The following is a 144,179-nucleotide window of genomic DNA, read 5'->3' on the forward strand; positions in this document are numbered from 1 at the left end:
AATTGGCAGGCAGGGCAGCTCAGCTGTAATGGTGCATTTGGCCTATAAATAGGCCATTTGATAACTAAAACAGGGGCTGAAGTTTAAGGGTCTTAGGCTGGACATTTTTGAGTCTGGAGAGAAAGAAAAAAAAAAACAAAAAGAAAATTTCAGAATATTGTAACAAAACACTGTCTGAAAACTGCTTAGGAGTTCAAGTTAGCCAAGCTGTCTTTGCTAATTGTTGTTGGTTATTTGCCGAGCTGTTTGTGATTGTTGAACTGCTGGTGCTGTTATATTGAATACTCTGGTTTTCTGTTGGTTCATCATTCTGTTCCTGGGACTGCTTGTTTGTTGCTCGACCACTTGTGAGCTTCATCATTGTGGCTGGTTGTTGTTGCTGTGTTGTTGGTGTTATCTGCTGTTGCTGTATTCACTGCATATTGCTTAGCTGATCATTCCTTTCTTCTTTGTCCTCCTTACCAGGTACACAATCGATACCACTAATGTAACTGAGAGTTTGAACATAAATGCAAAAGAGAGGACCTGCAGATTGTTTATATACACGTGGACTGTTGTGTTAAATGTCATGTAGTATATAGTAGTTACATTTTTGTTTGGATAATAGAAGTAGCCTACATGCTTAGTGTATCAATGCAGGTTAATGCATGCTAGTCATGTATGTGTGCTGTTAGGTGAAAAAAACATTCCCAGTGTAATAAGTTGTACCTTTAGACTTAGTCTGAGGGTGTAATATATTCTCTAATGTAAGCCAAATAGGAAAACTATCCACTTTAGTTAAAATTCTTTCTCCTTTTGCCAGATTGTCCCATATAAATTGATAAACTCATTTCACAGAACAAAGAATCAGTCCTAGGCCTCAATCTCATGAAGGCCGAGCCCAAATCGAAACAAATCAGTTAGGCCCATATCGAAAAAGGGGGCCTAAGTCTGGCCATCTCGCATGAGCTAGGTTTGGGCCCATAATTTTCGGCTAGTTATCCATAATCGCAGTCACATTTTATTATTCTGTAAAAGCATTTTAAATCCTGTTATAAGTAAACTCGCAATCATGTAATTAATTAGGACTGTCTACCGTTTTCAATTGATAGAGACGAACACGACAAGAAACGTAGTTGCTATAGGATATCCTTTTAAAATAAGAACGAGATGAGCCTCGATGAAAATAAACAAAACACGCAGATGCGGGGCCCTTGTTAAATGTAAATCATTGAAGCATTTAGTTTCCCGGACGGGTTGTTTAGCAAATCTCACAACCTTCCTAAAATGACAACACGTTAGTCTCTTTAGGATACGCTTTAATAAACTTTACCTTCTTAAACTCGGGTGCACATTTATGTGACCCAAATCCAAATCTCGACGGATTCGAAATGCCTCTCTAATCACGGGTACATTGACTGTGACGTGGTTCGAGATGCATGTCCATGACGTTGCAAATTCATTAGAAATAAAGAACGAGGTGAGCCTCGCCAAATAAAAATACAAATTGCGGGGCCCTCAATAAATATTGCTTTAAAAATTGTTTAGGCTTCGGGATGGACCGTTTAGTAAAATTCCACGGTCCTACCCAAAATAAATACGCTAGTCGCTTTAGGCGCGCCTTTAATAATTTAATTTCCTTAAACTCGGGTGCACATTGATGTGACCCAAATCCAAATCTCAACGGAGTCAAAGTGTGTCGACGACCACGGGTACATTGATTGTAACGCGGTTCGAGATACATTTTCACAACGTTGCAATTCTTGATAAAAACAGTAAATGATAAAAGCGGTTAAAAGTTAAATTTTGCACATAAGTTCACACTTGTATAAAATCAGATAATCAAGCCGAATATAACAGTTGAGCGACCGTGCTAGAACCACGGAACTCGGGAATGCCTAACACCTTCTCCCGGGTTAACAGAATTCCTTATCCGGATTTCTGGTACGCAGACCATAATATAGAGTCATTCTTTTCCTCGATTCGGGATTAAAATTGGTGACTTGGGACACCCTAAATCTCCCAAGTGGCGACTCTGAATAATTAAACCAATCCCGTTTCGATTGTCCTTTAATTGGAAAAAACTCCCCTGCGCCCCCGCGGGCGCGTAAAAAGGAGGTGTGACAGCTCTGGCGACTCTGCTGGGGATCTGTAACCCAGAACCACTGGTTCAGGGTTAAGAATTCGAGCTTAAAATAATTGTTATTATTTGGCTTTATTTATTATCTGGTTTTTTACGTGTTTGAGCCTAATGTGCTAAATGCTGCTTTTACTGCTTTGATATTATTTGGACTGTATATATAAACTGTGCCGAAACCCTTCTCTTCTTACCTCCGGGGAGAAGCTCGCTGGTCGAGACTCCCTATTCTGTTAGTGTCAATACCCGAAATAAGAAAGAGGACGGATAAGTTACGAAGCCGGACGGCCTTTTGGTTCCCGGTAAGTTGCCCCTCCTCGGCCCGAGTTGTCTGCTCGGGTACACTGTCTAGAACACTGACCCAGGTTTTGAACATAGAATAACGTGACTTCATGCCGGATCCCTAGTAGGAGCGCTTATTTGCATCATGTTGCATATGACTTAGGGGACTCAACACAGGGGTTGGGTCCGTCTAGGACTAGCAACCTGGTATGAAAGGACCATCCTAATGCATCCCATTTGTTTTCCGTGCATCTATTTGTCTCAAGCCCGCATGCTGACCAGTGTTTGAATAATGGAAATCGAAAAAAAAGGGGAAGGAATAGCGGTTAAGGAGTTAATTGTTTATTTTTGAAAAAAAAAAGCCAATGCCAAAATACAGTCAAAACTCTGCTGAAATTTTGAGAAAATGAAAGGAAAATGTCTTATTAGTTTTATTTTAATTAATTGCAAAGGAAAAATAGAAAAGAAGAAAAAAGGGGTCGTCGTTCTACTTTTATATACTTTTAAATATATATATATATGGTTTGTCCTGTCGCAAAAATGAAGATGGAAAAGAGTCTTATTTTTGATATATATATATATCTCTACATATATATATACAAATATAAAAATACGCCTTTATTTGTGGCAAAATTACTGGTTTTGCCAAAAGTCATGAAAGTAATAAATGTGCAGGGTTTTTCATAAAGTTTTATAAAAGTAGACGTCTAAATAAAGTTTTATTATTTTTTTTTATTATTTTTTTATTATTCACTTAGGCATAATCACCCCAATAAATGTGCAGGATGAGCACGGTACAAAACGAACCCTTTTCAATAATGACCAGGATCCCGTTTGAGTTGCGGTTATGGTGGAACGACTTAGGCAAAGAAGGGCAAGACAAAGTAAGGAAATATCTGAAAGGTCTCCCGGACCTACTAAACATTCAGCCTCGGGGTGATATCATCAGATCATTGGTCACTTGTTGGGATTCCGCACACAACGTGTTCCATTTTTCGGACTTCGAGCTCACCCCGACGTTGGAAGAAATAGCAGGGTACATCGGGATTGATGAAGCCCCTTTTAGATTCAAATACTTAATTGCACCTAGAGCTGTCACGGTACACAGGTTTCTGGATTTCCTAAAAATACCTCGGACATTCCACCATCCAGATCTTGCCAAAGGATTCTGCAGTCTCCACCTCATATATGCTAGATACGGTCACATGGGCGGGTTCAATAAGCCGGATTTCAAGCTATGCAGTAGAGGCAACCGACAAAAGTGGGACGAACACAGGCTAGTGGCTTTTATGACAGCCTTTCTGGGACTTATAGTGTTCCCTAGGAAAGATGGAAACATTGATCTAAGGATAGCCGGGGCTGTCAATACTTTGCTTACCCAAGATAAAAGTACTCTGGCGCCTATGATTATGGCTGACATTTTCCGGGCTCTCACTGCTTGTCGAGCCAGGGGCGACTTTTTCGAAGGATGTAACCTACTGTTGCAAATGTGGATGACCGATCATTTATGCCATCGCTCCTCACTTTTGGGTTATGGTTCGCCAGAAAAAACTTGTATTGGAGAATTCTACACGAGAATCAAAGGGCTCAATTTACCTAAGGGAGTCACATCATGGACCGCATTTCTCCGAACTCTCACTGCCAGCCAAGTCCAGTGGACGCTCGGATGGTCACCTATCGAGGAAATCATATACATGCCGGCAACCCGGCCTCACTTTCTGTTAATGGGACTGAAAAGTATCCAACCCTATGCACCATATCGGGTTTTGAGGCAACTTGGGAGGTACCAAGTGGTACCGAAAGATGAAGATTTGAGTACCCAAGTGATTGAAATCAGTCCGAACGGTCATTTCCCTGAAGAAGAAGTCCGCCAAATATGGAGTGAATGCCAACATCTGACAGCAAACACTTGTGTGATTAATACGGCACAAGGGGAAGTCGCCCCAGAATATCACGCTTGGTTTAGAGGTAGCCTGTCCTACGAAAGACCGGCTAAGAGGCCGCATCTCAAAGATTTCGTAGAATCATCCCAAGGGCAATGGAACTGGTTAGCAAAAGAGAAGGGTTATCGGGCAGAGATTGGCGATTTGAAGCTACAAATGGATAGTCTGAAATTCGATAATAGCGTACAAGTCGCGGCGGATCGAAGCGAAAAGAATAGATTGATCCAAGAGAACGAAGAGCTTAAGGCCCAAATCCAAAAATTGAGATTGTCTCTCGACGAGCAGCCCAGAAGTCGATCAGACCAGCGGTTGATAAAGGGTTTGAAAAGGGAGATCGCGGAATGGCGAGACAGGTTAGAAGAATCCGAAAAGGTCATGACAGAGTTCAAGGCACGGTGGGGAACAAGAGTAGATAAGCATCGCCGGTGTTTGAACCAATTGAAACGTGACCACGAGAAGACTGTGGCCAAAATAAAGAGGGAGATGGCTACACTCGAGTTTAAAGCAGTTAAGCAGGCCGGGGATTTCCAATCGGAGAGTAGATACTGTTACGACTTGTTGGCCCAAATGAAGGAAGAAGTGCGACAGCTGAGGGATCAGCATATACAGGACTCACAGGTATTCAAGACGTGCAGTGATCAGATAAGACACCTACTCATAGAGAAGAAAAAAACCAGAGACAAGATCAGGGCCATTGCCCATGCCATCATCAGAAGGTGTCGACGGTGTGAAAACATGACCTGTGTTACCGTTCTCCCAGTAGTGATGGGTTATGTCAAACAGACCATGCACGAGTTGGAGCAGCTCGAAAGGGATCTCGCACCTAGAACCGCGAAAAGGCCGAACGATGCCTCGCGAGTCCCTAAGTTGGAAAATTAACCTCTGGCCGAGTCTTGTTTTAGTTAAGCTTTGATGTTTTCCCATATGTTGTTTTCCATTTTTTCTTCAATCAAATAGGGTCAAAGAACCATGGAGTCTGTACTGTTGCTATGTTGTTTGAAGCAATGTGTAATAGCAAATTTTGATAATGAAATTAAGTGACTCCGGAAGAATTTCTATGTGTCTTTACTTTAAGGCAGAACTACGCCTGGTCTGATTCACGCGGGGACGTGATACGTAGGCAATCCCCATAAGATTCGACCGCTTTTTAAATAAAGAAAAGAAAATGTAAATAAAATAAAAACGCGGGGTTTCGCATAATACTCTAAAAAAGAGACGAATGAACAAACCGGGATGACGCATGTGGTTTGAAGCAAAGCATGTAGAAACGGTCAACTGCCTAGGTGCATTGCATCCTCTATGTGCTATGATCAAATCTGTTAAGCTCTAACACTAACAAAGTTTGTTGTTGTCTGATACCAGACAGTTAGTTGTTAAAGAATTCTGGCAACACATTCATACCAAACCAGATCCAAAGGACCGGTAGCAACAAGCATGACCACTTCTGAGAATAGTAATGAGGAAGAAAGGCCGATGAGCCAGTTGCTAAAAGAGGCAATGGAAAAGATTGAGAGGATGGGACTGGAGATGCATGCCATGCAGCTAGCCCTGGCCAAAACGCAAAAGAGCCCTGAGACACTGGGACACGTACCGGAGTACCCTCACTCTGGCCCTTCCACAAGCCGCCCAAACCCCCTCTATCATCAAGAGAGAAGCCCTCATGATTCCCAAGCTCCACCACCCCACCAACCTCTCCCAACATCCAATATTCCCATTTTTGTGGGACCTGCATCAGCCCCTTTGCAGCGAACGACCAGTGAGCCATTGTTTCAGGCTCACGATACACAGTACTATCCCCCTGAGCCTACATTCCACGCACCGGAACCACAGGTTTACAATCCCCATTTGGAAGTACCGGCAGAGGTTGAGAAGCCTGTTAAGGCCCCAGAACAGGATGAAGTGTTAAGAAAGTTCAAAAGCCTGGAGCAATCCTTCAGAAACTTGCACGGGCTGGGCAATCAAGTCAGCGTGGCATACAAAGATCTGTGCCCTTTCCCAGATGTCCAACTCCCGGCTGGGTTCAAGATGCCCAAGTTTGATTTATATGAAGGGCACGGTGATCCCATGGCACATTTGCGGGGGTTCTGTAGCAAAATGAGAGGGGCAGGAGGCAAGGATGAGCTTTTGATAGCTTACTTCGGCCAAAGTCTGAGCGGATCTGCGCTGGAATGGTATACCAGGCAGGATTTCAGCAGGTGGTACACGTGGGATGATCTGGCACAGGCTTTTGCAGGTCATTTCCAGTACAATCTAGAGATAGTCCCTGACCGTCTCACGTTATTGAGGACTGGGAAGAAACCCGGGGAAAGTTTTCGCGAGTTCGGGTTCCGTTGGAGAGAACAAGCAGCTAGGGTCGATCCTCCCATGAGAGAGGGAGAAATGGTAGACTACTTTTTGCAGACATTGGATCCAACCTACTTTGGTCACTTGGTGACAACGGTTGGAAAATCTTTCAACGAGGTAGTCAAAATAGGGGTCATGATAGAAGAAGGTTTGAGGTCGGACAAGATCTTAAACTATTCGGCACTTAAGGCCACGACCCAGGCTATTCAAAGCGGCACGGGAGGTGCGCTAAGAAGAAAGAAAGAAGAGGTTGCCACGATCGAGGCAGGCAGTTGGTCCAGGGCTGGCAGGCCACACTACAACCAACCCAGGCCTCACAGGTCAAACTATCCATACAACCCACCACAAAATTTCTATCCACCTCGAGAACCACATTGTTCCGTACACCAAGCCCAGGTATACACTCAGCCTCCGGTTCGCCCACAATGGCGCGCACCGGCTCCCCAGAACATATATGCACCACCACAAAACACTTACCCTCCACCAAGGGCATATAGAAATCCTTCAGGGGCAGGTTTCCGGGGAAATCCAGATGCCAGAAATGACAGGTTGCGGAAGCAAAGAACCTTCACCGAACTGGGAGAAACCTACACCGCTGTGTTCCACAAGCTGCGGCAATTGGGTTTGGTTAGTCCCGTCCATACTCGGGAACCAAATCCCCCGCCTCAGAATTTGGATCGTTCAATCAGTTGTGAATACTGTTCAGGGATGCTCGGGCACGATACCGAGAAGTGTTGGAAGTTAAGGCATGCCATACAGGATCTTATTGACACCAATAAGATCGAGGTCCAGACACCGGAGACTCCTAACATCAACCAAAATCCACTGCCAGCGCACCACGAAGCTCACATGATTGAGTTGGTATGTGAGGGAGGTGAATTAAGAAAACCCTCACAAACAGTGATGATGATCCAAGCTGCCCCAAAAGAAGTCTTAACCAGGGGAGGAACAAATGCACAGTCGCAGGGAGAAGGTGTCAAGCCGGTAGTATTATGGGGGAAGAACCCGTCCGTCATAGCAAGCAAACCCGAGCCAAGCAAGTTGGTAATACCAGGGATCCTGCCCACACCGGCGGTCGTGTTGATAGGGGTATGTAGAGAACGGGTAACCATAAAGCCGGTGGTCCAACTGCCAATGCTTGACAGCAGGGCTGTCCCCTGGAAATATGAAAAAGCAGTGGTAACGTACCAAGGAAAACAGGTGGAAGAAGTCAGTTGTGAAGCGCAAGGGCTGACTCGATCAGGTCGATGTTTTGCTCCGATGGAGTTAAGGAAAACCAACCCAGTGGCAACCAAGAAGCCAGTGTCAGAAGAAGAGGCCGAAGACTTCCTGAGGAAGATGAAAGTGCAAGACTATTCTGTGGTTGAGCAGCTGAGAAAAACACCTGCCCAGATCTCACTATTGTCATTACTCCTCCATTCCGAGGAACATCGCCGAGCCCTGTTAAAAATATTGAACGAGGCCCATGTACCCAGTGAGATTTCTGTAAACCACCTGGAAACCATTGCCAGCAAGATTTTCGAGGTGAACAGAGTGACATTCTCAGATGATGACCTGCCGGTGGAAGGTACAGAGCACAACAAAGCTCTATACCTAGCTGTCAAATGTGAAGACTCGGTGGTAACCCGAGTATTAGTGGATAACGGCTCAAGCGCCAATATTTGTCCATTATCCACCCTGGACCAGTTAAAGATTGACCATGGAAGAATCCGGGAGAATAGCATCTGTGTCCGAGGGTTTGACGGAAACGGAACAGCCACTGTGGGGGATGTTGTACTTGAACTAACCATTGGCCCGGTCTTGTTTACCATGGAATTCCAGGTATTGGACGCCACGGTATCTTACAATTTGCTGTTAGGACGACCTTGGATTCATGCAGCTAAAGCGGTGCCTTCCACCCTACATCAGGCAGTGAAGTTCGAGTGGGAAAGACAAGAGGTCGTGTTGCACGGTGAGGATACAACATGCACCATGGGCGGAACCATTGTGCCTTTCATAGAGACCACTGATGACAAGGGTCCTTGGGTCTACCAGATTCTCGATACAGGGTCGGCCAACAAAATCTCTGAAGGAGAAATCATCCCGCACCCTAGGGTAGCTGCCGCGACAGTCATGATGGTATCGGAGATGCTGGGTAATGGGTTTGTGCCGGGAAAAGGCCTGGGAGTTGAACTTCAAGGGATAGTCCAACCTGTCTCCCTTCCTAAGAATCTGGAAACTTTCGGGTTGGGGTTCAAACCAACCCCAGCAGACAGGAAGCAAGCGCGAAAAATGAAGAAGAGGGTCTGGTTTCTGCCTAAACCAGTACCACGACTCTCGAGGTCTTTTGTTAAAGCTAGTGCCAAGGGGTCAGCGATCCCAAAGATTCAAGGACCTTTGATCGGCATAAATGAAGACCTGAATCAGAGTTTTGAGAGACTATTCGCGGATGTCAGTGTGGTGGAAGCTGGAGAGGGTTCCAGCAGGGCAGAGATACAATTTGTGGGGCCTGAGGCCAAGACCAACAATTGGACGGTTACTCCTCTTCCTGTCCGAGGGGAGTCTTGGTAGTAGGCTTTGATTAATGTTTTGTTTGTTTGTTTGTTTGATCGGATTATTCAAGGGTGTAATCCCAATTTTACTTTCGTTTTGTAAAAGTGTGAACCCTTTTTATCCTGCAAATTTAATAAAGTTCTTTTCTTTTGTCCCATTTTAATTTCTGGTTTTGTTCTTTTTCTTTCTGAACAGTTCTCTTTTTACTGGTCCTAATGACATGGCATGCACAGCGGATCTTCGACCTAGTCTAATAAATCAATCTGAATCTGACTCAACAATGCAAGAGGTCGTTTGTGATAATGAATCCGAATGTGACGAAGGAGAAGCCTTCGAAGAAATAAATCGAGAACTGTGCCAATTTGAAGAGAAACCCAAGCCTAACCTAAATGACACTGAGGCTGTGAACCTAGGAGACGCTGATATCATCCAAGAGACCAAAATTAGCATCCACATTGAGCCAAATGTCAAAGCAGAATTGATCGAAACTCTCAGGGAATTCAAAGATGTTTTTGCATGGTCATATGATGATATGCCTGGATTGAGCACCAATTTAGTGGTTCACAAATTGCCCACTGACCCGGCATGCCCTCCGGTCAAGCAAAAACTAAGGAAATTTAAAACAGAAATGAGTGTAAAGATCAAAGAAGAAGTGATCAAGCAATTACAATCGAAGGTCATTCGGGTCACTCGGTATCCCGAATGGTTGGCCAATGTGGTACCAGTCCCAAAGAAGGATGGAAAAATCAGGGTGTGCGTCGACTACCGCAACCTCAACAAAGCAAGTCCCAAGGACAATTTCCCGTTACCCAACATTCATATCCTGATCGATAATTGCGCTGGGCGCGAGATCGGATCCTTTGTGGATTGCTATGCGGGTTATCATCAGATCCTAATGGATGAGGAGGATGCTGAGAAGACAGCATTTATTACGCCATGGGGAACCTACTGCTATCGGGTAATGCCGTTCGGTTTAAAGAACGCTGGGGCAACGTACATGCGAGCAATGACTGCTGTGTTTCATGACATGATACACAAAGAAATAGAGGTGTACGTCGATGATGTGATCATCAAATCTTGGCGTCAGGAGGACCATGTGGCAGACCTAAGGAGATTTTTCCAAAGACTCCGGAGGTATGATATCAAGCTTAACCCGGCCAAATGCGCATTCGGGGTTCCATCAGGAAAGTTGCTAGGATTCATCGTCAGTCGACGGGGGATTGAGTTAGACCCATCCAAAATTGAATCCATCCGAGATTTGCCACCGCCAAGGAACAAAACAGAGGTAATGAGTTTGCTGGGTAGACTCAATTACATCAGCAGGTTCATCGCTCAACTCACAGCAACTTGTGAGCCCATATTTCGGCTACTGAGAAAGGATGCTGCAGAAGGTTGGACGACAGAGTGTCAAGAGGCTTTCGACCAAATCAAAGGGTATCTGTCTAATCCACCCGTGTTGGTCCCGCCTAAGCCCGGGAAACCCCTAATCCTTTACCTGACAGTCTTGGAAAATTCATTTGGTTGTGTACTGGGGCAACATGATGACACAGGAAGGAAGGAGCAGGCCATCTACTATCTTAGCAAGAAATTCACAGTGCATGAGGTCAAGTACACTCAACTCGAGAAAACATGCTGCGCCCTGACTTGGGTAGCTCAGAAGTTGAAGCACTACCTGTCCTCATATACTACTTATCTCATATCCCGCTTGGACCCATTGAAGTATATCTTTCAGAAACCTATGCCCACGGGAAGGTTGGCAAAGTGGCAAATTCTGCTCACAGAGTTTGATATCATCTACGTAACAAGGACGGCCATGAAAGCCCAGGCACTAGCAGACCATTTGGCAGAGAATCCCGTTGACGAAAAATACGAGCCTTTAAGAACGTATTTTCCTGACGAAGAGGTGATGCATACAAATGAGTTGGAATTACCCGAGGAACCGGGTTGGAAGCTTTTCTTTGATGGAGCGGCAAATGCAAAAGGGGTGGGAATAGGGGCAGTACTCATCTCTGAAACAGGACGGCATTATCCTGTTACGGCCCAACTGCGCTTCTATTGCACTAACAATATGGCCGAATATGAGGCTTGCATTCTGGGTCTGCGCTTGGCTGCTGACATGGATGTCCAAGACGTCTTGGTCTTGGGAGACTCGGACCTCTTGGTACATCAAATTCAGGGTGAATGGGAAACACGAGATCTGAAGCTCATACCATACCGACAATGCTTGCATGATCTGAGCAAGCAATTTCGATCGGTGAAGTTCAAACACATCCCGAGAGTTCACAATGAGGTTGCAGATGCTTTAGCCACCTTAGCATCAATGCTGCACCACCCTGACAAAATGTATGTTGATCCTCTGCATATCCAAGTCCGTGATCAGCACGCCTACTGCAATACCATAGAAGAAGAAGCAGATGGCGAACCCTGGTTTCATGATATCAAGGAATATCTCAAAATGGGGATATATCCAGAACATGCCTCTGGAGACCAAAAAAGAGCCCTTCGGCGTTTGTCGAATGGTTTCTTCCTCAGTGGAGGAGTATTGTACAAAAGAACCCCGGATTTGGGGTTGTTGAGATGCATAGATGCCGGGCAGGCAACGACGGTTATGGCGGAAGTACATGCCGGAGTTTGTGGGCCACACATGAGCGGATATGTATTGGCAAGAAAGATCCTTCGAACAGGGTGTTATTGGCTAACCATGGAACACGACTGTATCACTTTCGTAAGGAAATGCCATAAGTGCCAGATACATGGAGATTTGATTCATTCTCCGCCAACAGAGTTACATACGATGTCAGCACCCTGGCCGTTTGTAGCATGGGGCATGGATGTCATTGGGCCCATCGAGCCAGCAGCGTCCAACGGTCATAGGTTCATTCTAGTGACCATTGATTACTTCACCAAATGGGTGGAGGCTAAAACCTTCAAATCGGTAACCAAGAAGGCGGTGGTGGACTTTGTTCACTCCCATATCATCTGCAGATTTGGGATCCCAAAAGTGATCATTACGGATAACGGCGCGAATCTTAATAGCAGCCTGATGAGAGAGGTGTGCCAACAATTCAAGATTACACACCGCAATTCCACCCCATATCGTCCCAAGGCGAATGGAGCAGTCGAAGCAGCCAATAAGAATATCAAGAAGATACTACGAAAAATGGTGGAAGGGTCCAGACAATGGCACGAGAAATTACCCTTTGCTTTGTTGGGGTACCGCACTACCGTCCGGACCTCCATAGGCACAACTCCTTATTTGTTGGTGTATGGAACTGAGGCCGTGATACCAACGGAGGTCGAAATTCCATCCCTCCGAATTGTCGCTGAAGCCGGGATTGATGATGATGAATGGGTAAAAGCTCGATTGGAACAGTTGAGCCTGATAGATGAGAAAAGATTGGCAGCAGTGTGCCATGGTCAACTGTATCAGAAGAGAATGGCAAGAGCATATAACAAGAAGGTGCGCCCCAGGAAGTTTGAGGTAGGGCAGCAGGTGTTAAAGAAGATCCTCCCACATCAGGTCGAAGCAAAAGGCAAATTCGCCCCAAATTGGCAAGGGCCTTATATCGTGACCAGAGTATTGTCCAACGGCGCTCTGTGTTTGACAGATATCGAAGGTAGATGTGTCGACATGGCTATCAATTCAGATGCAGTCAAGAGATATTATGCGTAATTTCTTTAATTATGGCAATTTTTGGTTTATTTGTTTGTATTTGGCATTTGATGGATAATGAGATGACGGAGGCAATTCTTTCTTCTATCCAAACACTGTTTAACCCTTGCTTCCCCCTTTGAGCCTTAAGTAATCCTTTCATACCCCTCTTTTGGAATCACTAATGGAAAGGACATGAAAAAAAAAAAAAAAAGAAAAAGAAGAAGAAAAAGAAGATGAAATCATAAAGAAATACAAAACCGTGGGAACTACGTTTGACCTGATTCCTCAAAGAGGATACGTAGGCGCCTCACGGCTCGGTCATAGTATGCATCATAATAAATATAGGATGCATAATGTACATAGTATGCATCATAATAAATATAGGATGCATAATGTACATAGTATGCATCATAATAAATATAGGATGCATAGTATGCATAATAGACACAGCGTGCGTAATGCACGTAGCACAACATAAAAGTAAAAAATAAATAAATTCCCCAAGCAAGAAAACTGGGGCAGAAGTTATGTTTTAAGTTCCAACAAAGGTTTGATTCCAAAAGTTGTAGCACATCACCCTCCAAGTTGTTTTCATTTTTTTTAGCCTTCCTTCAATCCCACACCAAAACCAACATCGACATCCAAAAGACCTCCCGATCAATGTTCGAGAGATGCCAAATCCGGCAAATAAGGCCGAGAATGATACACCGATCCCCAGCAAAGAAAAGGATCGTAAGACTGGGAATGAGTTGATAGTCAAAAGAATCTCCAGAAGAGAGGATCATATCTACAACACCCCGATTCCTCGAAAAGAAATAAAATGAGAGAGTCTCATCGGTGAAAACCTTCACAGGCACCGAGAGGCGATGTAAGATGAGGGAAATGAAATGAGAGAGTCTTATTGGTGAAAACCTTCACAGGCACCATAAGGCGCCGGGAGATGAGAGAAAAGAGAGAGTCTCATTAGTGAAAACCCCTCGAAGGGCACTATGAGGCGACAAGATAGAGCAGCGAAACCTACCACATTCGCAACAAGATGAACATCCATTTATCATCCCCAGCAAGTCAGCCCGTCGGACAAATCAATTGATACAAATAGACTGGGTCGGGAATCTATGGTGCATGTCATGATCACGGGGACCAGTTGTGTCATCCAGATAAGTTCTTTTGATTGTCTCCTCCCACAAAAGATTGGTTCAGAAAGATTTTCTCTTTTCCATATCTTTATTTTCTTTTCCTAAAAAAGTGTTCTTTAAAGGATTTTTCAAAGCTTACTACCAGAAACCGAAGGGAAATTCACCCAATGCAGGGTAATACAAACAGTCTTAAAAGGCCGGCCCCAGGCGATGCAGGGACTGTGCTCGGAAATGTTGGAAGAAGTAAGCTCCAAAGGGAGTGGTTTCGGGAGTTAGAAGCAGACTCCCACATCATGTGTTTTAAAAGAAAGCAGAAAAGGGGATAAATTGAAAACCATATCCCCAGCAGGCTAGAGATCCCCAACAGGCAACTTTGCCTGCCAACCAATTATGGGGACAAAGAGCAAGAAAAGGGGAGAGAGAAAAATGGCTCGCCAGAAAGGCACCCTCTACCCCCACGATTAAAACTGACTAAAACCTTTTGTCTTTTGCAGGAGAGCAAAGAATTGATGACGGCAACAAGATGCAATGCCATGGAAGTTACCAAAAACCGGGGCAGAAAATTTTCTGCCGATTGTCGAAAATTTTCTCGGAAGAACGGGGAAACAATTGGAATACATTTAAGTTCTAGGTCGCCCACCAGTATAATGCGGGAATACATTTAAGTTCTAGGTCGCCCACCAGTATAATGCGGGAATACTTTTAAGTTCTAGGTCGCCCACCAGTATAATGCGGGAATACATTTAAGTTCTAGGTCGCCCACCAGTATAATGCGGGAATACTTTTAAGTTCTAGGTCGCCCACCAGTATAATGCGGGAATACATTTAAGTTCTAGGTCGCCCACCAGTATAATGCGGGAATACTTTTAAGTTCTAGGTCGCCCACCAGTATAATGCGGGAATACATTTAAGTTCTAGGTCGCCCACCAGTATAATGCGGGAATACATTTAAGTTCTAGGTCGCCCACCAGTATAATGCGGGAATACATTTAAGTTCTAGGTCGCCCACCAGTATAATGCGGGAATACTTTTAAGTTCTAGGTCGCCCACCAGTATAATGCGGGAATACATTTAAGTTCTAGGTCGCCCACCAGTATAATGCGGGAATACTTTTAAGTTCTAGGTCGCCCACCAGTATAATGCGGGAATACATTTAAGTTCTAGGTCGCCCACCAGTATAATGCGGGAATACATTTAAGTTCTAGGTCGCCCACCAGTATAATGCGGGAATACTTTTAAGTTCTAGGTCGCCCACCAGTATAATGCGGGAATACATTTAAGTTCTAGGTCGCCCACCAGTATAATGCGGGAATACTTTTAAGTTCTAGGTCGCCCACCAGTATAATGCGGGAATACTTTTAAGTTCTAGGTCGCCCACCAGTATAATGCGGGAATACATTTAAGTTCTAGGTCGCCCACCAGTATAATGCGGGAATACATTTAAGTTCTAGGTCGCCCACCAGTATAATGCGGGAATACTTTTAAGTTCTAGGTCGCCCACCAGTATAATGCGGGAATACATTTAAGTTCTAGGTCGCCCACCAGTATAATGCGGGAATACATTTAAGTTCTAGGTCGCCCACCAGTATAATGCGGGAATACATTTAAGTTCTAGGTCGCCCACCAGTATAATGCGGGAATACTTTTAAGTTCTAGGTCGCCCACCAGTATAATGCGGGAATACATTTAAGTTCTAGGTCGCCCACCAGTATAATGCGGGAATACTTTTAAGTTCTAGGTCGCCCACCAGTATAATGCGGGAATACATTTAAGTTCTAGGTCGCCCACCAGTATAATGCGGGAATACTTTTAAGTTCTAGGTCGCCCACCAGTATAATGCGGGAATACTTTTTCTAGGTCGCCCACCAGTATAACGCGGGAATACATTTAAGTTCTAGGTCGCCCACCAGTATAATGCGGGAATACATTCAGCTCTAGATTTTGGAATCAGTCACCCCACCTGAAGACGGAAGGTTACGACAGAGATCCCCAAACGGGAAACAATAAAATCCTCAGCACCAAGAAGCAGACAACTGCAAAAGCAAGCGCACATTCAAAGGGAAGAAGGAACGCGTCTCAAAAGAGCAGTTTGGGAACGCTATGGCATGCCCAACATAACAATTCTGATGAAAAGCCATACCACTGAGGAAACCATTGAAAGATTTAAAGAAGAAAGTCGTATCCCCAGCGGGTCAAGCAAAGTGACGAAAACTGGCATTCAAACGTCAGCGAAGGATCAGCATCATCTCCAAGTTCACAAAATACAGGCGTCAGAGGAAAGCATTAGCCGACAAGAAAGCAAGACAACAAGAACAAGTGGGAGATAGATGAGACCTCATACTCTAGCTTAACTTCTTGTTTTTCCTTTTAGAGCAATGTAATAGGGAGATCGGTTGAGCAGTAGCATCCTACAGCAGCATGCAACAGCGCACAACAACAGCAAGCAATACAGTCACATGGTAGTCCCAGCTACCAAAATTTCCCGAACTACATTGACCTGATTCCTGTTCAGCCCAGGATATGTAGGAAACCTCCGAAGCAAAGGTTCGGTCAAATCTTTTTCAAAAATGCTTCACACGGAGTATTCGGACGGGCAAAAATCGCTCGCTTTATCTTTGCGCGAAAACCCTTCGTGTCTCCGTGCAAAGAGGGGCAGCTGTAAGCACGTGATTTTTGCTTTACGGACATTCGCTCCAAAAGAAAATAAAAATAGTGACAAATGGCTTCGTTGTACAATTGTTCGAGTTTTCATGTGTTGTTAGTCACTTGTGGATCTGTCCATTCTTTTTTTTGCATTTAATCATTAACAAACAAAATACAAAATATATGTATTAGGATGGTTAAACCATAATTCGGTCAGTAAAAGAAAATTCAAAAAAATATATATGTGCACCGTTCGCCCTAGGCTCTTAGCTAACCTACGTAAATATTTTTGTGATAATTGTGTTAAAATGTTGCATTGTTGTTTAATTCCGTTACCTTATTATTTGTTATTTTTATTTTGTTTAAAAGAAAAGAAAAAATAATAAGAAAGAAAACAAAAGCAAAAGAGTAGGGAAAATCGGTTTGGGCCAAGAAATGAAACAAAATAGGCCCAAGACCAGGACACAGATCCAGTCCAAACACAGGCTGCCCGGACACGTCCCAAACGACGTCGTATCAGCGCCTCAATCTGAGCCGTTGATTCATGGCAATCAAACGGTCCAATACAGCCCCTGCTAAGTCGAAACGACGTCGTTTCAGGCAAGTTAATCTGGGCCGTTCATTCCCATTGATCCAACGGATCCAGGCCTTCCTCTAAACCCGTCAACATGACCCGATCCAATCCCCTACCCGGTCATAACCCACTATCATCTCCCGAACGACGTCGTCCCTCCTCAATGGTTAGATCCTGGCCCTTGATCTCAATTGATCCAATGGCCAGGATCTAAACCCTCAATACATATATAAACCTAACCCCCTTACCCCACGCCCCAAGCCACACCCCCCCCTCGGCCACTATTCACCATCTTCCCCAGGCTCCCTTTCCTCTCAAACCCTAGCAGCCTAGGTTTCCCACCATAAGCCTGGCAACCACAGTTCCGATGACCACCAAAATAACACCCCCGATGCACCCGACCATCCTGAACACGAATCCACTAACCACAAGCCTCGAATCACTTCCGTTCGTCTCGAATCTTCGTTTGAAGATTTGAGTCGAACCTGGACCTATGCCAAACCACCCCATCTTCATGCTAGACACTCTCCTGACCTTCCTCGTGACCAAACCAAGCTTGGTTTGGTCCGAATCCACCCACAACTCCCAAAAATCCAGATCTGGAAATCCAGACTTCTGAAGCACATGCACCTGGGGAACCCGGCCAGTTTTGACATAGGTTTGAGGTCTAATAGACCTTAACCAAGGTGTTCTCATGTGAGAACACCCTGATTAAGGTTTGTTCGGCCTCAAAGGTTCGAAGTCGAGTTTGATTTGGGTCTGTTTGGTTTAAACATTTTGGTAAGTTTTCCGTTCTTTTGTTTTATTTCCAAATAAGTTGTCAGCATATCTCTTTGTGTTTGTTTGTTATTTTGTTACTTCTTCCAGATTTCTTTCATCTCTGTTAAAGACCCTTTATTTGGTCGATTGTCTTCTGTTTGTTCTGAATACACTCTGTGATAAACATGATCGTCAGTTAGATTAATCGTCAAAGGAACTAATTCATATAGGCCCAGTAATTTAATAAAAGTTGTCTGATACCCTTTAGGTCCCCGAACGTGTTGTTTATATGAGCGACTGATTATTACCTGCTATAATTAGTATAGTCGACTCGATAAATGTCGTCGATTAGTTTTCTATAACTAATGGATCGAAGGAGCTAGGAGTTTCACATAACTAATTAAACTCGGACACTGGCTGGATGACCTAGTAATGTTTGAAATGGTCTGTTGGCATTATAAAAATGACTAAAAGGGTTCAGTCTAGGCAGTCCTGAGTTCGAGTTTTCATCAGTGCAAAAATGCCCTAATGCTGCAATAGGCAGGGGCAGTAATAATCAAGGTTAACGGGGGTATTCTGGGGTGTTTAAAAAGAACAGAAGTAATTAGTTTAAGTGAGCTGACAAAAAGGGTACTAACTTAGGATTAAACTAATACCAATGGGGGAACAAGACACAAGGGTATGGGGGCTCAAAATGAATAAACAAATGAGCCCATAATTCTGGATTAAACAAAACCAGGCGTGGGGAATAAAGGGAGCTGACACCAAGCATGCTGAGCATGGGCTTAAAAGAGTATGGGCATTCTGCCAATTGGCAGGCAGGGCAGCTCAGCTGTAATGGTGCATTTGGCCTATAAATAGGCCATTTGATAACTAAAACAGGGGCTGAAGTTTAAGGGTCTTAGGCTGGACATTTTTGAGTCTGGAGAGAAAGAAAAAAAAAACAAAAAAGAAAATTTCAGAATATTGTAACAAAACACTGTCTGAAAACTGCTTAGGAGTTCAAGTTAGCCAAGCTGTCTTTGCTAATTGTTGTTGGTTATTTGCCGAGCTGTTTGTGATTGTTGAACTGCTGGTGCTGTTATATTGAATACTCTGGTTTTCTGTTGGTTCATCATTCTGTTCCTGGGACTGCTTGTTTGTTGCTCGACCACTTGTGAGCTTCATCATTGTGGCTGGTTGTTGTTGCTGTGTTGTTGGTGTTATCTGCTGTTGCTGTATTCACTGCATATTGCTTAGCTGATCATTCCTTTCTTCTTTGTCCTCCTTACCAGGTACACAATCGATACCACTAATGTAACTGAGAGTTTGAACATAAATGCAAAAGAGAGGACCTGCAGATTGTTTATATACACGTGGACTGTTGTGTTAAATGTCATGTAGTATATAGTAGTTACATTTTTGTTTGGATAATAGAAGTAGCCTACATGCTTAGTGTATCAATGCAGGTTAATGCATGCTAGTCATGTATGTGTGCTGTTAGGTGAAAAAAAACATTCCCAGTGTAATAAGTTGTACCTTTAGACTTAGTCTGAGGGTGTAATATATTCTCTAATGTAAGCCAAATAGGAAAACTATCCACTTTAGTTAAAATTCTTTCTCCTTTTGCCAGATTGTCCCATATAAATTGATAAACTCATTTCACAGAACAAAGAATCAGTCCTAGGCCTCAATCTCATGAAGGCCGAGCCCAAATCGAAACAAATCAGTTAGGCCCATATCGAAAAAGGGGGCCTAAGTCTGGCCATCTCGCATGAGCTAGGTTTGGGCCCATAATTTTCGGCTAGTTATCCATAATCGCAGTCACATTTTATTATTCTGTAAAAGCATTTTAAATCCTGTTATAAGTAAACTCGCAATCATGTAATTAATTAGGACTGTCTACCGTTTTCAATTGATAGAGACGAACACGACAAGAAACGTAGTTGCTATAGGATATCCTTTTAAAATAAGAACGAGATGAGCCTCGATGAAAATAAACAAAACACGCAGATGCGGGGCCCTTGTTAAATGTAAATCATTGAAGCATTTAGTTTCCCGGACGGGTTGTTTAGCAAATCTCACAACCTTCCTAAAATGACAACACGTTAGTCTCTTTAGGATACGCTTTAATAAACTTTACCTTCTTAAACTCGGGTGCACATTTATGTGACCCAAATCCAAATCTCGACGGATTCGAAATGCCTCTCTAATCACGGGTACATTGACTGTGACGTGGTTCGAGATGCATGTCCATGACGTTGCAAATTCATTAGAAATAAAGAACGAGGTGAGCCTCGCCAAATAAAAATACAAATTGCGGGGCCCTCAATAAATATTGCTTTAAAAATTGTTTAGGCTTCGGGATGGACCGTTTAGTAAAATTCCACGGTCCTACCCAAAATAAATACGCTAGTCGCTTTAGGCGCGCCTTTAATAATTTAATTTCCTTAAACTCGGGTGCACATTGATGTGACCCAAATCCAAATCTCAACGGAGTCAAAGTGTGTCGACGACCACGGGTACATTGATTGTAACGCGGTTCGAGATACATTTTCACAACGTTGCAATTCTTGATAAAAACAGTAAATGATAAAAGCGGTTAAAAGTTAAATTTTGCACATAAGTTCACACTTGTATAAAATCAGATAATCAAGCCGAATATAACAGTTGAGCGACCGTGCTAGAACCACGGAACTCGGGAATGCCTAACACCTTCTCCCGGGTTAACAGAATTCCTTATCCGGATTTCTGGTACGCAGACCATAATATAGAGTCATTCTTTTCCTCGATTCGGGATTAAAATTGGTGACTTGGGACACCCTAAATCTCCCAAGTGGCGACTCTGAATAATTAAACCAATCCCGTTTCGATTGTCCTTTAATTGGAAAAAACTCCCCTGCGCCCCCGCGGGCGCGTAAAAAGGAGGTGTGACACTAACCAAATCATAAAAGTTTCAATCCGAGATCAAATACACATAAGTCAAATCTTGGTCAAACCTTTCAAATTTTAAGCTTTCAACTGCGACTGTTCTTCCAAATTCATTCTGATTAACCTGAAACCCAACACCAATGATTTACATAAGTCATAATACACCACACGGGGTAAGTCATGCTCAAGAACTGGCGAGCGAAGTACAAAAGCTCAAAACGACCGGTCGGGTCATTACAGTAACTTGTTCCAGAATAATTCCATAAATCATTAAAAGCGGTTAGAAAGTTAAAAAATTCACGTAGGTTTATAATGTGTAATTAATCAGATAATTAGGCCAATAATAATAGTTGAGCGATCGTGCTAAAATCATGGAACCCGGGAATGCCTAACACCTTCTCCCGGGTTAACAGAATTCCTTACCCGGATTTTTGTATTTCGCGGACTATAAAATAAAGTCAAACTTCCTCGATTAGGGATTTTAAACCGGTGACTTGGGACACCATAAATTATCCCAAGTGGTGACTCTGAATTTTAAATAAATAATCTTGTTTCGGTTTTGTCACTTTAATTATAAGAATTCCCCTATACCCCTTCCGGTGGTAGAAAAAGGAGGTGTGACAATGCTCTTCTTATACTCCCCACCGAGAGAGAGAGAGAGAGAGAGAGAGGGTAAGGAGGTTCATTGAGGGACTCGCTCAGCCTATTCGATTGCAGATGGCTAAGGAGACAGGGAGCGAGATTTCTTTTCAAGATGCGCCCAATGTGGCCAGGCAGGTTGAGATGGTTCTAGCTTAGGGGAGAGGCCGGTGGTCTGACAAGAGGCCTCATCATTCTGGAAGGTTCAATGGTGCCTCGTTTGGAGGCAAGGATTCTTTTAGTAGGGGCCATACTCCCAAACTGTTTCATTCAGCACTTTAGGCTTCTCATGGTGCTCCAGGTGGCCGTGGTTCTCATATGCAGTATTCGGATCAGCTACCCTACAGTACATCACCAGCTCCTATCAGGGCACCTCCACTCTAGAGTTTTCAGGGTGGTTACTCAGGTCGTCAGGGTCAGTTTCAGGGTCAGCAGTCCCAGCAGCCGAGGACTTGTTATACTTGTGGTGATCCGAGACACATTGCTAGATTTTGCCCTCGAGCATCGAGCAGTTCTCAGCATCAGAGTTCTTGTACCATGGTTCAGGTATCGGGTGTTCCACAAGATGTAGAGGTCAGGCCGCTAGAGGTGGAGGCCAGCCAGCAGAAGGTCGTCCTAGGGACGTAGTTCAGAGTGGTGGGGCCCAGTCCTGATGTTATGCTTTCCCAACCAGGCCTGAGGCTGGGGCATCCAATGTCATTATCACAGGTGCGGTTTTAGTTTGCAGTAGAGATGCTTCAGTTCTATTTGATCCAGGGTCTACATACTCCTATATATCATCTTATTTTGCTACGTATTTGGTTGTGCCTCGTGATTCTTTGAGTGCTCATGTATATGTGTCCACACCGGTGGGTGATTCTATTGTTGTAGATTGTGTCTATCGCTCGCATGTGGTTATTATTAGGGGTCTTGAGACTCGTGTAGATCTCTTACTTATGGATATGGTTGATTTTGATGTCATATTGGGGATAGATTGATTGTCACCTTATCACGCTATATTGGACTGTCATGCCAAGACTGTGACCTTAGCTTTGACGGGTTTGCCTTGATTGGAGTGGAGAGGGACTCATGGTTATTCTATCAGTAGGGTTATTTCTTATATGAAGGCTTGGAGCATGGTCGAGAAATGGTGTTCGGCTTACTTGGCATATGTTCGTGATTCTAGCGCTGAGGTTCCTTCTATGGATTCCATGCCAGTTGTTTGGGAGTTTCCGGAGGTTTTTCCTGCAGACCTGCCGGGGATGCCACCCGACAGGGATATCAACTTTTGCATTGATTTGGCTCCGGGTACTTAGCCTATTTCTATTCCGCTATATCGTATGGCCCCGCTAGAGTTGAAAGAATTGAAGGAGCAGCTGCAAGACTTGCTTGCTAAGGGCTTTATTAGACCTAGTGTCTCGCCCTGGGGTGCACCGGTGTTGTTTGTTAAGATGAAGGATGGGTCGATGAGGGTGTCCATAGACTATCGATAGTTGAACAAAGTCACCATCAAGAATAAGTATCCATTGCCGAGGATTGATGACTAGTTTGATCGGCTTCAGGGTGCCAAAGTGTTTTCAAAGATTGATTTGAGATCGAGCTGCCATCAGTTGAGGATTAGGGCATCCGATGTCCCTAAGACAGCTTTTCGCACTCGGTACGAGCATTATGAGTTCTTAGTGATGTCATTTGGGTTGACAAATGCCCCAACAGCTTTTATGGATTTGATGAACCGGGTGTTCAAGCCTTATCTGGATTCCTTTGTGATTGTCTTCATTGATGATATTTTGATCTACTCCCGCAGCTGAGAGGAGCACGAGCAGCATCTTCGAATCATTCTTCAGACTTTGAGAGACAGTCAATTGTATGCTAAGTTTTCGAAGAGTGAGTTTTGGTTGATTTCAGTTGCCTTCTTGGGTAATGTTGTATCAGTAGAGGTATCAGGTGGATCCGAAGAAGATAGAGGCAGTCAAGGACTGGCCTAGACCCACATCAGCTACAGAGATCCGGAGTTTCTTGGGTTTGGTGGGTTATTACCGTCGGTTTATGGAGGGGTTTTCATCTATAGCAGCCCCGATGACCAGGTTGACCTCGAAGGGTGCCTAGTTCAGGTGGTCAAACGAGTGTGAGGCGAGCTTTCAGAAGCTCAAGACAGCTTTGACTACGGCGTTGGTGCTAGTTTTTCCCATAGGTTCAGGGCCATATACAGTATATTGTGATGCATCTCGTATTAAACTTGGTGCGGTGTAGATGCAAAATGGAAAAGTTATTACATATGCTTCGCGACAGTTGAAGATTCACGAGAAGAATTATCTAGTTCATGATTTAGAGCTAGCATCCATTGTTCACACGCTGAAGATTTAGAGGCATTATTTATATGGCGTGTCATGTGAGGTGTTCACAGATCACAAGTATATAGTATTTGTTCAAGCAGAAGGAGCTAAATTTGAGGCAGAGAAGGTGGTTGGAGCAATTGAAAGACTATGATATCACCATATTGTATCATCCGGGGAAGGCCAATGTAGTGGCCGATGCTTTGAGTAGGAAGTCAACTAGTATAGGCAGCCTTGCATATATTCTGGTCGGTGAGAGACCGCTTGCTTTGGATGTTCAGGCTTTAGCCAATCAGTTCGTGAGATTGGATGTTTCTGAGCCCACCAGTATTCTAGCTTGCACAGTCGCTCGGTCTTCATTATTTGAGCGTATCAGGGATCAACAGTGTGATGACCCTCATTTGCTTGTCCTTAGGGACATAGTGCGACACGATGGTGCCAAGTAGGTTGCAGTTAGAGATGATAGAGTTTTGAGGATGCAGGGTCGAGTTTGTGTGCCTAATGTGGATGGATTTCGTGAGTTGATTCTAGAGGAGTCCCATAGTTCTCGGTATTATATTCATCCGGGCGCCGCTAATATGTATCAGAACTTGCAGCAACATTATTGGTGGAGGAGGATGAAGAAGGAAATTGTTGCGTATGTAGCTTGGTGTTTGAATTGTCAGCAGGTAAAGTACGAGCATCAGAGACTTGGTGGTTTTCTTCAGAAGATTAAGATTCTTGAGTGAAAGTGGGAGTGTATCACTATGGACTTCGTTGTTGGACTCCCACGGACTCAGAGGAAGTTTGACGCAGTATAGGTTATTGTGGATAGGCTGACCAAGTCAACGCACTTTAATCCTGTGGAAGTTTCCTATTATTTAGAGAGGTTAGCTGAGATATATATCCGGGAGATTGTTCGTCTTCATGGTGTGCTCGTGTCTATTATTTCTGATCGAGGTACACAGCTTACCTCGCATTTCTGGAGGGCAGTTCAGCATGAGTTGGGTAGACGGGTCGAGTTGAGCACAACATTCCATCCTCAAACGGACGGACATTCGAGTGTACTATTCAGATTTTGGAGGATATGCTCCGCGACTGTGTTATTGACTTTGGAGGCTCTTGGGTCAGTTCTTGCCATTAGTGGAGTTTGCCTACAATAACAGCTATCAGTCGGGCATCCATATGGCTTCCTATGAGGCATTATATGGTAGACGATTTCGATCGCAATTAGGTGGTTTGAACTAGGGGAGGCTCGGTTGTTAGGTACAGATCTAATATAGGATTCCTTGGACAAGGTTAAGATCATTCAGGATAGGCTTCGTACGGCTCAGTCCAGGCAAAAGAGTTATGCTGACCATAAGGTTCGTGATGTGGCATTCATGGTCGGAGAGCGAGTGTTGCTTTGGGTGTCGCCCATGAAGGGCGTGATGAGATTTAGGAAGAAGGGCAAGCTAAGCCCTAGGTTCATCGGACCTTTTGAGATTCTTGATCGAGTGGGAGAGGTGGCTTACAGACTTGCGTTGCCACCGAGTTTAGCAGCAGTGCATCCAGTATTTCATGTGTCCATGCTTCAGAAGTATCACGGCGATCCATCCCATGTGTTAGACTTCAGCAATGTCCAGTTGGACAAGGACTTGACCTATGAGTAGGAGCCGGTAGCTATTATAGACTGACAGGTTCATCAGTTGAGATCGAAGAATTTCCCTTTAGTTCGTGTGCAGTGGAGAGGTCAGCCTGTTGAGCAGCGACCTAGGAGTCTGAGTCCGATATGTGGAGCCGATATCCCCATCTTTTCACCGACTCAGATACTTTTCTATGTCCGTTCAAGGACGAACGGTTGTTTTAGAGGTGGAGAATGTGATGACCCAAAGGTTCATCTTGTATTTTAGAATCCGACTCTGGGTTTCGAGGCCTTGAAAACCTCATTTTCTTTCTCCTCAATTTGCGTGCGCAGTCCGGGCGCGTTTTCGGGAACTGCAGGTTATTATGTTGTCGTGTCCTAGCCTCGTCACTACTTCGCCGAGGTTAGGCTCGACACTTACCAGTACATGGGGTCGGTTGTACTGATACTGTATTCTGCACTTTTTGTGCAGATCTCGGTGTCGGACCTTGTGAGTAGCTTGAGGTAGCTACCTTCAGTCCAGGAAGACCAAGGTAGATCTGCTGGTGTCCGCAGAGCCTGAAGTCCCCCTTTCCACGCTTTAGTTTTCTGCTGTCTCTTTTCATTTCGAGTACAGTTGTACTTTTCTTTCTAAACTAGTGTTTGTAAAAATTTGTAAATGTTCATGAAACTGTGACACCAGATCATTGGGGTAGACATGTATTGGAGTATTTTGAATTGTTATAACACTTCTTAGCTTTAGTTATTATTTATCTCTGTTTGGGTTAATTGCTAATGTGTTGAAATCATAGTAGTTGGCTTGCCTAGCTTTCACGAGTAGGCGCCATCACGATCCCGATGGTGGAAAATTTGGGTCGTGACAGATTATAAATTAAAATAATAAATATATAGCCTGAAGAATACTTTTGTCATACTTTTATTTTGCTTTGAACGTTCTTAGAGTTCAAAGAACAATGCATAATAGAAATCAAATTATCTGGTTAGAATGAGTATGAAGGAGTCCCAGACTAACTTTAACTTTAAAGAAGCTCGTCTATAAAGTTTAATTTTGGTAAATACTTTATAGAATGAATTTATGATACATAAATTTGGGAGATAAATAAAGTATAAAACATCTATAATTATACACGTAAACTTATGCACAAACTAATTGTGATAAATGATAAAATTAGGACGTTTCTCATATATAAATATGACAAGTCTTTTTATGTGCTCGTAGAACTCGTTTTTGCCAACTTTTCTCATATAAGCAATTTTATTAAAATTTTAAATATTATAATTTTATTCAATTATAGAGTTGTTTCTTTGAAGATTTATATTTTAGAATGGAATGAGTCCTAATAGAAAAAGTTACTTCGCCCTAGCCCAAAATTATATTTACACCCATCATTAAATTGCTACATAAAGGAAATATTAATTTTAAAGGGCAAAAAAGTCGATCAACTTTTAAGGGATATTTTTTCCTCTAAACATTTAGCTTCCTAACATTCATTCTTTTATAATAATATAGATATAGATAGATAGATAGATAGATAGATAGATAGATAGATAGATAGATAGATAAATTGGGAGTAACAATTAAAGATAAATTATGATTTTAAAGATATGTGATTTATTCCAATGCTAGTGAATGTACAAATAATATTAGGTTTAAGCAAGAGGAACTGATGAATCAAACCGGTATTGTTATAGCAATTGGGGCCTCGAGCTCGATTATCTCAGGGGCCTCGAGATAAGCTAAAAACAATAAAGTATAAACAATGAAGTAAAAATAATAAAGCTGAAGAACAAATGTTGAGCACAGTAAGCAAGAAAAATAAAGTAGAATGTTCTATTGCAGTGAATAATGTGTCTTTACAAATGATTGGGGTCCCCTTTATATTGGAGGAGAAAACCCCAACATAGTACATTCCTAATTGTGATAAAGAATTCTATTGGTACAGGTGTATAACAACCTAGTATGGACCTGTACCATTTCGTACAAATCTTATCATTTAATTTATGCCCTAATCCACGTGTTCTTGAAACTCCTACTCTTTCTTAAGTGTCTTCGAGATCGTACTGCCCTCGATGTAGGTCGTGCCAAGCCCTTGATCTTCTCCCTCGGAGTGTGTGCTCTTCAGCCAAGTCCGACCTCCACTGCGAGTTGCCCAGGCTCGAACTCATAGTCCCAATCTAAGACCACGAAATCGGGCTCCTCGATTTTGACCGTATATAGATAGTTCCCGCATTTCTTAGAATGAAATGATATGAAACGTTTTGAATTCCCGAAGTCCTTTATGATGGCACCACTCTTATGACGTAAACGTTGAAATGACTGAAGCATCCCGTCGGCTCTCTTCCCCAAAATCAATAAGTGCACATCAGAGCTGGTCGGCCATCAATACTAATGAATCGTCGCCTCTTCCTCAATATATACTTGTCTTTTCCTCTCATTAAGGACTTTTCCTCCTTGCAGCACCTATTCTCTTCTATACGTTTCCTTTTCACCTCCAGTTCCTCCGCCGCATTGGCTTAAAACCTCGCCGGTTCATCCATTTCTTCCTTCTTTTTCTAAAGTACTGATGGAAAAAACTTCCAAGTCCGTTCCTCAGAAAGAAGGAAACTCCACTTCTACTTCCCATCCGGTCGGTGGTAAATTGCCAGCTCTTCACGAGATCGTACCGGGCAAATTTTCCTTAAAAAGGACTTTATAGTTGAGAACCCTCCGGACGTCGCCGGTCATCGAGAGCATGCATCGAGGTACATAAGGTCAATTGAGGAAAATCATCTCGATTCTATGAGCAGGGGGTGTAAATGGGGAGAAAACGTCGTTCTGCAAATACCTCGGAGTGTGTGCTCTTCAACCAAGTCCTTCTTCGCCAGAAACGACGAAGGCAAGGATTGAGGTTGGATGAGTCGGTTCATCCGGGTGAGGACCATTGATATTATTCCTGAGAAGTTCCTATCGTTCCCCGAGGAATGGAATTTTGAACGTGAGTGGAATTCCTTTAGTCCTTTTCCATAAATTTTGTTAAACTTTTCATAGTTACTCCTTTCCCCTCTCTGTAGAGGTTCTATAGATGCTTAATGCAGTCCTCGACCTTGAGGACTGGGTTCGCAAACTAGCTGCTACTTCACCGTATGACAAACGCAAATGGCGGGACTTGTCGAAGGGCAAGTGGGAAGCGAAGCATCATGGTCCGTGCCATAATATTTCTTTCCTTATCGAGAATATCTTTCTTCATGTGACCTGATTTCCCTATCGGAGGTATCGGTGAATTCTTTGAGATGAGGCCGCCCCCTTTCGAGGAGGAAGCATGATCTTCGACTCCAAAGCCAAAGAAGGATAAAAAGAGAAAGAGGTCCTCGAAGAGAGAGGACACCCAAAGCCAAGAAGAGCCCGCTCAAAGGCGTAGGAGAAAGGTCGTCATCAGTATGGATGTTGAATCGGCCCACCAGTTCTTGGATGATGATGGTGATGAGATGGAAGGTTCGACACTGGTGACTCAAACCGGGAAATCCTCTGAGGCTATCAAGCCTGCTGAGATCGGTGCCCCTAGCCTCAAGGAAGGAACTTTAAAAGAAAAGGGGAATGAAGGCCCTGCATTATCCGACGCGGCAACTGCTTCTCAGACTTCTGGAAATACACCAAAAGGAGCAAGCTTCAAAGCTCCTTTGTCTTAACAGAATGCCTTGGGTGATCTCCCAGAGGCCATAACAGCAGGTCAACCTTCGTCGCTTCCGGCCTTCTTCGAGGATACCATCAGGGATGCTCAGAACGTGAAGACGTCCGAGCTCAGCGGAGTCCCGAGTGAAAACGACCCCTTCCATGGTTATTTTACTGGGGTCGATGAGGCTGACCCGGCGGATGCGAGCTCAATCATTGAGGAGGCTCAGTGTCTTTGCTTAATTGTAAGTTTTTAGTGGCACTGATATTTCTCTGATTCCATACTTTTCTCTCCTGTCTAATTAACCATCCCTTTCCTCTGTGTAGGCCTTTGACAAATTGAAGACTGAATTGCGCCATTATGAAGTCAAATTGTGTAGGGCTTTGAATGAGGACAAAACACATGCTTCTCTTTGACAAAAGGAGGAAAAACTGAAACATCTCCAATCGGAGTTGACCAAAGCTCGTGAGTACGAGAGTGAGTTACAAAAGCAGGTAACCTCTGTTCTGAAAAAATATGGGCTACATTTCCCATATTCGGAGGCTAATACTTCAATGTCTCAGCTACACCAGAAGCTAGATATGATCAAGCAACTTCGGGGCGAGGTCGATCAAGTCTGAGCTTAGGGTAATTAATGGAAGGCGAAGATGGACGCCCTCGTTGTGGCTAAAAATATGCGTTGGCGAAGCTATCAGCCCTCGAGGTTCAACTTCAAAACGCTCAGGGGAGCAACTTGCTTCAAGCTGGCAAAGTAGCTGAGCTCGAGGCTGATCTTGCGAAAGCCAAGGCTGAAGTTGTTGAAGTCAGGGCCGAGGCCAGCGTAATACAGGCCAATGCCGACAGGACGGTGGCCATCTATTTGAAAGATGTTGCCGATGCTCAGATGGAGTTGAGGGAGGCTTCCGATCGAGAGAAAAGAAGCAATAATTATGTTCGACACCGATCTCGAAGAGATTCATGCTAAGGGCTTTGATCTTTTTGAGGAGATAAAGCAAGCTACGGCAGATGAGGCTAATGTCAAATTTATCCTTTCCTCTGATGACGATGATGACACCGAAGATGATAAAGAGGAAGGGACTGCCGAAGAAATTACCCCCGGTGAAGAGGCTGGTCCCGGGGAAGCGACAGGTCCAGGGGAGGGGGGAATGCCCCTCTAGAGTAGGTAGAAATTTTTGCTTTTGCAATTTTTACTTTGTAGGACCCCTGTGTAATATCTTTTTGTATATATATATATATATATATAAAGGAGTTTCCTTGATCGTTTGTGTTCAATTTTTCTTCAGCGTTTAAATATTTTATGCACTAACCTCTGAGTGTTGAATCAAATTCACGATAGAGTAGACCCTCAAAGTTTTGTATTTTGATCAACTATCGATAATAGGTTACCACTTAAGGTTCGATCTTCGAGCTTAAGTTTTAGCTCGACATTTTTGAGTTTGAGAGGGGTAAGGTCTTTGAGCACGGGGTGCTTCGGCCTTAAAGTTCTTTAAATATTGGCCCTTAAGGTCTTTTAGGTTGGCCCTTAGGCTCTTTTAGGTTAGCCCTTAGGCTCTTCTAGGTTGCCTTAGGCTCTTTAGGTGGGGCTAATTCGGCCTCTAAAATGGCTATAAACTTTTCCCTCGTTTCGGTTAAAAGACTCATTGAAAATTTTGTATGCCTTAGCATGTGTTTTTTGTACCCGTTTGGGTTTTTTGAAGGTTTGATTGATTGGAAACTTGTTTGTAATTTGATATGCAACATGTAATCGAATACCTATTAAGGTTTTTTCGAAGGATGATGTTATTGAAGCCTTCACATTATTCGAGGGTTGAATATATCGAAACCCTTTATAATTTGCCTTTGCCGAGGGTATCCAGATTTAACCAGTTTTTTTGAAGTATATGAAGGCCTTTTAGTTTTATGACGGAAGTCAAACATCTTCGAGCCGCATTATTTCGGTCGTAGCCTTTTATATGACCATAGTACTTTATATGGTCGTAGCCTCCAGTACCCGAGAGTGATGGCCTTGGCCCTAATATCGAGGGGATGCCTTTTTGAGGTCTCGTGAGCTCGAATATGCCTCTTTGAGGTCTTATAAGTTCGAGTGTGCCTCTTTGAGGTCTTATAATCTCGAGTATTCGATGACTCGATGCGTCGATTGTCGAGGACAGTCCCTAAGTATTCGAGGTTCTGGCCCTTGGGTCCGCTAAATATGAAAATAGTAGACTTTTCTGAGGCGCAAAATGTTTTGATATAATAAGAATGCTTCTTCAAATAATTGATACATGCGTACATGTCTTGCCGCTGGGGCTTGACTATTCTACATAAGCACGGTTCATTAGACTATTTGGCCCATTACAACATTCCCTTATCGAGGCCATCCTTGGCATGAATTTGTTTCTTTGAGAATGCATCCTCCGAGGGTGATGCCCCCCCAGTGTTCGAGGTTGATTAAAAAGAAGCCTTGAATACTTATTGAGTATCCCTTATGTATCATATAGGTGTTGCCTTGTTAAAAACCTTGCCGGTAAAACCCACTTGGGATAAAACCTGATATAAAAAAACAGTGCAACACATGCTTTAAAATCCAAGGTCTTCGAGCTTAAAGGCGCCCCAATGTTTCCAATCGATCATCTGCAAGGAGTTAGTTTTGAATACAAATGGAAAAGGGGAGAAGGTCATACCTCAGCAGTAATATTGCTTGAGCAACGATACATTCCAATTGTTTGGTAGTTTCTCGCCTTCCATTGTGCTAAGTCTGTAGGATCCTTTCCCTACGACTCTGAGGACACGGTACGGTCCTTCCCAATTGGGACCTAGTTTCCCTTCATTTGGGTCTCGAGTGTTGAGAGTGACTTTCCTCAAGACTAAGTCCCCGACTCTAAAATATCAGAGGTTCGTCCTTCTGTTGTAATACCTTTCGATCCTTTGTTTTTGTGCGGCCAATCGAATTAACATGGCCTCTCATTTTTCATCGAGTAGTTCGAGAGAAGTGTCCATAGCTTCATGATTCGAGTCCTCTGTGGCATGTTAAAACCTGACGCTAGGTTCCCCGACTTCGACTGGGATCAATGCATCGGATCCGTACATCAAAGAAAATGGGGTCTCCCCCGTGATCAACTTCGATGTCGTTCGATATGCCCATAGTACCTCGGGCAATACTTCTCTCCATTTCCCCTTTGCATCATCTAACCTTTTCTTTAAGTTTCGAATGATAGTTTTGTTTGTGGACTCGGTCTGACCATTTGCACTTGGGTGGTAAGGTACTGATAGAATCCTTTTGATTTTGTGGTCCTCGAGGAATTTTGTTACTTTGCTATCGATGAACTGTTTTCCATTGTCACATGCTATTTCGGCGGGTATCCCAAACCGACATATGATGTGGTCCTATATGAAGTCGATGACTTCTTTTTATCGTATCTTCTCGAAAGCCTGCGCTTCAACCCATTTTGAGAAGTAGTTAGTCATAAACAAAATAAATTTAGCTTTACCTGGCGTCGTTGGTAGAGGCCGACGATGTCCATCCCTCATTTCATGGATGGCCACGGGGATAGGATTGAATGGAGTTATTCACCTGGTTAATGGATCTTCAGTGCAAATCTTTGGCATTTATCACACTTTCGGATGAACTCCTTGGTATCCTTTTCCATGTTGTCCCAATAATACCCCGCTCTGATCACCTTGCAAACTAGAGAGTCTGCACCAGAATGGTTCCCATAGGTGCCCTCGTGAATTTCTCGTAGTACGTAATCGGTATCCCCGGGTCCCAAGCACACTGCCAGTGGTCCATCAAAGGTTTTTCTGTAAAACATTCCATTTTCATCGAGTGAGAATTGAGTTGCTATGGCTCGAAGTGTTCTTGACTCTTTTGGGTCCTCGGGGAGCTTCCCATGCTTCAAGTAGTCGATGTACTTATTCCTCCAATCCCACGTTAAACTTGTTAAATTAATCTCTGCTTGGCCTTCTCGACCACCGACTTTGATAGTTGGACGACAGTCCCTGGGACAATATCATCTTCTTCTACCGATGACCCCAAGTTTGCAAGTGCATCGGCCTCACTATTCTGCTCCCGAGGTACATGATCTAGTGTCCATTCCTTGAGGTGGTGCAATGTCACTTGAAGTTTGTCCAAGTACCTCTGCATTCAGTCGTCTCGAACCTCGAAGCTCCCGTTTACTTGATTTACTACCAAAATGGAGTCACATTTTGCCTCGATGACCTCTACTCCAAGGCCCTTGGCTAGTTCGAAACCTGCAATCATGGCCTCATACTCGGCCTCATTGTTAGTCAGTTTAGAAGTTTTGATAGATTGCCTAATGACACTGCTCGTAGGCGATTTTAAAATGATGCCGAGCCTGGATCCTTTCACATTCAAGGCACCATCTGTGAATAGGGTCCATACCTCCGATAACGTACCCGTTTTTAACAAAAGTTCCTTTTCTACTTCGGGTACGAGGGCAGGCGCGAAATCGGCCACGAAGTCTGTCAAAATTTGAGACTTGATTGTCGTTCGAGGCTAATATTTGATATCATATCCTCCAAGTTCGATAGCCCATTTGGCCAACCTGCCCAATAATTCGGGTATATACAAGACATTTCGAAGTGGGTATGTAGTTAATACACATATAGAATGGCATTGAAAATATGGTTTTAATTTCCTAGATGCGCTTATTAATGCAAGAGCTAACTTTTCCAAATAGGGGTACCTGGTTTTAGCACCTCCTAGGGTCCGAGTCACATAATAGATAGGAAATTGTGTACCTTGCTCTTCTTGAACCAACACACCACTTACCTCTACTTCGGACACTACTAGATACAAGTAGAGTGTTTCATCCTCCTTCGGAGTATGGAACAAGGGTGGTTTCGAGAGATACCGTTTTAATTCTTCCAAGGCTTGTTGGCATTCCGAAGTCCATACGAAGTTGTTCTTCTTCTTGAGTAGGGAAAAGAAATGATGGCTCCGATCTGATGACCAGCCGTTGTACGGCTTTCGCATTGTTCACCCACAGTGATCTCCTCGATGGCTTTGATTTTATCGGGGTTGTTCTTTATCTCCTGTTCGACACTATGGAACCCAAGAACTTGCCCGAGTCGACTCCGAAAACGCATTTCTTATGGGTGAGCTTCATGTTATACTTCCGTAGGATATCGAACATCACCTGCAAATGAGTCAAATGGTCCTCTGCACGCAGGGACTTAACTAGCATGTCATCAATATAAACTTCCATAGATTTGCATATTTGATGACATTTTATTAACTAGGCGCTGATATTAGCTCCTACATTCTTTAGCCCGAAGAGCATTACATTATAGCAATATGTACCATACTTTGTGATGAACAAAGTTTTTTCTTGGTCCTCTAGGTTCATTTGAATCTGATTGTACACGGAGTGGGCGTCGAGAAAGGTAAGGATCTCGTGGTCAGCCATAGCATCGATCAATTGATCGATGTTGGGTAGTGGGAAAGAATCTTTAGGGCATGCTTTGTTCAAATCCTTATAGTCTACACACATTCTAAGTTTATTCCCCTTTTTAGGGACTACCACTATGTTAGCTAGCCATTTGAGATATTTTACTTCCCAAATGGATCCTATTTTGAGAAGTTTGGATACCTCTTCTTTGATGAACACATGCTTTACCTCGGACTGAGGTCTCCTCGTTTGCTTCACCGGCTTAAATCTGGGATCGACACTTAGTCGATGGGTAGTTATCTCCGGTGGGATCCCTATCATGTCTAAGTGGGACCAGGTAAAGCAGTCAGTTTTATCGATAAGAAATTGACTGAGTTTTTTCCTGAGTTCGGGGGTTAACCCCGTCCCCAAGTATACCTTTCATTCCAGAAGATGCTCAATCAATATAGCCTGCTCGAGTTCTTCGACCGTGGACTTTGTCGCGTCCGATTCCTCGGGGGCAACGAAGGCTCGGAGGGGAGGGGGGGTGAGAAAATCTTCTTCTTTGTCATTGTCCACGTGTTCGTCGATCACCTGTCCATCAGGCTCAACCGAGGGTATGGGCTATGATTGCTATTTGGCGGCATGTTTGTCCTTTGACTTCTCCGATGTAGATAGCGTCGATACAGATGTTAGGTCGTGTACTGCAAATATCTCCTTAGCTGCATGCTGCTCTCCATATACTGTTTTGACACCATCCTTTGTTGGGAACTTCATCATTTGATGAAGGGTTAATGGCACTGCCCTTACGCTATGGATCCACGGCCTTCTAAGTAAAGCATTATACCTCATATCTCCTTCGATGACATAGAACTTGGTGTCTTGTATGATTCCAACCACGTTGACTGGGAGGATGATTTTCCCCTTCGTCGTTTCACTTGCCATGTTGAATCCATTCAAGACTCGAGAGCAGGTATGATTTGGTCAAGCAGCCCAAGCTGCTCCACGCCCCTTGATCTGATTATATTTGCCGAGCTACCTAGATCCACGAGAACACATTTAACTTGAATTTTATTTAAAAGGATAGAAATTATCAGTGCATCGTTGTGAGGCTGAGATAAGGCCTCGGTATCTTCCTCGCTAAATGTGAGGGTGCCTTCGGGCACGTAGTCCCGAGTCCATTTCTCCCTTGTGATGGAAACCTTGGTGTGTTTGAATATAGGTCCCTCTGGAACGTCGACTCCTCCCATAATCATGTGAATGACATGTTGAGGTTCTTCGGGCTTATTCTTCCTGTTTGCATCCCTTTCTCGGAAATGGCTCTTGGCCCGGTCGCTGAGAAATTCATGAAGATGCCCTTCGTTGAACAACCGGGCTACCTCCTCTCTGAGCTGCCTGCAATCTTCGGTCATGTGCCCATGAGTACCATGATATTTGCACATCAAGTTAGGGTTACTTTGAGAAGGATCGGTCTGTATAGGCTTGGGCCATCTAGTATCTCTAATTATGCCAATGGCTGAGATGATCCCCGAGGCATCGACGCTGAAGTTGTATTTTGATAATTGGGGTGCCTCTGCCGGTCCCACATGATTATCAAACCCGGTTTTGCTCATGAGTCCCCGAAAACATTGACCTCGATCTGCTCTTCGATCATTTCGAGGTATATTACGCCTTGAAATGTTCCTTCACTCCTCGACGTATGGCTGATATCTTTACTTATTCGATCTTGACCCCCTGTCTGCATTTCTTGACTCCCTTGCTAGTAACCTGCTTGGATAAACTAAGCCCGAGGGGGATCCCAACTGGTCATCCTCGACCCTAATTTTTTATTGGTACCTGTTATGCACATCTGCCTAAGTCACAGTGGGATACTCGACCAAGTTCTGTTTCAGCTGCTTCGAAGCTATCGAGCTTCGTTCATTTAGCCCCTGAGTTAAGGCTTGTATGGACCAACCATCGGAGACTGGTGGTAACTCCATTCGTTCTGATTGAAAACGGGATACAAACTCCCTCAGCATCTCGTTCTCCCTTTGCTTTCTTTTGAATACATCGGACTTCCTTGTTACAACTTTTACGGCACCGACATCTGCCCTCACAAATGAGTCTGCCAACATGGCAAACGAATCGATAGAGTTCGGGGGTAGGTTATGGTACCAAATCATGGCACCTTTTAGACAGAGTTTCCCCAAACTTTTTTAGCAAAACAGATTCAATCTTATCGTCTTCCAAATTATTTTCTTTTATACTAGTATGTGGTAATGTGCTCGTTAGGATCAGTGGTTCCGTTGTATTTTGGGATATCTGGCATCCAAAACTTCTTCGGGATGAGCTTTGGAGCCGCACTCTAGAGGAATGGTTTTTGCACGAACTTTTTCGAGTCCAGTCCTTTCAAAATCGGAGGTGCTCCTGGTATCTGGTCGACCCTCGAGTTGTATGTCTCCATCTTTTTGTAATTTTCTTCAATTTTATTTTTTCCGGTCTCTATCCTTTTTGGCGAGATCTTCTAGCATTTTTATAATAGCGGGGTTAGTCCCTGAGCCATTTTCATCGGGCCTCTCTAGCGTTGGTTCAACACGCCGAGTGTTCACTGGTTCAGCTATGTTGGGAGTTCTATTCTGACTCTGAAGTTGAGCGATGACGACTTGCTGGGCTTGCAAAATTTCAAATATCACCTGGAGGCTGTCTCTTCCTTCTTCCATTCCTCGTGTTTCCTGATCTCTGGCTTGGGCTTCCCTGTGCGCATTCCTTACGGGGTCTATGCATGCATCCGTATTTAGAGCATTATGCGAACTGATATCGACTGGCTCCATATTTGGCACTCTCTCAGGGTTTATGGGTGGCACATCGACCCCTATACCACTGTTTTCTCCGAGTCCCTTCACTGTCATGAGCAGATGCTTTTGTGTGCTAGACATATCTTAGCCTGAAATCAAAGAATCTTTGACAAGAAAAAGTATGAAGAATGACGTGTGTTATCAGAAAACTAGCACTAAAATAATCACTATTATCTTATACCCCACGGTGGGCGCCAAACTCTTTACCTTGAAAAATATGAGTAACAATTAAAGATAAATTGTGGTTTTAAAGATATTTGAATTCCAATACTAATGAATGTACAAATAATATTAGGTTTAAGCAAGAGAAATTGATGAATAAAACCAATATTGTTAGAGCAATAGGGGCCTCGAGCTCGATTATTTTAGGGGCCTCGAGATAAGCTAAGAACAATAAAGTATAAATAATAAGCTGAAGAACAAATGTTGAGCACGGTAAACAAGAAAAGCAGAGTAGAATGTTCTATTGCAGTGAATAATGTGTCTTTACAAATGATTGGGTCCCCTTTATATAGGAGGAGAGAATCCCAGCATAGTACATTCCTAATTGTGGTAAAGAATTCTATTGGTATAGGTATATAACAACCTAGTATGGACCTGTATTATTTCGTACAAATCTTATCCTTTAATTTATGCCCTGATCCACATGTTCTCGAGAAATTTCCGCTCTTTCTTGAGTGTCTTCGAGATCGTACTGCCATTGATGTAGATCGTGCCAGGCCCTCGATCTGCTCCCTCAGAGTGTGTGCCCTTCAGCCGGGTCCAACCCCCACTGCGAGTCACCCGGGCTCGAACTCATAGTCCCAATTTAAGACCTCGAAATCGGGCTCCTCGATTTTGACCGTATACATAGATATAGATATAGATGATAAAACAACTTTGTTTTGGAACAATTCGTTGTACACATTTTTGCTGAAACAGAAAGAACATTCATTTGGGTGAAAAATGAAGATAGAAGAAAGAAGCACTTAGGGTGTGTTTGGTATAACGGAAAATATTTTCTTGGAAAACAAATAGTAATCTTATTCATTTTTCAGTGTTTGGTATGCTAATTAAGGAAAATGACTTCTCAAGAGTATTCATAAATAATTTAGATATAATAAACATGAAGCCATAAACTTTCAAACCAACAACCTTTCGAACCCACATTTTTCATAAACTTTCGAAAACACGGAATTTCGAACCCGTAAACTTTATAATTTCTAAACCCGTAAAGTTCCAAATACATAAATCTCCGAACTCAAAACTTTGGAACTTGTAAAATTTTGAATCTTTAAACCGATAAATAAAAAAACTAAAATTGAAAAATATATTAAAAAAAATATTTTTTCGGAGGACATCGTGACCCTTGAGAAATATCCCGATAGGAGTTGGGTAGTTAAAGGTACCGTATGAGTATTACAAAAATAAAAGTAAATGCCACCAGGAAGACAGTCAAAATATCAATTTACAAACAACCCTACAAGCACAATGGCGTAGAGGTAAGTAACTAAGGATAATCAAAAAAAAAAGGTAAAGAAAATATTTTTTTTTGTTGGAGGGGGTGGGGTACGGGTAGAGGAGTAGTAGGGTGGGTGGTAACGGAAAACTAAAATTAAAAAATAAAAAAAATCCTTTTTTAGAAAGAGGGAATGAGGTGGGTTGGTAAGAGTGAGAAAAATTAACAAGGAGTTTTGGAAAATGTTTTCATTCGTACCAAATACACCCTTATTTCTCGTTCTCATCGGATCTTGAGACGAGTCAATCTTGAATAAACAACAGATTTATTTTAAACTCCAATTAGAATCCCTCGTCAATCGTGTCCGTCTATTTCTACACCTCGCGGAGCAATCGTCGCCCTTCATAACATTTTCACCAAACCCTGCACTTTATAACTTATTTAGCGCCAAAATCCCTGCACTTCTTAACTTATTTTTATTACTCCCTATTTTACTTTTAACCCAAAACAAAAAGAATCTTAGGTAGCGCATTTCACTCCCTCCAGATTATCTTAAGCCACGTGACGGTAAATGATTTGATGCGTTTTATATTCCAAGCATCCTAGTGTATTAAGCAGCCAGTCATCTAACGGTGGAAAAGAAAACCTTCGATGCTTCTATGAATTTGAGCCGTGAGATTAATTCTCGCGATATTAACCGTAGGATGAGGTTGATGTGACGATCTTACCGTAATTACGAATTGAATTTCAAAAGCTAGAGAGGGAGAAAGGGAGAGACAAAGGCTCTTTCTTTTCTTTGAAAAGATCCCCTCTTTTCTCCGTCCGTCTATACGTACAGAGGATTTACACGCATGCGTATGTAACTGCGGATCGAGATTTTGTGGATTAAGTTTGAAAATTCCAGTCGATATTGGGGCGATTCTTCTCTTTTCTGTGAATGACTGAATGTCACTGTGTGAATGACATAGCTTCTTACTCTCGGATTTTGAATTTCTAAGATTTTCAATTCTATGAATTTCGAGGAATTTCCGTGAGAATTTCGCAGGAGAATCAGTGAATTTTCGAGGATCTTTTTGTACTATTTGTTTTTGAATGGAGAAAATTGAGGGAGGGGATTTCCCTCCAAAGAAAGCTCAATCAGAGCCGGCAGCTACGGCGGCTAGTGCTCACGTGGTAACGGATTATCCGGCGAAGAAGCTAGCGAGGCAGCTGGATTTCGCGGGATTCGGGGGAGCTGCGGCGGCGGATTTGCCGGAACAAGCTAAGCAGGTTCAGCAGCAGGTAATGAAGTCTGGTCAGTTACCAGTGTCGATGAAGCCAACACAGATGACAAGGCCACAATTACAGACGCAGGCACTGCCGCAATCGCAGCAACAACATATACTGTTGATGCCGATGCAACAAACTCCGGTGCAGCCTACTCATCCTTCCATACGACCTGTGTAAGTTTAGCCTGCAATTCGCGAGAAACTTCCAGTTTTTTTTTGTTTTGTTTTTTTGTTGAGGGAAATAATAAATATCGTTCTGTTGAGCTAAATTCGTTATTGAAGGTAGGTGCTTGAATTAAATGTTTTCACAAATTCTAATTCAATTGTTTGAAGTCCACCCGAGCAGCCTTTTTGAGCTCGTATTAACAGATTTTGATATTCCCTTCACCAAACATATGGCTTTCCATCTCCAACTTTGATGGAACTATGACAGATTATTTGGCGCTAATACCTAGACATGTTTCTGAGCTTTGTTTCTTGTATTGTATATTTCACTAGGATTTTATTAGAGTTTGGCTGCTTCTATAGATTTGTTGATTGGCTAGGCATTCTATGACTTCAGAAACAGAAAAGCTCATTTCTTGCTAGCCAGGGGAACTGTGGGATGTCCTCTAAGGAACTATTAAATAAGAGTTGTGTTCTCCCTTCTTTCTGTTTTCTCACATGGTATAATAGTAGGCAGAGGTCCCAATTTCAATTCTCACCACCCAACCATTAAGAATTTCCAATTGCTTGGCTCATGAAAAAAGAAAAAGAATTAGGCACATGTGAGGGGGCGTATTGAGACATTAATTAATTAAATAAAAGCTGTGTTCTCTCTTCTTTCTCATATATGATCATTGACAACTTATGCTAATCTATTAGGATACTGCGTGTGGTGTTATTTGTTATTCATATTTGAGGCTATCCACTTCTTTCACCTCCCATGTCTAGCAAAGAGTGGGAGGGGGAGGCATGTAGTGTTCTCTAGAAACAGTTGTGAGATCTGTATATCCTAATACACTTTCTCTTTCCAGGAAACCCGAATCACCAAAAGCCAGGTCAAGGCAAAGTGCCAATGAAGCAAAAGATGGTACACCTAAAAAGCCAAAGCAGTGTAACTGCAAACACTCTCGATGTTTGAAGTTGTAAGTATTTCCTCCTTTCATGCACAATATATGTAGAATCTCCTACCAATATTTATGGCTAATAAATGATGGTACACTGAACTAGCTCCCAGATTAGGAAGGCCATTACTTAGTAATGATTTAAACTGGACCTGATAGGCTTTGGGATATCTTTTTTTTTTGTCCCTTTCTCATATCGCACTCAATTAACTTGAGATAGTGACAACATAAAACCCCTCTAACTTTTCAGCATCCACTGCCTTTAGCCTATGGTGGGAGTATTTTTGCTGTTTCCGTTGCAACTATGACTTCTCTATCAGAAACAAGGTAGAGTTTTTCTTGTGTATTGTTATGTTTTGCTAACCACCTCTGAAGAGGCAAGCTCCAAGTAGGAAACTAATGAAAGAAGGAAAAGCTCCAAGTAGAGCAATAAAAAGAAGGAAAAGCTCCAAGTAGGAAAGCAATGAATGGAAGAAGGAAAAGCTATATATTAAATAAATACCTTTTGTTCAATATTTTAGAGAAGGCAAAGAAAGAAATGTATTCATCATTTATAGAAGAAAAAACCTGTTGTGCAGCCTGCAGGTAATCCAACAACAGAAGCAATAGGAATCTAGGTAGAAGTTCTTTCCTTAGAAAACATGATCACTGAGAGAGATTCTTCCAATTGGTCTAATGATTTAGTGTTGCTTGGCTTTCTAGGCTTATCTTGGACCTGAGTGCAGTTTATATTTTGCTATTGAAATCTTTTACATTAAAATATTGCTTTCCTTTTAAAGGGATATTTATTTGGAGGCTAAAGGCCCAAGGAGGCACTATGAGTTGGAAAACCGGTTCCACTAAATTGAGGCATGAGTGCAAGTATATAGAAGGGGAATAGGGGTTCACTTTAGTTTAAAATTTTGTGCAAAAGTATTATATATTTTCCCTGCATGTTGACGAATTTCTGTCCTTTGAAGTGGATTTATCATATTGACAAATACAACTATGTTTTTATAAGCTGATAACACAACGATTTCCTTTGTTGAGTCATAAATTGCACAATTCCCAACAAGAAGGGGATTGAGAATTGGAAAAGAAAGAGGAGAAATGAGGCTGTTTGTAGACATATCGTTTTTCCTTTTTGTGTCTTTAGCATGTTCAATCACTCGCTCAATCAAATCAATAATACCTTAATACCAAACAAAGTTGGGATCAACTATATGAATTCTCTACAATCATTCTCATCTGCAATTGTTTATAGCTTTCCACTCTATTCGTGTCCAAATAATTTAAACTTGTCCATACTTTTCACTTAAACACTTCATCTTAAGGTTGTTCCATCTGAACACTCCAACCACATCTCAAATGTGTCATTTAGACACAACTTAGTGATGTGGCATAGTGCGTGTATTGCATCATTTTTAAAGCGTGAGAGAATAATTTTTCCTTTTAATTTTTTTCTCTCTTTTTTCTTCTCCTATTCTTTCGCACACAGTCATCTATTTTCTTCGCACACCAGGTCACTACCTTCATATCCTTTCTTTCACAATGTTTTACTCCTCTTTTTTTCTTCTTTATTTGCTATTCTCACTCCATAAAATGAAGAAAAGCTGCTTGTTTCAAATTTATACAGAGAAGCATGAAGAAGCAATAGTAATTTCAAAATAGAAAGGGAAAACATAATAATGCATTTACTGAATAGTCCATGTTCGTTTCTTTACATTTGCAAACCTGGGACAAAATTAAACTTTGTGACTTGAATCTGAAGAAAAATAAGGTTTACATCTCAAAAAATTTCCGGCAAAGCTTCATCTTTTATAGCTGGAAGTTTTAGTTTCCACCGCACAGCTAAACCTAAAAATCTAGTATAATTAAAAATTGTTGTCAAGCAAAAAAAGAAGAAGAAGATCGATGTGAGTAGTTAAAGAAGCACACAACGTTAAAATGGTTGGCTCAGGCGAGAAGACAACCGTACTTGGCCATCGCTTTTCTTTTTTTCAAAAGTAAAATTTATTTAAGTTAATTCCACATATCCCCCTCTTATTCGTCACTCTGGCGTGTGAATTACATGCACTTTTTTTTGTGTTTGACTACTTACAGATTTTGTGTCTAATTGACACATTTGAGATGTAGTTAAAGCGTTCAAATAGGACGGACTTAAGATAAAGTGTATAAGTGAAAAGTGTTGACAAGTTTAAGGGGCTATCAATGTATTTTACCTAATTTTAATACTATGTTGTTCATAAATAAATTGCCTATAGGTGCTAAACTAGAGCTCTAAATCTCACACTTATCCTACAATGACATACAAATATATAATCAAATTGAAAAGACTATTGATAAACATTAGACTGTAAAGCCCCGTAACTTCACTAGCATAATATGGATTAGTTTGAGCTTAAGGAAGTAGATTGGAGCTTAGAGGGAGTGTTGAATCTTCAGGGATTTACCCATGCGTAGGCCTTTTGCATAGGTTCCGCAGCCTTGCCTAGGAAAAAACAGAAGCTGCCAGTTGAGGGATTCACCCATGCGTAGGCCTTTTGCATAGGTTACGCAGCCTTGCGTAGGAAAAAACAGAAGCTGCCAGTTGAGGGGAGGAAAGGCTCTCGTCTTGTATAGGCACAGTGCATAGGCTAAGCAGCTTTGCGTAGGCCTTCTGTGTAGGCAACACAACCTTGCGTAGGATTTTTGCGTAGGCTACAGAGGGTGCGTAGGCAAAAACAAAATGGTCACCAAGTTAGGGGAAATGTTCTCGCCCTGCGTATGCATCATGCGCAACCTATGCAGGGAGGCTACGCAAGGCTCTAGATTGTTTTGGTCTTTTGAAGGTGATGTTCAAAGAGAGAAAAACATTTCATTTTGACTTGGTCTTTAATTTTAGAGAGAATGAAGAGCATCTCTCTCATAATACACCAAGGTAAGCATATATGGTGATAGTTATGGGTACCAAACGTCATTTTATGATATTCTAACAATATTTATGGATCGAATCCATTGGATTTTCCAAGATCTAGAGCTAGGGTTTTAAACCTAAAAGGTGAATATCTCTACCCATGTTCAAATACAAGTATAAGATGGATCTTTGGGGGTTAGTTTGAGTTGAGAAATATCATTTCGATGAGAAAGAAACCATAGTTCTTGAATGGGTCTTATGAACTAGGGTTTGCTATTAATAGTAAATTGGGTATAGTTTATTGTTGGAATAGGGGGATTAAATTCTTTTACCTATCGTGTGGTATAGTTAAGATTCTTACCAAGTGACTTGGGAACCAAGAGATAAGCTAGCTTCGGAATAGTTTAAGGTATGTTGGCTAACCCCTCCCATAGGATTATTTTTCCTAAAATTCTCATGTCTTATAAATGTGATTTCATAACTAAATAGTTTCAAATTGTTAGTGTATAATTCTGGACGACAAGTAATTATATACTTTTCATGTTCTCCTTCCATGTTATAATCTCACATGCTATGTTTTACACGATGAAATTATAAATGTTTCAAGCCTACGAATGAAAATATTTTAATGATTAAAGTTTTCCATGAACATGAATATTTCGTTACGGTGTTTCAAATAATGAATGTAAATGGTGACGAAATGGAAAGAGAATGTTATGTAGCTATTGAGCCTAACCCTAAAATTAACGAATTTGGGCCAAAAGTGCCAAATGTAATGAACTATTTTGGGAGTCTTGTTATGTAACTGTGAAGGTGTAAGTTAAAGGCGCCTAATACCCGAAGCTACACTTACTGGTGTAGGACTATGGTCGTACCATTGGCTTGGATGACTAGATAGTCTCCTTTGGTTGGGGTTAATGAATTGCTAGAAACTAATGTCGATCTACATGACATTGCGGTGAGATGACTTAGCCGATCGGGCCGAGATCGGACTCCATGTTGTATACATGGTGGTTAAACGGAATATCGCTAACTAATGAACTCCCACCTAAGATAATAAGTTGTTAAAAATTCAAATTCTCAAATGTTTTATGAAATGAATTAATGTTTCTCTAAGTTGCATTTTATCTCTACATGTTTTCCTTTATATTTGTTTCTTATCCCATTTTATGTGATGAAGCTTCCGATGTATACGAGTACTATTCATCATGTACTTACATCCCTTTGGCCGGGAGCACAACATCTTTTTCATGGATGCAACTAGTACTACACTGGACGACGTGGAGCCTCGTTAGGCGACTCCCTCATCTTCCAGTCTTTGGTGAGCCCCGTTATATTTCGGGGCACCCCTTTTATGTTACGAACACTTGGATCTCCTTTTGGTTATAGCCGATGCCTTGTCATCGACATCTCTTCTTATTCATATTGCCATAGAGGCTCCACGGACATAACGGGTTAAGTATGTTTTTGTCATTTCTATTGAGGTCTCATATGGCATGTATGAATAACTTTTTTCGTTATTTAATTTATTCAAGTTTATGGAAGAAAAATTGTATTAAGAAAGGCTTTAAATGTTTCTAAAGCATGCATCAATTATGAAAGGTATGACATGAAAGGTTGGTTCGCTCGATCAAGTTAAGGTATCGGGTGCCTTGGCCATCTCCCAAGGTCGGGATGTGACATAGACATAATGTAAGTGTACAATAAGAACTAAACCTTAATGCCAACTAGTTGTTATTGCTAGTCTGGATACTTTGCTTCCATTATATTCTGTCCTTAGCTAAGCCTGCATGATTCCGAAAGGTTGTATGTATCTGAGAAAACTTCCTTCTATTTGATTCTAGGTCTATCTTGTCCCCTTTTAGCACCTTTAACCATCATAAGGTCGTGCCTGTAAACTAGTCAATAGGAATCTATGACATAGCCAAACCATTTTATGTAACCTTCTCTAATTTGTCCTCTATGTGTGCTGCTTGCATTCTCTATCTGGTATGCTTATTCTCAATACAAGAACTTAATAATTTCTACTGTGAGAAAGCACGGGAGAAAATATTATTGATATTATTCTCATATATTAAACATGATACAATGAGCCCTATATATATATATAACACGTCTTACTCCTAATACATATGGGATTAGGGTTATTTACTACTATTTACATAACTATTCTAACACTCCCCCTCAAGCTGGTGCATATAAATCATATGTACCGAGCTTGTTACATATGTAGTTAATACGAGGACCAGTGAGGGACTTGGTGAAAATACTGCAAGCTGATCATTCGACTTCATAAACTTTGTAGCAATATCTCCCAAGAGTATCTTTTCTCTGACAAAGTGACAGTCAATCTCATTGTGTTTAGTTCTCTCATGGAATACTGGATTTGACGCAATATGAAGAGCAACTTGATTATCACACACAAGTCCCATCTGACTAATCTCACCAAATTCCAACTCCTTGAGCAACTGTTTGATCCAAATTAGCTCACATGTTGCCATAGCCATTACTCGATATTCTGCTTCTGCACTAGACCGAGCAACCACATTCTGTTTCTTGCTCTTCCAAGACACCAAATTTCCTCCTACTAAAACACAATATCCAGACGTAGAACGTCTATCAGAAGGCGATCCTGCCCAATCAGCATCTGAGTATCCAATGATCTGCTCATGGCCTCGATCCTCAAACAATAAACCTTTGCCTGGAGCTGATTTTATATACCGAAGAATGCGAACAACTGCATCCCAATGACTATCACACGAAGAATCCATAAATTGACTCACAACACTCACAGGAAAGGAAATGTCAGGTCTTGTCACTGTAAGGTAATTTAATTTACCAACCAACTGCCTATATCTTGTAGGATCGCTAAGAGGCTCCCCCTGTCCTGGCAGAAGTTTAGAATTCGGATCCATTGGAGTGTCAACAGGTCTACAACCTGTCATTCCTTTCTCCTCAAGAATATCTAAGGCATACTTCCGTTGTGAGATCACAATACCCGAGTGACCTCAATACCCAAAAAATACTTTAGTTTGCCCAGGTCGTTAGTTTGAAAGTGTTGAGAGAGATGTTGCTTCAATTTAGTAATGCCATCCTGATCATTGCCGGTAATAATAATATCATCAACATAGACCACCAGATAAATACAGAGACTCGAAGCAGAGTGCCGATAAAACACAGAGTGATCAGCTTCACTCTGAGTCATGCCAAACTCCTGGATAACTGTGCTGAACTTACCAAACCAGGCTCAAGGAGACTGTTTTAGACCATAAAGTGACCGGTGCAAGCAACATACAAGGCCACGAGACTCCCCCTGAGCAACAAACCTAGGTGGTTGCTCCATATAAACTTTATCCTCAAGGTCACCGTGTAAAAAGACATTCTTAATGTCCAGCTGATAGAGAGGCCAATGGCGAACAACAACCATGGATAAAAAAAGGCGGACTGGTGCTACCTTAGCTATGGGAGAGAAGGTATCACTGTAATCGAGCCCAAATATCTGAGTATATCCCTTGGCAACAAGACGGGCCTTAAGGCGATCAATCTTGTCATCCGGACCAACCTTGACTGCATATACCCAACGACAACCAACAGTAGATTTACCTGAAAGAAGAGGAACGAGCTCCCAAGTACCACTCGTATGTAAAGCAGACATCTCGTCAGTCATAGCCTGTCGCCATCCTGGATGAGACAATGCTTTACCTGTAGACTTAGGGATGGAAATAGAGGACAAAGAAGATATAAAAGCATAATAGGGTAATGGCAAACGATGATAACTTAAACCGACATAATGGGATTAGGATTAAGGGTGGTCCGTATACCTTTTCGAAGTGCAATCGGTGTACTAGGAAGAGATAAGTCCGCAGTAGGAGCAGGGTCAGGTGCAGGACGTGAATCAGCTGGTACTGATGCTGGTGCGAACGACGATGATATGCCAAGAGTGGTGTTCCTGTGGCGGGGAGTCTAGGAGGAGCCATACGACTCCCCCACGGTTTGAATGGGTAAGACTTCTGTGGCGGAAGGTGAAGGAGGAGCTATAGTTAACTCCTTAAAGGTCGGTATAGGTAAGACCTCAAATATATCAAGGTGGTCAGAATGGTTAGAAGAGGTAAAGAAAGGTTTAGACTCAAATGTGACGTCAGATGACATTAAGTACCTACGAAGATCAGGTGAGTAACAACGATATCCCTTCTAAACACGAGAATAACCAAGAAAGATACACTTGAGAGCACGAGAAGCTAACTTATCTTTCTCGGGGCTAAGTTATGAACGAAACAAGTGCTCCCAAAAACACGAGGGGGAACAGAGTATAAGGGTGACTGGGGAAACAATACTGTATATGGAATCTGATTCTGGATGGGAGATGAGGGCATCCGATTAACCAAATAACAAGCTGTGAGAACTGCATCGCCCCAAAAACGCAACAGAACATGAGATTCAATGAGAAGTGTGCGAGCAATCTCAATGATATGCCTATTCTTTCTCTTTGCAATCCCATTTTGCTGAGGGGTATAAAGAAAAGAGGTCTGATGAATAATTCCTTGAGAAGTCATAAACTGATGAAATTGTGAGAATAAATATTCTAAGGCATTATCACTGCGAAAAGTGCGAATAGAAACACCAAATTTATTTTTAATCTCAGCACAAAAATTCTGGAACTATAGAAAACAACTCGGAACGATCTTTCATTAAGAAAATCCAAGTACATCTTGAATGATCATCAATGAAACTAACAAAATAACAAAATCCCAAGGTTGAACTGACTCTACTAGGATCCCATATATCAGAATGAACTAAAGAAAAAACACTCTGCATGACTCTCAATACTACGAGGAAAGGAGGCTCGGGTATGTTTCCCGAGCTGACATGACTCACACTCTAATGTAGATAAACTAGACAAACTAGGCACCATCTTCTGAAGCTTGGATAAGCTTGGATGTCCTAAACGTCTGTGAATTAGGTCCGGAAGATCTATAACTAGACATGCCTTGGAGGAATTGAGTGAGTTAAGGTAGTAAAGGCCTTCTGATTCAAGTCTTGTTCTAACCGTCTGCCCCGTCAAACGAGTCAAACGACTAACAAATGCAAGATTAAAAGGACACCCAGGGACATAAAAAACGGCATCTAGAGTGACAGAGGGTAGGGGATTCGCTTGTCCAACTCCTTTTGCTTTAGTTTGAGACCCATTGGCTAAAGTAACAGTGGGAAGAGACTGTGAATACACAATATTTGATAGAAGTGATTTATTACCAGAGATATGATCAGAAGCGGCTGCGTCCACAACCCATTGTCCAAGAGTACTAGACTGGGAAAACAAACAAAAGAATTACTAGCAACAGAAGTATTAGTCTGAGCAACAGAGACTACTCGTGGAGATGTCTGCTTACTTGCTCGATACTGAAGGAACTCAGTATACTCCCCTTCAAGTAAAGAAAATCCTTGGTTACCTGTAGTCTCGGTCTGAGCAACATAAACATTTTTGGGTGGGCGACCATGTAAAGAATAGCACACATCATGAGTGTGTCCAAGTTTATGATAATAAAGAGCACTTGGGTCTAGATCTTCTAAAACGACCTCCTCCCTGTCTATTCTCCATAGTATGAGATACCCGATTGTCCACTATCTGGGATGCGAGAACAGATGAGTCAAGTGTCTGTGATGAGATCACTGGGTGACTTGGTGCTGCAGCAAGGCGAAGTAATCGAGAGAATAATTCATCAACTGTGGGGACAGTCAGACTAGCCAAAATCTGATCGTGTATTAAGTTAAGATCATTAGGAAGCCCAGCAAGAGTAAGAACTAGAAACATCATTTGTTGCTGCTCTTGTTGCTTTTCAACACTAGCAGAAACTGGCATCAACTTCTCAAATTCCTCCATGACTGCATGTACTTGTCCCAAGCAAGTAGACATAGCTAATTCATGTTTCTTTAAATTTGTCATCCGCGATATCACATCATAGAAACGAGATATGTCATTAGTGTATAAAGTGAGAGCCTTTTTCCCAAACCAAATAACATGTCTGGAATGGACGAAACAAGGGCATCAACTTGGAATCAATAGATCGCCACCGAATACTGCATAATTGAGCATCGATCTTCTCCCAATGTGCTTTGGCCTTTTCATCTCCTTCGCTAGACTTCTTGATTAAATGATCTTGAACACCTTGACCTTTACACCACAGCTCGACAGACGAAGCCCAAGCTAAGTAGTTTGAACTTCCAATTAAAGGTTCGGAGGTAATCATAACACCGGAACTGCCAAAACCTGGGTTTTTAGACCCCAAAGCATCAAACAAAGACATCGTTGGATTGAAGAGAGATCTATAAAATTATCACCAAATAACAGAAAGAATCAATTGAAAACTCGCTGAAACAGACGAAGGAGACACTGTTTCAGCCGAAAATTACTGTATCTGCCGGAAAAATCAGTGTAGTCGGCGGAAAAACTCAAAGTGGTCGGAATTAAAAAATAAAATTATGGGTAGGCTCGGAATTTGAGGGCGATCCAACTGCTTTGAAGGAATTCCATCAAAAAGTGCCCGGAAAGTGCTCCATGCGCTGGCGTGTGGAGTAGATCTCGCTGGAAAAGAATCTCTGATCGGCGTGTGGAGGCGCGTGAGATGTCTGCCGGCGGAGGTATTTGTTGGGGTTTGGTCGCCGGGGGTTGGGGGACCTTGTGGTGGTATTGGATTTTGCACAACACCGATGTAAATTGGTTTGAATAAAAACAACCCTAAAAAGGTTGCCGGAATTGAAGCACGACGGCTTTTTTCGGCTGGGTTTTCTTTCCCGGATGTTTTCTCACTGCTGCTCTGATACCATGTGAGAAAGGACGGGAGAAAATATTATTCATATTATTCTCATATATTAAACATGATACATTCTATGGTTATGTTGATGATACTGATGAATTGTCTTTTCTTGTTTTCTTGTTTTATTTCCATCTTCCTGAGCCGAGGGTCTATCGGAAACAACCTCTCTGCCCTATCGGGGTAGGGGTAAGGTCGCGTACACACTACCCTCCTTAGACCCCACTTAGTGGGACTTTACTGGATCGTTGTTGTTGTTGTTGTTGATATTAAACATGATACAATGAACCCTATATATATACATAACATGTCCTACTCCTAATACATATGAGATTAGGGTTATTTACTACTATTTACATAATTATTCTAACAACTACATTTTAAGAAATTCTAGAAAATTTTGATAGAAGATTTCTTTGGTAATTTTGCTGAAGGATGAATGATCGTGAGATATGGTGCTGGAGGATGATTGATTGTGAGATATAATCAATCCTACCAATCAACTCTCGTGACCAATTTGATTAGATGTCTTGTATAGCTAACTTGGTGAAATGCTCAAACACGGTAGATTTGCATTTGCAGCAGTCTCTGCACATTATTTTCTTCTCCATCATTGTAGGGACTGATTTTATAGTCCTTATATTTATCTATGTGCACATGTGCATGGTGGTGGGGTTTATAGAAAAGGAATTACTTGCTTTGGGATCAATAATTGCCTAGTTTCTCACGCTTTTAGAGTGACATGGTTTAGCATTCTCTTGTAATAAAAGAATACAAATCCATCATATGGAATTTGATAATCAGTTCCCAATAATTGACAGTGTCCTTCGAAGTGATATTCCATATTTAAATTGTTATTTTGAATGGATTATTCATGTTCACTTATTCTGGTCCTCCAGGTTGGAAGGCCTTGGATTGAAAATTGATCTAGTTCATCTAATATGAAGTCTCATGAGGAGTTCTGCTGTGTTTTAATTCTTACAAGCCTATCCTTGGATTAGCGAAATGAGCTCCTATGACTACATTAATGATATACACACATTATTTTCTTTCACCACTGAAGGACATAAACATCACTAAGTTGTATTTTTTCAACAAATGGTGGTTTTGAATAATTCTTCTCCACCTGTCCGTTGTCGCAATCAAATCATTCAGCAGACATAAAACAGAAGCTACCTGTTGCTAATTATGATAAATAGAGGTTGTTAAATAGTTATGTAAATAACCCTAGTCCCGTATAGAAAAGGAGAAGAATATGTGTTTTGTATAGTTATAAATAGGGCTATTGTAAATACTTATAGAGTACATCAATAAAATATATTTTTCTCACATGGTATCAGAGCATCAATGAGGAAAGATCGTTGTGCGTCATTCCAGCGACATCCGGGAAAAAAGAACTCAGTCACCGTGCAATTTTTCGGTGACCTAAGAGACTGAATGGCGTCATCTCACGTTTGGTGAGTGTTTTGCACAAACCAACACCACCATTAGACTCAGAAAATTCCGGCGACCAAATCCCACTCAGATTCTCCGGCAACTGACAGCTCACGCACCTCTACACCGGTCCAATATGTGACTCCGCTGTCTTTCCCACGCGCCAGTGCGTGCGTGCTTCTCCGGCTATTTTTTGGCTAGCTTCTTCAGGATAGCTTGTTCCCAAGGCAATCCGACCCTACCCAGCCAATTTACACCTAATTTTGACGACTTTTTTTTCCCGGCAATCTATTTGAAGTTTTCGGTGACTGTTCCAGCGGCTGGTTCCTTTTTCTTGCAAGCCACAATTTCTGGGAGCTACAGTGGTGCTAGACCTCTCTTCAACTCATACAACTTTTAGTCAAGAATTTGAGAAATTGGTTGTAGCAAAATGGGACTAATGCTATGAATAGTTGGATGGTTTCTCTACTAGATTATATTGAGTTCCTTCACTACAAAGCATGTAAACAGACATCTTCAGAGATTGCTTCCGTTGTTCAAACACATAGTAGCTTGACTTGTGTCTCTCAATCTTCAACCTCCAAGTCTTGGGTCATTGATTCAGGTGCATCTGATCATATTTCTAGTAACAAATCTCTTTTCACTTCCGTTTCATGTTCTCAATCTCTTCCAAATATCACAATGGCCAACGGGTCTCAAACCGTGGCAATTGGAATCGGCCAAGCAAGTCCACTTCCTTCCTTACCTTTAGATTCAGTTCTTTATGTCCCCGATAGTTCTTTTAATCTCATAGCCGTTAGTCGCTTAGCCAAATCACTTAAATGCTCTGTTTTATTTCTTGATGACCTTGTTTTTATACAAGAATGCAGTACGGAGCGGATTATTGGTACCATGCGTGAATCAAATGGACTTTATTACCTTATCCTTACTAAATCACATGAACTCACATTTTGTCTTCCTTCAACAAATTGTCTGATTCACCAAATTTATTACATAAACGGTTAGGATGTCCCAGTTTGTCAAAACTTCAGAAAATGGTACCTGGTTTATCTCACTTGTCCCCTCTAGAGTGTGAGTCATGTTAGCTCAGTAAGCATACTCGCTCTCATTTCCCTCGGTGTTATGATAATCGAGCAGAGTCACCTTTCACTTTAGTCCATTTAGATGTTTGAGGTCCTAGCCGGGTCAGTTTTACCTTGTGATTTCGCTACTTTGTCATTTTCATTGATGATTATTCCAAGTGCACGTGGATATTTTTGATGAAAAATCGATCTGAGTTGTTTTCTATTTTCCAGACCTTTCACGTGAAATTCAAAATTAATTTAGTGTTTCTATCCGCACATTTCGTAGTGATAATGCCTTAGAGTATCTAGGATTATTCATTTCAGCAGTTTATGAACTCTCATGGGATTATTCATCAAACATCTTGTCCGTACACATCCCAACAAAATGGGTACTGAAAGAAAGAATAGACATCTTATTGAAACTGCTCGTACCCTACTCATACAATCTCGTGATCCGTTGTGTTTTTGGGGGTATGCAATTCTTAGATCTTGCTATCTTATTAATAGTATGCCATCCTCAGTTATTCAGGTTCCATTCTCTGTCTTGTTTCCTCACTCATCTTTGTTCTCTCTTCCACCTCGTGTCTTTGGGAGCACGTGTTTTGTTCATAACCTTACTCCATGAAAAGATAAGTTAGCTCTTCATGCTCTTAAGTGCGTATGTCTAGGTTACCCGAGAACGCAAAAGGGATATCAATGCTATTCACCTGACCTCCAACGGTACCTCATGTCTATTAATGTTACCTTCTTTGAAACCCAATCATACTTCACAGGTCTAGTTAATCACTTAGATATTTTTGAAGTGCTACCAGTTCCATCTTTTGGAGATTCAGCCACTATCTCCCATTCATCTTCCTCTACAATTCCAGCTCCACCACCTACAGTTCTAGTTCCAGCTCCACCACCTATAGCTCCAGTTCCACCACCTAGTCAGTTCAACCTTCTACAGCTCCACCACCCTTGACTTATCATCGTCGTCCGCGGCTAGAATCAAGCCCAGCTAATTCACGTCCTGCACCTATACTAACCCTGCTAATACTACAGACCTGTCTCCTTTTAGTCAACCGATTGCACTATAGAAAGGTATATGGTCCACACTTAATCCTAATCCTCATTATGTCGGTTTAAGTTACCATCGTCTGTCATCACCCCGTTTTGCATTTGTATCATCTTTGTCCTCTGTTTCCATCCCTAAGTCTACAGGTGAAACATTGTCTCATCCAGGATAGCGACAAGCTATAATTGACGAGATGTCTGCTTTACATACGAGTGATACTTTGGAGCTTGTTCCTCTATTGGTTGTCGTCGGGTGTATGCAGTCAAAGTTGGTCCAGATGGCCAGGTTGATCGATTTAAGGCTTGTCTTGTTGCCAAACGGTATACTCAGATATTTGGGCTCGATTACATTGATACTTTCTCTTTCGTGGCTAAAATAGCATCAGTCCGCCTATTTCTATCCATGGCTGTTGTTCGCCATTGGCCTCTCTATCAGTTGGACATTAAGAGTGCTTTTCTTCACGGTGACCTTGAGGATGAAGTTTATATGGAGCAACCACCTGGTTTTGTTACTCAGGGGGAGTCTAGTGGCCTTGTATGTCGGTTGCGCCAGTCCCTCTATGGTCTAAAGCAGTCTCCTCGAGCCTGATTTGGTAAGTTCAGCCAGTTATTCAGCAGTTTGGCATGGCTCATAGTGAAGGTGATCACTCTGTGCTTTATCGACATTCTGCTTCAAATCTAAGTATTTATCTGGTGGTTTATGTTGACGATATTGTTATTACCGGCAATGATCAGGATGGTATTACTAAGTTGAAGCAACATCTCTTTCAGCACTTACAGACTAAGGATCTGGGCAGATTAAAGTATTAGCTGGGTATTAAGGTCGCTCAGTCTAGCTTAGGTATTGTGATCTCACAACGGAAGTAGGCCTTAGACATTCTTGAGAAGACATGAATGACAGGCTGTAGACCTGTCGACACTCCTATGGATCTGAATTCTAAACTTCTGCCAGAACAGAGGGAGCCGCTTGGCGATCCTACAAGATATAGGCGTCTGGTTGGTAAATTAAATTACCTCACAGTGACTAGACCTGACATTTCCTTTCCTGTGAGAGTGGTGAGTCAGTTTATCGATTCTCCCTGTGATAGTCATTGAGATGCAGTTGTCAGCATTCTTCGATATATAAAATCAGCTCCAGGTAAAGGGTTATTGTTTGAAGATCGAGGCCAAGAGAAAATTGTTGGATACTTAGATGCTGACTAGACAGCATCACCTTCTGATAAACGTTCTACGTCTGGATATTGTGTTTTAGTAGGAGGTAATTTAGTGTCTTGGAAGAGCAAGAACCAGAATGTGGTTGCTCGGTCTAGTGCAGAATATCGAGCAATGATTGTGGCAACATGTGAGCTAGTTTGGATCAAACATTTGCTCAAGGAGCTGAAATTTGGTGATATCAGCAAAATGGAACTTGTGTGTGATAATCAAGTTGCCCTTCATATTGCATCAAATCCGGTGTTCCATGACAGAACTAAACACATTAAGATTGACTGTCACTTCATCAGAGAAAAGATACTTTCAGTAGATATTGCTACAAAGTTTGTGAAGTCGAATGATGTGCTTGCAGATATATTCACCAAGTCCCTCACTGGTCCTCGTATTAGTTACATATGTAACAAGCTCGGTACATATGATTTGTATGCACCGGCTTGAGGGGGATTGTTAGATAGTTATGTAAATAACCCTAGTGCCACATAGAATAAGAGCAAAATATGTATTGTATATAGTTATAAATAGGACTATTGTAAACACTTAATAGAGTACATTAATAAAATATATTTTTCTCCCGTATTTTTTCACGGTGCTCTCAATATATTCCTGTTTGCCATTGCTTCTTAGCCTTTTCCTTTTTGAGATCCCAGTTTTAGATGATGATATTAGGGGATATGCAGGTTTTTTCTTCTTTAGGGATGGTTAAGTGTCTTCTAGACAACTACTTCTTTTGTTAGGTAACTATCTGTTTTCGTTCTTTGCTTTTGGCAGCACAGTTTTTCCTTTTATTTTTCCCTTCAGTTGCTCAACCGTTGTCAAGATCTTTTGCTGAAAAAGTTTGCATGACTTGAAGTCCTGCGTAGCATTACATTTGCATTGTGATTATCTTTGATTGCTTCTATACATTTTTTGTTAAATTTTGGATCAGGTATTGTGAATGCTTTGCTTCTGGCATATACTGTGATGGATGCAACTGTGCCAATTGTCATAATAATGTCGAAAATGAGCCTGCTAGGCGAGAGGCAGTTGAAGCTACTTTAGAGCGTAATCCGCATGCATTCAGGCCTAAAATTGCCAGCAGTCCACATGGAGTTCGAGAAAATAGGGTATTCTTTTAAATTTAAGCAAATTCATGGATGATGCATCATTAAAATCTGAAGCATTGATGAAATTATCCTTATTTAATTCTGTATGAGGTCTGAAAGTATCTTTGGTATATGGTTCTGGTTGATGTATAGTTTCTTGTCTGTGGAACTGTTTCAATTTTTTATTTTTGGGTGCGTGAGGTGGGGTGGGTAAATAAAGTTCTGGTCTTAGTAACAAACTGAAATGGTGCAATACTATATGAAAGTTATGTAACTGGTTTAACCAGAAATATCTATCAAGCTATCCTGGTCATCTGTACATGCGGAAATGTTCTTTTTACACCAAAAGAGTAAATGAAATAAAACTATTTTCTTAAACTCTTTACATCCTTTATATGATTTGGAAAATTATCCTGTTTCTTTTGTTCCAGATAATCCAAAAAGTACATGATGGTGTGGTTTTCCAAATCACCTTCTCTCTTTGCTAATCTTCTTAACATTCGAGCTCGTAACTGCTTTTCCCACAGACTTTAGTAGGACCCAAGAAATATTAAATAACGATAATGCAAGACTTTGAAGCTGATTAGTGATCTTGCAATGTACCCAAAGATCCATTTCATCTCCATTATCCTTTCAGTATTGTATCCCTCAATGCCCACCATGGGAAAAATGTTACTCCCTCTGTTTCAATTTAAACGACACACTTTCCTTATTAGTCCGTTAAAAAAGAATGACACATTTTTTTATTTAGAAACAATTTAATTTTAAATTTTTCATTTTAAACACTTTACTGTTAATGAGAAGCTTTTATAGTCCCACAAATATCATAGCCCCACAAAACTTTTGCCCCTTAAGCTTTTAGGACCACATATTTCAAAAGTCTTCTTCTTCTTTCTTAAACTTTTTGCCAAGTCAAACTACATCATCTAAATTGAAACGGAGGGAGTACTTTTTTGTTGGCACCTTGGTCAAGCATAAAAAGCGGAATGAACAAAGAAAAACTGTTTATCCTTGTATTTCAATCGTAGTTAGATAGGCCTCCTGTTATTCTCTGAACTTTGAGAAATTAAGTCAAATATCAGTCTCCAAACTGGTCAATCTAAGAATCAAAGTGAACTTGGTTAACTGCACGTGAAATGCAGTATTTGTCTAACAGAAGCAAACGAATTTGAGTCATCAAAATACTAATATTTATTTTTGATGACTAGAGTTTTCTCCTAGTTTCAGGCATTACGGCAGTATTGTTCTTCTCGTTTCACTTTATGCTTCTTGCTTTGTGTTATTACTCCTAATTTTTTAGCTTTTCCTTTTTGTGATAGTGTTGATTTCCAAGATGACCCAAGTGATTTTTCTTTTCTTTTCTATAATTTTGTGGATTATCTAGAACTGTTGCATGCAAGAAGTTTCTGAAGAGACGGATCTTGATGTGTTTGCTTGTAATGGATTACAAACAGCAACTGTAATTTGTTGCTGTACTGAAAAAACTTGCATGTCTCTGTCCTCTATGACAGTTTAGAACTGATCTTCAATCTATGCAGGAGGAAGCTGGGGATGGCTTAGTACTGCCAAAGCATAATAAAGGCTGCCACTGCAAGAAATCAGGTTGCCTTAAGAAGTACTGTGAGTGCTTCCAAGCCAACATTCTTTGTTCTGAAAATTGTAAATGCATGGACTGCAAAAATTTTGAAGGAAGCCAAGAAAGGCAGGCTCTTTTCCATGGAGATCATGCCAACAACATGGCATATCTCCAGCAAGCAGCAAATGCTGCTATAACTGGTGCCATTGGATCCTCTGGTTATGGATCGCCTCCAGTGAACAAGAAAAGAAAGGCTCACGAGCTGTTCTTTGGGTCAATGATTAAAGACCCTGTTTATAGGCTCGGTCAACTTCAACAGGTAAACAATAACTGTTATCCAATTCAACTTGACGTGTTTCTCAATTGTGCATCTCATCTGCATATTCTGGCATGGGGTCTGTTCTGATAATAATAGAGTAGGATTAAAGGTTATAGGTTTCATTATAAGACATGGAATTTGTAATGAACAACAAGAAATTGTTTTACTTGATTTTGTGATCATTTATCAGTGTTTCTATGCTATCTATTAAGCAGGCGAAACAACTTGCTGTAGCTCTGGCTTAATATTTTGTGATAATAGTTGATTAGTGAACTCAAATCATACCATACAGGAAAGCCAAATCAAAGCTTCAGTTTCACCATCTTCGCTGTCTTCTATTCCTGGTCCTCGCTTTGGTAATGCTGCAGCATTAGGTCCTTCAAAGTTTACCTACCGGTACTGCTAACTACCCTTGAGAAATTAACACCCACTGCTCCTTCAGCAGATTAATTGTTGCCTCATTGTTGTAGGTCCCTGTTAGCAGACCTAATCCACCCACATGATATCAAGGAGCTTTGCTCTGTTTTAGTTGACTATGCATGGGAAGCGGGCAAGATGCTTGCAGGTATACTTTGATGTTTATTAAGAACATGGCTTCATTCACATCTACTTGTATCACCAATACTTAAAAGTATATCTTTCATTGTATTGACTTTCCAGCTTGTTTAGTTTAAGGTCGTTTTGATGATTTTTCCATGGGGTGTACTTACAATGGTTTTTAAGTCTTTCTTGAATCATCACTGGAATTTCTCCTGTCTATATTTATTTATTACTTTAATTATGCTTTTTTCCTTCTTAATATTTGGGATCTATGACCTAAGTAGCAGAAACAGTACCTTTAATTTTTCTCTGAATCTAATACTAGGTAATAGCTTAAATGGGGTGATAATGTTTAGCTTAGATAATACTTTTCTGCCTCTGAACTAAATTGAGATCAAGTAAAAACATTCACCCAAACTGAAAATATCAAACTTTAGAACTATGGAAACCTTAGCTAAATGTGTCATATGTGTAGCATGGACAGCTATTTGAGATTCATTTATGTGTTTAATGCTTTTTATCCATTACCGAGGATTAAAAGAAGCTGCTGGTTTTGTTTCTGTTTTTTTTGGGCTACTTTTCTTCTTTTCTTGTGTGGGGATTTAGGATGCGTAGGGATCACCTTAATATGGCCTTCGGACAGAGTACTAGAGTAGTTTCCATCATGTCAAAGACTTCTTCTCTCTATTTTTTCTCTGTCCTGGTTCATTTTCTTTCCCATCTATTTTCTTCTGAACAGAACCAAGTAGGAAGAGGACAAAAATTAAAAAAAAAAATGAATGGAAGGACAAAAATTTTAGAAAAAAAAGAATGGAAAAGACAGGAAGAACGGGCACAAGAGCAGACTAAAGGAGGGAGACTTAAGTACTGGGGGTAGTGTAGACATGTTGTGAAAGTGATCTAGAGATTAGCGAGATCTACCTTATATACTTGTTAGATAGTTAATGTACATAGTTAAAATGTGTATAGTTATGCTTAATGTTAGTGTCACAACATTGGGAAAACATGATTATCTATTACGTAAAGTTTGGATAAAGGGCTCAACATAAGACAATTGTTTTCATACATCTCCATAATCTTTTCTCCTGTGTCTTTATTTCTCACGTGGTATGATAGCCTGGTGAGAAATTTCTCGCTATGGACTCACCAGCGACGTGTCTGGAAAAGGAAAAGCTAGTCAATGCACATTTTTTCCGGTGACTTTCAGGGTTGTTTGCGTCAACTATCTGTTTCGTGAGTGTTGTGCGAAAACCAACACTGTCACGGGGTTCGGGACCTTTTGGCGGCCAAAGCCAATAAACTAGCTGACTGCTCATATGTTGCCACACACTAGCAAGAGTAAGATCTCTGGTGCCATGTTAAGACCATGCGCCAAGCACGTAAAGCACTTTCCAGCCATCTCCATAGTAGTCATTGTTCCTTGGGGTCACTTGGTCATCCCGACCTGACCCATCTAGTTTCTATGCAATTCTGATCACTGGTTGTTGAGATTCCATCCCGACCTGACCCATCTAGTTTCTAGCCAATATCGACCACTGGTTGTTGAGATTCCATCCCGACCTGACCCATCTAGTTTACAGCCAATTCCGACCACTGGTTTTTGAGATCCATCTTTGCCAGCCAACTTTTTGATGACTCTCTATTTCTAGCAACACTTTCTGCTACTAGAGGCCTCTTCTTGACCTTCAGAATTTTCTAGTGATTTTTTTACAATCTTCAGGCTACCTACTGTAGCCAGCCACTTCCCAATGACTTCTCTGGAAGAATTGTTATCGATTTCCTCCTAGTTACTAATTTGTTTGATTAGAACTCTCAATTCAACCATGTCTTTCAAGTTTGATGTGTTTGGATTCTTTGGTTCCAACAACATAGGATTCAGAAATTCAAGTCTTATGATTACTTCGGAACCGTTAATTGGGACTTTAAACTATTTAACTTGGGCTTCCTTTATTGAGTTACGGTGCAAGAGTCTGTGGTGTCTAAGATCACTTCACTAAAAGGGTCACCGAGATTGATGAGAAGACTTGAGCAGTATGAGAGAATGTTGATGCTCAATTATATAGTCACTTGTGGTGATCTATTGATTCAAAGTTGAAGGCTTTGTTTTCTCCATTCCAGATATAGAAAAGCTCACTTTTATATGTTGAGTTTCCCACATTGGTTGTAGGATTAAATATTAGACTAGGTTTTGGGCAATCCTCACCACATGAGCTAACTTTTGGGGTTGAGTTAGCCGAAAGTTCATTTTTTATCATAGTATCAGAGCCGGATCCATCCCAATTCTTAGTTTACTTGATATTAGGTCCCCATGTTATATTGCCCACACTCCAGATGTCTAGTCCTAGGTGAGGGGAGGGGGGGGGGGGGTGAGTTTCCCACATCGGTTGTGGGATTAAGTATTAGGCTTCTTATACGGTCTTCCTCATTTCATGAGCTAGCTTTTCAGGTTGAGTTACGTCCAATATCCATTTTTTTCATTATAACTAATGACATTTCATTTTTGTGATGTGATTTCTCTTTTGACTAACTTAAATAAGAATGCATTAAATATGTCTACTTATTTGGAACATGTACAGGCAATCATGGAGGAATTTGAGAAGTTGATGCCAGTCACTACTAGTATTAATTGTGGAAAGAGTAAGATACTTGAATAATCTCATTCATATCTTTCAATGTCATATACATGGCTTTATATACAAAAAGGTTGAGAAGCAGAATTACCTAAATCCGATAAAATCTGGGATTATATAGAATCATGTAAAATACACAAAAATAATCAGAAATTTGATATTCTAGATTACAACAATTATCCCTAAAATCTTAGAGGATCAGATCTTGATATGGAGAATATCTTCTGGAAATCCTCTATCATTCGACACTCCCGCTCAAGCTGGTGCATGAATATCTTCCATTCTAGCTTGCTTATCAGGTCTTGAACATATTATTTGGCTGTCCTTTTGTTAAAACATCGGCCAACTGATCTTTTTTAGATATAAATGGCATACAGATGAGTCCTTTATCTAATTCCTCCCTAGTTAGATTAGGTTTTCAATGGGTCAAGCCCTTGGACAAGGTATCTAAATGAAAATTTTTGGTAAGTTTGTGGGGCTGTTGATGTATTCTGCCAAGAGTTTAATACCAATCAATCCATCAATACTATTAAAAATCTGTAAGGTGTGAAACTAGAAAAAAGAAACAAATTCGTCGATATTGTTCAAGTCTGCCAAATATATCAAATTCATTGATATTATTTAAGTCTGTCAAACAGAACTAATGTAAGAGTCTTATTATTGAATACTATGTTCTAACGAGTTAGAACTCTTAACTACTATAACCCTATCTAAACTAGTGGATAATATGTTTTTTGGTTAAACATACATATATATATATATATATATATATATTTTTTTTTTATATTTTTTTTTGATAAGGTAAAGGTTTTATTGATAAAAGTACCAAGATGGTACATAAGATTACACCAGGATCAGACCAACACCTATAATAGCATACTTTCAGTTACAAGTTGCTTAGCACATCCAAAAACTCCATATATTGATCTAGACTTTCAACTAAACATTTCTTACACCAAAAAAATACATTTTGAAGCGAAGTATTTTTTATTCTAGCAATGTGATTCCTCTTGTCCTCAAAGCAAACATTGTTCCTTTCTTCCCAGATGGTCCAGAAAATGCATAGAGGGATGGTCCACCATAGTTGCTTCTGATTCCTTGATACCTTCTGCTCTTGCCAGCTGACCAGTAGAAATTTTATGTCTGGAGGCATAGTTCACGAAACACCACACTGATTCAAAAAAAGCTCCCAGCACTGTTTAGCAATTTTACAATGGATAAATAGATGATTAACAGTTTCCAACCCTTCTTCACATAAGTAGCATCTGTTACTTAGGCAGAATCCCCTTTTTTTGTAAATTATCTCGAGTTAAATTGGCTTCTCTGATAGCAACCCACCCAAAACAAGCCACTTTAATAGGTGCTTTGGTTCTCCATAACATTTTCCATGGCCAATTAGATTCATATTGATCATTTTGTTCCTGGAGAAGATTATAACAACTTTTGACAGAATATCGCAGATCATTGCTTGCTGTCCAAACCATAAGATCCTCCTTGTCTTCCTCCACCACTGTTGTGCCTAGTAATTGGAGTAATTGTCCCACTTCTTCCAACTCCCAGTCATTAAAGCCTCTTCTAGGATTTAGTTGCCACTCATTAGTAGAATAGAATTCAGCAACAGAACCATCTTTATTCACAGAGCAATTGTACAGGTTTGGAAATCTGTTACTTAAGCTCACACCCCCTAACCATACTTCAGTCCAAAATTTGATTTTTTTTCAATTTCCCAACTTCAGCTATGTAAATTGATGAAATTCATTCCACAACTTACTGATATTGCTCCAAATACTACCTTTTGTAGAGTTATGAACAATTGCAGGCCTCCATGTATCTTTCTTCACATACTTGACATCTATGAGTTTCTTCCAAGTGTTTTCCTTTCCATCATTATATCTCCATAGCCATTTATATAATAAGCTTTTATTATGCATTCTCAAATTTCTAACCCTCATGCCGCCTCCCTTCTTCACAGTCATTACCTTTTGCCATTTAACCAAATGTATCTTCCTTTTTTCTACATTTCCTTCCCATAAGAAATTACTTCTCATAGTATTCAATCTTTTCTCCACACTAACAGGTAACTGGAACAAGGACATCAAATAAGCTGGAGTACCATCCAACACACTGCTAATCAAAGTAAGTCTGCCTCCAAAGGACAAATATTGCTTTCTCCAGGTAGTCAGTCTGCTGGAACATCTATCCAAAACTCCCTGCCAGATCCTCTGTTCATTTTTCATGGCACCTAGATTGTAGGTAATTTTTCCACCTTACACCCCATTACCTCTGATAATTCCTCTATACAATGGTCCGCACTTATGCTAAACAAACTGCTCTTTGTCAGATTCACTCTTAAACCTGACACAGCTTCAATAGCTAAAAGGATTCCCCTTAGATACAAAAATTGTTCTTTCTGTGCTTCACAAATCAGTAAGGTATCATCTGCATACAAAATGTGGGAAATATCATAGCTAAGACCACCCCTTCTGCTAATATTCAAGCCTCTAATCCAGCCCATTGACTCTGCTTTCTTCAGCATATTGCTAAAAATTTCCCTGACCAGCACAAACAGATACGGGGATAAAGGGTCCCCCTGCCTTATTCCCCTAGTAGACTTGAAGAAACCTTGAGGACTGCCGTTGATAAGAACTGAAAATCTCACTGTGGAGATGCAATAATCAATCCATCTTATCCATTTTCCCCCAAAATTCATTTGTCTCATGACGCCTGTTAAGCATGCCCAGTTAACATGGTCATATGCTTTCTCAAGATCTAATTTGCATAGCACCCCTTGCCTTTTATTCTTGAACATATATTCCACACATTCATTTGCAACCATTGATGCATCAACAATCTGTCTTCCCCTTATAAAAGCATTCTGATTATCGGAAATCAAGTTCCCTATAACCATCTTGAGTCTTTCTGCTAGCAATTTAGAAATAATTTTATACATAGAGCCCAACAAGCTGATTGCTCTAAAATCTTTTATTTCCTCTGCCTCCCTCTTCTTTGGTATCAAAGCAATAAAAGTAGCATTGAAGCTTTTAGTAAAATTTGCTTCCTGAAAGAATAACTTCACAGTATTCCACACATCTTCTCTGACTATATTCCAACATTTCTGAAAATAATGTAGGTTAAAACCATCTGGACCGGGTGCTTTATCTCCCTTAAATAGTTTTATAACCCCTTCCACCACTTCTATTGTGACAGGTCTCTGCATCCATTCTTTTTCCTCCTCTGTAATTTTTTTTAAGTCATCTCCACTCCACTCTGGTCTCCAAGGTTGAGATTCTCTAAACAAGCTATTATAAAATCCCACAATATGCTTCTTTATCAACTCATCATCCTCAGATAGTTCTCCTTCAATAACAATCTTATCGATGCTATTGTACCTCTTGTGTGCATTTGCTTGCTTATGAAAAAATTTGGTATTCCTATCTCCATGTTCAATCCATAAACATCTAGACTTCTGTCTCCAGGAGATTTCTTCTGCTTTTGCAATTGCTTCAAGTTCACTTATGATAGCACATCTCTCAGCTTCCATTTGTCCAGAATTCTGACTCAATAGCCCTCCTGGTCCAAAGCCTCCATCTTTGATAATGCTCTAGTTTTTCTATCTTCCAAGTTTCCAAATACTTCTTTGTTCCATTTCTTCAGATCTTCTTTTAGCAACTTTAGTTTCTTAGCTAGCTAGCACTTCATCAGCTTTGCCTTGAACCCTATATGAATTTCACCATTTCTCCACCAATTCAATGAAATCTTTATGTTCAAACCACATATCTTCAAATTTAAAATAACCTTTCCCCTTGTTCCAATCACCACACTCTAACATGATAGGACAATGGTCTGAAGTTACCCTGGGCAACACTCTTTGCTTTATGAGTTTAAATTGTTCATCCCAGCTTTCAGAGAGCAAAAATCTATCAATTCTAGAAGCACATTGATTATTTTCCCCTCTGAACCATGTGAAGGCACCTCCATGAAGTAGAGGATCCAATAATGAAAGATCATTGATGATTCTGGAAAAATCCCTCATTGCCCTAGTATTTCTTGCATTACCATTCTTCTCCTCTTCATACCTAATAACATTAAAATCCCGACCAATTGCCCAAGGTTGTGAGATTAAACTAGAAATTGCAGCCAGCTCTTTCCACAATTCCTTTCTCCTCTTTCTGTCACACGGTGCATAAACTCCTGTGAAAGTGACTTGTGAACCTGTGTTCTCCTCTTCCATCAAAGTTGTAAGTGAATGCTGTCCCATATATTTTCTTTGCAATTCCACCTCCTTTTATCCCAATACACAACAATTCCCCCACTGTTACCCTGAGCTTCCAATTCAATCCATTCAGTCCATCTAGAACCCCCTACTTGCACGATATCGTTCTGATTTAAGCCCTTCATTTTAGTTTCAGAGAGACAAACAATGTCAGCATTCCATCTTCTAAGAAGAAAATCCACCATTCTCCTTTTCTGTTTATCATTCATACCTCGAACATTCTAGCAAATGATTCTCATCTTCATTGAGAAACAGACATAGCCCTCCTACCCTTTCCTCTACCACCATCAAACCCACTGGAACTGGATTCTCCTTTGAACTTGACCCCAAACTCGAGCAGTTTCCTCTCTCTCTCTCATACTTTTTACCAGGAGAAGAATTTCTGTGTTTAGAGGAAGATACTGATTTTTTTGGCCTTCCATCTTCAATTCGCAACAGTAATTCTAGCAATCGTTCTTCTGTTTCTATTGACTTAACACCCAAGTCTACAACAACAACAACAACAACAACCCAGTATAATCCCACACGTGGGGTCTGGGGAGGGTAATATGTACGCAGACCTTACCCCTACCCCGAAGGGTAGAGAGGCTGTTTCCAGGAGACCCTCGACTCAAAAAGCAACCGAAACCGATATATTAGTACCATAAAAATGCATAATAAAATAACAGCAATACAATAATAGCAATACAATAAATATGAAATACAGAATACGACATACGAAAAAGATGACTGGTATGGTAAGACTAGCAGGTAAAGCCCTGCATCAATAAATGACCAATGACATTCTTAGTCTAACTCCTAACTGGCTAGTCTCACTCTATTGTGATGTAGAAATATTCACAACTCTCCCCTAACCTACAACCTTAATACTCGACCTCCATAATTCCCTGTTAAGGGCCATGTCCTCAGTAATCCGAAGTCGCGCCATGTCCTGTCTGATCACCTCTCCCCAATACTTCTTAGGTCGTCCTCTACCTCTCCGCATGTCCACTACAGCCAGTCGCTCACATCTCCTCACCGGTTCATCTGTGCTCCTCCTCTGAATATGTCCGAACCATCTGAGTCTTGCTTCCCGCATCTTGTCCTCTATGGGGGCCACGCCCACCTTCTCTCGAATATCTCTTAACACCCAAGTCTATATAATAAAATATGAGTTTGGGGAGCGTTGTTGCATACAAAGAGAGAATAGTCTACTGCAAGATTTAAGTTATTACATTCCGAAATGTTTCTAAAAAAATTAGTTCCTAGAATATCTGCCAATAGTGCTTCATTTGCAAACACTAGAAGAACTACCAAAATGGTGGTGCTGGCCAAAACCTGCTTCCTGGCCCCTTCCTTAGCTAGGATGTTTGCCACTCTAGTTGATTCTCGGTGGCTTACGGCCGGATTCCCCAACCTTGCTAGCAATAACCTGCATGCAGAAATTACGAAGTTATAATGAAGGTTTCCTCTGTTAACCATGTGTATTACCTCCGCTGAGTCAATAGCCACTTCAAGGGGAGTGAAATTGTTATCCACAGCCAACTGCAACCCCTGCAATTGTGCTAGTAATTCTGATCGAGAGTTACTAGTGTGTGCTAGACCTTTCATGAAGACCATTACCTAGTCACCACTAGGGGTATCAAATGGGCGGGCTGAGCCGATTTTGGACGGGTCAAAATAAGCTAGGTCAATAAAGGGGTGGGTCACTGACCCCATTCAAAAGTTACTTGGTTGAGATAGGCTGGGTCAAGATGAGCTTAAATTTGGGTCGCCAACCCTCCCAACTCTTACTAAGCTTTAATTAATATGTGTTGTTTTCTTGTGAATTGTATAATTACTAAATAAGACTGTTTTCTTTTGTTATGGTCATATATAACATATCAAACAAAAAGGAATTATTTCTAAGATATTTTGGCAAAGTTACTCATGGATCAATTTGGGCTAAAAATTAACCCAACTTTAAATGCGTTGAAATGGGTTGGGTCAAGATGAGCTGAGCTCAATAAATAGGCGGATCAATAACTAGCCCAACCTTGGGCAGGTTGGGTGGGTCATTTGGGCTTGGGCTAAATTTGACAGCCCTTGTCAGCACTACTATTTTTAAAAAACCCCTCCTATACCACCTGCCCTTGGATTTGTTAAGCTAGAGCCATCAGTGTTGAGCTTATAGGAACCCTTGTGTGGGGGTTCCCGTTTAACATTGATGGTCTTCTTAGTAGCGGTTGAAAGGTTGTCTTAGCAACAAGGAGAAATTCCACTGCCTCAGCAATGGTGTTCTTAATAGGTAGCCTCTTCTTTGTTATTGAACATGTTGCTATTTCTGGTTAGCCAAGTGTGCCAGAAGCAGAATGGGAGGAGGTGTCCCCGGGTGATGTTGCTGTTAAAGTCTATGCTCCTAATTTTGGAGTAACAGACCATCCATGAGCTTGGAAGTTAAGGGCATTTGTACAAGAACTGTAGGTGCATTCTTGAGCAATGCTCATCTACAGTGAGAGATAAGATCATCTACAATTTCTTTATTACAAAATAACAATAAATAGAAGTTGATAAAACTGCATTTTTTTGTTGAGATGCATATATCGTATATGAAAATTTTATCTGCCTTTTCCTATTTAGGGAGTATAGATAAGATCAGAATTACTTTAGAAGTTTTCCAAATTAGGAATAAATGGAAATTGCATCTATGCGCTTGAGTATACTATTAAAAGTAAACCAGAATGCTCCTTACTAGAGCAAGAAAGTCAGGCCATCTATTTCAACAGTTTAATGCAAGCTCCTGAGTGGAGGATGACTAAGCTCGGATAGGTACTTATGCACAAGCTGGTACAGTGCTTCTGGTTTAGATGATAGCTAATTTAAGATCTAAATTCGTTTACAATTAGTCTGATATGGAAAAAAAGCTTTATTAAAAAGAAAAAAATTTGTTTTATCTCTTTTACCAGATAGAGGACCATATCATGATCTGATGGTTTAGCATCTATTATCTGATGGTTTTTCCATGTGATTGTTTGCTTTTAGCTGACATTTCCACTATACATAATGTTTAATTGATTATGTGTTGGAATGCTTTCAGATGAAAAAGATGCTTCACTAAAACAGGCGAAGTGCCACAGTGAAGCTTCTTACCCTTCATCAGGTGTTGAGAAGGTTATACCTGATGATTGTTCAAGTGCATTCCAGGCCGAGAATATGGATGAGTCTAGTTTGGATAGTGCTAATGTACCAAAAGAAAGGCCAATGTCTCCGGGAACATTAGCACTCATGTGCGATGAACAGAATACGATTTTTACTGTGGCTGCTGCTCCCCCTAATGACCCAACAAGCCTTAGCAATAATACATCTTCCCAACTTCCTCATGGGCAGGCCATGAAAGAAGTCTACCCAGAACTGGAGAAGATCGTGTTGACGCGAACTCGTGATTGCCTTAAAAAGCTGATCACTTTAGGAGAATTAAAAGGTTAGTTTCTAATCTTTTCTGTCTGAAAATCTGATTCTACTCATTAATTGATAGCACTTGCCAAATGCATCTGAATCAATGAAACCAATAATAAGCCCTAAAATTCCTATCAGTGAATATGTGCCCTTAGAATGATACAACAAGAAAGCTTCTCAATTGTCACGGCACAAACTCCTACCAGAGCCGTGACGGCGCCTAACACGGCTTGCTAGGCAAGCCAATCCTTCCGCAATAACAATAACTAAATTAATAGAAGCTTGATAATCTCAACAACAGTAATATCATAACATATCTGAGAAAAACAACAATAACACAACTACAGCTATCCCAATAATTTGGTGAGTACATGAGCACTACAGAATCTCAAAATACATAGCCAAATCTTCGGTACAATACGATAGAACAGTGATAACCAAAATAAACAAAAGAAAACTTCAAGGTCTGCTAACGACGTAACAGCTACCTCGTAGTCTTCACAAGCTGAATCCGATGCAAACCTCTAATAATCGCCATGCCCCGAAGTACCTGGATCTAAACGTAGAGTGCAGAGTGTAGTATAAGTACAACTGACCCCATGTACTCAATAAGTAACAAACCTAACCTCGGGCTTAAAGCAATGACGGACTCAAAAGAAAGTTTCAACACTAATAATCAATAACAACTCATAATATAATGAAAACAGTGAAGTATATAACTTAGAAGATATCATGTTCAGTTCGTTCACAATTATAACAATCAAAGTCCAATCTTTCACCAAAATTTCTAAAATATGAGATTATCGAGGAAACTGTGATTTTCCCAAACTTTCAACAATAGATAAGACATTTCATTTACCAACTAGCATGAGAAAAATACATCTCTATGCCTACATGTCAAGTCAATAACATCACAGTGAAATCATCAAGTACACTCACTCTCAGCACACTCAAGGTGCCTGGCACAAATGCCCCACACCATCACACACACAATCTCTCAGCACTGTACGGGTGCCTGCCCCACACCATCACACACACAATCTCTCAGCACTGTACGGGTGCCTGCCCCACACCATCACACACACAATCACTTAGCACTTTACGGGTGCCTGGCACAAATGCCCCTCACCAAAGCACATATATATCACTGCGCCTGCGCTCACTATAATGTCAAACTCCGGAGGGGCGGATCCTGGACCAAGCGCTAATCAATAATCAATGTTAATTTGTTGCGGCGTGCAACCCGATCCAAATATCAATCTGTTGCGGCGTGCAACCCGATCCAACATAACTCACAACACGGCTCTATGACCCACATCAGTCATCAACCGCTCAAGTCTCAATGGCTCACATCTCATAAAACTCAGCCCAAACAGTATCACATATAGAAGGCAACAACAACACGTGATATGACAAACAAATAATGTACAGAGACTGAGATACAACATGCAGATGAAGAATTATGACTGAGAATATTGACTACAATTAAGGCAAACAACTCAAAACAACAAGATCAACCTTATTATGTCTCAAACAAATAAGTTCATAGCCTAGACATGATTTCTAACATGAGTCATTAGTCAAATGATCATGCAAGTAGAGAAAACATGGATATAGAGAAATCACATAGGTTTTTTCGTTATAAAAAAATGACAACTTACTTTTCTCTTTCTTTATAAATAATTAATTTTGCTTGTTTTACTCTTTGCAGATTGTTTGAATTCAGCACCAACCATTATTGCTAATTTTGATGAATAATTGAGGTTCATGACTCACTTGTACGAGAACCAAATTAATTTTTTTTAAAGCAAATTATACTACTAGGCGGGCTGCCTAGTAGCTATTTTATTAATTATAAAAAGAAAAGACCACAAAGGAAGAGTACAAGTAAGGGGGGCAAACACTACAGTAGTGTTGCCTCTATAGCCTTGGCTATATAATCATCCTTGTGCACCTCCATTGACTTATGATGGCAGCCTCAAGATGTGGCTGCCGGCAAAGTCTCACGAGAGCGAATGATCTCATAGCCGTTTGGATTATTCCCAAAGGCATAGGACATATAGCAAACACTAACTGAGCTAGACCTTACCTTACAATTCCTATTGAGGCATGAACAACCTCATCTACTAGCAAGCATGTAAGAAATAAGAACTAGAAATAACTAGATACTCTATGATTATCACAGAGTTTATAACACTCTGACGGTATTACATATGATTATGCTAATTGTGGAAAGAGTAAGAAACTTGAATAATTTCATTCATATATTTGAATGTCATATACATGGCTTTATATACAAGAAGAGGTTAGAAACAAAATCCCATAAAATCTGGGATAAAATAAAACAAAGAATCAAAATTTGATATGGAAAGATCTTAGAGAATCAAAACTTGATATGACAAATCTTAGAGGATCAAATCTTGATATGGAGAATATCTTCTTGGAAATCCTCTATCATTCAACACTCCCCCTCAAGCTGGTGAATGGATATCTTCCATTCCTAGCTTGCTTATCAGGTCTTGAAACACATTGTTTGGCAGTCCTTTTGTTAAAACATTGGCCAACTGATCTTTTGTAGATACAAATGGTGTACAAATGAGTCCACTATCTAATTTCTCCTTAATGAAGTGTCTATCTACCTCAATATGCTTAGTGCGATCATGCTGTACAGGATTATGAGCTATACTTATTGCTGATTTATTGTCACAATATAGTCTCATAGGTCCTTCCCATCTTATCTTCAAATCATCAAGGATTATCTTTAACCATAACAACTCACAAACTCCCATCGCCATAGATCTGAACTTGATCTGGCCACCACATTCTGTATTTTACTTCTCCAAGTCACAAGATTTCCTCCTAAAAAGGTATAGTATCCAGAAGTTGACCTTCGATCCACTAATGAACCAGCATAATCCGCATCAGTATAAGCCTCTAAAACCATGTCTCCTCCTCTTCTGAATAGTATTCCTTTTCCGGGGCTTCCTTTACGATATTGTAGAATCCTGTTCGCCGCTTGGAGATGCATTTCTCTAGGGTCCTGCATAAATTGGCTAACGACACTTGGAGCAAAAGCAATGTCTGGCTTTGTATGGGACAAGTAGATCAATTTCCCTACAAGCCTATGATACGAGCCTTTATCTACCATAGAATCTTCTGGAGAATTACACAACCCATGATTATATTCAATTGGTGTAGCCACTGGTGGTTTACACCCTAATTTTCCTGTTTCTTTCAACAAATCAAGCACATATTTTTGTTGGGAAATAAAGATTCCTTGTTTAGAATGTGCTACTTCAATTCCCAAAAAATACTTTAATTTTCCAAGATCTTTGATATCAAATTCCTTGAGTAAACAATTCTTCAAATTGTGTATCTCCTCTGAATCATCACCTGTTACTATGATATCATCTACATAGACTAGTAGAGCAGTTATCTTTCCTGTTTTTTGAGTGCCTTATGAACAAGGTGTGGTCTCCTTGACTCTGCCGATAGCCTAGCTTGATCATAACCTTTGTAAATCTTCCAAACCATGCACGGGGTGATTGCTTTAGTCCATAGAGTGCCTTCTTCAGTCTACATACCATTCCCTTCTTGCTTTCAAAATCAGGTGGTACCTCCATATACATCTCCTCATCTAAATCTCCATGTAGAAAGCATTTTTAATATCAAATTGCTGTAGGTTCCAATTAAAAATCGCAGCCAATGACAATAAGATCCTCGCTGTATTCATTTTTGCCACTGGGGCAAAAGTCTCCAAATAATCAATTCCATAGGTCTGTGTGTAACCCTTTGCTACCCATCGTGCTTTAAATCTTTCTATAGACCCATCGGACTTGTATTTCACGGTAAACACCCATCTACATCCTACCGGCTTTTTCCCTTTTGGTAATCCCATCTAATTTCACGGTAATCAATTCCCTTTTGAGGGGAGTGTTGAATGATAGAGGGTTTCCAAGAAGATATTCTCCATATCAAGATTTGATCCTCTAAGATTTGTCCATATCAAGTTTTGATTCTCTAAGATCTTTCCATATCAAATTTTGATTCTTTGTTTTATTTTATCCCAGATTTTGTTAGATTTTATGGGATTTTGTTTCTAACCTCTTCTTGTATATAAAGGCATGTATATGACATTCAAAAATATGAATGAAATTATTCAAGTTTCTTACTCTTTCCACACCAACCAATCCTAAAAATAATACAGACCTGCTCGAGACCTTAAATCACATAAAGCAACATCAATACCACGAATCGCACTTCGATTCAAGCCTAAGGAACTAATGAATTTTTAACTTCCAAAACTCGAACCATATCACATCAACTTGGAATGACCTCAAATTTTGCATAAAAGTCCCAAATGACACAACGGACTTATTCCAGCTTCTAGAACTACAATCCAAAACCGATATCATCAAAGTCAACTCCCGGTCAAACCTATGAACCTTCAACTTTCCTACTTTCGCCAAAAAGCACCAAATCAACCTATGGACCTCCAAATCTGGACATACGCCTATATCCAAAATCACCATACGAACCTATTAGAACTATCAAAACACCATTTAGGAGTCGTCTACACAAAAGTCAAACTCTGGTCAACTCTTAGAACTCAAGCTTCCAACCTAGGGACTAAGGGTCCCAACTCACTCCAAAACCTCCCCGTACCCGAACCAACCATCTCTACTAGTCATATAACAACAATTACACATATGTAAAGCATCGAATAGGGAAAACAAACTAAAATACTTAAAACAACCGGTCGGGTCGTTACATTAATCAATCAACCAACTTCGCCTCAATTGAAGCTATGCAGGGACCGTCCCGCTGTATAAATCCTCTTATAACTATTCCACTCCATGTGGTCCCAACTCATTCCAATATTAAGACAAACTAGGAATTCACTGCAATAGGGTAAATCCCAGACCTACAATACTAATATACAAATCTCCAACCATGCTTGAATAGTTACCATATACCAGACTTATTTGTTACCAGCAAGTTAGTGTTACCCATATGGATTATTTTCTTTAAGTATGCACATGTAGTTTATTGAAAAGTATGAGTTTTGGAAAAATTTGAATAAGAAGTTATAGTTGTGTGCTGAAATAGTTATGGATTCCTTTCTCCATGCCAAGGACTGCGAAAGTGAGGTAGGCCTCAATTAGAAAATTCCAATAAATAAACTTGGCAAAATACATAAGTTACACATGAACTATGGACCAAATCCATGTTATACATTTTTTGCGAACGAAGTTCACCTTACACACTCAACCTTTCTAGAGTGTCTAACACACAACTTTGCCTACGTGGCCAGCGCGTGGTTTACCAACAAAATGAGGCCTGTGAAGAAACAAAGATATATACTTGATGCTTTATTTGAACGATCCAGATCTAATAAAATTGATCCAATTTAAATTGAATTTTCTATTTTATTTCCTTTCTTTTTTCCTTTTCTTTTATGTTGTGTTGTTCTTTCTTCAACAAATAAAACTCCTCCCATGTTTGTCTTTCACAGTCCCCATCGTCCCTAGACACCCACCCCTCGGCCGCCGTTTGTTTTCCCCGAAACTCCTCCCTTGAAATTAAGAAGAGTCCAATAATAAAGCTTGATTGCCTATTGAATTTTAAAGGCGGAGAGAGATAATATATAGTTTTGAAGAGGGATCTTCTAGGTTTGTCCAAATTATTTTGGGATTCTTTTGAGAGTACTGTTGAAATAAAGGAAGTAGAGGAAGAGGACAAAGCAGTGTAAGCATTTGCATTCCGCCTAAGAATGCTTTGCTTTTAATGAGATGTTGCGGATCTTACTAATCGTTTCTAGGAATCACTTGCTCGAAAAGAAAAGAAGAAGAAGAAGTTAAGAAGGATAATGGAGAAAATAGAACTAGTGAATGCAAAGAAATCTGAATGGTGGCCAAAAATGAGGTGAAAATAGAACTAGCAAATGCAAAGAAATTTGAATGGTGGCCGAGGAGATGGCAGCCATGGTGGTGGATCTGATGAAGAAGATAGGTTTAATTTGTAATTTGAAGTTTTTATTTTTTATTTTTTTAATATGTTAATGACACGTGTCACTATTTCATTGAAGCGTGATATTACACATGTTTTGAGAAATTGGTCAAGGAAAAAGTAGTGTGTATTAGGCAAACTCTGAAAAGGCCGAGTGTGTAAGACTATTTTTGTCCGCAAAAAGTGTATAATAGAGATTTGTTTTGCAATTCAACGGGTAACTTATGTATTTTGCCATTAAACTTTCTGGAAAATCAGTTGATTAGGTAGTTTCAAAGCTAAAATTATAGTGCATAATCAGTTTCCAAGAGCGGTAAAGTTTGGAGTTCAGATGAGACAAGTAACCACATAAAACTAGCACAAGTCCCATGTAGTGGCATATCTAAATTGGGGGCCTGGGTTTACGTGCAACCATGCTCCCCTCCCTAGATCTTGTATAATAATGCTACTCTCTCCATTTCAATTTATGTGAACTTATTTCCTTTTTAGTTCGAGTCAAAAAGAATGATCACTTTCTATATTTGGAAATAATTTACTTTTATGCAATGATTTATAGCCACACAAAATGTGTGCCTCATTTTACCCTACATGTTCCAAAATCTTCTCTTTTTTCTTAAACTGCGTGCCCAGTCAAATAGGTTCACATAAATTAAAACAGAGAAAGTATATTTTTTTATTTTATAAAATACTTAAATATATATGTGGAGCCAAGCTCAAAGTGTCATATGGTGCAATAATTGTTGTGTGCACCTCTTTAAGTAAGGTTGGGGTTTCAAATCCTATGTCAATCTTGTTGCTTTTCCTTTCAGAATTGGGTCCATCCACGAGGATGGGCATGTCTGGTATCTGTTCTTGCGTTTTAGTTGGGTACATTTCTCTTTTTCTTATTTGTTTGGATTTTTCTTTCTAAATTTCCAAGTCTGACACATTGAAATTCCTATTTTCCTTTTATCGCCGTGAAGTTTTATATAATTAAAGCTGTGCACGAAATAGAAAGATTAACTTGTGTTCTCATTCCAAGAGTTGAGCAATATAAATACATGTACATCAGATCCTAACTAAGGAAAGAAATAAAAGAGATTCCTACAAATTTGCTATTTATGTACACTACTAAGAAAGAGTCTACATTCATTCTATAATAAGTGTCTAGATTCATTCTATAACACTCCCCCTCAAGCTGGAGCATATATGTTGATCATGCCCACCTTGTTACAAAGGTAACCAATTCGAGTATCATTCAATGCTTTAGTGAACAAATCAGCTAGTTGCTCTCCTGTCTTCGTGTAGGTAGTGGAAATCAAGTTCTCTTGAATTTTCTCACGAATAAAATGACAGTCAACTTCAATATGCTTGGTTCTTTCATGATACACTGGATTTGAGGCAATATGGAGCGCAACTTGATTGTCACACCAGAGCTTTGATGGAGTAGGATGCTTCAACCCTATTTCAGTTAAAAGATGGTGTATCCACATTATCTCACATGTTGATTGTGCCATAACTCTATACTCTGATTCTGCACTGGACCGAGATACAACATTCTGTTTCTTACTTCTCCATGATATCAAGTTTCCACCAACAAGTACACAGTAACCAGTAGTAGATCTTATGTCAATCTTGGATCCAGCCCAATCTGCATCTGCATCTGCAAAACAATCAATGCGGGAATGCCCGTGGTTGCTGTATAATATGCCAAGTCCAGAAGCTCCTTTTAAGTAACATAAGATCTGCTCCAAAGCCTCCCAATGTTTGATTGTGGGCGCAGACATGAATTGGCTAACCATACTTACTACAAAAGCAATATCTTGACGAGTCACAGTGAGATAGTTTAATCTCCCAACTAACCTCCTGTATCTATCTGGATCATTAAATGGCTCGCCATCATCTTTCATAAGATGCAAATTAGGAACCACTGGAGTACTGCAAGGCTTGGCAGCCAACTTACCAGTTTCTGCCAGTAAGTCAAGAATATACTTTCGCTGAGATAGAAAAATCCCCTTCTTGCTTCTAGTTACTTCTACTCCCAAGAAATATTCAGTTGTCCCAAGTCTTTTGTATGAAACTTAGTATGCAAGAAAGACTTAGAGAGAAGAGATTCCTGCATAGTCACTTCCTATAATCACAATGTCATCAACATATACAACAAGAAAAATAGATCCAGCTGTTGATTGCCCGTAGAAGACTGAATGATCACATTTGCTCTTTTTTAGCCCAAATTCTTGAACTACCTCACTAAATTTACCAAACCAAGCCCGGGGACTCTGCTTCAAGCCATATAAGGACTTCTTTAAATGACAGATCTTTCCATACTCCCCCTGAGCAACAAAACCAAGTGGTTGCTCCATATACACCTCTTCATGACGATCACCATGAAGAAATGCATTCTTAGTATCCAATTGATGCAAAGGCCAATTCTCAGAAACTGCTAGAGAAATGAACAAGCGGGCAGAAGTAAGTTTGGCAACCGGAGAGAATGTGTCTGAATAATCCACCCCATAAGTCTGAGCATACCCTTTGGCCACAAATCTGGCCTTAAGTCTTGCCACAGAGTCATCTAGATTAACTTTGACCGTGAAGACCCATTTGCATCCCACTGCTTTCTTTCCACTAGGTAAATTCACTAAATCCCAAGTATGGTTTTCCTCTAAGGCATGTATTTCCTCAAGCATTGCTTCAGACCATCCATGATGATTCAAAGCCTCTTTCACCGTTTTGGGTATAGAAATGGAGTTTAGAGACGCAATCAAAGATCTAGACGCGGGGGATAAGTGGTCGTAGGAAACAAAATTAGTAATAGAATATGTGGATTTGCAAGTACGTGTACCTTTGCGTAAAGCAATGGGAAGGTCAAGGTCTTCTGGAGGATCAGGCGGAAGAGGAACAGATGACAAAGGAACTGGTGCAGGAGACGTATCATTTGTCTCTCGCCTGCGCGAGTAAACTTGAACAATTTGTGGTCTTGCTCACACAGTTGAAGCAGGTGTTGAAGGCACAATAGTCGATTGGTGCTCGACAGAAGAGCTAGGAGATGAAGGAACATCATCTGATTGTCCTGTCAAAGTACGGGTAACCTGATATACTAGCCACTCATCTTCCTCCCCCTGACTTTGTAGAGACGGGAGGTGCATAGAAGAATGGTATAGTCGATGAAAACACCACATCAATTGACACCAGATATTTGCCAAGTTCAGTAGAATAACACTGATACCCTTTCTGAAGGCGAGAATAACCAAGAAAAACACACTTCAATGCCTTGGGATCCAACTTGGTAACAGATGGTCGAACATCTCGAACATAACATGTGCTTCCAAACACCTTAGGTTCCACAGGAAATAATGACTTATTTGGAAAAAGAATATTGTAAGGCATCCAAGCACAGTAGATGGCATGCGATTAATCAAAAAGCAAGCCGTAGAGACCGCATCAGCCCAGAACTGTTTAGGAATTTTCATTTGGAACAGAAGTGCCCGAGCTGTCTCAAGTAGATGCCTATTCTTCCTTTCAGCAACTCCATTTTGAGAGGGTGTACCAACACATGAAGACTGACGTAGTACACTATGTTGTCTCATGTAGGACTGAAATAACTCTGACATGTATTCTTTAGCATTATCACTCCTTAGAATACGCACCGAAGCATTGAATTGAGTTTTGACTTCAGCACAAAAGGCAGAAAAGTGAGTAAACACTTCAGAGTGACTCTTCATAAAGTAAATCCAAGTCATTCGAGAAAAATCATCTACAAAAGTGACAAAATACTTATGTCCAGTTTTAGAAACAACAGGACATGGTCCCCAAACATCAGAATGAACTAACTCAAAAGCTGACTCAGCTCGCTTGTTAATCGTTGGACGTAACAAAATGCGATGATGTTTTGCAAATCGACATGACTCACAATCCAATGAAGAAATATTCTGAAACTGAGGACATAGCTTCTTCAACAAAGGTAAATAGGGATGCCCCAATCGACAATGTGCTTCAAAAGGAGACACGACACTAGAGCATGCAATAGACTGTGGCTCCCATTCATCAAGGATATATAGAGATCACCAGATAAATACCCTTTACCAATAATTTGAGGTTCAACAAGATCACCAGTAAACCTGAGAATAGCCACTGTCACCAACCTGTAGAAAACCTGAGAATAGCCATTTGTGATTTGAAGCACACTTGCTGATTTGAAGCACACTGATTTATATCCTGGATCCACATCTTCGTAATAGTGCCTCCATCCTCTCGAAATCTTGGATTCTGCCCCTGGTCCTATGAGTGCTGGAAACCATAGGTTTACTGAGCGGATGCCACACTGTCATAGGATGATAATCTCAAGTTACGAAGGGAATTAATCCTTGTTCGTTTGGTAAAAGTTTAGCTGAAGTAAGTCAGGTTGGTAGACATACTCGCAAACAAGAAAAAGGCATTGATCTGTAGACGAGACCTTCAAAGAGTGGTCCTCTGCACTTGTAAAGAATTCACTTTCGTGTTCCCTTAATCTCTTTTTGTCCTTAAATTGAATAAAGCATTTTCTTAAAACTATTTTGCAATATACTTTGAAATTTCATAGCCTGTCTATCAGGAACATCCTTTCTTTCTTATTATGTTCAAGGGGGTGGGACCTTTGAAACTGCAAAGTATGCTTGGTTCATTTGCAGTTTTGTTATCCCCTCCCCGCTTCACGAGAGGAAGACAGTCCATATGTTGATACTGCTATGTTTCATTTGGGATAGGTTGATTTGTTACTAAATACGTCTATTCTGAATACAGAAACAAAATGTTCTTCAATGGTGCGAGGTGCCGATTCAGGTAGCCAAAATGAAGTGAACGGCAACGGCATAGCCATGACTGATTCAAGGAATCAACATGAACCTTTCAGGAATGGTGTTGCCAATACTGTTCCAACTCCTCCACCTCCACCGCAAAAGGTTGAACCTGGAACTACTGCTTTTAATAATAACCCATGTCCTAAAGTTCATCCTTCGGATGGTAATGGGGACGTGATATCAAAAAGCTGAAATAAACTGTAAAGAGATTTAGGATGAGGTTTGCCTCGAGCTGCTGCATCTCTGTAATATTAGGCTATTCTTTATTCAGTTTGTCTTCGATGCAGTGGCAAGGTTATTTCAGGCCTCATTTGTTAGAAGTTAGAACTAACTAGCACCACTCATGTAACCTTACTACAGTTTTCCTTGGTATAATTTTATTGAAAGTAACAATTATTCATCTTTTTTTTTTTTTTCTAAAATCGATGTGTAACTGGTAAGGTTGTTGCCATGTGACCATGAGGTCACGGGTTCGAGCCGTGGAAACAGCCTCTTGCAGAAATGCAGGGTAAGGCTGTATACAATAGACCCTTGTGGTCCGGCTCTTTCCTGATCCCGCGCATAGCGAGAGCTTAGTGCACTGGGCTGCCCTTTTCATGTGTGCCAGTAAATACATAGGTTATCCCCCGAACTATGGACCAAATCCCTGTTATACACTTTTTGCAAACAAAAATAATTTTACACACTCAACCTTTACAGACTGTACCTAATACACACTACTATGCCTACATGGCCAGTGCGTGGTTTACCAACAAAAATGAGGCGCGTGAAGAAACAAAAAAACTTATCTGACTCTTTATTTGAACGATTCAGATCAAATAAAATTTATCCAACGGTTTAAAATGATTTTTCTTTTTTCTTTTCTTTCTTTTATTTCGTTTCTTTTACTTTGTTTTGTTCTTTCTCAACAATCAGAAGACCTCCCTTGTTTTTTTTTCATCGTCCCTAGATCCCTGTTTGTTTTCCCGAAACTCCTCCCTAAAAATTAAGAAGAGTTTATTAATGAATAATGAAGCTTGATGGTCTTTGGAATTTTAAAGGTGGAGAGGGATTTTCTGGGTTTGTCCAAATTATTTTGAGATTTTTTTTGGGATATTGAGAATATTGTTGAAATGAAAGAATTAAAAGCAGCGGAAGAGGAGAAAGCCAGAGTAAGCATTTTCATTCCGCCTAAAAGTGGTTTGCTTATAATGAGATGTTGATCTAATCCTATGAAAATGGCGGATCTTGATAATTAATTTTGGGAATCACCTGCTCGAAAAGAAAATAACGAAGAAGAAGAAGGTAAGAAAGATAATGGAGAAAATGAGGTGAAAATAGAACTAGCAGATGTAGAGAAATCTGAATGGGAGTCGAAGAGATGGCAGCCATGGTGGTATATTTGATGAAGAAGATGGGTTTAATTATAATTTAAAGTTTTTTCTTTTTTTTAATATGTTAACACGTGTCACTATCTCATTGGAGTGTGACATTATACATATTTTGAAAAACTGGTCAAGAAAAAAGTGGTGTGTATTAGGAACAATCTGTAAAGGTTGAGTGTGTAAAGTTATTTTCGTTTGCAAAAAGTGTAAGAGGGATTTGGTCCATAGTTCGGGGGGTAATCTATGTATTTCGCCTTTTCCGTGTAAAGATGTAATGCTCAAATCTTCTTTTTGCTTTTTACTTGATCCTTTTCCATTTATTTTTCCTAGTGAAGTTATGCCAAAAGGTGCGCAAAACTCTAAGTTTTAATGCCATTGCTTATTATTAAGCACATAGTAGCCTGTAGTGCTGAAACTCTTAGTGTTAATTGTTAATTACGTTGATATTTGATTTCTTCCCTCCTGATTGCAAAGACTAATTACTTCTCCTCTAATTTTCAAAATTAGAAAAACGTTTCTTTTATTTGGATGTATCAGTAACGAGTTTCTGGACATGTGTGTTGTGCATTTACCCCGAGTATCAATACTAAAAACTTATAATATCATTAAAAATATATTTGAGTCATCAAATAAAACTTAGATAACTAAATAATTAAAAAAAACTAAAAACTAAAATAAAAATAAAACTTAGATAAAACTAATTGTAAGTTACTTAAAAAGATGATCATTCATCCTATTTATTTAACTCAATGAAGAAACCTGGCGCAACAAAAGTCCTCTATCCTCGGATGCTGTATTCTAATTTTGATATATTAATTTTGTATCTACTTGAAAAGTCAAGGCAAAAGTACATACTCACTTTGGAGTATTTTTGTTTCATTTATAGGTGTGAATGACATAATGAATTGCTAAATATAGATGGAAAAATACATGGATACAAAATTGAAGCAAGAGTTATGCTTTTAATTCTCCAAGCTAACAACAAATGAAATATGCACCATTGTTGACGCTTAATTTTCCCTCCCCTCCCTTTAAATTTCAGTTTGATAATCAAATATGCATTTCATCAAATCACAAATAAACTTGATTTTCATTTTTCACATCCACAAAGAAAGGAGGAAAATTCCTAGAGCCGCCGTCAAGAAACCATTTTCCCCCATCCCTAGCGTTCACCTTCCCCTCTAAAAAGTCAAGCCACCACTACAATATTATTGGTCTACACTATTGCAAAGGACGAAACCTTCCTCAGATATATCTTAATGTGAGTGAGATGTTTCAGACGCACTCTTGAAAAACTCATAATTTTACATGTTACCAGCAAATGATGACTGGAAATTTCAATCTTTTATCAAGCATACTATTCAAACAATCGAGTAGAGCTTATACTCTACAAAAAAAAATCTGCTATAAATAATTTATATTATATTGATATAAATAACGCAAAGGAGGATGGAGAAGTGATTGATTCTTTGTCTGTATTTATAGCATGGTGGTCAGGTTGCATAATTTGGGATACATATATAGATTTTACGTGGAGAATGGGAAATGAACCATCCATTTATTTAAAAGTTATTTAAGAGCTTTTATTAAAATATAATGTGGAAGAATTTTTTGTGATTCATCTTTAAGAATTGTGCAATTATAGAGGATGAAGTGGGGGAGGGGATTAAATGGGGTTGGGGCAGTGATGTGGCATTGCCACGTGGCATCTTTATCAGCAAAACGTCAGGCCACGTGGGATGGAAATGAAGGGTATTTTTGCACTAATTTTATAACGCCGGGTAGTGATGAGCCGACAGTATATATATGATCTTTTTGCATAGTAAAGGAATATTTTTGACCCTTGCAAGTGTTTCTCTCACGATGAGAAGTTTGAATTTTCTCTCGCTTGGTCCCATTCTCTCTCCCTTTTTTTTAGTTTTTTTTGCTTCAGATGAAATACATGTATATTAAGCATTTTAATTTGGGCCATCTTAATGCTCCATGTTGGTGTTAAGCTGTTGTTGCTTCCATACGCTTTATGATTTTGAAGGACTTATTAAATATCTAAGATAGTACTCAATTATCTCCAGAAGAAGTGATGCCAAATGCTGATAGGTTGGCATTTGCAATACAAAATATTGTTATATACCTTCATCATAATTTGTTAAACTTTTTTATGCAGGGTGGGGGATAGAATCTGAGGTGGCTGAACACAAAAAGTTATCCTACTCTATTCTGCATAATACGAGGTCGATATGGAATTTGGTCAAGAAGATGATGTAAAGGAGAGAGTGAGTTATTTTGTCAAACTCTTTTGATGTTGTAATCTTCGTTATGGATTTTAGTACCATCCTCCATTATTATGTTCATTTCGTTTTAATATGCATAACAAAGGGATGAACACATAATACAAAAAAAAAAAAAAGGAATATTAAGGGATAAATGAACCATCCCACTTTGGAGAGGGGGAAGGAGGGACCTCGTGCAATGAAACGACGGGTGAGCAGAAAACCATAGAAAATAGGATATGATCATTGATTGATTCCAAAAATTTGGGGACGGGCATAGTTTAGGCAAGCTTGAAATTCAAATCGAAAATTATTTTTTTTGAATTTTTGGTTTTCGAATTAAAGATTGAATTTCGAGTTTAATATTTAAAATTTTCAAAGCTCGGATAGGATTTTGGATTTGGAATTCAACTTTTCGATTCCCGAAAATTTAAAGTTTTAATACACTATACATGAAAGAGCCAAAACTGCCTGTAACTTATTCGTTTTAGTTTAAAAATAGGGAGAAATTCAAAAATAGCCAGATTTACAACTGGTCGTTCAAAAATAGCCCAGTTTCAAAAATAATCGAAATTCAGTCACTTTTTATGTAAAGATAAATCTGACCGAAAACACTGATCAAAACCCGAAAAATACGCTAGTATATTATACTGGAGTTCCAGCATAAGTATGCTTGAACTCCAGCATATTATACTGGAGTTCCAGGATAAGTATGCTGGAACTCCAGCATAATATGATGGAGTTCCAGCATAAGTACACTAGAATTCCAGCATAATATACTGGAGCTCCAGCAAGTATAATTGTCCAGTATAATATACTCGAGTTTGGAGCACCGGTGCTCCAGTCTCCAACTGGAGTCAGCAAAGTATACTGGTCCAGCATAATATGTTGGAGTTCATACACAGGTGCACTGAACTCCAGTATATTATGCTGGACCGGTCTCTGTTGCAGCAAAATAGTGGCTATTTTTCATTGACTTCGTAAACGCTAACTATTTTTGAATGACCAGTTCGAAAACTGACTATACCGTGCTATTTTTACTTAAAAATACCTCTCGTCCACTTATTTTGTTAAAATTGTACTCACCGTTAAAAATATGGCTCATTCATGCCCTTATTTCTGACAAACTTTTGCGGAATAAAAAAATATTATTATATATGACGTGACAATTTCTTATTGGTCAAAATTAAAAATCTCACTCTAACACAAATTTGATCCATAAATTACCCACCCACGACCCATCTTAATTGTTCCAACCTATTAAGCCTCTTTTAGCCCCCTCAAACACCGATTCCATACTCGACTCATGATCCAATTGTTATTTAGATTTCATTTGTCAAAATTTCATACTCTTTCTTTTTATTAATTTATTATTTGGTACTCTATCCCTTCCCTTGTTCATCTTCCCCAACTTATTCACCTCCAACGAAATGTGAAGCTAATTTGGTCACATGATTTTAATTAACTCCAGAAAGCCATATGTGGCACAACAAATATAAATTTGGCAAAAATATAACTTATTAAACCATAAAATTTTAGAATGAACCATTAATTTAATTGTAAAAAATACTAGATTTCACTTAGAAAATTAATTTTAAAAAAAATATTAATTTAAAAATTAAATTAAGGCCGAAAAATATGGGTAGGAAAGGAAGATCCGTGGTTGTTAAAGGGTGAAGATCTGAAAGTTGAAGCCGATGGTAGTCCTCTGTCGGCAATAGTAAGTTATTGTAATTTGACCATGGAGGAGAATGATTAGAGAAAATGTGGAGTAGGAGGGCGGGGATAGAAGAGGAGAACTTGAGAGGTAAAGTTAGGGCATTTTAAAAAGCGGTCATGGGTCGGGTATGAATGTTTTGGTTCATGGGATGGGGTAATAAGTGGATATGGGGTGAGGCTTTAATTTAAGCTAATAGAAAATTGACACCTAATAAGTAATAAAATTTCTTCTTAATTAAATAGAGTCGTTAGTTTTCAGGGCATGAATGAGTCAGATTTTTAACAGTAAAGACAATTTTAACAAAATAGGTGGACGAGGGGTATTTTTAAACCAAAACGACTAGGTTAGAGACAGTTTTGGCCCTTTTCCCATCATTGCCCCTGTACCTAATACTAATAAGTCTAATACCATATCCATTGGATATTAGTCCATATATGCTACAATTGTTAATTGTTAGAGCCTTATTAATGCTTATGTTGCATTTTCTTGATAATGGTTTCATTACTTGTATGAATACTTTATTGAGAAAACTACCCTCTATAGCCCCTCAAAATTTTAATAGCCTATATTTTGGCTCACTTATAGAAAATGGCCCTTCGGCCCAAAAATATTGCATTTAGTAGCCGAAAGGAATGAACATAACAACACAAGCGGTTGTAGCTCAGTGGATAGAGCGTCTGTTTCCAAGCTGAAGGTCATAGGTTCGACCCTCCCTTACGCGATAGAGCAGCCCTTTTTTACCCTTTTAAATTGTATTTTGTACTTCTGGATATGATAAGTATTAGCTAAGAATTGAATGAAATATGTAATGCAGGTCATATACGAAATGTCTATTTTGTATATTTTTTGTATAATAACAGTCTATTTTTGTATAATTTTTGCATAGTGACAGTCTATTTTGTGTTTTTTTTGGTATAATAACAGTCTATTTTATATAGTGACAGTCTATTTTGTATATATTTTGTATAGTGACAGTTTATTGTATATAAATTATATAGTGGCAGTCTATTTAGTATATTTTTATATAGTGATAGTCTATTTTGTACATATTTTGTATAATGACAGTCTATTTAGTATATTTTTTGTATAATGACAGTCTATTTTGTATATATTTTATATAGTGACGGTCTATTGTATATAAATTATATAATGATAGTCTATTTTGTATATTTTTTGTATAGTGACAGTCTATTTTGTATAATGACAGTTTATTTAATATATTTTATATAGTGACAGACTATTTTGTATATTTTTTGTATAGTGACGTCCATTATATTTAAATTGTATAGTAAAAGTCTATTTTGTATATATTTCAACGTTATGCATTTACCTGAGAAAGAACAATCATAAAACTTCTACAATTCAATAAGTGTATCATGTAAAATTATTGTAATAGAATATACTTAGTCAGTATACACTGACTAAGTAGTTTCTAATACTTAGTCATTTGTAATAATCTATTTTGTCAACCTGTTATAATTATTTTCTAATAGCACATATTCCTATCGTTCCATGAAATTAAATAATTTAATTTTTGCCGGAGTTATTTCTGATCAACAAATAGACGGTGCTTTAATTTGGTAGTTACCAAATAAAATTTTTCACCAATTCTTCTTCGAGTTTTGTTTATCGACTTATTAGAAGAAAAAAATTAACACATGGCGAACCAGAAATGCTTGTGAGACCATAGGAAATAGAAACTAAAGGACGAACGAATTAAAAATATATAGGATATTCGTTGGGAATAACATTGCTGGTGGGTTTCTTTTCAGGTGTTGGGCCAATGATATGGCCGATGGTTTCTGTTTGAAGTGTTGTGTTTTATAATTTCAATTGCTAGCCGTTATAATTAGTTTAGGGTTATAATATATATGGTATAATTTTATGGCTACCGACTGTTATAAGTTTTCAGCGGGTGGCTATATATGATTTTCTCTCTACTTTATTTGAATGATTCTTATTGGAATGAGAAACTATTTCAATTTGATACAAATACTTTATTTGGATTTTTTTTTTTTTTTGTGAGAAGAAGCTCAAACCAAATATTCGACACGTCCAAATGGATTAATTCTAAATCGAACCTAAAAATCTGATCCAATCTAAGCTTATTTGGATTGTAGTAATTTCTTCAATTTAAAAATCAAAAATCAAGACAACAATTTTAATATTTAACTCGAATTGCCCAAACACTCACCCCTAGTGCAGGGTGGAGAGAGAGGAGTAGAGACGAGAAAGAATAATACTACATTAGAAATGAATGACGAAACAAAAGTGATCAATTTTAAAGCTTAGTGATTTACATTGTCGAAGTGCAATTATAACCATCTTGCCTATTATTCTTAAGAGTACATCAATGTATGAGCTATAAACAAGAATTGCATTAATCAAATAGAGAAAAAAAAACTACTAACAAGAGAAAGATTAACACACAACCAATAGAACTCTACAAAAGATTAACAATCACAGCCAGATGTCTCATCTGATTTTAACATGTTGCATAGTAGACCATTCTCTGTTTCGGTTGCTTCCTCATATTTTAGCAAGATACCCCCCCCCCCCCAAACCAAACCCAAAGACAGTAAAATGCAGGATTTAGGCGGTAATACACGAATTCCAGCAAAGGAAGCAACGAATAAGAAACTAATACACATCTCGAGAAACTGTTTTGTTTGCATCATGTTTATCAAATCAAAACATACCCCCCTCCTTGGCCAGGGGGGAATAAACAAAGCTGGTGAATTTCACCCATCTAACTAGAAAGTAAACTTTATTATGAGTCACGGAAATATTAATGCATCATCATACATGCACTTACAGGCATGACATATGTGCCCCTCTTCAAGAAGGTCATACCTTTCTATATTTCAAATACATGCTTGTTTCCCAGATGTAGGAACATTCTATACTGTGCTTAAATGCGTGACCTTGAAGCTGAAGATGTAGAAGCAGGTGCACTCTGCAGCACAAGAAATGATACCAATAAGTAATGATTTTAACATATGTACAAAACATAAAAGCAAGCAATCCGAGTTAAAATGCACACAATTGCCAGCTGTCAGTGGCAACTTTTTCTTCCAGGTTGACCACATATCGATGAGGTTGAGCAATAGTGGCAGTGCAACAGCTAACATTACCTCTCATCCTCTTCTTACTTCATTCCTCCTCCAAAGAACATTACTAACACCCTTTATTTTCTTTGATTTGGCAACAATGGGAGCTCAGACTGATGATTATTTTTATCAGACACTTACGATAATCTGATTACCAAAGTCATCAATAATTGGAATTCAACTGTATATGCATACTCCCTCCGTTTCAATTTATGTGAACCTATTTCCTTTTTAGTCCGTGCCAAAAAGAATGACCTATTTCCTTATTTGGAAACAATTTACCTTTATACAATGATTTATAGCCACACAAAATATATGTGACTCATTTTACACCACAAGATTAAAAGTTTTCTCTCTTTTCTTAAACTCCGTGCCCAGTCAAATGGGTTCACATAAATTGAAACGGAGGGAGTATTAATTTTTTTTAATCGGTAGTATGTGATAATATTTCAAAAATTAATAGACACAATGACCAAACTTGAAGCTAAGGTACAACGGACAGCTAGAAAGATCTTAAAATGAATCATGGAGATGAGATCAAGTTCTTACCAAGGGGATGCCCTTTGTCGCTCTCTCTTCCAAGAACCTTGAGGGCTTGAAGAAATTACCATATAATTCTGACCACTTCTTGAGACTTCTATATATATGGCCCGCTCCAACAGTGTCAGCCCAGAAAACAATACCACCTCTGCCAAAAACAGAATCATCGTTAAAATCATATTGTAGAAATATGTTTAAATTTTGATAGAGATAATATTAACAGATACAGAATGTTAGCACAATTGCTAGAAACCCCAGTCATGATTTCTCATCTTTATGTGTCAAGAGTTAAGGATAAATTAAAGCTATTTTATGTTTTAAGTAGACTGCCCAATCTTCCACTCTACCTAACACCCCCCCCCCCTCCTTTTTTCGTAAATATCTTCATGTCTCTTGGTTAACAGTTTTATCTACTCTCATTGTATTGAAAGCTTTGAGAAGATTTCATGTTTAGCTCCCATTGTCTACACCTCTGAATAGTAATCAGTTAGCACAAGTTTCAATAAGTAATCGGACTTCAATATGGAGAGTAACATATGACTGCTGGTTTCCAGCAGAGCATAGACAACTAACCGGTAAGATGGGAAACTCATTCCAAGGACGGATGCGACATCAAGGTCAGATGCTCGGACTACTATCCCCTCATCCAAAACACGACATGCCTCATTTACAACTGGAAAGAGTATCATCTCAACAATTTCTTGGTCAGTGACAGATATTGGCTGCAAGAAAATTCCAAAACTTATTCTCATATGAGTTAGAAACAACAGGACCCTCTCAACTAATAGTCAAGTCTTCAATTCTTTAAACCCTTTTTCTTAGATAGAGATACCTTTCCTCCAGGCATTATGTTGGTGAGCCTTCTTGATTCCTCAACAATTGGAAGCACCGTAAAATCAGGTCTTGGCTTCCTTCCCTTTTCGTAAATGTAGTATCCTTTTCCATTATTTTTACCTGCAAAACCTGTGTCAATGGTGGAAAGCAAGACCTCTGAACCAGCAACCCAAAGGATAAAAAATGCAACATTACCATTTCGACCACTTTTTATAAGAAGGTCGATCAGTGGAGACTTAAATGTTCGATCAGAAAAAGCTGACCCAAATTCTTTCCCTACAGCAACAGCCACTCCATATCCTGTTAAATCCTGAAGCCTGCAAGATGTTAAAGCAGGCACCCAAGCATGCCATGTGAGCCAACAAATACCAGTTAATACAGTGTCTAATAAAAAAGTGCCGTTTTCCCTCTGTCTTCCTTCTTAATTTCTAAGCAAGCAAATGCAGTATACTATAGCATTCATCAAATTCCAACCAAACTAAAGGGGTGGGAGACAATGCACTTGGGCTCTAACATATAATAGAATGTACGTGCTGCTCTCTCTAATTTTTCTTGTGTTTTGTGGTAGCATCGGAAAAACTGTTTTTGAACATACTCTTAATCTTACATCAGACAGTAAATGCCTCTAACAATTCAAAGAATCTGCAATCCTTTTTACTACTTTGATGTATAGACAACTAGATTTGAACAAAATCATCTCTTATATTCTGTCAAAGGATGCATTTGAGAATTTCTATCATCTAGAGCATTTTATATGAGGGTGTATGACTAAGTACGGAGTTTTAAGAAAGACAGAAGACTTTTGGCTCATATGATAAATGTATATAACCTACAAGAAGTACCTTAAAATCTTGTGGTATTCATCATGCATGTCATTCTCATAGGAGCATGACATTAAAGGTAAAATGGGGATGTGCAAATTAAAGCACTTCCAAATATGTAAAAAGATGTCAACCTTTTTGAAACAAACTAAAAGGAACGGAGAGAGCAATCATCCTAAAGCTGTTATAATAAGCTAAACAAACAATGAAGAATAGCATCTGCAGAGATAGATTGCCCAGTTTGTATTTATGTGTTCTCTTGCATGAAAATTATAACCACATCTGATAATTTAATAAGGAAGAGAATTACTGGAATGGACCCATAGGGAGACCAAAGTTGGTGATTTGCGCATCAATCCTGTAGACATCCACTCCTAGATTGGCCAGAATATGTGCGCCCTGGGCGTAGGGAAAGAAGGTCCTATTGACAGCAAAGCCAGTACAATTTCCCACCACAACAGGCACTTTCTTAATTGCCTTGCCAACAGCCATAAGGTCAAGAATTGCTTGCGCAGATGTCTTCTCTGTTCGTACTATCTCCAGCAGAGGCATAATGTGAGCAGGACTGACCACGGCAAAAACCAAGTTAGCAGTTGGAACAGAAAAAGATGCTCCCATAGTAATTGCCTGCAGCTCTATCTCAAGGATTTGTTACATAACTTAAACATAAGAATTACCCTCTTCTAAAAGGATCATTTACGTTACTATTCATGTTGCTGCATTCAGGCACAGCAATATGCTTCCTGGGTGTCAGTGCAAATTAGCTTTTACTTTCAAAAATCCCTTAAGCGCAATAAATAAAGTGAAAGGCAGGTATAATATATGTGATAACATTCTTGTCCTTTCAAGCTAGTTTCACGAGCAAGTATAAAATATCGCATTTTGTTTCACATTGTTATTTTTTATTTTTTGAAATTGTATGTACATCCTATTCTTTAAGTGGTCACATTTCCCTCAGATTAATAACTACTATACAAAACTTTGCCATGCATGACTTTGTACCTGAAAAAGTGGGCCCCTATAATCCTATCCTTGGATCTGGTATTTTCTCCAATAACATTGAGGTCGATCGTGGATGTGTTACTTGCCAAAATACAATGTGGAGGGCACACCTTCTCAATTTCACTGAATATTTTCTGTTTTAGCGGAATATTTTCAATTACAGCCTGCAAACAAGATGAGGCCGCCAGAGTTGCAGCAAATTAAGTATGGAAAATTCTGATCATTAGCATTGTTCCAGTAGTAGGGTGAAAAAGAAGCCTAGTGAAGAAGAAATGAGAAAAGAGGAAACAATTATGTGAACATTTAACAGCCAAACATAAGTTCAGAAACTCACCTCTATGACCACATCCACATCCTTAAAATCTGAGTAACCCAATGCACCTTTAACCATTGAAAGGGCTTTATCTGCTTTGCCCTGTGGCAATTTCTTTCTAGCTACCAGTCCACGGACATTTTCTGTAATATAAGATACGTCCCCATAAGTTTCTACATTTCAGGACAACTAAAGGACTGTAAGAAAATAAACTAGTCAAGACCATCATGATTTTGCAATCCTCACCGTCACTGACTAAATGACTAGAAATAAGTAAGTTAACTGTAGTCAAAGAGTGTATCAACAACCTTCAATAGCTTTCATCCCCTTCTGAAGATACTCAGAATTAATTTCCTTGAGTACAACAAATGTGTTGCTAAGAGCAAGAGCTGTAGCTATGCCTGAACCCATTAAACCTCCACCAATTACAGCAACTTTCTTGACCGTCCTAGGTTTGAGACCAATATCAGTGACGGTGGGTACCTGCCCAATAAAAAATCAAAAGGTCATCCAGAAAGAAGTAAGAATTGATTGATTCAAAGGGAGTGCGGACATCTAACTGCATATTTCAAAAAGTTAAAAGTCGGGAGAGGATCAGAACAAACAGAATACAAAACTAATGAGAATGGTATATATATAAACAAGTAACTGCACAAGTTCATTACATTAAAGAGATCCACACTCTATGTCACCATGTGAATCATACTGATAACAAACTTTACAAATTAAGGTACACCATGAAAATCCATTCCATACGTTAAACCTCAAGAAGAGACAACCCAACTAAATTAGCAAAAGAAAAGAATCAGCAAACCCCAGCTTAGTTCACTCATTGTAATTGTTCTTTATAGAGACTTTGCACGTACGCAGATAGTTTTGCATGCCACGGCTAATGCGTTAATCTCTTGAACACGAGATTACTAATAGATAAGAACTTTTTTGATAATTGGCGTTCAAGTTTACATTTTAATAATAAATAGCAATTTCAAGAAAATGAGTCAAAGCAAAAGCAGTTAACTAAAGGATAAGTAAGACCGAGAAGGTGCATAAGTTGTAGTCATCCCAGCAATTCTCCTATTCATTATTTGCCTGCTCAAATAAAGATGCTTACGAAGAACGACAACCTTCAAGCTAGCATCACATAATCATATAGTGCAGATTCATACCCTTCACAGTTCAGGATTTGCCGTATCATACCTTTGATGTTGCCCGTTGGGCAAAAAATACATGAACAAGACCCTTTGATGTATCTGACAACACAAGGTCCTTAAATACTTTAGCTTCCTGCAAAACATCCAAAAAGAGTTGTTATGCCATCTCGTACATGGTGTAAAGAAAAAAATAGCTAGATGTCTTCATAACCCCCTTTTCCAATTGTTAGGACCTACACAAAAATGTAACTGGACCATCCACATTTTCTGCAGAGAAAACACAAGAAACGTGTTTACAATGCAATAATATCGTTGACCGAGAAATAATACCTTGAGAACACCATGATATCCTCCATGGATGATGCCATCTTCAACTATGTCAATGCATGCCAACTGCTGAGGCATATTCTTAACTGTCTGTTTGACTTGTTGCCTAGCCACCTTCAACGCTTCACGCGCTTCAGAAAGGGAACCAATTTTGTCTGTCTTGTGAAGGGAACGTATCCAAGGCTTGCGCCTTTCAGCAATATCGAGTGCCCACTGTCTAGATACTTTCAACAACTCTGATGAAGGGGCAATGGCATCAATAAGACCAAGCTTCTTCCCTTCTTCCGACATTATTGGTTTAGATGTCTGCAAAAGTTGTTTATAATATATAATGCCATTACGATGATTCGCTTGATTGATTGACAAGATTTAAATAAGAACAGAAGCAATCTAATTAATTGAGCACATATTGGAAACTAAAAAGAGATCACTGCCAGGATAAGCAGATAAATTTTAGAACCCATAGGTCAGAAAGCGACCAGAAGTTGAATAATGCTCACATCTAAGTAGGACATTACGTCATAATATTTCTGCCTTTTGTTTGCAAGTTGCTAAAATAAAGAGAATTCCAATTATATCTAACGACAAGAATAACTGTAACAGTTCTAGGCAACATGCTGCACGCAGGACAACATTGATTGCCCAACACTTACTTTGGTAATGAATTGATAGACCAAATAAATTACGGTTAAGGGCCTAAAATACCCTTCTACTATTAAAAATAAGCTATATGTACCCCGTTTCACTTTTGTGTTATTATAGTCCTTGCCATTTTACTTTTCTATTTAAAATACCCCTCAGTCGTTAGTTTATTAATAGGATATTAATAAATACGTGTCACTATCCTATTGCTCTAAAATCACCCGCCTCATATCTCATTTGTTGAGTCTCCCACATCGGCTAAGGGATGGGGGCCTTGGTCTCCTATATGGCTTGGGCAATCCTCACCTCATAAGCTAGCTTTTGGAGTTGAGTTAGGCCCAATGTCCATTCTTATCATGGTATCAGAGCCAGACCCATCCCAATTCTTTGTTTCACCGATGTTGGGCCCCCATATTATATTGTCCACACTCCAGTTGCCAGGCCTGAACGTGTCGGGGGTGTTGAGTCTCCCACAGGGGGCTTGGTCTCCTTATATGGCTTGGGCAATCCTCACCTCATAAGCTAGCTTTTGGGGTTGAGTTAGGCCCAATGTCCATTCTTATCATCATTAAAATTAGCCGACCCAACCCTTAAGTTAGAGGGACCCGAGTAGTTCGGGTTAAAAGGGTTGGGTCGGCTAATTTTGATGAGATATGGGGCGGGTGATTTTAGAGCAATAGGATAGTGACACATTTATTTATTAATATCCTATAAATAAACTAACGGCCGAGGGAAATTTTAAATAAAAAAGTAAAACGTCAGGGACTATAATAACACAAAAGTGAAACGGGGGTACATATAGCTTATTTTTAATAGTAGAGGGGTAATTTAGGCCCTTGACCGAATAAATTAACCTGAGGATCTAAACAGTTCAGAACCAGGAAGAAAAAAAACTAGTCACAAGTAAGGGTGGCAAACGAGCGGGCCGGGTCGGATATGGGACGGGTCGAAAACTGGTAATGAAAAAACTAATAAATTATCCGATCCGACCCATATTTAATACGGATAAAAAACGAATTAACCAGCGGATAATATGGGTAACCATATGATCCATGGCTTCGTGGATATGACCACTTTTGCGAGAATTCCTAATCTCGCAAACTTGAGGAACCCCCAATTTGAGGCTTTATAAATGTAAAAGTTAAACCCATTAGTTATCCATTTTCTAAATGAATAAATATGGTTCTTATCCATATTTGACTCGTTTTTGAAAAGTTCATAATCCGACCCATTTTTTAGTGGATAATATGGGTGGTTAACTGTTTTCTTTTAACCATTTTGCCACCACTAGTCACAAGTTTCAGCTGGTTTACTGATATGAAGATAAATGACTTACCATCATCATTTCAACAGCTTTAGACAACCCTATAAGCCTCGGAAGACGTTGTGTACCTTAAGAAGAAACATTGTCTCTGTGCTTAGTCAGTTGGTAATGGATATAATTCAAAACCTACAATCAACTGCAATGAGCAGTATGTGGCAGAATTACCTCCAAAGCCAGGGATGACTCCGAGACTAAGCTCTGGCAACCCCAGTTGTGCTCGTGGTGCAGCAATTCGTGCATGGCATCCCTGCCAAAAGCGTACACTACTTAATTGACACACCAAGAAAAGAGTTATATAGACAGCACAAGCTACAGAGATCACAAACCAATGCCAATTCCAGGCCGCCTCCTAGTGCAAGTCCTTCTATGGCAGCGACTGCAGGCTTCTTACCATCTAAAATTAAATAAAAACAACAGGATTGACAGATTTGTAAATAACATTTGACTACAGAATGATACAGAGAAGCACCAAGAGAAGTAAAGAGAGATATAAAGATCTGAAATCATGATTTAAACAGTGTCAACTACCTTCCATCGTGTTCACCACAAGATCAACAGAAACATCAGGCATTTGAGAAATATCTCCTGCAAGATTTAATCCAATTCCATTTTTTCAACACGGATGTCCATTGAGACACAACCTTACTATACGAAGATGAGATTAAAGTAATCCTACCAGTCCCATGAACCTTCTGAAAAACATTGATATCAAAACCGCCAGAAAATCTCCCTCCATTTCCTGAATAAAAATACAGAGAACATAAAAATGAGATGCAACGGAAGACTCACATAAACAATTAAGCAAAGCGCACAAATCAATCAACTGCGTCTCAATAAAACTAGAACCCCTATATCGGATTTTTATAAGCAGGTGTCACAATTAATCGGTCGAGGGTGACTCATAGAAGTTGGGGGATGACGAGAGAGATGGGAAGCCGAGTAAAGTAGCAGCTAGCCAACACATCGAAAAAATATTAAAAAAATGCTTTCTTTTTTACCATTTTTTCAATCGCGGCAGGAATAACTTTAAAAATATTAACCAAGTTCTGCCCCCTTACGTCAATCCCACGAGCCAAGGAATTTTTCTGAATTGTGGGTTAAAAAATGAATATTCTTATCACTTCTTCAATATAGAATAGTCTGTCTATTGGTTTGTTCAGTGTATTTTAGAGCTGGCGTCGGCAGTTCGAATACTTTTTATTAGCAAAAAGTGCTAGAGAAAGTGAATCGAACCTCCAACTTTTGCTAGGAAAACTAGACGCTCGACCAATGCATTAAGAACTGCATTTGGCAAGTAGTGTCACTTTATTTCCATTATATATTATTTGCTTTTCACATATAATCTACCATAAATGAATTAAATAAAATTTTGCAATGAAGCTGCATCACGTGACACCACTTGGGCCTACATGCATCCGCCCCTGCCCTATATGATTCATCAAACTACAACTAAATTAAACTAACCGCCAACCTCCTTTATCCAGGCAGGCCTTAGTCCGTCTATACAAAACTCACCATAGGTGGAGTTAAGGAAAACACCAAATGTACCAAAAAAATTAAACTCAAATAAATCCATAAAGCACACGAGGATGTGGTCTATTGGTCAAGTAGACTGAGACCCATGAGCACGTTCAATCACAATTGAAGCAAAGAAACACTAGGTAATTTCTTCCTATCTGCCTAAGCTTGGTACACAGAGTTACCTAGAACCTCTGTTGGTGGGAGGTAGCAGGCACCAAGTGGAATAGTCAAGGTGCACGCAAGATGGAATAAGCGCCAGCGTTATCAAATAAATAAATAAATCCATAAAGCAGCAGATCACTAACACTTCGCTTCACCACGTTTTTTAGAAAGTGAAATTTCACTTATAGACGAAATAAATCATCTCAATTCCTGAATCCTAGTCGTAAAACACAGAAGATCTGGCTGAATTACAAGCAACCACCTAATTACCGAACGGTATAGATAGCTAACCAGTCAAAACAATAGCTTTAACATCGTTTCTCATCGTCGCTTCAGTCCACTTCTCTTTCAATCCAGCGATAACTGAAACCACCAATACACAAAGTTCGAATCAAAATCTAATACAAACACATGAAGTCAAATCGAAATAAGTATAAAGGGATAGGCTTACTGGGAATAGCAAGAGGGTTCACCGGAGGATTAAAGATGGTGATGACGGCCACGCCGTCGCTTCCCACCTCCATCGTCACCTTAACTCCGCCCATTTCCCACTTCTTTCAACTGGACAAGAAAAAAATTTAGTTTTGCAATCACAAAGAATTAAGAGGAAGGCAATTTAAATAAGAAAGTTTGATAGTGGTGGTATATCTTGTTATAGGTGCGCGCGGAGAAAGAAAATATGTACACGGTGTTAGTTGTACTTTTTAAATTAAAAAAAAAATTACTTTGGAAAGTAACATACAGAAGAATTTCCAGTGGGAACTGAAAAGTTATAAAGCACTAACCGAATGAAGGCAAGAGGAATTATTAATATTAATTAGAAGACTAATTTTGCCCAAGTCGTCGGTTGGGACTTATTTTAATCGTGCGTCACGTTTTGTGCGAGGCAAAAGCAGTAAAGAAAATGATATTGTTTACCATTAAAATACGGGTAACAATTAAATTTGATTTGTGGTTTTAAAAATATATGATTTAGTTCAATATCAATTAATGATCTATAAGATGAAAAACAAATGAAAGAGACAAGTAAATCAAACCAAACTTACTCAGCAGCAGTGACCTCGAGCTTGGTGATCTCGAGGTAGGCTTGGATTAATAAGAACGGTTAAATAATAAAAGTAAATTAAGAACAATAGAGCTAAAGGACAATGTTGATGAACAGTAGGCGAAAAGTTAGAGAGTATATTCTTTTCTCGGTGATTGTGTGTTGTTACAAATGATTGGGGTCCCCTTTATATAATAGGGGAACCCTAAATATGGAATATTTCTATTTGTAGGAGGGACTATTCCTAATACAGCTATCTAACCGCCTAGTACGGAATCGTACAATCATATTCCGAAATTTGCGCCACGATCTTAGGGACGTGGAAGGAATCTAGCTCATTCTGTTACAAATCCTCAACGGTACAATTTCGGGATCGAGCATACTCGGCCTCGGTGTACGTCGTGCTTCAGTCTTCGGGCATTGCACTATGTCCTCGAGCTCGAATCTGGTCCCTCAAGCTCGAACTCGACCTTTCCCAAACTAGGGCTCAAAATGACCCCTCGAGCCCATAGATCGGAGGCATACGATTTCGACTGTATACATATAGTCCCCGCGTTTCTTAGAGTAGGACTACAAGAAACGAATTGAGTCATTGATCATTACCCCGATTTGTAACGACATCATCAGTGGCATAAGCGACTGAGGAAACAAAAGTTTGGAAGGTGGCCCTTTCCGAGGGCGACTCCTAGAACTCTAGCGAGTCCGGTAGTGGGGAAGATTCTGAGGGTGAAGATGCTTCTGCCGATAAAGATCGTGTTGCTTAGGTTTTGTGTTCTTCGTGATTCTTCGCTTTTGAGGCTGATCGACCTTTGTGAGGCATTCTTGATCGTGACCTATAGCCCTTGTAAATAGTTTTACACAAAACTTTTATCCTTTCATGGCTCCGGAATCTATTACTCCTTTGTGCGGGTCAGAGTGTCTTAGCATAAAATTCCCTTTGAATGTTCACAAAATTAAGATGGTAATGGCCGAAAATAAGTACAGCCCTCGACCGTTTTTGATTAATGGACCCCGAATGATCGTTTGAACTTGAGTTTGAGTAGCTTTTAGACTAAACAGTCGATGAGGCAAGGTAGCCCTTGGGCTTGATGGTTGAGTGGGTTTATGCTTCGGACTTGAAATAAAAGATAGCCCTTAGGCTTTATAGTCGAGTGAGGATTTGCTCGAATTCGAAGGTAAGTTAGCCCTTAGGCTTTTATAGATAGTCCCCAAGTGAGAATTTATTCGAACTCAGGTAGCCCTTGGGCTTAGTAGTCGAGTGAGTGTTTGTTCGAACTCGAAATAGTCACCGAGTGAGAATTTGATCGAACTCGGGTAGTCCTTGGGCTTAGTAGTCGAGTGAGTGTTTGCTCAAACTCGAAATAAAGTTATCCCTTAGGCTTTATCGATAGTCCCCGAGTGAGAATTTTCTCAAACTCGGGTAGCCCTTAGGCTTAGTAGTCGAGTGAGTGTTTGCTCGAACTCGAAGTAAAGTTAGCCCTTAGGATTTATAGATAGTCCCCGAGTGAGAATTTGCTCGAATTCGGGTAGCCCTTGGGCTTAGTAGTCGAGTGAGTGTTTGCTCGAACTCAAAATAAAGTTAGACCTTAGGCTTTATATATAGTCCCCGAGTGAGAATTTGCTCGAACTCGGGTAGCCCTTGGGCTTAGTAGTCGAATGAGTGTTTGCTCGAACTCGAAATAAAGTTAGCCCTTAGGCTTTTTTACATTGGCCCTTAGGCTCTTTTAGATCGGCCCTTAGGCTCTTTTATATTGGCCCTTAGGCTCTTTTGGTTGGCCCTTAGGCTCTTATATATCGGCCCTTAGGCTCTTTAAGCCGGGCCGATTCGGCCTCTAAAGTGGCTATAATTTTTCCCTCTTTTCGGCTAAAAGACTTAGTGAAAATTTTTGTATGTCTTAGCATGTGTTTTTTTGTACCCGTTGGGTTTTTCGAGGGTTCAACGTATCAGAACCTTATTAGTAACTTGTTTGTGTAATGGTAATCAACTACCTCTTGAGGATTTTTCGAAGGCTGAAATTATCGAAGATTTTAAATTATTCGAGGGCTAATTTTATTGAAGCCCTTTTTGCTTTTGCCGAGGGTAGCCGAGTTTAATCGGTTTTTCAAAGTATTTGAAGGCCTTTAATTTATGGCGGAATTCGGACGTCTCCGAGCCGCATTATTTCGGCTGTAGCCTTTTTATATGACCATAGTCTTTAATATTGCCGTAGCCTTCGGGTATGTCTTTTGGACTTGTTTCCCGATAATATTTTGAACTTGTTCGAAATGTTAATCCCCGAATGTGATGTCCTTGGCCTGTATATCGTGGGTGCCTCTTGAGGTCTTATTGTTTAAATAGCTCGGGTAGTTAGTTGCCAAGTGTTCGAGATATGCTTCCGTTTAGGTTAAGATAGCCCTTGGGCTTTCGTATTTGTTACGGATTTTGGGTGTCTCCAATCCGCGTTAATCTGTCCGTAGACTTATTAGTTTGGAACTTGCCCTTTGGGCTTATCTTCCGTTTCATTTCGAGCTTGCCCAAAATGTCAATCCCCAGGTGGGGTGGCCGTGGCCCGTAAAGTCGAGGATTGCCTTTAAGGTCTTATGGTCTCGAAATGTTAGCAATTTGATTCCGTTTGCTTTTGGGACGGCAGTCCTCGAGCATGGGGTCGGTTGTTCGAAATTCTATCGTGGTCCGCATTTAAGCCTGTTTACACAATAGATCAAGAGTATAAAATATGAAATTTCTCTAAAGGCATGAGATATGAAGGAAAAATACTTCTCTCAATGGGTGATTATACATGAGCGCATGTTTGATGTTTGGGGCTCGAATAACCTATATGGGTACGGTTCATCTGACCGTTTGACCCTTACAATATTTTCCTTTCGAGGACCCGCCGTCATGAAGTAATCCCCTTGCCACAAAGTAGTCATTCGAGGGTAATGCCCCCGATACTCGAGGCTTATTGTAGGGAACCTCAGATACTGTTGACTTGCTCTAAGTTAGCATGATCATTGGTTACCTCGTTAAAAACCTCGCCGGAAAAACCCATTTGGGACAAAAAACTGATCTACAGGAAATAGAGTGCAACACGTGCTTCAAGACCGAGAGCCTCGTGTTGATCCTTATCGATAGCCTGCAATTGTTAGTTGAAAGAATAGAAAAAAATGGACTGAGGTCTTACCTTTATTTGAACTTGGGATATTTAACGTGATCTTCCTCGGTATCAAGCCCCCATGAGTTTGGACCTCGATCATTTCTCCTCTCATTTCGTGTGAAGCTTCGCCCAGATCTGATGCTCCTACGATCTCCTTGTACGGTTGATATCGCTCTCTACTCGACCTCGACTCTCGATCAATGTCCCTTTTGACCTTATCTATGGGCCTGTTAGAATAAACGGACCCCGAAGGAGTCCCCAGTTGATTATCCTCGACCCTAATCTTCGATTGATACCAATTGTTTACATCGGCCCAAGTGACAGTCGGATACTCAATTAAACTTTGCTTCAGCTGCTGCGAAGCTATAGAACTCTGAGTATTGAGACCTTGAGAGAAAGCTTGATCAACCCAGTCATCGAAGACCAGGGGAAAATCCATTCTCTCCTTTTGGAACTGAGACAAGAATTAGCTGAGCATCTTGTTATCTTTTTGCCTTACCTTGAAAAGGTCCGATTTCCTCGTTGCAATTTTGAGGGCTCCAGCATGTGCCTTTACAAAAGAATGTGCAAGCATAACAAACGAATCAATAGAATTAGGTGGTAGGTTATGATACCAAATTAAGGCACCCTTCGATAGAGTCACTCCAAAAATTTTCAATAGTACGGATTCAATTTTGTCATCTCCTAAATCGTTTCCTTTGATGGCGCACGTATACGAGGTGACATGTTCATTCGCATCGGTCGTACCGTTATATTTGAGAATCTCGGGCATACGGAACCTCTTAGGGATTGGCTTCGGAGCCGCACTAGGGGGGAAAGGTCTTTGCACGAACCTTATAGAATGTAGCCCTTCCAATATCGGTGGTGCCCCTGGGATTTGATCAACACGAGAGTTATATGTTTCCATTTTTTTGTCATTATCCTCAATCTTTCTCTTCCTGGACTCGATTCTCCTAGAGAGTTCCTCGAGCATCCTCATAATTTCGGGGTCAGTCCCCGAGCCATTATCATTTGATCTTTCCGATATCGGCTCAGTACGTCGATTGTTTTCATGTTCAGCTACACTCGGAGGCTTATTTTGACTTTGAAGCTGAGCAATGGCGATCTATTGAGCTTGCAACATTTCGAATATCACTTGGAGGCTGATTCCTCCATCACCCACACTTTGTGTTCCTTGGCCACCAGGCCGGGCTTTCCTGCGTATACTCCCTCCGGGGTCTGTGCCTAAATTTGCGTTTAGAGCAATATGAGAACTAACATCAACTGGTTCCATGTTTGGCACTTCCTCAGGGTTTACCGGTGGTATACCGACCTTTATATTGTTGTTTTCACCAAGACCTTCATTGTCATGAACAGGTGCACTTTGTGAGCTAGACATGTTTCAGCCTGAGAATAAAAAATTCTTGACAATAAAAAGTGTGAGAATATCATGTGTAATGAGAATCAGTAAAGAAACAATCACTATTATCTTTAGCCCCATGGTGGGCGCTAAACTGTTTACCTCAAAAATTTGAGTAACAATTAAATTTGATTTGTGGTTTTAAAGATATATGATTTAGTTCAATATCAATTAATGATCTATAAGATGAAATACAAATGAAAGAGACAAGTGAATCAAACCAAACTTACTCAGCAGCAGTGACCTCGAGCTTGGTGACCTCGAGGTAGGCTTGGAATAATAAGAACAGTTAAATAATAAAAGTAAATTAAGAACAATAGAGCTAAAGGACAATGTTGATGAATAGTAGGCGAAAAGGTAGAGAGTATATTCTTTTCTCGGTGATTGTGTGTTGTTACAAATGATTGGGGTCCCCTTTATATAATAGGGGAACCCTAAATATGGAATATTTTTATTTGTAGTAGGGAATATTCCTAATACAGTTGTCTAACTTCCTAGTACGGAATCGTACAATCATATTCCGAAATTTGCGCCACGATCTTGGGGACGTGGAAGGAATCTAGCTCATTCTGTTACAAATCCTCAACGGTACAATTTCGGGATCGAGCATACTCAGCCTCAGTGTACGTCGTGCTTCAGTATTCGGGCATTGCACTCTATCCTCGAGCTCGGATCTGGTCCCTCGAGCTCGAACTCGACCTTGCCCGAACTCGGGCTCAAAATGACCCCTCACGCCCATAGATCGGAGGCATACGATTTTGACCGTATACTGATACCTTTTTTTGTTAAGGTAAGGATAGGATGTTTTATATGAGTACGGAACCTAAATGTTGCCTTTTATCAAAATAAGTGGGAAAAAAGGATGAGTGCAATTTTATATATAGTGCATGTAATACATACGCTATACTCAATATTTCAAACTTAATACATACGCTATACTCAATATCTAGCTCATGTATGCGCTATGTAGAACTTAAATTAGTAACCATGATTTATAATATTCTTGGGTAATAGGTTCATCGTACCATTCTTCAAAACTACATTGATTTTCGTCTTACGAATGTTGATGAGAACAAATGACTATCAGTATTATGTTATAAAATAAATATCCGAAAAACCAACATAAACTTGAATATTAATAACTATAATTTGTTTTCACATCCTACATATGAGCCCTAGATTGCAAGTGGCCCAACATGGCTTCAAAATCGCACGTTTCCCACAAAAACACCTAGGGACCTCATCACGTCCAGACATATGTATTGTTGGAACTTGAATTTTTTTGAAAAATAAATTATTTGATTTTAAACTATGAGGATTCGCAAAGAATAAAGTAACATGTGCACGGTTTTTAAAGGTTAGAATGTGTGGCTTTAGGTTGCATAACGCATATTGCACATGCGTCATGTTGAACTAGAAGAGGAATCATTACGGTACAAGTGTGTACATGCCTTTTCAGGTCGATAAGACAAGGCGTGCATTTAACTTTTAGTATTTTTCTGAACTGCTGCATAACACATATTATACATGCGCCATGTTGAACTAGTAAAGGAATTATTACGATACAAGTGCGTACAGACTTTTTAGGTCGACAAGACAATGCGTGCATCTAATTTGTACTATTTTTCATAACCTTTACATAACGCATATTGCACATGCTCCATGTTGAACTAGTAAAGGAATCTTTAAGGTACAAGTGTGTACATGCCTTTTCAGGTTGACAAGACAATGCGTATATTTAATAGCGCATATTGTACATGCGTCACGTTGAACTACCTCTACTTTTGTTCTTGTTAAGTAGAACCAAATTTTTTTTTTCCAGTTATTCATTTAACCATGCCTTTCCAAAATGCCACTTACATTTAATAAATGGTATAAGAAGAGGCAAAAGGGTGAAGGTAGCTCAAAATATCCACATAGTACGGGTCAGAACACAATCGATCCCTTTCTTAAAAAAATATGCTAGGTTGCTATACTGATTTGGTGGATGATTTGAGAGGTAGTGTCCCCATTTGCGAGGGTTTGCAATTGCAGCTTCTTCACCTAAACAAAAGGGCTGGAAAATGATACTTAGCTTCATTTATCATATTTAAGAACCCTAGACTCGGTAGGAGGTGATTTTGAGGAGGAATTTTCACATACAACTATTGAGTAAGTGATTTTGATCAATTTTCAGTTATATTACAGGATTATTTATGATATTTAACATCTAATCCATGGAATATGTATATTTTAAAAAATAAAAATTTGATATTTGAGAGTCGAATTGGACTCGGCTTTATAAATAAAATACATATATGGACTCGTAGGGTTATGGGTAGTCGAGATCTACCCTTAGACTTGAGTTTTGGTCGGACTGGCCCGGGGTTGGCTTTTTTTAGATTTTGAAGAATTGTGAAAAATCTTTTCTTTATTAATCGAATTTGATTTTTCTTACATTGTTTGATGATATTAAGTCATTTTTATGTTAGATGTGAGTCGTGCAGAGGTAAATTTTAAGGGAAAAGCCATTTTTGAGTGTTGATTTGGCCTATTGATGTAAGTATCTTGCCTAACCTTATGATTGAGATTAATTGCACTATTTGAATTATGTGGAAGATGTGTTCATGAGGTGACGAGTGTGTACACGAGCTTATATGTGAAAATTGATCGGTTTAGACTCTTAGGTTACTTATAAGCATTTAAGTGAAATTGTTATTATTTGTTCTATCTTTCGTTGTCAAGTTTATTCTTATATGCTTTAATTGAAGTTGTTATTACATGTTCTATCTTTCCCTGTCGAGTTTACCCTTATATGCTTTAATTGAATTTGTTACTACATGTTGTCTTTCATTGTCGACTTTACTCTTATATGTATTTAATTGAAATTGTTATTACATGTCATGTCTTTCCTTGTTAAGTTTATTCTTATGCATTTAATTGAAGTTGTAGTTATTTAGAGCTATTAACATTTTATAACTGAAGTTGTTGTTTTATGGAGTATCTTTCATTGTTGAGTTATTTTCCGTTTTATTTGTTATTATTGAGATTCTTGCAAACATTATGGTTGAGCTGTGAGCTATGTGTTATGGTAATATTGGTATTGTTGTTTTGGAAATATTGTGACATATGGGCACATGTGGTGCGAGTTGATTGTTGTGTTGTGATGAGATGCGTATGTGGCGGTATAAGGGTGGTGATATTGATGCGCATGCGGCGAGATAACGGGAATTTATGCACGTGTTGCTAGTAAGGGAAATTACTTCATTTGAAGCACACGCAGCGAGATAAGGGGATAAAGCGCGTGAAGCTATTTTGAAAAAAAAATTAAAATAAATGCAAGGCTCACAGCGGTATAAGGAAGATTGTGATTGTGACTTGTGAAATGTGAATATGAGGTGTGGTACCTCAGGGTGATTCTTATTGTACATTTTATGTTGGAACGACTTGTTGATTTGAACAATTAGTTTTCCTTAATCCATTTCACTTGCTTTTTGATTGTATTTGATCATTTATTATTTTTATCATATGTTCACTTTTTGTTGTCATTTATTGCTTTTACTTTCGTTGTTAGCCTCATATTGTCATTCTGCTTTGTTGTTATTTATTGCTTTTACTTTCCATTGTTAGATTATATTTAGTAATTGTCTTGACTTGACCTCATTACTACTTCATCGAGGTTAGTCTTGATACTTACTGGGTACCGTTGTATTGTACTCATACATTTCTGCACATTTTTGTGCAGATCCATGTACCTCTGCCCGTGCTCGATACTAGTGAGCTACTTTAGACTTCGCGGAGACATCAAGGTATACATGCGTGACGCTCGCAGGCCTAGTAGCTACCTTATAGTGATCATATGCTAATGTTTCTTTTGTTTCCGAACAATATTGTAATAGAGATACCTAGTGTATTTCAGTAGAGCTTATGGCTCTATTTTGGGATTGTATAATTGTGGTTCCGATTTGGTTTTATTATTTTTTTTATCAGCTTAAATTGATATCTTAGTCGTTAATTCTGCTAAATTCTCAATATGTGTTAGTCTTACCTAGTCTAGAGACTAGGTGTCATCACGATTCCTAAGGTGTGATTTTGGGGTCGTGACACAAGTGATAAATCGTCCATTTACCACATGAACATAATCACGTGCTCTCATTGACAGTGTGGGTATTGTTACCCCAGCCTCGTTGCAAATTGGTGCGAACTTCAAAAATATTTCGATCATTACAATATTGAAAATATGTACGCCACTATGACCGCTTCTATAACACTCAAACTATTGCATCGGTTTTGACATACTTTGAACACTCCTTTCGAATAAGAAGGATGCACTGCAAAATTTATCAACAAATATCTCCGCCAGTTTCTTGAATGACATACGCACCATGCCAGTGACTGGCAATCCACGGACTGACTTCAACAACCCATTGAAAGACTCTGAGATATTTGTAGTCAAAACTTCCCATCTTCTGCCACCATCCTTATACAGAGTCCACTTCTCAATCTCAAGATTCATCAACCAAAGATAAGCTCTGCCACGACCCAAAAAATTGATCTAGTCTTGATGTCATCTAACCCAACCCGCTAGGTAAGCCAAACAATAGTCAACCCAACTTTAATGAAAATAATAAGAAATCAATAAGTGAAATAACTGAATTTCAATATAATAATCCAAGGATTGGTAATACAATTCATGAGCCACTAAGACTTAAGTTTATAAATGCTGGTATGAAAATAAATACAACATCTGTTTGGAATATACATAAACAAAATATAAATCTAAAACTACCAATGACAAGTGGTAGCTATATCTGGAAAGCAGGTACATCTTCAATGCCAACTTCCGCCATCCACAATAACTCATCTCCAAGATCTGCACGCAAGGTGCAGAATGTAGTATTAGTACAATCAACCTCATGTACTCAGCAAGCATCATAACTAACCTCGGCAAGATAATATAAGCAATAATTATAAATGATCCTTGCTAATCACCTATACAGTTCATAATTCTAAAAAGTGCAGAATAATAATATGATCAAGTCATGAATCACAAATAAAATCATCTTGGTGCATACAGTAACTCAACATACTCTGCTCAGTCAACAATCCAACATATAAAGAGGATATGAAAATAAATCAGGTAAACAACCAAGGAAATTGAAAGTAAAGATGAAATGCAATAACCAAAACAAACATCGGTCGCTCTTTCCTCAGAGATACCACAACCAAATCAAACCACTAATTAGTTTTTCCCAAAGTCCACCTCAACCAAAAACCCGTCGGTTTCTCACAAACCGCATGTATACCATCAAAAAGACATATGAGAGGGTGGCCCTAGGTGATGGATCCATATCCATATGCTACCCAAACAACTCACGTGCTATTTGTAGACACCTGATTTTTGACCCCCCCCCTCCCCGAGAATTTTCACATTTTTAGCGTGAAAATGTGAAATTGGGTCTAATATAGCCATTTTAACTATTTTTACTTTATTTCGTTGCAAAAAGAAAAATTACAAAAAATATATATATAAATTTTAGTTTATGTATTTCTCATAAACTTGAAAAAATACAAAAATTGCACTTTATTTTTGTACTTTGTATAATTTCGAAAATAACCAAAAATATAGTTCTAATTAATGTTTTGTAGTCATTTTAATTTTTGAAAAATACAAAAAATATTACTTTGTATTTTATCTTTATATAAAAAACGAAAATTACAAAAAATAGTTTTGTTAATATTTTGTAGCTATTTTAAATATTGAAAAAAATATTAAAAAAAGATATAGTTTTGTTTTAAATATTAGTCTTATTTTTGTAGTTATTTTGCTTACATAGGATTAGTCGAACAAAGTCGTGTTCTTAATCGGGTCCGGGCAAAAGAATAATATTCGGGTTCAAATTTACCCGCTTTTAGGCCTAATTTCGGACTTAGCCCATAATAATTCGAGTTCACCACACATGAGGGGACACGCGTGGGGAACACGGACGGAATCCCGTACACGGGGAACCCCACCACGCGTGGGGGACACAAGTCTCGAACCCCACCACGTGTGGGGCTCATTTCCCTGGGCAAAACCATTACAAAGGCACGGTCAAAAACATTTTAAAAGGGGGATTTTGAAAAAATTAAAAAAGGGACGGGACTTTTGAAAAATTGAGAAACGGACAGGATTTTGAGGGATTGGTTTTTTTTCCACTGTTGATCATCTTCTTCCTCAAGAAAGGAAGAACAAAAACCCTAGCAGAGAAAACATACTGTAAAAAAAAATGAACAAACCACCCAAGCACCAACTCCACCACCCGTCACCTTCCCCGGCACCCCTACACCCCTACAGTCGCAACCCCCCCGACGCCGGAACTCCAGCTCCCTCCGTCGTTCACCATCCTCGCACCCCCGTCACCAAAACCACCATCACCAGGCATCACCAAACGGACCACCTCCAAACGACCACCTCCCTTATCTGCCCCACCAACAAAACCACCAGTTCCATCGCCCACCTCCATCCAGCTCCCTCCGTCGACCTCGTCCAAAAACTCACGTCCGAAACAGCCCAGCTACCCCATGAAACCACCTGCACCACGACCCATCCACCCCCGTTAACGACCCCGACGCCATCTCCCCCCATCGCCTTCTTCCTCACCAAAAAACCTAGCAAAAAAACCTAGGAGCCCTCCCCGTCAACCACCGGAAAAACCAGCAGTTTGCATCGCTACCTGCTGCGTCGTCACTGTCCCTCAGCTCCAGCTCCACCAAACAGTCCGTCAACCACCCCAAAGCCACCATCAACGACCAAAACCCAGTCGCACCCCTCGTCGCAACCAACTCCACCCATCCCGTCCAGCTTCTCCGTCGTTACTGCCCGTCGTCACCCCCACGTCCAAACAACTGCTTGCAGAGTTCAGCCATGAACGACCCTTCCCCCTTGCCATGACTGACCAAGAAAACACACATACGCACAAGCTGAAACCTAACGAAAACGTTCAAAAAACAGCCCAGAAGTTCTGTCCGGGATGAGTTCCGTCGAGGTCCGGTACGTCGAGGTTGTTGGTTACATTTTTGTTTGGATAATAGAAGTAGCCTACATGCTTAGTGTATCAATGCAGGTTAATGCATGCTAGTCATGTATGTGTGCTGTTAGGTGAAAAAAAACATTCCCAGTGTAATAAGTTGTACCTTTAGACTTAGTCTGAGGGTGTAATATATTCTCTAATGTAAGCCAAATAGGAAAACTATCCACTTTAGTTAAAATTCTTTCTCCTTTTGCCAGATTGTCCCATATAAATTGATAAACTCATTTCACAGAACAAAGAATCAGTCCTAGGCCTCAATCTCATGAAGGCCGAGCCCAAATCGAAACAAATCAGTTAGGCCCATATCGAAAAAGGGGGCCTAAGTCTGGCCATCTCGCATGAGCTAGGTTTGGGCCCATAATTTTCGGCTAGTTATCCATAATCGCAGTCACATTTTATTATTCTGTAAAAGCATTTTAAATCCTGTTATAAGTAAACTCGCAATCATGTAATTAATTAGGACTGTCTACCGTTTTCAATTGATAGAGACGAACACGACAAGAAACGTAGTTGCTATAGGATATCCTTTTAAAATAAGAACGAGATGAGCCTCGATGAAAATAAACAAAACACGCAGATGCGGGGCCCTTGTTAAATGTAAATCATTGAAGCATTTAGTTTCCCGGACGGGTTGTTTAGCAAATCTCACAACCTTCCTAAAATGACAACACGTTAGTCTCTTTAGGATACGCTTTAATAAACTTTACCTTCTTAAACTCGGGTGCACATTTATGTGACCCAAATCCAAATCTCGACGGATTCGAAATGCCTCTCTAATCACGGGTACATTGACTGTGACGTGGTTCGAGATGCATGTCCATGACGTTGCAAATTCATTAGAAATAAAGAACGAGGTGAGCCTCGCCAAATAAAAATACAAATTGCGGGGCCCTCAATAAATATTGCTTTAAAAATTGTTTAGGCTTCGGGATGGACCGTTTAGTAAAATTCCACGGTCCTACCCAAAATAAATACGCTAGTCGCTTTAGGCGCGCCTTTAATAATTTAATTTCCTTAAACTCGGGTGCACATTGATGTGACCCAAATCCAAATCTCAACGGAGTCAAAGTGTGTCGACGACCACGGGTACATTGATTGTAACGCGGTTCGAGATACATTTTCACAACGTTGCAATTCTTGATAAAAACAGTAAATGATAAAAGCGGTTAAAAGTTAAATTTTGCACATAAGTTCACACTTGTATAAAATCAGATAATCAAGCCGAATATAACAGTTGAGCGACCGTGCTAGAACCACGGAACTCGGGAATGCCTAACACCTTCTCCCGGGTTAACAGAATTCCTTATCCGGATTTCTGGTACGCAGACTGTAATATGGAGTCATTCTTTTCCTCGATTCGGGATTAAAATTGGTGACTTGGGACACCCTAAATCTCCCAAGTGGCGACTCTGAAATAAATAAACCAATCCCGTTTCGATTGTCCTTTAATTGGAAAAAACTCCCCTGCGCCCTCGCGAGTGCGGAAAAAGGAGGTGTGACAGCTCTGGCGACTCTGCTGGGGAGTATATAACCCAGAACCACTGGTTCAGGGTTTAGAATTCGAGCTTAGAATAATTGTTATTATTTGGCTTTATTTATTATCTGATTTTATTATATGTTTGGGCTCAATGTGCTAAGTGATGCTTTTACCGCTTTAATATTATTTGAACTGTATATAAATTGTGCCGAAACCTTTCTCTTCTTACCTCCGGGGATGTGCTTACTGGTTGAGACTCCCTATTCTGTTAGTGTCATACCCTAAATAAAAGAGGCTCGGAAAGTTTCTAAGCCGGCTGGCCTTTTGGTTCCCGGAAAGGAGCTCCTTCCTCAGCTCGAGTTGTCCGCTCGGGTACACTGTCTAGAACACCGACCCAGGTTTTTGAACCTAGTATAACAAAGCCACATGCCGGATCCCTAGTAGGAACGTTTATTTGCATCATGTGCATTTGACTTAGGGGACTCAACATAGGGGTTGGGTCCGTCTAGGACAAGCAACCTGAAAATAATAGACCATCTTTCGGCATCCTATGTGCTACATGTTGTATTTAGTCAAGGGCGAATGGGTCATTTGGTCATTTCCAGCATGATGTTATTTTAATCAAAACATGGGGAATATTTGTGGAATCCAAGAAGCCTTGGAATTCCCTATGTCCCCCACGCTTGCTTTTTGGGAAAGCACATGGGGAACATTTGTGGAATCCAAGAAGCCTTGGAATTCCCCTATGTCCCCCACGCTTCATTTTTGAAAAGCACATGGGGAACATTGGCGGAATCCAAGAAGTCTTGAAATTCCCTATGTCCCCCATGCCACATTTTTGAAAATATAATAAATATAAAAAAATAAAATATATATGTATATATATAGAAAGAAACATTGGAAATTCAAAAAAAAAAAGATTGTGTATGTTTTCATCATCCACAAATTAGAAAATAGTGGAAAAGAGGAGAAAATAACAGTGTAGAGATGTGACTACTTATTGTTAGAAAAAAGAAACCAATGCCCGAGTAGTATAGAAACTCTGCCGAAATTTTGAGAAAATGAGAAAAAATGTCTTATTAGTAGCAAAGGAAAAATAGAAGAAAAAATCATCATTGTTCTGTCTTGTTTTTTTCCAAAAAATATTGAAAAGAAAATAGTTTGTTTTGCCATTAAATGAAAATGAAAAAGAGTTTGGTTTTTAAAATGTTTTTTTTTATTTTAGTTTGCTTGTCTATGAAAATGCCAAAAATAAAAAAAAATAAAATATAAAAAGAGTCGGGCGTTGAACGTGATTTTATTATTTGTTCCAAAATAAATATATATATAATCCAAAAAAAAGGTTCAAAAGAAAATTCAAAAATATTTTGATTCTTCTTTAAAAATTCAAAATTCAAAAAATATTTTTTTAAGCATTTCTTTTATTAAAGGTGAAAATTCCAAAAAAAAACATTTTCTTTTTCTTTAGAATAAGAAAACAAATGAAAAAAAAAGGGAATGTTTTATGTTTTACGTTAGTTAGTTTGTTTGTTATGAATGAAAAATAATAGTTTGTTTGTTTGCTATATAAAAATATATATTAAAAAAAGAATAGAAAATGGAAAAGGGTTTTCTCAAAAATGGTTTATTTACCCGAACTACGCGGGTTTGATTCTCACCGGATGTGAGATACGTAGGCAACCCTCATCGGGTCCAACCCACCTTTTGCTAAAAAAGCCAAAAATAAATAATAATAATAATAATAATAAAAAAAAATATACGTCAAATTTTAGTTTTTGTCATAAAGAAGTCGGGTGACGCTGTTTTATCAAGACATAGCCAAATGTTCCCGAAAGGGACGCCGGAAGGCTGACTTTGCATAAACAGCCACCTTTGGGTCATTTTTTAAAATTTGGTCCAGTTGACCCACACAGCCTTAAAAATCTTCGTCCCCGAGACGTTGACAGGCCGTGTTTGCAATATTGAGTTTCCTATTTTTGAAAAACAATAAAAGAGTCATAACTAAGTCAGGAGATGATGTTTGTCATAAATAACCGCATGTTCCCGAAAGGGACGCCGGAAGGCTGACTTTGCGTAAACAGCCACCTTTTGGGTCATGTCTAAGAGTTTGGTCCAGTTGACCCACACAGCCTTAAAAAGCTTCGTCCCCGAGACGTCGAAAGGCCGTGTTTGCAACACAAGGTTTTTATCGTAATTTGAAAAAAAAAACAAAGAGTAAACGGTCAGGTGTATACCGTCTTTTGTCAAAATAAGCCAAGCCAGCTTCGGCCGCGTCTTAAACCGTTCTTACCGAAATAGCCTTGGAATATCTTTCAGTTGTCGAAAGGCTGTTTTCGTAAAAGAATGGACAAGTTGGTAAAGTGTCATAAAATAATCCTCCCCGGCCTCAAAATTCATGTGAGAATTGGAAGGGGCCACATTTGCAAGAATAGCCATTTGGTTGCATTTGACAAACGGGGAAAGGAAGCTGGCCGTTTGTTTTTAAGTTTGTAAATCTTTTGATTAGAATATGCGGGTTGTTTGATTTTCGAGTTTGTAGGTCATCTTCAAACCTTTGAAACCCAGTTTGTTCTAATATGAAAATTGAAAAAATGTTTATTATTGTTTATCTTTTATTGGCCCGAACTACGCAAGGTCTGATTCATGCGGGGACATGATACGTAGGCAATCTCCATAAGATTCGACCACCACTAAAAAAAATAATAATAATAAAAGGAATAAATAAATAAAGGAAAGTGTGGGAAATTTTCAGAGGGGCACAATTGTATCTCTGATATATGATTGTCTGTCAAATGCCCTAACACTAACGTTGATGGCTTCCCTTTGATGTGTTCATATATAGAAAAGTGGTTGGTTGTGGTAGCTCCTCCCTGCAAAGCAAAATCAAAGGACAATGGCTCAGAACCGCAAAACCGAGTGGGTCGGTATGGATGACCGACAACAATTGGTCGAACGGAACAACGGGTTGGTAGAGGAAGTGAAAATGCTGAGACAACATGTGGCAGATATGTATCAGGCATGGATAACTGGAAATGCACCACCCCCTCCACCGCCAAGCCTCTTGAACTTTGTCATTTCCCAAGCACCCAACACCATAACGGAAGATCCCCCATACTCTCCATCCCAACCCGCTTATGGCAGCTTTCCCAGCTACCCGAGTAGCTCCATCACTCCTCAATGCTTCTCCGCTCCCCAACACCGCTTCTTTCCCCGCCATACTTCACTTTCCAGGCACCTGGCTCCACAAAATGCCTACCCCCCTACACAAGCCTACCAAAAGCCACCTGGATCAGGTTTCCGGCCCTGTCAACATGCAAGAATGAAGAGGCTATTGAAACGAGGAAAGACTCTCACCCCTATCGGAGTATCTTATGCCAGTCTGTTTGGAAGGCTAAGGCATGCTGGCTTGATTGAGCCACTCCCCGCATGTACTCCAGATCCACTTGCAAGGAACTTTGATCCGGCAGCGCGATGCGCATACCACTCCAATGTCGTAGGGCACAACGTTGAGAGCTGTCGTACTTTGAAAAGGGAAGTGGAGAAAATGATCCAAGAAGGGCGGATTGTGATCAATAACAGTGACATGGAGCACTCGAACCCTATCGAGAGCTTGTCGACGGAGGTTGATGATGTTGAAGCTGGCAATAGTCTTGGCAGTATTGATGCAAAGCTCAGTGGCTAAGATGCCAGTTTTTGCTAAAGTGGGAGGACGCTTCGTTTCCTTGGTCAGCAAGAGAGAAGCTTGTGGTGGCTTATTTTGTTGTCATTTCTGTTGTTCAGATTATTAGGGTTATAAGCCGGATATTGTCTTGTGTCAAATTGTCTTAACTTTCCGTTTTGTCATAGCGGTTGTTTAAATTTTGTCCAGTTTGTTTCAGGATTTTTGTTCTGGTTTGTTTTGTTTGTTTTGTTATTCAAACCATTTCACCGGTAGGCTAACGCAAGATCCGGTCTTTTATTATTTTCAGTCATCTTTTGTTTAGTCCTTTTGTCATTTTGTTCAGCGCCGATTCTAGTGACATGACATGCGCACACACTTTGGGCCTAATCTTAAAAGTTTATCATAAAACCCCGGAAAATAAGAACGGTTTGAGAATATTCAGAGCTCGAGTCATGTGGAACTAGGGCAAGTTAAACACAAAGAAAACCGTTAAAGAAAGATTCGCCTAAATGGGCATGAGGGTCGTTCATAATAATGAGAATGAGAGTGTCGCCCAACGGTGCATTAGAAGTGACAAATGAACAAACAGATGTTGAATATAATTGTCAAGTCCAGCACCATCGGAAGAGACTATAAATCTATTGTTTAATTGTGTTGTTTGCACTTGGCATGTCTTGAAGACTGGAATGACGAAGGCATTTTGTTCTGCTACCCAAACACTCTATCCTTCGTTACCCCTTTTTAGCCTTATTTATTTTTCTTTCATACCCCTCGTTCGGAATCAGTAGCAACGAAGAAAAAAAGAGAGAAAGAAAGAAAACAACAACGAAAAAAAGAGAAAAAAAAGAAAAAAAAGAAAAAAAAAATGATAACAAAAACAAAAAGAAAGCCACAAGAAAAAAGAGGAATTGGGAACTACGTTTGACCTGATTCCTCAAAGAGGATACGTAGGCACTTCACGGCTCGGTCATAGTTTTGAAAAAATGAAAAAAAATCAATTAAAATATCCCCAAGCAAGAAACTGGGGCAAAAGTTGCGTTTGTTGTAAATAAATCTAATTCCGAAGGTTGTAACTAAAAACCCAAAATTGATGCATTTGTTTTGAGCCTTTTATACCCTTTCTTTCTAGCCCTATCCAAAACCCACATTACGGTCCAAAGAAAGACCTTCTGATCAGTCTTCAAAAGATGCCAAGTCCGACAAATGAGAGTCTTACCGGTGAGCATAACATTCTGTTTCACAGCAGAAAGGACTCTAATCTCCAACAGAAAGAGTCATACCGGCAACACTCCAAATCCCCCCAGTTGGAGAGAGATATAAAACGAGAGAGTCTTATTGGTGAAAACCTTCACAGGCACCATAAGGCGATGAAAGCTGAGAGAAGAACCCAAAAATGAGAGAGACTTGATAGTGAAAACCCTTCGGGCACTACAAGTCGAATAAGATTGAGAATCAGATGGGGAATCGCCAATTGAAGATCTTAAAAGACGATTGACGATAGAGGATAGGCCGCATATGCATGTCATGGCCATTAGAGTCGGTATCTGCATTTGATAGGTTTTTATTTATAGTTTCTTTTGTTAAAGAGTCATTTTTCCCTTGGTCTTTTTATTCTGTTCCCTTTTATCTTTTTCCTTTCATAGAAAAATCCCCAATAGAGTCTGTTTGGTCAGAACAAGTGTGAATTGACTTCAAAATATGCCATCAGCTTTCCAATTATGCCAGATGAGATCTGACTAGTACATCCAAATGGTATAGTCGTCAAGGAACAAGCGCGAGGCCAGTGTCAAAAAGATATCCCCAGCAAAAGGGAATTGACAAAAGATTGACAAGTGTCAAGAGGGATACCATTGCCTTTATCAAAAGTTATAAACCTCAAGGCCAAGGCCCATGAACAAAGCAAGGAAAGCAGTGAGCATGATTTGGGGAAATTCATGCTAGACTAAAAGGTCGGGGAAATGCCAGTTTCCGAGCTATGCCACAAAAGAAGAGGGATAGCCCCAGCAGAAAGGGATTATCCCCAGCAAATAATATCATCCCCAACAAGTTGTGGAGCACAGAGCAAGGAAGAGAGAAAGGGAAAGTCATCCCAGTAGGAGTATCACAACCAACCACCGCGTTTTAAACTAACAAAATTTTGTTTGATTTGAAGCAGGTAACGGAAATAGCATTGATGCCAGAACTGCATGCCACAAGAGATATTATCAAACTGGGGCAGAAAATTTTCCTTCCATTTAGAAAAATTTTCTTGAAGTCAGGTACCCCCAGCTGATAACATTTTACCCCCCAACAGGTAAGTAAGTAATCCCCACCAAGTTTTCCAGGTAAGACATTTTCAAGTCTTAAGGATATTTTGGGTTCATCCGCCCTCGAATAGGATATTTTGGGTTCATCCGCCCTCGAATAGGATATTTTGGGTTCATCCGCCCTCGAATAGGATATTTTGGGTTCATCCGCCCTCGAATAGGATATTTTGGGTTCATCCGCCCTCGAATAGGATATTTTGGGTTCATCCGCCCTCGAATAGGATACTTTGGGTTCATCCGCCCTCGAATAGGATACTTTGGGTTCATCCGCCCTCGAATAGGATACTTTGGGTTCATCCGCCCTCGAATAGGATACTTTGGGTTCATCCGCCCTCGAATAGGATACTTTGGGTTCATCCGCCCTCGAATAGGATATTCTGGGTTCATCCGCCCTCGAATAGGATATTCTGGGTTCATCCGCCCTCGAATAGGATATTTTGGGTTCATCCGCCCTCGAATAGGATTCTATTTTCAAAGTTGTTGTTCTTGCCAGGCGCCCACCTGTATAACGAGAGGAATACATTTCAGTCTTTAAAGTTCTTGACAGGCGCCCACCTGAATAACGAGAGGAATACTTTTCTTGTCTGTCCATTGCATATTTTAGGCGCCCCACCTGTATAACAAGGGAATACATTCCACGCCTTCACCAATAGGAGACGCACTTCCTAAGTAAGTTTCACCAACAGGAGACGCACTTCCTAAGTAAGTTTCACCAACAGGAGACGCACATCCTAAGTTAGTTTCACCAATAGGAGACGCACTTCCTAAGAATAATCTCACCAATAGGAGACGCACTTCCTAAGTTTATTTTACCAATAGGAGACGCATTTCCTCCTAAGTTTAGTTTTATCCATAGGAGACGTATTTCCTCCTAAGTTAGTTTTTACCCATAGGAGATGCATTTCCTCCTAAGTTAATTTTAGAGTTCTACCCATAGGAGATGCATTTCCTCCTAAGTTTGTTTTAGTTTTACCCATAGGAGAGGCATTTCCTCCTAAGTTGTTGTTAAAATCAGGAGCCCGCCTGAAGAGAAGAATGACGTTTATTTTCATCAAGAGTTGTTGAAATCGGGAGCCCGCCTGAAGGGAGGAGTGGCGTTTATTTTTAAAGTTGTTTAAATCTCGCCAACCTAAAGAAAGGAATGACATTTTATTTTCAAAGTTGTTGAAATCAGGAGCCCGCCTGAAGAGAGGAGTGTCGTTTATTTTAAAAGTTATTGTTGAAATCAGGAGCCCGCCTGAATAGAGGAGTGGCGCTTATTTTAAAAGTTGTTGTTGAAATCAGGAGCCCGCCTGAAGAGAGGAGTGGCGTTTATTTTAAAAGTTGTTGTTGAAATCAGGAGCCCGCCTGAAGAAAGGAGTGGCGTTTATTTTAAAAGTTGTTGTTGAAATCAGGAGCCCGCCTGAAGAGAGGAGTGGCGTTTATTTTAAAAGTTGTTGAAATCAGGAGCCCGCCTGAAGAGAGGAGTGGCATTTATTTTAAAAGTTGTTGTTGAAATCAGGAGCCCGCCTGAAGAGAGGAGTGGCGTTTATTTTAAAAGTTGTTGTTGAAATCAGGAGCCCGCCTGAAGAGAGGAGTGGCGTTTATTTTAAAAGTTGTTGTTGAAATCAGGAGCCCGCCTGAAGAGAGGAGTGGCGTTTATTTTAAAAGTTGTTGAAATCAGGAGCCCGCCTGAAGAGAGGAGTGGCATTTATTTTTAAAGTTGTTTAAATCTCGCCAACCTAAAGAAAGGAATGGCATTTTATTTTCAAAGTTGTTGAAATCAGGAGCCCGCCTGAAGAGAGGAGTGGCGTTTATTTTAAAAGTTGTTGTTGAAATCAGGAGCCCGCCTGAAGAGAGGAGTGGCGTTTATTTTAAAAGTTGTTGAAGTTGGGAGCCCGCCCATAATAACAGAGGCATACATTCAGTCTTTACTTTCAAGTGTTGAAATTGGGAGCCCGCCCATAATAACAGAGGAATACATTCAGTCTTTACTTTCAAGCATTGAAGTTGGGAGCCCGCCCAGATAACAGAGGCATACATTCCAGTCTTTACTTTTCAAGCGTTGAAGTTGGGAGCCCGCCCATAATAACAGAGGAATACATTCAGTCTTTATATTTCAAGCGTTGAAGTTGGGAGCCCGCCCAGATAACAGAGGCATACATTCCAGTCTTTACTTTTCAAGTGTTGAAGTTGGGAGCCCGCCCAGATAACAGAGGCATACATTCCAGTCTTTACATTTCAAGCATTGAAGTTAGGCGCCCACCTGTATAACAAGGGAATACATTTTAGGTTATATTTTATTTTAGGAGACTCACTTCCTAAATGGAGAGTTTACTCGTAGGAGATGCACATCCTAGTCTAGTATTTAGTTCACTCTCAGCATGGCATCAGTAGTATCGGCGGGTTACGATTTTGTTAACGACTCACAAACCTTCCCAGTACAAACCGGGTTAGGAAATTTCATTTGTGTTATTTGTTTTGGTTGTCAGGAGCCTGCCTGTAGAGCGGAGGTTGTTATATGTCAAAGATTGAAGAAGTTAGGGGTCCGTTTGTAGAATAGAGGAACATCGTTCAAGGTCAAGCCGTAACCCATTGGAGGCAGAAGGCTACAACAAAATCCCCAGCATTCAATCCAAGTTAGGAACAACAGGAAGCTCGCCTCAAAAATGCGAGTCAACAGTCTGAGATAGTCAACGAAAGCTAGTCACAAAAAGAAAAAGAAAAAAAAGAAGAGAAAAAAATGAATGAATCCGAAGCACGGATGTGGAGAACAGATGTGATCTGCTCAAGAACTAGCACCTACAACTAGCAAGTATCAATGTTCAAATCCAAAGTCTGTATGAAGCACCATTCAAGACTCAAGATCAAGTTTCAGAAGACTTAGAGATAGGAATCCTTGTAACTAGTAGCTGATAGGTTTAGTTAGTCTTTTTCAGTTATCATTTTGATGTAATGACAGGACCGCAGACCGGAACCTCAACGGAACGGCACCTCGATCGGCTCTTCACCTCGGTACACTCTACCATCTCTCTCTCATTTCCGAACTACACGTGGCCTGATTCCTGTAAAACCAAGGATATGTAGGCAGCTCAGATACCAGGGCTCGGTCACATTCCCTTCCTCTCCTTAGTGTAGTCCGTCCAAGTAATGGTCGGGTCAAAAACATGTCTAGTCGTTCTTTGTCGGAAAACTCTTCGTGTTTCCAGTCAAAGAGGGCAGCTGTAGACACCTGATTTTTGACCCTCCCAGAGAATTTTCACATTTTTAGCGTGAATATGTGAAATTGGGTCTAGTATAGCTATTTTAACTATTTTTACTTTATTTCGTTGCAAAAAGAAAAATTACAAAAAATATATATATAAATTTTAGTTTATGTATTTCTCATAAACTTGAAAAAATACAAAAATTGCACTTTATTTTTGTACTTTGTATAATTTCGAAAATAACCAAAAATATAGTTCTAATTAATGTTTTGTAGTCATTTTAATTTTTGAAAAATACAAAAAATATTACTTTGTATTTTATCTTTATATAAAAAATGAAAATTACAAAAAATAGTTTTGTTAATATTTTGGAGCTATTTTAAATCTTGAAAAAAATATTAAAAAAAGATATAGTTTTGTTTTAAATATTAGTCTTATTTTGTAGTTATTTTGCTTACATAGGATTAGTCGAACAAAGTCGTGTTCTTAATCGGGTCCGGGCAAAAGAATAATATTTGGGTTCAAATTACCCGCTTTTAGGCCTAATTTCGGACTTAGCCCATAATAATTCGAGTCCACCACACATGAGGGGACTCGCGTGGGGAACACGGACGGAATCCCGTACACGGGAAACCCCACCACGCGTGGGGGACACAAGTCTCGAACCCCACCACGTGTGGGGCTCATTTCCCTGGGCAAAACCATTACAAAGGCACGACAAAAACATTTTAAAAAGGGGATTTTGAAATAATTAAAAAAAGGACGGGACTTTTGAAAAATTGAGAAACGGACAGGATTTTGAGGGATTGGTTTTTTTTTCCACTGTTGATCATCTTCTTCCTCAAGAGAGGAAGAACAAAAACCCTAGCAGAGAAAACCTACTGTAAAAAAAAATGAACAAACCACCCAAGCACCAACTCCACCACCCGTCACCTTCCCCGGCACCCCTACAGTCGCAACCCCCCCCCCCCCCCGACGCCGGAACTCCAGCTCCCTGCGCCGTTCACCATCCTCGCACCCCCGTCACCAAAACTACCATCACCAGGCATCACCAAACGGACCACCTCCAAACGACCACCTCCCTCGTCTGCCCCACCAACAAAACCACCAGTTCCATCGCCCACCTCCATCCAGCTCTCTCCGTCGACCTCGTCCAAAAACTCACGTCCGAAACAGCCCAGCTACCCCATGAAACCACCTGCACCACGACCCATCCACCCCCGTTAACGACCCCGACGCCATCTCCCCCCATCGCCTTCTTCCTCACCAAAAAACCTAGCAAAAAACCTAGGAGCCCTCCCCGTCAACCACCGGAAAAACCAGCAGTTTGCATCGCTACCTGCTGCGTCGTCACTGTCCCTCAGCTCCAGCTCCACCAAACAGTCCGTCAACCACCCCAAAGCCACCATCAACGACCAAAACCCAGTCGCACCCCTCGTCGCAACCAACTCCACCCATCCCGTCCAGCTTCTCCGTCGTTACTGCCCGTCGTCACCCCCACGTCCAAACAACTGCTTGCAGAGTTCAGCCATGAACGACCCTTCCCCCTTGCCATGACTGACCAAGAAAACACACATACGCACAAGCTGAAACCTAACGAAAACGTTCAAAAAACAGCCCAGAAGTTCTGTCCGGGATGAGTTCCGTCGAGGTCCGGTACGTCAAGGTTGTTGTTACATTTTTGTTTGGATAATAGAAGTAGCCTACATGCTTAGTGTATCAATGCAGGTTAATGCATGCTAGTCATGTATGTGTGCTGTTAGGTGAAAAAAAACATTCCCAGTGTAATAAGTTGTACCTTTAGACTTAGTCTGAGGGTGTAATATATTCTCTAATGTAAGCCAAATAGGAAAACTATCCACTTTAGTTAAAATTCTTTCTCCTTTTGCCAGATTGTCCCATATAAATTGATAAACTCATTTCACAGAACAAAGAATCAGTCCTAGGCCTCAATCTCATGAAGGCCGAGCCCAAATCGAAACAAATCAGTTAGGCCCATATCGAAAAAGGGGGCCTAAGTCTGGCCATCTCGCATGAGCTAGGTTTGGGCCCATAATTTTCGGCTAGTTATCCATAATCGCAGTCACATTTTATTATTCTGTAAAAGCATTTTAAATCCTGTTATAAGTAAACTCGCAATCATGTAATTAATTAGGACTGTCTACCGTTTTCAATTGATAGAGACGAACACGACAAGAAACGTAGTTGCTATAGGATATCCTTTTAAAATAAGAACGAGATGAGCCTCGATGAAAATAAACAAAACACGCAGATGCGGGGCCCTTGTTAAATGTAAATCATTGAAGCATTTAGTTTCCCGGACGGGTTGTTTAGCAAATCTCACAACCTTCCTAAAATGACAACACGTTAGTCTCTTTAGGATACGCTTTAATAAACTTTACCTTCTTAAACTCGGGTGCACATTTATGTGACCCAAATCCAAATCTCGACGGATTCGAAATGCCTCTCTAATCACGGGTACATTGACTGTGACGTGGTTCGAGATGCATGTCCATGACGTTGCAAATTCATTAGAAATAAAGAACGAGGTGAGCCTCGCCAAATAAAAATACAAATTGCGGGGCCCTCAATAAATATTGCTTTAAAAATTGTTTAGGCTTCGGGATGGACCGTTTAGTAAAATTCCACGGTCCTACCCAAAATAAATACGCTAGTCGCTTTAGGCGCGCCTTTAATAATTTAATTTCCTTAAACTCGGGTGCACATTGATGTGACCCAAATCCAAATCTCAACGGAGTCAAAGTGTGTCGACGACCACGGGTACATTGATTGTAACGCGGTTCGAGATACATTTTCACAACGTTGCAATTCTTGATAAAAACAGTAAATGATAAAAGCGGTTAAAAGTTAAATTTTGCACATAAGTTCACACTTGTATAAAATCAGATAATCAAGCCGAATATAACAGTTGAGCGACCGTGCTAGAACCACGGAACTCGGGAATGCCTAACACCTTCTCCCGGGTTAACAGAATTCCTTATCCGGATTTCTGGTACGCAGACTGTAATATGGAGTCATTCTTTTCCTCGATTCGGGATTAAAATTGGTGACTTGGGACACCCTAAATCTCCCAAGTGGCGACTCTGAAATAAATAAACCAATCCCGTTTCGATTGTCCTTTAATTGGAAAAAACTCCCCTGCGCCCTCGCGGGTGCGGAAAAAGGAGGTGTGACACTATTATATCACAATCCACCCGGCGTGGTCACAGGCTCAATATCACAAATTGCCTGGCGTGGTCAAAAGCTCAATATCACAACCCGTGTGGTGTGGTCACGTGCTTGTCACACCTCCTTTTTCCGCCCCCGCGAGGGGCGTAGGGAGTTTTCTCCAATTAAAGGACAGTCGAAACGGGATTTGTTTGTTTGTTTCAGAGTCGCCACCTGGGAATTTTAAGGCGTCCCAAGTCACCGGTTTTAATCCCTGAATCGAGGAGAATATGACTCTGTCTATTTAACAGTCTGCGCACCAGAAATCCGGATAAGGAATTCTGTTAACCCGGGAGAAGGTGTTAGGCATTCCCGAGTTCCGTGGTTCTAGCACGGTCGCTCAACTGTTATATTCGGCTTGATTATTTTGATTTGTAAAATACATTTTTATTGCATGATTTTATTGTTACCGCTTCTATTTAGATTTAAAGACCCTTCTTTGAATCGAATCACGCGTACGTATATTCGTGTTATAAATTATATTTTTTTAAAAACATGCAGAGTTGTGTCACGCGCACGTGTACACAATAATATAGATAATATTTTTATTATAATAATTATTTTCGAAATTATGCTTTAATAAAATCAAGAACATTTGCCCTTTTTGTATAATTAAGTAGTGAACCTCACATCTCGGGTTTTTATGAAATTAATAATGATATTCTCCGAGGAATCCCTTTTATTAAATATTCGATCGAAGTTGCGCGAACGCATAATCCGAATTGCTTTTAGAAATATAATCAGGTTACGCGAACGTATCCCTAATCACAAAAATATTCTTGATAAGGTTCTCTACAAATTGTTATTATGTGTTGACCGCGAGCCTTGTTTTACACATATGAATCATATACCTCAAATTTTAAAGAATTAATGACGTGAAAAAGAAAACAGACAATATGTATCTAAAACTAACATTTTTTCGTGGATACAACATTTGGATGTCCATAAATCGAATCGTGTATAAAATTGGGAAAGAACTTAAAATGATAAACAAATTAATAGTTTCCGCAGAATCTTCATTGTTTCATTTAAGGCGAACTCTTCTTCTATATATCTTTTACATAAAATGCCACGATTCGTTTATAAATCCTATGTCCTTCTCATGTATTTGTTTTAGTCCAAAGTTGCAATGGTTTGGTTAATGTTTGCAATGGAAGATAAGAGTCAAGTTGATAAGAAAGAGAACTATTATACAAATTGATTCAATAAAATTACATCTCATGCAATATAGTTGTACGTTTGAACCATTCCTAATATTCTAAACTCGTAACGAGCTGTATCAACTCACCTTCCACATATGATTATATATATACTCATCATCATGCCATATATGAACATACAACTTATATCAATCTAAACCAAAATCAGATTTTTTACAAGATATACTAATAATGTAATTTCTTGATACTTCCATTCTACTTTACATTTAGCTAACAATATTACGGGATGTAATTAATGGCCCATTTTATGCCATGTTCCCTACCTTGATATTTCAATCATGACTTTACTAATGAGATTTCGAAATGGATAACATTATTACAAAGCTTTTATACGAATTTCAAAATAAGACAATTAACTTATAGCCATCGTGTCGAACTCACTACTAGTTAACCAACATGAAACAAAGCTGAAATTTAAACTAACGAACTTAAATGAATAAAAGACAAAATTACAATTCGAGCTTCATTTATTTGTCATGTAGAAAGCTTTGCATGACATGAGTTTACAGATATATACCTGATATTGGAAGCAAAAGAAAATAAAGATGAGAATCAGCAGCAGTAATAACAGTACAACAGCAACAACTGCCCCGCAACAGTAACAACCCAGTAACAGACCGGTGGAGTAGTAATCTCAAAAACAAAAGCTTTAAGCTTTGAATGAAACAACAACCATTGATACTAATTTCAAACAAAGAAAGAAAGCAGAAGATTTTTTAGTTTTTATTTTTATTTTGAAAGCTTAAATATTTTTCGGAATTTTTCTTTCTCTTAAATGTTCAGCCCTTTTTTTCTCTCTTCTATTCTTTGTCCGTTTTTTTCTCTCTATCTGTGTATTTCTGTCTTATCCCTCTCTTATGTTCAAGACTTCATATATATAATCCCATCCCATAAATCTTTTAATCAATAAAATCAATACTTTTTCTCTACCCAACCCATTATCTTCCCACTCATCCCCATTACATTAAATAAACATATCACACCACCCCATTTCATTTTGTCCCCCATGCCTAACATAAAATAATGCAAGATTCCCCCTTTAAATTTTGTCTTGTCCCCCCTTATATTAAATAACCATATCACAACCCACCCCATTTTATTTTGTCCCCCATGCTTCAAATAAACAATTACAAAATGTACAATTCCTAAACTACCCCTCCGACCTTACTGAAAATTACCAAACTACCCCTGAATGTACTATAAATTACCAAACTATCCATCAGCTATAACACCTCAATTAATCAAACTTAACCAAAATATAGACAATATGATCAATTTCTAACAATGTTCAAACAACAATATGAACACGGATGAACATCATAACAACAATATCACATGAACATGATTTTAACAACATTTCAACAACAAATCACATGAACACAAATTGAACAACAAAGAACAACTAAAATTTGATTGAACAATATTTTAGCAACAAACAATCCTATTTTCGGATTCAACAACAACAACAAACAAAGTATGAAGATTTCTAAATTCAATCATATTGAACTTAAAATCAACTCTAACAACATTACAACAAACAATTCTTATATTAAACTTTAAACAAGATTATGAGACAAATTCAAGAAATAATCATAAATGATAAACAAGAAATCAAACTATACAAATTTCGGATTCAAGATCATCCAAACAAAGTATGAACATGAATGAATCTATTTTAACACAACAAACATGACGGATTAAAACGATTAAATCAATATATTTCCTTTAACACAACTAAATTCTTTTTAGACAAATAACAAGATCGACGAATAAACAATTATGAACTTAAGCTTGAACTTAACAATATTAACAATTTCTAACAATACATAAACACATGAAACAAATTGAAGAAATAGTTAATTAAATTTCAATTTGAATCTAACAAACATCAAACTAACAAATATTCATTCTAACAATAAAACAAACATGAAATAAACATGAAAAATAAATTAATTAATTACCATTTGAATCTGAAAATTAAAATCAACAAAACACATGAACAAACTAAAATTATTTCAACGACGGACAAACAAAACAAGAATTGAATCATTTATCGATTTTGGATCCGAAAAACAACGAACAAAAAATATGGACGAAATTTGAGACATAAACCAACTAACCGATTCAAAAACATCGACGAAGACGAAGATGATGGAGAGGCATGAAGCAGTAGGGAGCTGCTGCGACGAGCAGCAACAACATCGTGGCAGCAGCTATGGCGGATGGCAGCAGCTGGTCGAGGAGATGGAAGATGCAGCAGCGGTCCGAAGCAGCGAGCAGCAGCACGGCGCGGACAGCCATGGACGACGACATGGTCGACGTCGAAGCTCGTCCATGGCTGGACGTATTAGAAGGCAGAAGAAGATGGAACACAGCAAGCAGAAGCAACTGGTCGACGACGTCCATGGCGGAACGGACTGCTCCTGATGGCAGCGTGCGAGCTTGGCCGTGACGAGCAGCGGCGATGGGAGCTTCGAACAACAGCTGACTCATCGAGGCTGTGTTCGTTTGGTTGTTTGGTTGAGACAGAAGCAGCAGCGACATAGACGTCGAGCTCAACGAGCTTGGAGACGAGACGAGGTATGTAAGTGTGTGCGGGGTGACAATGAGAAGCCATGGATGAGCTTGAGGGGGGGGGGAAGCCATGGGGGCTTGAGAAACTTGGAGAAGAAGAAGAAGATAGGAAAGGGGGGGGGTGACGGATTGGTTAGGTCTTTTTAGGGTTTTCTTCTCTCTTTTTTTTGTTTTGTGTTGTTTGTAAGATAATAGGATGTTGGGTTATGGACTGGGTCGACCCAGTTCGAAATGGACTGGGTCGTAGGGAAGATTGGGCCATTTTTTGGGCCTGTGGCTTGAAATCGAAGAAGAGGCCCAATTCCGACTTTCTTTATATTTTCGCTCTCTTTTCTTCTTTTATTTCTCTAAAACTAAATTATAAAAATACTTAAACTATTATTAAGAACTAAATTAAGTTATAAAAAACGCAAATTAACTCCCAATAACAATTAACGCACAATTAAATAATAATTAAGCATAAAATTGTATATTTGGACATTAAATGCTAAAAATGCAAACGATGCCTATTTTTGTAATTTTTAATTTTTGTAAAACAAATTTAATTACTAACAATTATAGAATTAAATCCTACATGCAAAATGCGACATATTTTTGTATTTTTTATTAATTTAGCAAATAAACATGCACAAACAAATACAAATAATTATTCAAAATATCACAAAATATCATAAAATTGCACACCAAGAAAAATTACTTTATTTTTGAATTTTTTGGAGTAATTCTCATACAGGGCAAAAATCACGTGCTTACAGTGCTACCAGTTCAATCCATATCACACAGAAAGCATATTATGCAAGAATACATGTACATGATCAATGAACATCAAATTTCATACTCCTGGACATGTATAAGTGACGTGCTAAGGTGCATGAATATTCAAAATGTGGTATCATAGCTCATATCAGGCAACTACATCACGAAAGTAGCAATTATCAAGTTCAATAAAGAGATTATCCTCTATGTAACCTCAAATATCTCACAATAGGGGTACAAAGATAAGAACCATCACAATATGAAGCTTAGCAATCAACTCAAGGAATATCATAGCATAAGGACTACCCGAGCAAGAATAATACCCTGGTGCACGCATATAGGCACACCCCACACTTGTGCGCCACCTATAACACGTAGCTATCACAAATAACTCAGGCACGTAGTGCCTTAACCAACTTTAGGTGATATGCTTACCTTAAGCAAGCCAAAATAATACTCTAGAAACGCCATCCTACGCAAAATAAATCACTTAACCGAACTCGGGGGTGAATAGGTAATCAAAATTTGGTTCGAATCATGGATTTCGACCAAGAGAGCCAAGGTTGACTTTTTAAAAAATGATCAAAATTGAACCTTTTTCATTCCTGAGTAGTTTCTAAAACTTGTTTTGAATTATTTGATCGATAATTGGCTAGATTCGGTTTTTTTGGAGGGTTTTTCCAAAGGCAGATTGATTATTGATTTTATTGTAGAGTGAGGTAAATGTCGTGGTTAAGTTTGACTTGAGGAAATTAGGACTTGTTTGGTCTATTTGCTACGTGAACTATGTGTGGAGACGGTGCATATGCAAGGTGATAAGTATATATACATTGTCATGGGATAAAGCATGCAGGCGGAATTGGTCTTATTTTCACCTTGTTGTTTCATTTACTATGCCTTCCATGCCTTAGCTAGATTGTTTATTCTTTAACATTTCTCTTTCGAGTTTATTGTTCATGTTGAGATTGTTGTGATATTGAAAGTTGAATTTGCTTATTCTAGCACCATGGTTGAAGTTGAAATTTACTTCCCACCTTGTTTGATACTTTGGGTTGTTATTGTTGCTTGGTGAGGAAGAGTAAAAAGCACGAAGGGTGTTGCCGTTCCATATTTGTATGATATCACTGCTTGGGTGACACATGAGGCTAAAGCATGAAAGGTGATGTCGTGCTATTGCATTTGTCGTATCGTGTGAGGAAGAGAGTAAAAGAACGAAGGGTGATGCCGTATACATGCTTTATTTATATTATATGGTGAGGATGAGAGTAAAAGCACGAAGGATGATGCCATGCAAATTTGAGTTAGACTCGTGACTACCTTGTTAGAGTTAGACTCGACACTTACTAAGTACATTGGATCGATTGTACTCATACTACACTTCTGCACTTCTTGTATAGATTTTAACGTTGGTACCAACAGAGTCCCGAGAGGTACTTAGCAGCTACCAGTTAGTGATTCGAGGTAGAGTTGCATTTCATTCGTAGACCCTGGAGTCATTTTCCTATTTCTTGTATTGTTTCCTTTTACTTCGGACAGTTATGTATTTCTTTCAAACCTTGTATTTAGCTGGATTTGGATGCTCATGTACTTGTGACACCAGAATCTTGGGATAGTTTATGTTATGTTTTTGATCAGTTATTAGATAGTTGCTGCTTTTTTTTAATATTATCTGTTTATGTTGGCTATCTTAACATTTGGTGCTAGGCGCCATCACAGCCTCACGGTTGGGATTAAGATCGTGACATTACCACTCAACCTGTGAATTCGATAAACTTGGCGACTCCCAATGTTGTTGCATTGAGGAGAAATTATGTCCTCGCTCCTTGTTAATCCGTGGAGATAGGTTTTGATCTGGAAAGACTCTTTCATACGGAGCCTATTCGGATAAACAAATCCAAAAATACCACACAATGGTTGAGTGTTAGTCATATTTTGTGGAACATCAATACTGTTGACATCTTCAGACTTTACGTATATTTACAACATTCTTAACACAAGACCCATGTGTTCATCCGGAGTCCTTAAAAAATCATGCCGAGTTTCATCATCATCGATGTTAAACTCGGCATAACAAGCAACACCTTGCGGAGTAAGCGAATATGGATATCTTTCGGTTTCCTTAATATTAGCCGAACATTTACTCACCTCATTCTTTTACAAATCAGAGATACCAATTTGTCGTACTCCAATGTGAGTGGCACCTTAACAATACATTATAGAGAATAATTATAGTATACCTAGTTATTCTCCACCATAGCCTCATCGCTCCAATATAATGCAACTCTAATTTTTCGCTCAACAGACATATTGTAGCAAGATTCAACGAGAAAAGGTATATATTGGTAAAGATCAAGTGATGTATAAAGGATGCTAAAGAACTAAAGTAAATTGGTTCAAATTCATTCAAGAATGATTTTTTCAAGAATGAACGTTCGGCCTCAAGTAAGCAACTATCCATTGCTTAGGGACGGCAAATGTCAATATAGCGCATGTAATATAACGTTGAACATAAAACGCATGTATTACATATGCTATACAATTAATTATTATGGCAGCTCAATTGTCCAGTATAGCGCATGTAATATATGCGTTGTACACATAATGCATATATTACATGCGCTATACAGTAAACTATTATGATAGTTCAAATGATAAGTATATCGCATGTTACATCCGCTATACCTACTAATTATGGGATTAGGAAACATATCCTATGTAATGACTTCATATCGTCCCCCATCACTAAATCATGCCAAAAAGAAAATTACAGAAGTGGAATAAGTATATGGTTGGGAGTGAGAGCAAAAACTGAAGTATTTATAACTTTAACCATAATACAATATTTTAAAATAATAACTCGATAAATATTGGATTTAAAGAATAGTTCAGTGAAAAAAAGTAAAAGATTTACCTCTCCACCACTTCACCCAGCACCTCTTCTTTTTTCCCAATCTCCAACTCTCTTCGATATGTTCCCCTATATAAATAACTACTATTATATTTGGGAAAAAACCTATTTACATAACTTAATGATCACAAAAAAAAGGGGAAAAGATTCAAATTCACTTACTAATGGAAAAAAGCCTACAACAACAACAACAATCCAGTATGTTCCCAACATGTGGGGTCTGAGGAAGGTAGTCTGTACGCAGACCTTACCCATATCTAACAGGTAGAGAGGCTGTCTCCATAATGGAAAAAAATTTTAAAAAAGAGAAAATTTACATAACGCATGAAACAAAAGAACCTAAGAATCCACACTGAACCACAAATATTCATAAGAAATTCAAACAATAAGATATACCCAAATATCATCCTCACTATCTTAAGAAGATACATACAAAAAAATGGACCATTTTCTTGAATATAGATAGATCATCTGTGAATGGATAAGAGATGCTGAACTGCAATAAAGACTCGTAGAAAAAAAATAATATTGAATTTCTATTATGAATTACAATAGTCCAACCAATGTGTACAAAAATTATTAAATAAGTCGCATATAAAAGCCTCTCAAGTCCAAAACATGAAAATAAATTATTGCACAATTCAAATATAGACAAGAAAAAGATCTCTTAAATAAATAATAGAGAACTTCTACGATGTAAAAATAAAAGCAAGAATTCATCGCTTGCTTCTCCATTAATAATGGTTATTATTTTTCAATTTAATCTGCTTGCGCTTTAATATATGATATGAAGTACTATTTACTGTTTTTTAAAGAATGGTTAAATCAACAATGTAAATTATTCAGAAGGCCTTACATTATGAATAGATAAATGAATAGTGAAGTCTCTTGCATGTTCTATATATGTAAACTATTCAGAACGCCAATTATTATCAATACTTTTATAGCTGCTCTTCTTCCTTATTTTCTGTATTCCCTTCTTTCCTCTGTCTCACACCTAAAATAAAACACAATCAAAAGAAAAGGAAAAAAAATCAAAAGTTATGCCAAATAATAATAGAATTGCATAGAAATTATGATCTACATAGCCTCATAATAAAATGAATAGAAGGAGAAAACCAACCGTGAGTAAAATCAATCAACCTTCCTTGAGGAACAAATGAGAAAAAAAAAATTCTTAAGAACATTATCAACCAAACATGTATGGTGCTAGACTTTGAGTTGAATCAAGAGCTACAACAACCTGGAGGATATGTTGAATTGTGGTTATATGCATTTATTTCATTTCTAATAAAACTGGAGACTAAGTGAGCGTTTGGACATAATAATTGTAAAATTTCGAAAAAAGTGAAAATTGTATTTGAAAATTAGAGTTGTTTTTGGACATGCATACAATTATGGGGTGTTTTTGACATTTTTGTGAGCGATCTGAATTTTGAAAAAACAGATTTTTGGAATTTTTAAAATTTTCAAACAATTTAAAAATGCATCTTCAAGTGAAAATCTAAATTTTATGTTCAAATATTGATTTCGTACAAAAATAAAATGAAAATCGGAAAAAAGTGAAATTTTTTATGGCCAAACGGGCCCTAAATCTTCCCTACATCATATGATGGAAGTAATTAGTTTAATCGATTTCATGTAATAAACGTGTTATATGATTAACTCGAGAATCTAAATAAGATGGAGTATATGAAAGCAAATCATATCGAACCAAGCCTTTAGCTTAAATGATGAAAATATAATTTCTCAATATACCAAAGTATTTTTATTATGCTCTTATAATCGAATCACAAGCCTGAATACTAATAAAAATTATAAAAAGAAAAGGTCAACAATAATTTATATCTCATCACATGTGTCCAAAGGAACACCAAGAATTCAGTCTACAGACCGAACATATAACAAAATTAAAAAGCAGTGAATAGAATTATGTCATTGGATCAAGGTGCCGAATAGATGAGAACAGTAGGCAGGAGACGACAACCTAAACGTTGTGATGAGTGAAACTGAAGCATCTGAGTACCTGTTTCGGCATAAATTGGCATCACAAAACTTGTGTTTATTTAGAACTTTATTTTTGGTTAAGAAATTATTATACTACTAAAATAAGAAAAAGAAAATTAGGATCATAGAACATACCTTCAAGCCAATTCTATTCAGACCTAAAATTTATGAATCTTTTTTTCCCCAATGCACAAGAAGATGATTCTTTTATCATCCTGTTATATAGAATCGCACATTATACAATAGTTTAAACGAATCATAGATGAATATTTATAACAAAAATAGAAAGAACTATTCAAGTAAATACTACATAATATATGCTTACTATAAGCAAAAAGATTCAGATTCACACCGCAATACCGAAGTAATTAATCAACAAATATGAAATAACAATTCCTTGAAGAAGAAATTAACATAAAAAATGAAAAGCTTAAACCTCATCGTTAGCTTGCAAATAGTCGAAAGATCTTTTCTTTCCACAAGTTAGCAGCATAATTTTTCTTCGTACGGAAGAGCAAAGAGGTTTTAAGACCTAAGAACAAACAAAAAAGATTCTTAAACATATAAAACCAGATTTTCTTATGCATGTATTATAATTTTCCTTTACAAATATGGTATGTTACATAATTCAAATAAGGAAAAATATATATATAAATTTTAGTTGATTTTGAAATCTTAAATATCAGAAAAATAATAAAATGACTATTTTATCCCATGTAAATTCTATTTATCAAGGGTAAAAAACGCGAACGACATTTCGCTAAGGACCTTCGTGCTTTTAGTATAGTATAGATTCTTCACATAAACAAACATGCATTTTAGAACAACATGTGATCCAAAGTCCCAAACAACCCCGGATCGAACTTTGTATTTACATTTTATATATTCAAGTTGTTGGAAATGTTATTTAAGGTTACCTTGAGACTAAAGGCCCAGGGGGCAAACTAGAAAGTGAGTAGATAAGTAACAAAACGACATACTGTTGGTTGTTAAAAGTCAAATATGGTCAACTTTACTTTAAACAATGAGATATTTATTTTTCTGTAGCACAGAAAAGGAAAAAGAAGTTTCACAGTAAAGGGAAAAGTTAGCTAACATTTTAAAGAGACTTGGTTGTCTAAAGAAAACAAAAATAGTTGAGCTGACCACTAGTTTCTTCGCACTTTCAAGATTGCTTCCTTTAATTTACATCAGAAATCTACATAGGGTTGACTTTGACTTGAATCAAAGACCTTAGAACTAAGCAAATAAAATAAATAAAGAAAACTTGATGGACAAAAAAAAAAGAAATAAAGAATGCAGATTAGTTTAGGGGTAACATAACAAAATGCAGGAAATTGCAGCCAAGTTAGAGTTTGGCTGATAGACAACAAAACGACGAGTATTGGTTGTTAAATACAAGTCAAAGTTGGTTTTCGATTGGTTGTTAAACATTTTAAGATTCCTAAATGTCTATTCATATCCTGGTCGAAAAGCAATTGTTGTAATAAGTTAAGATTCTGATCCTTTGGAAACAAAAAAGAAAAGTTTTTAAACGGTTGAAAGAACCTTTATGTAGAGATAATTAGAGTGTTGATCTTTTGAAAGTATCAAATCGAAATGAGCACAAATTACTGGTGATATACTAAGTACTAGGCTTACTATCACGAACCCAAATTCCATCGTCAGGACGTAGCGATGGCATCTAATCTCAAAGATTAGGTAAGCCTACCACAAACTAGGATATTAACAGATTTAAATCAATCAACTATTAAACAAGAACCAGAAAATTCTATATAGCCAACAACCACAATAGATGTATAATATCACAAAACTGGTTGTACAAGCCATAAGCTCTACTGAGTTCACTAGAAAAGTCTGTAAGTACAACTGTTCCGGAATAGAAATAAACAGCGGTAAATAAAGACAACAGAAGGCGACTCCGGAGCTTGCGAATAGGATGGCAGGTATACCTTGAAGTCTCCACAGCAGCTCACAATCAACTAACTGATGACCCGCACACTCCGAGGTACCTGAATTTGTACAAAAATGTGCAGCAAGCTTAACAGTATCAAGCCTAACCTCGGTAGAATAGTGATAAGGTCAGATCAAAATACCGACCAGACAAAGAAACATGTGCAGGATATTGAGAAAATCTAACAATGAAAAGATAAAGGCAGTTAAAGGACAATTAATCAATCTATTAGTACAAGGCTAACAACGGTAGCAAAGCAACAATTGTCACCAAGAGAGTACATGCGGTAAAGACAACAGGCAATCAAGTACAACCAAAATACGAATGGAAGGAAATAAGAAAGACAAGAACCACAACCGTTTTTAACATAAAATGTACAACAAGAATCATACCAAAATACCATCATTTCACAAATCCCAACTCACGAATCATAATCACGCGACATCTCGTGCTCACTTTATAAATCACAACTGCACGGACAATGTACGTGTAACACGAACAACCCACATGCTAATAACAATAACAGTAGCTTCATATCCGCACGGACAATTCACGTGCTAATAGTAACAATATCTCATATTCGCACGGACTACTCACGTGCCAACGGTCCAGTCCTCAAACAAAAAACCGATATACAAGAATATACGTACATGATCAATGGACGACAAGAATTATCTTGAACTGATATTACGATATATGATTGTGCAAGTGTACTATCATAGATCAAGTCAACAAGTAAGATCAAAGTCATGGAATAGCACATTGAAAACAACACAATAAAATCTTGCATTTGCGAGACCTGAAGCGTCTGTGCAAAAACCAACAATACTAAAACTCTTTTAATCACTCCGAAGCGCGTCCGAAACTCACCCAAGTCCTCAGAGCTTCATACCAACCATAAACACAAGTCTAAAAATATAACACGAACTCGCTCGCACAATCACACCATCAAAATAACATCCGAAACCATGAATCAGACCTCCAAAATACATGAAATTTATATGAAACTCAAGAACTTCTAAAACACAACCGTGAGTTTGATTCCGAATGACGCCAAACTTTACGGATAAGTTCCAAATAAAAAAAGGACCTATTCCAAATTCCAAAATCAAATTCCGAACTCAATAGCCATAAAGTCAAACCATGGTCAAACCTAAGGAATTTCTAAACCTTCAAATTACCGATCTTCGGCAAAATAGGCCAAATCAACTTAGGGACCCTCAGATTAAATTGTGGGCATACGCCCTAGTCCAAAATTACAATACGAACCTATCAGAACCATCAAAATACCGTTGCAGGGTCGTTTTCATAAAAGTCAAACATTAGTCAATATTTCCAATTTAAGCTTCTAGAAAGAGAACCACTCATCCAATTCAATCCCGAAACAACTGAAAATCCAATTCAACTATACACGCAAGTCATAATACACAATATGAAGTAACTCAAGACCTTAAATCGCTGAACGGAATGCTATGGCTCAAAACAACTGATCGGATCGTTACACGTACACTTGCTAGGTCTATTAGGCACGATAGAGCAATAATCGATATTTTAATATTTATGAGTTGTATCAGTAAACATTTAAAGTGGGTCTGTAAATATATATTAACATTTATATTAAGACGACGAAGAATTATTGCAATGCATATTCTCATTAATTTTTTAAATAATTACATAGAGTTTGTTACTTATAAATTGTGAAAGTTCTTTCATCATAAAGTACTAAAATTATATGTCAACTAAAAGATTAAAATTTTATATCATTTTAGAAATTGCAGCAAATTTTATTTCCAAAATTTTGCGAATCATGAATTTTGAATGTCTAACTGTACTAGAAGATGCATTGAAAAGGAATGATTATATTTTAATTGATAGATACATATTTTATAATAATTTTTTGGCTTTTTATATAAAAATATTGGAGCTCGTGAGCTATTAATGCATTGCTAGGGGTGTATAGGCCGGGTTAGTTCGGATTTTTCAATTACCAAACCAGATCAATTGTCTCGAATTTTTAAATTTACAAACTAAACCAAACCAACAAAAGTTGGTTTTTTCAATCACTGTTTTTCTCGGGGTTTTAGATTTTTTTCAGACAAAATTATCACAGCATAAAATTTATAATTTATGCTTTAATATTTCTTGGGTCCTAGTAGGATAAAACTATATAAGATATTGCCAATAAAATTATATAAAATAATGTTAGATGAGTCATGATTATACTAAAATGCTCAACAAATCACATAAAATAAATATTGCTAATTAATAATCCATAATAAAAATAAACACAATCTAAAAGTACTAATAGCCCGTTTGGCCAAGCTGCAAAAATCAACTTATTTTGAGAAGTGTTTTTTTTTTCAAAAGTGTTTTTTCAAAAGTTCTTTTGATGAAAAGCAGTTTGTGTTTGGCTAATTAGTTTGAAAAGCACTTCTGAGCAGCAATTAGTGTTTGGCCAAGCTTTAAAAAAGTGTTTCTAAGTGTATTTTTCTCAAAATTGCTTCTCAAAAAAGTACTTTTGGAGAGAAGCTACTTTTTTCTGCTTCTGCTTCTCCTCAAAAACACTTTTTTTCCTTCCAAAAGCTTGGCCAAACACCTCAATTTTTGGCCAAAAGTGCTTTTGGCCAAAAAAACACTTTTGGCCAAAAGAAAGCTTGGCCAAAAATGCTATAAGTCATGTTAAAATAAGTATGACTAATAAGTACTAAGTATTAATTACATGACTAAATAATATTAAATCTGAGTTATGCATTTTCACTATCTAAATCAATGTGAAACTAAAAAAATAAATATCCAAATATTATTGTCATTTCTAGTATTGAATAGAATTTTTTTTTGTCAGCATTAATATTGATTTGATTTTGCTTTGGGCTTTATTTGAGTTACTAACTTATATGGGCAATAAAACATATTTGATCATTCAAAAGTTTTAATTCCAAGCTTGAAATAATACATTAAAAGAGAGAACTATTAAAGAGTTTAAATTATATTTATAAATTATATTACAATAATTATTTTTATGTTAAAATATTTTTAAAATTTGTATACATGTAATGTCGGGTTGGTTTGGTTTCAGTTTGACCTTTTTTTAGTTAAAACCAAACCAAACCAATTATGGTCTGATTTTTTTAACACCAAGCCAAATCAAATCAAACCATAGTCGAATTTTTTTCTCGGTTCAACTCGGATTATCAGCTTGGTGCTATTTATCGATTTCCTTTATACACCACTACATTATACTGTTACTAATTATTTTTTCCAACTGAAACAGTACCATCAGGTAATTTAGTCGATGCATCTGTTGTCATTATCGAGAAGTATATACATTTCTCAAATTTGCTTTTATTTTGTCAGAGTTGGGGGAAAGGGGATTTCGCATGTTCATCTTGTATGCGGTAGAAATCGGGGCTACCCGATTTCATCCTTTGCTCGAGATGGGAATGTCGTGTCGAGGAGCTAGGACGTCGAGTCCTGAATCGAAGCCACTTTTCGGACCAAAGTTGACGTCAATCGTGGCCAGAAAGAGATAGACTCCGAGTGACATCGGTATAGCTTGGTAACGGAAAAGGCGAGATATCCGAAATTGATCGAGGATCGTAGCGTGAATCTCGGAATGGATCAATCCACGGTGGTTAATCAGATATTAATGTGGCTTCCTACTATAATTAGAAGTGTACCTTGTTTAGGACTCCTCTATTATATAAAAAGGGATCCCATTCATTTGTAAGGATCATTTTTTTTGTTCACTAATAAGAATATATACACTCACTACTTTCCAGCTATTTCACTTATCGTTCATCAGAGTTGCTTTATCTTTCACTCTTTTTATTGTTCCACCTCGAGACTATCTCAAATCTAGGTCAAGACCTGGTTCGCATACTGGTTTGATTTATTTTATTCTCTAATTTATTCATTTACTTTCTTGCCTATCAATTGGTATTGGACGAAATCACATATTTTTAAAAGCACAATATAAGTTTAATTGTTACCCGAATTCGAGGGTAAACAGTTTGGCGCCCACCGTGAGGCTAAGGATAATAGTGATTTGTTCGGTGCTGATTCTGATAACACACATTATTTTACGCTTATTCTTGTCAAGTATCTTTGCTCTCAGGTTAAAACATGTCAAACTCACAATACGCACCCACACATGGTGAAGATGGTCACGAGTTTCATGGGGAAAATGATAATGTAATTGCTCCAGGAGCCGAGGTGCCATAGGCTAATCTCGAGGGAGCACCGATTGCCAACCCAGTCGATGTCAGTTTGCACGTTGCTTTAAATACGGACCTAGGTGCGGATCCCGAAGGGAGTATACACAGAGAAAGCCGATCTGGTGGCCAAGGTACACAGGTCAGAGGAGACGGAGGAGTTAGTCTCCAAGTGATATTCGAGATGCTACAGGCTTAGCATGCCGCTATTGCTCAGTTACAAAATCAACATAGATTTCCTAGTGGGGTCGAGCTAGAAATCACTCGTCGTACCGGGCCAGTGCAAGATAGATTGAAATTCGGGGATCGATCCTGCAATAATGAAAATGCTCGAGGAGCTCACCAAAACAATTGAGTCTGGGGAGAAGAAAATCGAAGCTAATGATAAAAAAAATAGAAACATACAACTCCCGAATTGATTAGATATCGAGGGCACCACCAATTTTGAAAGGGATGGATTCAAAGAAATTTGTACAAAAGCCGTTCCCTCTGACTGCGGGTCCGAAATCCATTCCAAAGAAGTTTTGTATGCCGGATATACCTAAATACAATGGGACCACCAATCCCAACGAGCATGTCACCTCCTACACATGCGCCATCAAGGGTAACAATTTGGTAGATAATGAGATTGAATCTATTTTATTGAAAAAGTTCGGGGAAACCATAACGAAGAGAGCCATGATTTGGTACCACAATCTACCACTGAATTTCATTGACTCATTTTCCATGTTGGCGGACTCTTTCGTAAAGGCACATGCCTGAGCCATAAAGGTTGCGACAAGGAAATCAGACCTTTTTAAAGTAAGATAGAGGGATAATGAAATGTTGAGGGAGTTTGTATCCCGATTTCAAATGGAACGCATGGAGTTGCCGCTAGTCACAGATGATTGGGCCGTTCAAGCTTTCACTCAGGGATTGAATGAACGAAGTTCGATAACATCAAGTCAGTTGAAGTAAAATTTGATCGAGTATCCGGCCGTAACTTGGGCAGATGTACACAATCGGTACCAATCGAAGATCAGGGTCAAGGATGACCAATTAAGAGCTCCTTCCGGTTTAGTGCACCCAAACAGGTCAGCCGCCAAAAATCAGAGGGACATCGACAGGTAGCCAAGATCGAACATAGACTGATATCAACCATACAACTCAGATCGCAGGAATAGTGGTCCAGGATACAATTTTGCCTGGAACGATCGGAGAAACGATCGAGGACAGAATTCTCGGGGACTCACGAGCAAAAATGGTTTTGATAAGTATGCCGACTCCGTAGAGGCACCTCGATTATCAGAGTATAATTTTAGTGTCGATGAGTTAGGCATTGTATCGGCAATTGGAAGAATCAAAGATACCAGATGGCCCAGACCCATATAGACCGACCCTTCCCGAAGGAACCCCGATATGATATGTAAGTATCATGGCACGCATGGTCACATGACTGAGGATTGCAGGAAATTGAGAGAGGAGGTAACCCGTTTATTCAAGAGAGCCACCTTCGAGAATTCCTAAGTGATCGAACCAAGAATCATTTCAGGGAAAGGGACACCAACAGGAAAGATGAACATGAGGAGCCACAACAAGTAATTCAAATGATCATCGGAGGGGTCGATATTCCACAAGGGCCCGTGTTCAATCGCACTAAGGTATCAATTACTAGGGAGAAACGAACCCGAAACTATGTGCCAGAAGGCACCATGTGATTCAATGACGAGGAGGTAGAAGAAATTTCTCAACCTTACAACGATGCTTTGGTAATTTCTATCTTATTAAATAAAGTTCAAGTTAAGCGTGTTTTAGCGGATCCAGGTAGCTCAAAAAATATCATCCGATCGAGGAGCGTGGAGCAACTCGGCCTGCAAGATTAGATCACACCTCCTTTTTACCACCCCGAGAGGGAGTATATAAGGGAGTTTTTTTCTAATTTAAGTGACAATCGAAACAAGATTATTTTATTTAAAATTCAGAGTCGCCACTTGGGATAATTTATGATGTCCCAAGTCACGGTTTTAAATCCCGAATCGAGGAAAGATTGACTCTGTTTTACAGTCCGCAAAACACAAAAACCGGATAAGGAATTCTGTTAACCTGGGAGAAGGTGTTAGGCATTCCCGGGTTCCGCGATTTTAGCACGGTCGCTCAACTGTTAATATTGGCCTACTTATTTAATTTTAAAACATTTTAAAACCTATGTGCATTTATTCCTTTTAAAATCGCTTTTAATAATCCAATTGTTATACAACTAATTATTTGATTACACGTTCCGAATCATGTAACGGGAACCGTACCCACGATTCACAACAAGTTTATTTTATTAACAAGATTAAATTGTGGCCGGGTCACATAAATGTACCCCCGAATTTTAGTAGTTAAGCGTCATAACTACATCACGGGATTCGTACCCGTAGCTATCACAATTATTTAATTAACGCGCCTAAAACAAGCTACGAAAGTTCAAGGCATTTCCCATTCTAATCTTGTATATACATGAGGGCCATAGACTAGGTGATTGGATGTCACACCTCAATTTTATTAAAGGAAAAGCATTTAACTACGGATGTTCATATTTAAAACCAGTTTGAGATTAGGTATCACAACTAAGCCACGAAAACCGTACGCATAATTGTGATGATTTAATTACGTACCTAAAAGTTTGCCTAAGAAAAATGATCAATGAAGGAAATTAAACTTCTAAAAAAGATCCAAAAGAATTTCAAGTCCATTAGACACACTTACGAACTAATTGACCCAAAAAACGATCAACTATTTTCTACTATGTTTAAACAGCAATTGAGCTAAACTGAAATATTTCCCAGTCAATAGAACTAAAGATTCAGTTAAACTCAACAAAAAGAAACAAAATTGAAGTGAATTAGTAGATTATGATATTAGCAAAAAACAAGAAAAAAACAAAACAAAAGAGCAGATTTAAGCCCTCTCTCTCGTTTAAAACAAGAATAGAAGTAGCAAAACGTTTAAAATCTAATTCGTTTACATGTTCAATGTCACCGTTATGACCCCTTCAAATAGCAGATTTTTTTTATTTTAGCAACACATCAAGTCTATACCACAAACTAGATCTAGTAATATCACAAACGAGTAATAGAGAAATTTAGTCGAGCAAAGAAGTGGATTCAAATGATAAAATTGGAACTCCTACGGCAAACTATCATGGACGTAATTTTCGAAATCATTCAACTCCAAAGGATGAAAATATAATTGCCTATTCACTCAACCAATAAGAAAGTTTCACCAGTAGAAGCTAAAGGAGAAACAAGCAGCCACAATCACCACCTAATAAATTAACAAATATAATAAACTACATTAATATAAAGGAATAACAAAATGAACCTGTTAAGTGCTTCTTATTTGATATGTAAAGAAAATTTCCACATTGCTTTGCCAAGAAGAAAGCCCGATAAAAATACAGCAGCAAGATGAAACCGGAACCCAGAATCGATCTCAAACAGACACTCCAAATCGGACACCCATTTCAACCTGACACCATTTTTGAACCCAAATTTTCTTAAATCTTATTCTCTTCCCCCCAAATCTGTCCTCCTTTTCCAATGTGTGCGTGCGTGTTGTGTTTGTTTTCCAATTGAAAACACAAAGAAAATTGAAGTCTGAAGGTGGGGAAGGGGAATCCGCCGGCGTGTATAATAGAGAGACGAGAGTCTCCAATTTTTGAGTGCTCTCAAGCCTTTTTTCGGAAGTAGGTCCTCTTCAGGGTGTTTTTGATTTTTGGTCTTGTCCAAGATGAAGAAGAAAGAAGCTTCCTTGATTTTCTTTTGGGGTGCCAGCTTTAGAATAATGGCTGATAGCTAAAGTCTTAGGGGTCTAGGTTTTTTATTTATTTTTCTTCCTCCCTTTTCTTTAGCTTTGTCATGTATTTATGGGAAGGGGCTTAGGGTTAAGGGAAATGGGCTATCCGAATTTGGGCTCAAAATTGGGCTAGATGAGTACTTAAATTCAAGAGAGACAAATCAATAAGCCTAAGCTTAATTCTTTCTATTTTTTAAGAAGTAAAAATCTATAAACTTTCTAGTTAACCTTAGCTTATGTACCAAAATGGGGATAAAATTTATCTTTTGTATTTTTTCAAAGATTATACTAAAAATAAGAATTTTAGTAAAATTGTATGACTACAAAACATTAACGAACCAATTTTTTTTTGTAATTTTTATTTTTTGTAATAAAATAAAGTAAAAGAGTCAAAAATAGTTGAAATAGCGATATTAGGCCTAGACTAAATATTTACATGCTAAAATATAAAAAATCTCAGGGAGGGTCAAAAATCACATGTCTACAGCTGCCCCTCTTTGACTGGAAACACGAAGAGTATTTAGACAAAAAACGACTAGACAGGTTTTTTAACCCAACCCTTATTTAGGAAGACCAAAACTAAGAGAAAGGAGAATGTGACCGAGCCCTAGTATCTGAGCTGCCTACATATCCTTAGCTATAAAGGAATCAGGCAACGTGTAGTTCAGAATTAGGAAGAGTGATGGAGTACCGAGGTGGAGAGCCGATTGAGGTATCGTTCCGTCGAGGTTCCGGTCCACGGTCCTGTTATTACATCAAAATCAAAAATGAAAAAGACTAACTAAGCCTGTCAACTATGAGTTACAAGATTCCTATCTATAAGTCTTCTGAAGCTTGATCTTGAGTCCTGAATGGTTCTTCATGCAGACTTTGGATTTGAACCTTGACGCTTGCTAGTTGTAGGTGCTAGTTCATTCTTCTTC

At 39.2% G+C, this 144,179-nt stretch overlaps 3 protein-coding genes across 6 annotated transcripts; 1 reads left to right on the forward strand and 2 right to left on the reverse strand.

The window, feature by feature from the left end:
- Positions 1–35,422: 35,422 nt before the first annotated feature.
- On the reverse strand, positions 35,423–35,878 carry LOC138881052 (uncharacterized). The gene has a single exon (XM_070161252.1). It carries the CDS (start codon positions 35,876–35,878, stop codon positions 35,423–35,425), a length of 456 nt encoding a protein of 151 aa, XP_070017353.1.
- Positions 35,879–39,301: 3,423 nt separating this feature from the next.
- LOC104217702 (protein tesmin/TSO1-like CXC 5) lies at positions 39,302–83,912 on the forward strand. Of its 4 annotated transcripts, none has more exons than XM_009768009.2 (8): positions 39,302–40,180; positions 41,023–41,133; positions 56,488–56,665; positions 58,183–58,539; positions 58,832–58,935; positions 59,010–59,104; positions 69,038–69,421; positions 83,748–83,912. In XM_009768009.2, the coding sequence occupies exons 1-8, from the start codon at positions 39,831–39,833 to the stop codon at positions 83,846–83,848; spliced, it is 1,680 nt and encodes a 559-aa protein (XP_009766311.1). In that variant the 5' UTR covers positions 39,302–39,830; the 3' UTR covers positions 83,849–83,912. The 4 variants fall into 4 exon arrangements, with proteins under 4 accessions (XP_009766311.1, XP_009766310.1, XP_009766313.1 ...); XM_009768008.2 differs by lacking the exon at positions 83,748–83,912 and adding an exon at positions 80,164–80,615 and having other exon boundaries at positions 39,304–40,180; XM_009768010.2 differs by lacking the exons at positions 39,302–40,180; positions 83,748–83,912 and adding exons at positions 41,363–41,439; positions 80,164–80,615 and having other exon boundaries at positions 41,030–41,133.
- A 4,313-nt stretch (positions 83,913–88,225) lies between these two features.
- On the reverse strand, positions 88,226–97,949 carry LOC104217699 (peroxisomal fatty acid beta-oxidation multifunctional protein AIM1-like). Its single transcript, XM_009768006.2, has 18 exons — positions 97,772–97,949; positions 97,612–97,683; positions 96,314–96,376; positions 96,166–96,222; positions 95,964–96,031; positions 95,803–95,884; positions 95,650–95,705; positions 93,675–93,977; positions 93,391–93,477; positions 92,502–92,676; positions 92,215–92,336; positions 91,881–92,044; positions 91,189–91,443; positions 90,253–90,374; positions 90,056–90,177; positions 89,797–89,945; positions 89,233–89,371; positions 88,226–88,529 (listed from the first exon to the last, which is right to left on the reverse strand). The coding sequence occupies exons 1-18, from the start codon at positions 97,863–97,865 to the stop codon at positions 88,485–88,487; spliced, it is 2,175 nt and encodes a 724-aa protein (XP_009766308.1). The 5' UTR covers positions 97,866–97,949; the 3' UTR covers positions 88,226–88,484.
- Positions 97,950–144,179: the final 46,230 nt, after the last annotated feature.

Source organism: Nicotiana sylvestris, chromosome 11 (assembly GCF_000393655.2).
Source record: "Nicotiana sylvestris chromosome 11, ASM39365v2, whole genome shotgun sequence".
NCBI lineage: Eukaryota > Viridiplantae > Streptophyta > Magnoliopsida > Solanales > Solanaceae > Nicotiana > Nicotiana sylvestris.

What these genes read in the sequence shown, in the direction of transcription:
- LOC138881052 (XM_070161252.1), bottom strand. Translation starts at nt 35,878, where the DNA reads ATGACCGAAGATTGCAGGCAGCTCAGAGAGGAGGTAGCCCGGTTGTTC.
- LOC104217702 (XM_009768008.2), top strand. Translation starts at nt 39,831, where the DNA reads ATGGAGAAAATTGAGGGAGGGGATTTCCCTCCAAAGAAAGCTCAATCA. An exon ending in CATCCTTCCATACGACCTGT is followed by an intron (nt 40,181 to 41,022) that starts GTAAGTTTAGCC and finishes TTCTCTTTCCAG; the next exon opens with GAAACCCGAATCACCAAAAG. An exon ending in CCTTCAAAGTTTACCTACCG is followed by an intron (nt 58,936 to 59,009) that starts GTACTGCTAACT and finishes TCATTGTTGTAG; the next exon opens with GTCCCTGTTAGCAGACCTAA.
- LOC104217699 (XM_009768006.2), bottom strand. Translation starts at nt 97,865, where the DNA reads ATGGGCGGAGTTAAGGTGACGATGGAGGTGGGAAGCGACGGCGTGGCC. An exon ending in GCGGCCTGGAATTGGCATTG is followed by an intron (nt 95,885 to 95,963) that starts GTTTGTGATCTC and finishes CGCTTTTGGCAG; the next exon opens with GGATGCCATGCACGAATTGC. An exon ending in AGTCATCCCTGGCTTTGGAG is followed by an intron (nt 95,706 to 95,802) that starts GTAATTCTGCCA and finishes TTTCTTCTTAAG; the next exon opens with GTACACAACGTCTTCCGAGG.